The 121,896-nt window shown below is 41.6% G+C and overlaps 2 protein-coding genes and 2 long non-coding RNA genes across 11 annotated transcripts; 3 read left to right on the top strand and 1 right to left on the bottom strand.

Moving 5' to 3' along the window:
• The first annotated feature begins 446 nt into the window (after positions 1 to 446).
• LOC109870823 (uncharacterized) lies at positions 447 to 7,231 on the top strand. Its single transcript, XR_002252222.2, has 3 exons — positions 447 to 1,308; positions 4,259 to 4,295; positions 7,118 to 7,231. It is a non-coding gene; the product is annotated as an uncharacterized LOC109870823 (long non-coding RNA).
• Positions 7,232 to 18,000: 10,769 nt separating this feature from the next.
• LOC109871082 (uncharacterized) lies at positions 18,001 to 28,224 on the bottom strand. Its single transcript, XR_002252265.2, has 4 exons — positions 28,188 to 28,224; positions 25,900 to 26,035; positions 18,717 to 18,783; positions 18,001 to 18,404 (listed from the first exon to the last, which is right to left on the bottom strand). It is a non-coding gene; the product is annotated as an uncharacterized LOC109871082 (long non-coding RNA).
• On the top strand, positions 18,911 to 80,258 carry mid1 (midline 1). Of its 8 annotated transcripts, none has more exons than XM_031805924.1 (11): positions 18,911 to 19,016; positions 64,669 to 65,390; positions 67,313 to 67,378; positions 72,934 to 73,029; positions 74,237 to 74,344; positions 75,387 to 75,535; positions 75,649 to 75,776; positions 76,904 to 77,047; positions 77,646 to 77,807; positions 77,930 to 78,137; positions 78,376 to 80,258. In XM_031805924.1, exons 2-11 carry the CDS (start codon positions 64,725 to 64,727, stop codon positions 78,722 to 78,724), a joined length of 2,076 nt encoding a protein of 691 aa, XP_031661784.1. In that variant the 5' UTR covers positions 18,911 to 19,016; positions 64,669 to 64,724; the 3' UTR covers positions 78,725 to 80,258. The 8 variants fall into 8 exon arrangements, with proteins under 8 accessions (XP_031661784.1, XP_020317495.1, XP_031661786.1 ...); XM_031805926.1 differs by lacking the exon at positions 18,911 to 19,016 and adding an exon at positions 39,603 to 39,800; XM_031805923.1 differs by lacking the exon at positions 18,911 to 19,016 and adding an exon at positions 55,831 to 56,119.
• Positions 80,259 to 88,054: 7,796 nt separating this feature from the next.
• Positions 88,055 to 100,769, top strand: cog3 (component of oligomeric golgi complex 3). Its single transcript, XM_020461635.2, has 23 exons — positions 88,055 to 88,294; positions 88,809 to 88,955; positions 89,257 to 89,318; positions 89,457 to 89,622; positions 89,798 to 89,872; positions 90,018 to 90,110; positions 90,217 to 90,342; positions 90,456 to 90,536; positions 90,659 to 90,702; positions 90,812 to 90,938; positions 91,052 to 91,143; positions 91,825 to 91,964; positions 92,195 to 92,355; positions 94,367 to 94,475; positions 94,663 to 94,781; positions 94,954 to 95,043; positions 95,282 to 95,402; positions 95,686 to 95,774; positions 97,423 to 97,557; positions 98,466 to 98,541; positions 98,643 to 98,770; positions 99,210 to 99,308; positions 99,562 to 100,769. The coding sequence occupies exons 1-23, from the start codon at positions 88,109 to 88,111 to the stop codon at positions 99,589 to 99,591; spliced, it is 2,496 nt and encodes an 831-aa protein (XP_020317224.1). The 5' UTR covers positions 88,055 to 88,108; the 3' UTR covers positions 99,592 to 100,769.
• Positions 100,770 to 121,896: the final 21,127 nt, after the last annotated feature.

The raw sequence follows: 121,896 nt of genomic DNA, 5'->3' as shown, positions 1-121,896 counted from the left end.
TTTTTGTATCCAAATTCGGCTTTAAACTTCTTCACAACAGTATCTCGGACCTGCCTGGTGTGTTCCTTGTTCTTCATGATGCTCTCTGCGCTTTTAACGGACCTCTGAGACTATCACAGTGCAGGTGCATTTATACGGAGACTTGATTCCACACAGGTGGATTGTATTTATCATCATTAGTCATTTAGGTCAACATTGGATCATTCAGAGATCCTCACTGAACTTCTGGAGAGAGTTTGCTGCACTGAAAGTACAGGGGCTGAATAATTTTGCACGCCCAATTTTTCAGTTTTTGATTTGTTAAAGTTTGAAATATCCAATAAATGTCGTTCCACTTCATGATTGTGTCCCACTTGTTGTTGATTCTTCACAAAAAAATACAGTTTTATATCTTTATGTTTGAAGCCTGAAATGTGGCAAAAGGTCGCAAAGTTCAAGGGGGCCGAATACTCTCGCAAGGCACTGTAAATATGGTCATGACTTTCACTGAGTTTTTTTCCGTTGTTGTTTGAATATTTGCTGGGAAATATTGTTTGTTTGTCCTGACCAAATATTATGCCTTAGTAACAACCACAGTATTGTCTCTGAGATGGCTAGTCATGCTAGTAAGACTTGTTCATGTTCACCTTGACTTAACATTACGTTGCTAATGCTAATAGTCATGCTTTAGTACCTTGTGCAACATCAGTATTGACATGTTTTTCATCTAATCAAGCTGCTTTATGACTGTATTATTGCCAACTCGAACCCTTCTTCCTCCTGATTGTTTCACTGTATGTTCATTTTCCTATGACTTCCATGATGTGATATTAGTACTTTTATCATCTTGTTATCATCCTCTGTAAAACTATACATAGAAACTAAAAATGGTGCAGAAGGTTATGTGGCAATAACCTCTTACGGTCTTTAAAATGCCTTTTAATTTCTACTTCAGAGTTCTGTCAGTATGCTCCAACTACTACAAGTACTGCAATGATTTATTCTCGCTCTTACTTCTTATGTGCCCATTCTGTGTAAAGGGAAGTCAGGAACAATGTGAGTGGTTCACACTCTAATGAACTGGAACGGAAGGTGTCTCTTGTTGCAGCTTCTCCGCAGACTCCATAAAGATTTCATTCTGGCACATTTCAACACTGTAATGAAGTGCCGGAGCCAGAGCTGTCTGGTCTCTGAGAGACCCCTCTCACGAACCAGGAAGTGGACCAGAGGGTTCCAGACATAACCACAGGGAGTTCACCTCTCCTCTCCCCAGACTGGAACACAGGCAAACTCGCTTCCTGATTACTGGCTTATCTTTTTATGGATGGGGTGAGTTATCATGCCCAATCCTATATGGTCCTTTCGCCACTTAACTCTCCACTTAAGGGTGGAGTATGATTTTTGTGAGATTATACTAAATATTTGAGCATATAGATGTTGTAAATTAAAATACAGTGTTTGTTGATGTTATTGTGACCTAGATTCAAATAATTTAATTGAATGGCCACAAGAGGGAACCATGACCAAACGGAATGTCCTGTTCTCGATGATCGTGTTTTCCTGCATTGCATATCTTTGAATTTGTTATTACAACAGGGACATTTAGGAATATTTTCTGTATTTCAACTTTTTCTAAATTATAACATTCTATCTTCACCATGGTTGCAATACCTATGTTATTTTGCTGAATATCCATAAATGGTTGTGTATCTTCCTTTTTGTAGGTTTTGGTTATTTACAGCGTGTGTCTCAGCTACTGTTGGATTGCAAAGTTATCTATAATTTACCAAAGCTTCCAGTAATTTGTCATGAACAGCATATATGGCAATCAATTGTAACTTTGGTAATTTATACTGTAAAATGACTGTACAATGTACACATATTAATATATAGGATTAATTTATTATATCTGTGTCTATAATGTCATTGACTTTCTAGTAGTTAAACCATATGGAGCAAGAGAAAATAGCCTAATTAATGAAAAAGCATACATTTTCATTATTTAACATTATTTTCAATTCACGCTGCAAATCTTCCAACTATTGACATTTTTTCCACAACTGCCACCAAAACATTGACAACAAATACATATTGACATAGTAAAGTAAATAAAAGTTTGTAAAACATATTTTATGCTGACACTCTCATATTAACCCATCAGAGCCTGGGCAGAGTCTAAGCCGGGGGAGGGGGTTCTACTAGGCTAAATGGAATTGTTTTAAGAAGTTCATACCAAGGATCCTTTAGCTATTTGATTTGAATTTTAAGACCACTTGAGGTATCAACAAAATATACAGTACCAGTCAAAAGTTTAGACACACCAATTCATTCAAGGGTTTTTCTTTATTTGTACTATTTTCAAAACTGTAGAATAATAGTGAGGACATCAAAACTATGAAATAACACATATGGAATCATGTAGTCATTTTAAAATCTTCAAAATAGTCACCCTTTACCTTGCTGACAGCTTTGCACACACTTGGCATTCTCTCAACTAGCTTCACCTGGAATGCTTTTCCAACAGTTAAGGAGTTCCCACATATGCTGGCAATTGTTGGCTGCTTTTCCTTCACTCTGCGGTCAAACTCATCCCAAACCATCTCAATCTGGTTGAGGTCAGGTGATTGTGGGGGCCAGGTCATCTGATGCAGCACTCCACCACACTCATTCTTGGTCAAATAGCCCTTACACAGCCTGGTGTTGTGTTTGTTCATTGTTCTGTTGAAAAACAAATTATAGTCCCACTAAGGGCAAACCAGATGGGATGGCATATTGCTGCAGAATGTTGTGGTAGCCATGCTGGTTAAGTGTGCCTTGAATTCTAAATAAATCACAGACAGTTACACGAGAAAAATCACCCCAACACCATCACACCTCCCCTTCCATGCTTCACAGTCGGAGCCACACATGCAGAGATCATCTGTTCACCTTCTCTGCATCTCACAAAGACACGGCGGTTGGAACCAAAAATCGCAAATTTGGACTCATCAGACCAATGGACAGATTTCCACCATTCTAATGTCCATTGCTCGTGTTTCTTGGCCCAAGTAAGTCTTATTGGTGTCCTTTAGTAGTGATTTCTTTGCAGCAATTCAACCATGAAGACCTGATTCATGCAGTCTCCTCTGAACAGTTGATGTTGAGATGTGTCTGTTACTTGAACTCTGTGAAGCATTTATTTGGGCTGCAAATTCTGAGGCTGGTAGCTCTAATGAACTTATCCTCTGCAGCAGAGGTAACTCTGGGTCTTCCTTTCCTGTGGCAGTGTCACGACTTCCGCCGAAGTTGGTCCCGCTCCTTGTTCGGGCGGCGGTCGAAGTCACCAATTTTCTAGCCATCGCTGATCCTCTTTTCATTTTCCTTTGGTTTTGTCTTGTCTTGTATCACACCTGGTTCCAATCCCATCAATTACATGTTGTGTATTTAACCCTCTGTTCCCCCTCATGTCTTGTCGGTGATTGTTTGTTTGTAAGCTATGTGCAAGTTATGTTCTGGTGTGCGACGGGTTTTGTACCCCCTTGTATTATTTTGTATATTTTGGTTTTCTGAGTTTGAGCACAAATTTAAACTGCTCCATTTATACCAAGATCGATCTCCTGCGCCTGACTTCCCTGCAACCAGCACGCACCCCCTTACAGGCAGTCCTCATGAGAGACGATTTCATCATGCGCTTGATGGTCTTTGCGACTGCACTTGAAGAAACTTTCAAAGTTCTTGAAATTTTCCGGATTGACTGAATTTCAAGTCTTAAAAGTAATGATGGACTGTCATTTTGTTTGCTTATTTGAGCTGTTCTTGCCGTAATATGGACTTGGTCTTTTACCAAATAGGGCTATCTTCTGTATACCACCCCTACCTTGTCACAACACAACTGATTGGCTCAAATGCATTAAGAAGGAAATAAATTCCACATATTAACTTTTAACAAGGCACGCCTGTTAATTGAAATGCATTCCAGGTGACTAACTCATGAAGCTGGTTGAGAGAATGCCAAGAGTGTGCAAAGCTGTCATCAAGGCAAAGGATGGCTACTTTGAAGAATCTCCAATATAAAATCTATTTTGATTTGGTTAGAACTTCTTTGGTTACTACATGATTCCATATGTGTTATTTTATTGTGTTGATGTCTTAACTATTATTCTACAATGTCGAAAATTGTAAAAATAAAGTAAAACCCTGGAATAAGTAGGTGTGTCCAAACTTTTGACAGGTACTGTATATACAAAAATGATTTGATCAAAATGTTTTTTTTTTGTGTAACGGTATTCGTCGTCTGAAGAAGAGGAAGAGGAATCATCGAACCAAAGCGCAGTGCGGTAAGTGTTCATGCTTTTTATTGACACTGAACACTGTCACAAAAATAACATAGAGGATAACCGAAACCGAAACAGTCCTGTAAGGTGCAAAACACTAAACAGAAATTAACTACTCACAAAAACCATGTGGGAAAAAGCTACCTATGTATGGTTCCCAATCAGAGACAACGATAGACAGCAGTCCCTGATTGAGAGCTGAAAAAGAAATAAAGAACATAGAATGCCCACCCAAATCACACCCTGACCAAACCAAAATAGAGACATAAAAATCTTTAAGGTCAGGGCATGCCATTTTGATCTTACTGCTATTAGCCCTTACAAATGCATTGATTACCATATTCACTACATGGAACAGCATATAGTCCCCAAACATTATCAAAAGTAAGTTTGTTCTGAAATATCTCTCATATATCTGAGCGATATAAGAAAGATCAGGAAACATTTGTTATTTTTTCTTTTACATGTATTCATCCACTTATTTTTGGCACTAAACAGTCTAAGCCCTGTCTAAGCTGGGGAAGTGAGTGTTCTGCTAAGCTATTTGGAATTGTTTTAAGAAGGTCATAACAAGGATAATTTAGCTATTTGATTTTTAATTTTAAGACCCGTTGAAGTATCCCCCAAAAAATCCTCAAAAATGATTTGATGTAAAAAATAAATAAAAAAGTGATCTTACTGCTATTAGCCCATACAAACGCAGAGAATAACAGATTCACTACATGGAACATAATATTTTGGAAGCCGTTCGGAACGCTACAGATGATTTTGTGAGAAGACAGATTTTCAGGGTTTGTCTCATTGTCTGACAAACACCGCTTTAGCTCTGTCAACCTTTCACAGCAGATCCGGTGCGACATAGGCGGATGCAGCATCCAATATAAACCCTCCCCCCCCCCCCCCAGATATCTCTAGATTTAACTGACAGATGTTTGGGGGGGGATTTTTTTATTATGCTAATTAGATTCACTGGGACGCGGACATCGACCTTAGGTGGTTTAAACACCAATGGTAGTCTCTAAATTGATGGTGTATATTTAGTTTACAGCTTTGTCATTCTATTATATTTAAATAATCTTATAAAGTGTCACAGAGGTCCAGAGACTATTACAGACACCTGTGATAATCTAAAGTACCCAAAGGAGCCAGATTACATAAAATCCTTGAAAGATAACAACATTCTGGTAGTTTACTGGTAAACTTAGTTTCCAGTAATATAACCTACCTTTGAAACCCTAGTCTCTGCTCAGTCTCTCAATGCAGATAGTGTTGCGAGTAATACATTTTTGAAGCTTGGTTTAAGTAAAAGATCACTAGGCCTTTGTGCATTATTCAACAAGATCTCCAAGTGGGTGTGTTAAAGATGTGCTGCTGAATATAATGTCCAGTCATCACCCTGCTCTTCGTTGGAACAATTGCCAAAATAGGACATCTGGCTTCTGTTGTCATAATAAAGCAGTCTACTCCTTGTTAGGCAAAGCCAGGGGATTTACTCAGCACTGAGAAATGTAGTTAAACTACGTGGGCCATATCTGCCTCCACAGCTGTGTAAAGGCTTTGCTATTCCACTCTGGCCACCAAAGAGCTCGTCACACTCTCTGACCAGGCCAGAGAGACAGAGCAGGATGTCTGGATGCATTTTTATAGGGAATCCAACCAATCCAACCAACCACACTGCTGTTTACTTCCACTTCCACTTTCCATCTGCACTACAGAGTGAAACAGGCCTTCCTCCACCACCACTACACATGCAAATCCATCCTCTCTAAGAAGAAACAGACCAGGTCTGGGATAGAAAAGAGTCATAGGAAAACAACATTGCTCTGAAGAGATTGGTGCAATGTACTGTAGAGCCAATTGACAAATCTGAAATATTTGATTTCACCTCTTATCAGGGTTGTACTGACAAATGCATGGTGATCCGCTGGCTGGGAGGAGAGGATTCAGAGTCATTCACAGGGGGTCCATCCTACCTTTTTACTGGCAGCAGCAGCTGCAGAGAGGACAAAGGAAGGTTGTAGCTGAGACTGTGGGTGGAGATGCAGGAACAACAGAACATCCATTACAACTTATTCAAGAACAGGGGAATATGTCTCCACTCCACAACCAGTCTCAGTAGATCTGTCACATGCTTTGTTAACAATGTGATCAATGGAAACATTGAACAGCCCGAACATAATGTCTTATGCTGCTTTACTTTAGTACTGCTATTATTAGCTGCTATCCCTACTAGAAGAACTTCTGACGCGTCGAGCCGATCACTCGCTATTTCTACTAGTATTCTACTAAAACACTCATTACCAATTAAAGAGTCATTAGAAACACCCATTTGAGGAAGTGAACACCACTTTATGTTCGAGAAAAGGTTCTTTCCGATTAAAGGATTAACACTGATTGCATTAAGCCTCTTAGCCTACACCAATTCAAAATCTTCTTAGAGGACGCACATTTTTTCACTTGACTTCAGATTATCACCATGACTTTTAAAGAGAAGACATGCTTAAGGAATTGGGTGCACTTTTTTTGCCAGTCTTTTGATTCTGAGCAATACCTTTATATTTGAAAGGCGCAGGACAACATATATATTTTAGGAAACTGGCTTCCTTGATATTTTATTCAGGTATTAGCACCGAGATAAGTGAACTTTTTTAAATAGCATATACAGGCAATGCCCTAAATCAAATGCACCCCCACCCCCAAAAAAACAAAAAAGCATACGTTACTAATTTGAAGTCATCCTTCAGATTAGTAGGACACATATCAAGTCATCTGCATAAAGTACCTTGGCCAAACCTGACAGACGTTTTCTCCTTGTCTTTTGCCAGGGTCCTGGTGAGAACGGAGACACCAGCACTGTGGGTGCACCAACCCATCTGCTCCTCCTCATGCTCTTCCTGGCCAAGGTGTTTGTCCCCATACAAATAAAATGAAAATGTGTGACATTGGTCTAGTAAAGTTTCTACTTATACGTTGCCACATTTAGCTCGGTGTATTCCTTGATCCTGTATTCAGCCAGGACATATAATTACAGCCTTCCTTCTCAGCCTTCCTTCTGTTAGTAATTTAATGTGAAACATTCTTGCTCTCACTAAGACTGACAGACCACTGGACAGATCTGCTTTGTTTCATTCTCAATTGGCAGCTCCGTCCGAACCGTAAGGCGCTACAGAGGGTAGTGCATACGGCCCAGTACATCACTGGGGCCAAGCTTCCTGCCACCCAGGACTTATATACTAGGTGGTGTCAGAGGAAGGTCCAAAAAATTGTCACGGCAAGCGGTACCTTGAACGCCAACTCTAGATCCAAAAGGCTCCTTAACAGCTTCTACCACCAAGCCATAAGACTGCTGAACAATTCATCAAATGGCCACCCTGACTATTTACATTGACACCCCATCCCCCTTTGTTTTTACACTGCTGCTACTCACTGTTTATTATCTATGCATAGTCACTTTACCCCTACCTACATGTACAAATTACCTCGACTAACCTGTACCCCCGCACATTGACTTGTTACCGGCACCCCCTGTATATAGCCTCATTATTGTTATTTTATTGTGTTACTTTTTATTTAAAAAATGTACTTTAGTTTTATTTCTTATTTCTTGGTTAAGGGCTTGTAAGTAAGATTTCACGGTAAGGTCTACACCTGTTGTATTCGGCTCGTGACAAAAAAAAATGTTTTAATTTCATTTGAGGTGCTTGTTTTAACCTCATATTCAGTCTTCTAGACCTCTGTTCAGCTACCTCTCCATGTAAATCAGAAGGAATGTCTGCTATTCAAAAGAACATCTTCATTGTTTATTTTATTTAACCTTTATTTAACTAGGCAAATCATTTAAGAACAAATTCTTATTTGCAGTGATGGCCTACCAAAAGGCAAAATGCCTCCTGCAGAGACGGGGGATAAAAAATAAGAATAAGAATATAGGACAAAACACACATCAAGAGAGACAACACAACACTGCATATAGAGAGACCTAAGACAAGAACATAGCAAGGCAGCAACACATCACAACACAGCATGGTAGCAACACAACATGACAACAACATGGTAGCAACACAACATGGTAGCAGCACAAAACATGGGTACAAAATTATTGGGCACAGACAACAGCACAAAGGGCAAGAATTTACAGACAACAATACATCACGCGAAGCAGCCACAACTGTCAGTAAGAGTGTCCATGATTGAGTCTTTGACTGAAGAGATTGAGATAAAACTGTCCACTTTGAGTGTTTGTTGCAGCTCGTTCCAGTCGCTAGCTGCAGCGAACTGAAAAGAGGAGCGACCCAGGGATGTGTGTGCTTTGGGGACCTTCAACAGAATGTGACTGGCAGAACGGGTGTTGTATGTGGAGGATGAGGGCTGCAGTAGAGATCTCAGAAAGGGGGGAGTGAGGCCTAGGAGGGTTTTATAAATAAGCATCAACCAGTGGGTCTTGCGATGGGTATACAGAGATGACCAGTTTACAGAGGAGTATAGAGTGCAGTGATGTGTCCTATAAGGAGCATTGGTGGCAAATCTGATGGCCGAATGGTAAAGAACATCTAGTCGCTTGAGAGCACCCTTACCTGCCCATTATAAATTATGTCTCCGTAATCTAGCAGGGGTAGGATGGTCATCTGAATCAGGGTTAGTTTGGCAGCTGAGGTGAAAGAGGAGCAATTACGATAGAGGAAACCAAGTCTAGACTTAGTTTTAGCCTGCAGCTTTGATATGTGCTGAGAGAAAGACAGTGAACCGTCTAGCCACACTCCCAAGTACTTGAATGAGGTGACTACCTCAAGCTCTAAACCCTCAGAGGTAGTAATCACACCTGTGAGGAGATGATCCAAAAGGAAGTATATTGAGCATATTTTTGTATTTGAGCTAACACGCTTTATTTCATTCCCATTATATTATTTCAGTGTAATAAGAAATGAAAAGACGGTGCCTTAAAAAAGTATTCACATACCTTTACCTTTTCAATGTTTTGTAGTGTAATCACCTGCATTTAAAATGGATTAAATTGAGATTTTGTGTCAGTGATTTACACCTAATGTCAAAGTGGAATTTAGTTTTTTAGAACATTTGAGAAAGTAACAAAAAAATGTTATGCTGAAATATCTTAAATCAGTAAGTATTAAACTCTTTTGTTATGGCCTTAATAAGTTCAGGAGTAAAAATGTGCTGAACAAGTCATATAATAATTTGCGTGGACTCATTCCGTGTTCAATAACAGTGGTTAACATGATTGCGCTACACTCGCAATAACATCTGCTAACCATGTGTGTGACCAATAAAATTGATTTGATTTAATTGGACTACCCAATCTCTGTAGCCCACACATACAATTATCTGTAAGGTCCCTCATTCGAGTAGTGAGCACAGATTCAAAGACCAAGGAGGTTTGTCAATGCCTTGCAAAGAAGGGCACCGATTGGTAGATATGAAGAATTAAAAATAAACAAATAATCAGACGCTGAATATCCCTTTGAGCATGGTGAAGTTATTAATAATTGCACTTTGGATGGTGTATCAATACACCCAGTCAGTACAAAGATACAGGTGTCTTTCTTAACTCAGTTGGCGAAGAGGAAGGAAACTGTTTAAGGATTTTACCATGAGCGCAATGGTGATTTTAAAACAGTTAGAGTTTAATGGTTGTGATATGTGAAATCTGAGGATGGATCAACAACATTGTAGTTACTCCACATTACTAACCTAAATGACAGTGTCAAGAAAGAAGCCTGTACCGAATTAAAATATTCCAAAACATGCATCCTGTTTATAACAAGGCACTTAAGTAATACTGCCAAAAATGTAGCAAAGAAATGAATGTTCTGAATACAAAGCGTTATATTTGGGGCAAGTCCAACACAACACATCACTGAGTACCACGCTTTGTGTATCTATGTTATGGCTATGCTTGTCATAGGCAAGGACTAGGGAGATTTTAAGGTAAAAAATTATCACAATAAATCCATAAGCACACACAAAATCCTAGAGGGAAACCTGGTTCAGTCTGTTTCACTGGGAGACAAATTCACCTTTCAGCAAGACAATAGCCTAAAACACAAGGCCAAATCTACACTGGAGTTGCTTACCAAGATGACATTGAATGCGCCTGAGTGGCCTAGTTACAGTTTTTACTTAAATCATCTTGAGAGTTTATGCCAAAACTTGAAAATGGCTGTCTAGCAACCATCAACAATCAGCTTGTTGTTCGAATAATTTAAAAAAGAATAAGAATAATATTGTACAATCCAGATGTGGAAAGCTCTTAGAGACTTACCCAAAAATACTCACAGTTGTAATCGCCGCCAAAGGTGCATCTTACGAAGTAATTGATTCAGGGGTGGGAATACTTATGTAATTGAGATATTTCAGAGTTTCTTTTCCAATACATTTCACAAAAATGTCTAAAAATATGATTTCACTTTGTCATTATGGGGTATTGTGTGTGTAGATGGGTGAGAATTTCCATTTTAAATGCAGGCTGTAACACAACAAAATGTGGAATAATAAGGTATGAATACCTTCTGAAGGCACTGTAGATACACTACATGGCCAACAGTATGTGAACACGTGCTCATCGAACATCTCATTCCAAAATCATGAGTAGGTCCCCCCTTTGCTGCTATATCAGCCTCCACTCTTCTGGGAAGACTTTCCACTAGATGTTGGAACATTGCTGCTGGGACTTGCTTTCATTCAGCCACAAGACCATTAGCGAGGTCGGGCAATGGTGTTGGGCGATTATGCCTAGCTCGCAGTCGGTGTTCTAATTCATCCCAATGGTTTTTGGTGAGGTTGAGCTCAGGGCTCTGTGCAAGCCAGTCAAGTTCTTCCACGCGGATCTTAACAAACCATTTATGTATAGACCTTGCTTTGTGCAAGTGGGAATTGCCATGCTGAAACAGCAAAGGGCCTTCCCCAAACTATTGCCATAAAGTTGGAAGTACAGAATCATCTAGAATGTAATTGTATGCTTTAGCAATAAGACTTCCCTTCACTGGAAGTAAAGGGCTAGACCGAACCATGAAAAACAGCCCCAGACCATTATTCCTCCTCCACCAAACTTTACAATTGGCACTATGCAATGGGGCAGGTAGCATTCTCATGCCATCCGCCAAAACAAGATTTGTCCATCGGACTTCCACTGCTCCAGAGTCCATTGGTGGTGAGCTTTACACCACTCCAGCCGATGCTTGGCATTGCGCATGGTGATCTTAGGCTTGTGTGCGGCTGCTTGTAAATCCATTTCATGAAGCTCACGACGAACAGTAACTTCCAGATGCAGTTTGGAACTCGGTAGTGAGTGTTGCAACCGAGGACAGCTGATTTTTACACGTTTCAGCGCTCCCGTTCTGTGAGCTTGTGTGGCCTGCCACTTCACGGCAGAGCCGTTGTTGCTCCTTAACGATTCCACTTCACAATAACAGCACTTACAGTTGACCGGGGCAGCTCTAGCAGGGCAGAAAATTGATGAACTGTGAAAAGGTGGCATCCACCTTGGAAAGAAGGCATCCTATGACTGTGAAATGTTGAATGTCACTGAGCTCTTAAGTACAGGCCATTCTACTGCCAATGTTTGTCAATGGAGATTGCACGGCTGTGTGCTCGATTGTACACACCTGTCAGCAAAGGGTGTGGCTGAAATAGCCGAATACACTCATATGAAATGTCCACGTACTTTTGTGGTGAAAAAGTACTGATTGTCATACTTGAGTAAAAATATAGATACCTTAATAGAAAGTTACTAAAGTAAAAGTGAAAGTCACAAAATAGAACTTGAGTAAAAGTCTAAAAGTATTTGGTTTTAAATATACTTAAGTATCAAATGTAACTGTGATTGATAAAATATAGTTAAGCATCAAAAGTAGATGTAAAATAATAAATCATTTCAAATTCCTTATATTTAGCAAAGCAGACAGCACCATTTTCTTGTTTTTAAAATGTATGGATAGCCAGGGGCACACTCCAACACTCAGACATTATTTACAAAGATGCATGTGTTTAGTGACTCCACCAGATCAGAAGCAGTAGAGATGACCAGGGATGTTCTCTTGATAAGTATGTGATTTGGACCCTTTTTCTGTCCTGCTAAGCATCCAGTACTTTGGGTTGTCAGGGAAAATGAATGTAAAAAGTACAATATTTTCTTTAGGAATGTAGTGAAGTAGAAGTAAAAGTTGCCAAAAATATAAATAGCGAAGTAAAGTACAGATACCCCAAAAAATGACTTAAGTTAAAAAAATACTTGAAAGTACTACTTAAGTACTTTACACCACTGCATGTAGCATATGTGTGTGAACTTTGAAAAACATTTTAAATATTGGTATCCTCTAGGAGAGAGGTCATTTTTCGATTCTCCTATTTAGATGGTCTGTCCTTGGGTCGACATAGTGTACTTTAGCACAATGGGGATACAGATGGTTTGGACATTATGGGACAGGAGATCAGTTTGGGTTAACCTCAATATGTCCTTATTCTGGCCAACTGATTCTTAACAAAAACTTTTAAAAAATTAATGTGTTAGCACTCTACTTCATCATAGTAACCAAAAGCCACTTCCAATAAAGACACAGAGTATCCAACTCCTACCAGAGAATTGTGCAACTTCAACAAGGAGCAGTAATTCTCAGAGCTACAGACACAGTGCATTTGGAAACCGATCACGCCTTTATGGTAGAGTGGCCAGATGGAAGCCACTTCTCAGTAAAAGGCACATGACAGCTCGGTTGAAGTTTGCCAAAAGGCACCAAAAGGACTCTCAGACCATGTGCAACAAGATTCTCTGATCTGATGAAACCAATTGAACTCTGTTGCCTGAATGCCAAGAGTCACATCTGGAGGAAACATGGCACCATCCCTACGGTGAAGCACGGTGGTGGCAGCATCATGCTGTGGGGATGTTTTTCAACTGCAGGGACTGGGAGACTAGTCGGGATCGAGGGAAAGATGAATGGAGCAAAGTACAGAGATCCGTGATGAAAATCTGCTCCTGAGCTCTCAGGTCCTCAGACTGGGGCAAAGGTTTACCTTTCAACAGGACAATGTCCCTAAGCACAAAGCCAAGACAACACTGCAGTGGCTTCGGGACAAGTCTCTGAATGTCCTTGAGTGGCCCAGCCAGAGCCCGGACTTGAACCCGATCAAACATCTCTGGAGAGAGCTGAAAATAGCTTTGCAGCTACGCTCCCCTTCCAACCTGACAGAGCTTGTGAGGATCGGCAGAGAAGTTTGGGAGAAACTCCCCAAATACAGGTGTGCTAAGCTTGTAGAGCCATACCCAAAAGACTTGAGGCTGTAATCACTGCCAAAGGCACGTCAACAAAGTAGAGTAAAGGATCTGAATACTTATGTAAATGTGATATTTCAGGGTATTTTTTTGTAACGCATTTGCGAATTGTATTACAAAAAATACCCGGAAATATGGTGTTAACATAAGTATTCAGACCCTTCTAAAAAACTGTTTTTGCTTTGTCATTATGGGGTATTGTCTATAGATTGATGAGGGAGAAAAAAATATATAATCCATTTTAGAACTAGGCTGTAAAATAATCACATTGGGAGCAGTCCAGAGCAGTCCCGTTGACAAACTATTTGAAAAGACGGATCTTGTAAACAGATTTTTTATTAATATGTGGCTTCTCAAAAGTGACTGTAAAATAGAATGGAGCTGAAATATTGCTTAGCAGTGCTTGTTTGTTCTTCATAACTACACTTGCTTTGCAATGTTTCTTGAGACATCAACAAAATATTAATGTCGGGTTGGGAAATAGTTATTGTATTGAATGTTCTGCAACTTATATTACAGACCACATCTGTGTTGTTACAGGTGAGACTACATAGTGAAAGCATCATCACAGTAGTCGAGTGAATACAGTTAGCTTGTTCCCCCTTTGGTAACTTTCTTGGGATTCAAGTCGAACAAATTCCAGGGGAAAACAAAACAAATATCTCAAAGTAAATAACTAGAAACATTGCATTGTTTCTCAGATGTACACTAAACAAAAATATCACAATGCAACATGCAACATGCAACAATTATTTTACTGAGTTACGGTTAGAGCTTTGGCGGACACCGAATTACGCCTGCCGGGGATTGTCGGTCTCACAGTAATTGACCGTTAATTAACATAAACACATATTGCATCTACTGGCTTCCACACAAGCCACTGATGCAGACCTTTGGAACATCTACATTTGTAAAAGTCTAATAAATCCACGTAATATAGCCTACATACGTAAATCCATTATTTATTTTCGACAGGTCAAAAGAAGCATAATATGAAGAAAATGTGGTCTATTTCAGAAGAACAGAGTAACATACTCTGAGGTGTCCTTACATCAGGTCCTGATCTGGCTATGCCATATGGCTGTGGGCTACACTAGTTCATTTAGAAGACATGCTTTTGCTTAGAATTCCGTGTCGTTGTTTTATGTTATTTGATAGTACGAAGAATATATTTCATCAAAGCTGAATAAAAGTGAAAACAGGTTTTTCAAAATGTTTGCAAATGTATTAACAATGTACAACAGAAACACCTTATTTACCTAAGTATTCAGACCCTTTGCTATGAGACTCGAAGTTTAGCTCAGCCGCATCCTGTTTCTATTGATCAGCCTTGAGATGTTTCTATAACTTGACTGAAGTCCACCTGTGGTAAATTCAATTGATTTTACATCATTTGGAAAGACACACACCTGTCTATATAAGGTCCCGCAGTTGACTGTGCATGTTAGAGCAAAAACAAAGCCATGAAGTCAAAGGGATTGTTCGTAGAGCTCCGATACAGGATTGTGTCGAGGCACAGATATGGGGAAGAGTACCAAAACATTTCTGCAGCATGGAAGGTCCCCAAGAACACAGTGGCCCCATCATTCTTAAATTGAAGAAGTTTGCAACCACCAAGACTCTTTCTAGAGCTGGGGAGCCCACCCACTGGGGAGCCAGGCCCAGCCAATCAGAATGAGTTTTTCCCCACAAAAGGGCTTTATTACAGACAGAAATAGTCCTCAATTTCATCAGCTGTCCGGGTGGCTGGTCTCAGATGATCCTGCAGGTGAAGAAGCGGGATGTGGAGGTCCTGGGCTGGTGTGGTTACACGTGGTCTGCAATTGTGAGGCTGGTTGGACGAAGTGCCAAACTCTCTAACACAACATTGGAGGCGGCTTATGGTAGAGAAATGAACATTCAATTCTTTGACAACAGCTCTGGTTGACACTCCTGCAGTCAGCATGCCAATTGCATGTTCCCTCAAAACTTGAGACATCTGTGGCGTTGTGTTATGTGACAAAACTGCACATTTTAGAGTGGCCTTACATTGTCCCCAGTACAAGGTGCACCTGTGTAATAATCATGCTGTTTAATCAGCTTCTTGATATGCCACACCTGTCAGGTGGATAGATTATCTTGGCAAAGAAGAAATGCTAACGAACAGGGATGTAAACTCATTTCTGCACAAACTCTGGAAGAAATACGATTTTTGGGCATGTGGAACATTTCTGGGACCTTTAATTTCAGCTCATGAAACATGGGACCAACACTTTACATGTTGCGTTCATATTTTTGTTCAGTACACATTCACCAAAGGTAATTGCTACACTCTTAGCGCCTCTTATTCTATCTAAACCTAAAAGGGTTCTCTGGCTTTCCCCTTAGGAGAACCATTTGTAGTACCATTTTGGTACTAGGTAGAACCCTTTTGGGTTCCATGTAGAACCTTCTCTGGAAGGGGTTCTACCTGGAATGATAAAGGGTTCTACACTCAAAATAATTGTGTGTTAAAAACAACCCAACGCTGGGTAAAGAGTGGACAGAACACATTTTGGGTTATTTTTAACCCAGTCAGTTGCCACTTAGATGGGTTATTGAGCTATGATCCACCGGTGAGATCAGAAGACTGGAGGTGTGGCTTAGTAGGTTCTTGGCTTTCAGATAGCTATTTTTTTACCACCTGTGAGAGTAAATGTAATTCCGGTTAATCTGTTCTGTTGTGTTTTTCAGTATATGTTAAGGTTGAGCACTGACACTTTCGTTGTGTAGTGAGTCTTACACAAGTTGACTGTCTCAAGTGCCTATGTGTATGCCAAGTGCATCGATGTTGTCCCCACCATTAGCCATGGATTACCAGCAACGTCAGTACTAAGCTGCCGCTTTCAAGGAGTGGGACACTAACTCAGACGTTTATAAGAACTCCTGCTACGCCCTGCCAATGAAGCAACAAACAAGCAAAGCATCATTACAGGACTAAGATTGAATCCTACTACACTGGCTCTTCACTTTTCCATTATTTCTCTATTTTCTTTCTCTCTGCATTGTCGGGAAGGGCCTGTAACCATTTCACTGTTAGTCCACACCTTTTGTTTACCAACAAAAGTATATTTCTTAGTTAACACTTCATGATATTTCAAATGTTATTTGTAGTGTATTAAAATATGTAACAGGCAATAATATTTCAGGAAATGTAAGCAACATGAAGAGGAAGGACGTTTACTCTCGTGGGTGGCCTACAATAACAATCTTAATGCCACCCCACACATAGGCAATGACTCCTAAAAATAACCTATGGACTGGAAAATAAAAAAAAAATATATAAATACATACATGTTGGGTCAACCCAGCATGAAAGTGAAAAAAACAACTGATGGATAAATGAATAATGCATGGCCTTTTACGGGCATGGCTTTCCATATCATTATTTTGGCCTCCTGTGAGTGGAAATATCATTCCTGTTCATCATGTTTAATTTGTACACTGCACATTCCAATTATTTCGAACCTTACACATTGTAATATAAAATTAAATTGCATTATTATTGTTTTTTTTATTTTTTTTTATTTCACCTTTATTTAACCAGGTAGGCTAGTTGAGAACAAGTTCTCATTTGCAACTGCGACCTGGCCAAGATAAAGCATAGCAGTGTGAGCATACAACAAAGAGTTACACATGGAGTAAACAATTAACAAGTCAATAACACAGTAGAAAACAAAGGGGGGGTCTATATACAATGTGTGCAAAAGGCATGAGGAGGTAGGCAAATAATTACAATTTTGCAGATATCATAACTAAGCAGTAACTAACCCAACATTCAGATATGCAGAGGCACTTAAAGGACTCATACTTGTATAAACCTCAATAAAACCCCAAAAGTGTCCGTGCTTAAATGTAATGTGTTGACTTTACAACAGAACAGATTCATTGGAATTATATTTACTCTCACGAGTGAGCAAAAATAACTATCTGAAAGCCAAGCTCCTACTAAGCCCCAACTACAGTCTTCAGATCTGACGCGGTGCATCATAGCTACAGAAAATCAGGGTTTCCTAAACTCGGTTCTTGTGCCCCACCTGGTTTCACATTTAGTTTTTTGCCCTAGCACTACACAGCTGATACCAATCAACGCTTGGTAACGAGTTGGTTGGTTGTTTTTAACCCAACATTCAGTAGAGTGTGCCTGGAACGAAAAAAGGTTTTTGTCTGAAGAGTGTACAACTCACTGGAGAAAACGCTGAAGGCTGTTAGTTAACATTCCAAGGCATGTCTTAATTTCAATATTAATGCTTGCTAAATTGATTGGGGTAAAACATTGGTGCTCAGACAAAGCAGGAGACCCTGAGCGATAAATCTAGTTTCCAACCATATAATTATGCGTTTTATGTATCAAAGAAATGTCAAGTGAAAGCAAGCAGCAATTAAGCAGAAGATAGGCCTTGATAATAAGTAGTCATTTCATTTTATTGGAGTCACTGAAACTGAGGGAATTTCCTCAAGGTTTTCTAAGGTCCTCATTGAATCTTCTGCCATGTTACCAAAAAAGTCCAGTTAGCATCAAATATGACTTGTCCTCAGGGAGGTATGTTTACTTCAGACCCATAAGATCACACCACTGTGATGATGAAATCGGTCATTTATTTCAAACATTTGCTATCAATCCCGCAGGTTTTAGGGTCTTTAGCTGAGAAATTCAATTCGGCCTTTTTCTAATTACAACGGGTGTGTTGCCTGTTAGCGTAGGATGATGCCTAGGGAGATTCATTCTGTTCCAGACTTCTTTATCTCTGTGTGTCCTCTCTGCTGTGGTATCTCAGTGGAGAATGCCCAGGGCCATGTGGGATACACTGTTAAGATGAAAGAGCATTAATCCCCATTATCAGGAACTGATTTTCCACCCACGGCTAACAGACCTAGCCCTAGTAAACACAAGTCTCCCTGACTTTCCTCCTAAGTCTAATTAATTTGTTGTTGTATTTTGCAGCTAACTACCAAAAGATAATCAATAAGTTACTAAGTTTGTGCATATTTCATGCAGAACAGATAAGTTCCCCCACCATATGTGTAGGTGGAATGATGACTTACAGTGAGTATAATTAGTGTGAATTCAAATGGAAATATTTGTACATTGTGTGTGGGTAGAACTTTAAAGGCATTACTGTAATGTCAGCTCCCCTGGGGTGGAAGGACTCACCCCAGCCCAGCTTTCTGTGCTCCTGTGTAAACCTGTGAGGCAGATGAGAAGCAGAGTGTGTGTCAACATGGTATGTGTGTGTACACACCCTGATGAAGGGGAGTGTACAGCAGCGAGACAGAACACCTTCCAACCTCCTGTATGTTTCTACCAGAGGAATCCTGGCTGACTGCTGCCTGACGGAGACATTCTGCCTGGCCACATTCTGCTGTTCTGCCATTATTCACCTGGGAGAGACTCACACATGGCAGCCATGGGGAGCCAGGTAAGATACATACTGTAGAGATCTAAGGACAAATGGCAACATTGGAATAGTGATGAGACTATGAATTGTATTCAGAATTGAGTTTTTGTACAGTGTAACTTTTCCATGACTTTCACTTGCGTCCCTCAACAACCAAATTGTTAAGCTAACCATTGCTGACTCATCATTGTTGTCTCCCCTGCACACGGTGTACAATTTCTTGCGCATAGGCAGAGAATGTGATTAGGGATTACAAAGTGATTAGGATAATACATCCTCAGTATTGCATCCGAAGGACTATAAAAAAAGGCCTATATAAAGATTTGATCAATCTCTCTTAAATGGATATTGATGAGACTCGGGGGGCCTAATATTGCTTGACACTTTCTGCCAGTCTGAGAGAACAGAATAGGAATGTGCTGTAAGTAAATTCCTGTTACTGAGCTACTGGTCAGGTGTTGAAGTCCCAGGGTGTGTGTTTGTGTGTGTGAGAGAGAGAGTGTTCCAAGTAAGGAGGAGCAGGAATTGCTGTAAAAGAACAGGTTGAGACTGGTGTGGACATGAATCATACCTGCTGACAGGTCCAGTGAGTTACCAGGTACCACAAAGAGGAAACTGTTCTGACTTTGGCTTATTAAACAGAAAAATGTACGTATACTTCATTTCAGGGATCCAGTCAACTGTCATGTGGCTACTGTACATAAGGAGGTCAGAGGGTTCCGTTCCTTGTAATTTTACACCATAAATCTCATAATTTCAAATAAACGTTATGTCATATATCTTAACCTAAAGCTTTTTGGTGGAAACGACAGCAGTGCCATGTTATTTTAGGAAAGGATACACTACATTTAATTGAGCCAAAAATGGTAAAAGTGGGAATCTGGTATATTCATTTTTGTTCTCTCTAGTTTCCCTCATGTGCAGCCTAGATGCATCTGGTAGTGATCTAACACTTCAAACATTTTCTTTGTAAACTTGGTCTTAAATAGATTGAAACAGTTGTACTTTCTCTCAACATTATTTTGTGCTTTCTTTGCCTTGAGGACTGAATTCTGTAACCAGCCCTTTAAAAAAAAAAAAAATTAAGAATAATCCTGAGTGCAATGGATTTCTTGTGATTTTTTTATTTACGTTTAGCAATGTGAATTGTAGTTTGTTGGTTTATCACCTCTTAAACCCCACTTTTGCCTCACTACTATCCTTCTTAATGATAAATGAACCCAATGTATCCATCCCAGGTCAAGAGAGCCAGGGCCATTAGTGAGAGTGAATTTGCTAGGCCTGGGTGTTGTGACCAGGGGAGAATGACTGCCCACTCTAATTGGAGCCATGAAGTTCAATGCAGACCGTGGTACTGCAGGCATTTGCAAAAGAACAGGATCCCCATTAGGGAATGAGAAAATGTCAAACTTCATGGTCAATCTTTGTGTAAATAAAGCTTTTTTTTTTGTAAGAGAATCATGGTACCAATAATATGTATTCTATTACACCAGATGTATGTCCTCGAATATTTAGCCGATTATTTAAAAATTGCAAACAGAAGAAGTTATGAGGATAATTTAGTAGCTAATGGCAGCCTGTAGTACCCGGGCGGCCTTCAACTTGAGATACTCAATAGTGAGATACTCACTGAGCTAGCCTGCAACATCCCTACCTGGAGTAGTAACTCAAAGTGCATGCGCATCTTAAACCGACTTCCCTGGCTTCAAATGCGCTATTGAGTCTTCACATAGGAATCAATGGTGTCATGTGATCAATGGCTTTGTCCATTCCTATATTATTCCCAGCCAATGGTTGTGACAGAGCATACATCTGTGTTGATGTGAGCCCAAGGGTTGTACTATACTGCATTGACTGTGGAAAGAGTGATGCTGAGTCTGTGAGTCAGTCACCACAATGTGTGGTTGGATACTCCTCTGCTGTTGGAGTCTGGAGCACAAGCTCCAGTTCCCAGAGAAGACAATCTGAGCTCAGTGGAAAAGGCGACTGTTTAAACCATTTTGAAATCTATTGTTGGAGCCAAGTTTGGGGAATGTGTCCTGCAAAGACTTGAGCAAGTGAGATATATGGAGAAGGAATGAAAGGAGGATATTCTGCATGCTTCTAGCCAGCCAAAGATATGAAGCGTACAAGTTCTCTCAGTTAACTCTTGTTGAGGACTACTCAACCCCATCTAGCCAGGGCCCTCTACAGAAACTATAACCTATAGTGTAAAAAATTATATCCCAAGAAGTGATAGCTAACATCTATCCACTTTATTCCTTGTCTATGATAACCCATTTCCTCGGTGTCTTAAGTAAAACTCTGTTTCTGGGAGAGATAAGAGATACAAGGCACAGTACAATAGAGTCTGTATTAAAGGTAACTGATGATTTAAGCAGGCATCATGAATGTGCTAATGACTAAGTTTAGTCAGCCAGTTTTTAGCCGTGTAACTGTCTGACACATCTGAGAATTACCTAGACATTTCCCACCTTTTCATCTGAGTTGCGATAAAACAGCTTTAAGTTAATATTTTGCTTAATAAAGACATACATCTAATAGTCTAACAGTGTAAGAAAATCCATCAGAAGCTGCTGGAAGCAATTACAGGGCTCTCCAAGCAGAAAAGAATGTGTCAGGCTTTCACCACAGACTTACAAAAGAATGATACATTTTTCAGGAAACAAGAAAAGCCAACAGGCTTTGGCTATTAGACTGTGCTGTGGAACTAAACATAACCTTATTTTCCCGTAAGTTACTGCCTGTCCCTATTTAACTGGGAAACCAACAGACATTCAGTATTGTAGTGTTTCTCCGGCATTTTTTTTTTTATTGCAACTCTTCCCAGAGTTTCTCTGCAAATGCTTTTTGTGCTGAACATTTGAGTCACTTAATCTGCAGACTTCTTCGTGCTTAGGATGTCCAAGTTTTAGAGTGAGCCATGGTAGCTAGTCATAGCGTGCAAAGTCAAATCTATGTTGTACATTTAACTCAGAAAGTGTGAAATGTACACTAACACCACTCAACTGGTGTTAAAATAACACTTTTGAAAGTGTTAAAGGTCCTGCACAGTCATACTGAAAAGTACTTTGTCTCATGGTTAGCTACCAGTAAGTAGGAAAATACAGGCTGAGTGGGCGGGGAGCTTATATTGATGACCTCACCTTGACTGACAGCTCATTGAAACGCCTATGTCAAGCAACTTGGATGCAGTTTTGCAATTAAAGTAAATAAATAAATAAATTTCACCTTTATTTAACCAGGTAGGCTTATTCTCATTTACAACTGCAACCTGGCCAAGATAAAGCAAAGCAGTGAGACAAACGAGTTGCACATGGGATAAACAAACGTACAGTCAATAACACAATAGAAAAATCTATATGCAGTGTGTGCAAATGTAGTAAGATTAGGGAGGTAAGGCAATAAATAGGCCATAGTGGCGAAATAATTACAATTCAGCAATTAAACACTGGAGTGATAGATGTGCAGAAGATGAATGTGCAAGTAGAGATACTGGGGTGCAAAGGAGCAAAAAATATATAACAATATGGGGATGAGGTAGTTGGGTGGGCTATTTACAGATGGGCTGTGTACAGGTACAATGATCAGTAAGCTGCTCTGACAGCTGATGCTTAAAGTTAGTGGGAGAGATATAAGACTCCAGCTTCAGTGATTTTTGCAATTCGTTCCAGTCATTGGCAGCAGAGAACTGGAAGGAAAGGCGGCCAAAGGAGGAGTTGGCTTTGGGGGTTACCAGTGAAATTTCCCTTCTGGAGAGCGTGCTACAGGTGGGTGCTGCTATGGTGACCAGTGAGCTGAGATAAGGTGGGGCTTTACCTAGCATAGACTTATAGATGACCTGGAGCCAGTGGATTTGGCGACTAATATGAAGTGAGGGCCAACCAACGAGAGCATACAGGTCGCAGAGGTGGGTAGTACGTATATGGGGCTTTGGTGACAAAACGGATGGCACTGTGATAGCAAATTGGATGTAGTCTGAGTAGAGTGTTGGAAGATATTTAGTAAATGACAGCGCCAAAGTCAAGGATTGGTAGGAGGGTCAGTTTTACAAGGGTGTGTGTGGCAGCATGAGTGAAGGAAGCTTTGTTGCCAAATAGGAAGCCGATTCTAGATTTAATTTTGTATTGGAGATGCTTAATGTGAGTCTGGAAGGAGAGTTTACAGTCTAACCAGGCACCTACGTATTTGTAGTGATCCACATATTCTTAGTCAGAACCGTCCAGTAGTGATGCTAGACGGGCAGGTGGGTGCAGGCAGCGATCGGTTGAAGAGCATGCATTTAGTTTCACTTACATTTAAGAGCAGTTGGAGGCCACAGATGGAGTGTTGTATGGCATTGAAGCTTGTCTGGAGGTTTGTTAACACAGTGTCAAAAGAAGGGAGCCAAATAGGAAGCCGATTCTAGATTTGGGGTGGCAGGGTAGCCTAGTGGTTAGAGCATTGGACTAGTAACTTGAAGGTTGCAAGTTCAAATCCCTGAGCTGAGAAGGTGCAAATCTGTTGTTCTGCCCCTGAACAGGCAGTTAACCCACTGTTCCTAGGCCGTCATTGAAAATAAGAATTTGTTCTTAACTGACTTGCCTAGTTAAATAAAGGTAAAATAAAAAAGGTCCAGAAGTATACAGAATGGTGTTGTCTGCTTTGAGGTGGATCAGAGAATCACCAGCAACAAGAGCGACATTGATTTATACAGAGAAATATTTTGACCGTTTTGGAAACTTTAGAGTGTTTTCTATCCTAATCTGACAATTATATGCATATTCTAAATTCTGGGCCTGAAAAATAGGCAGTTTAATTTGGGTACGTTTTCCATCCAAACATCAAAATACTGCCCCCTACACTCAACAGGTTAAAGTGTCCGAGAACTTTTTGTGCTACAGGATGCAAATTTATGTTTGAAAAAGCTAGCCTTTGCTTTCCTAACTGCCTGTGTATATTGGTTCCTGACTTCCCTGAAAAGTTGCGTAATGCGGGGGCTATTCGATGCTAATGCAGTATGCCACAGGATGGTTTTGCGCTGTCTAAGGGGTAGTCAAGTCTGCAGTGAACCAAGGGTTATATCTGTTCTTAGTTTTACATTTTTTGAATGGGGCATGCTTATTTAAGATGGTGAGGAAAGCACTTTTAAAGAATAACCAGGCATCCTCTACTGACTGAATGAGGTCAATATCCTACCAGGATACCTGGGCCAAGTCGATTAGAAAGGCCTGCTCGCTTAAGTGTTTTAGGGAGCGTTTGACAGTGATGAGGAGTGGTCGTTTGACCAGTGATGAAGGGTGGTCTGCTGAAGACAGCAGAGGTGTATTTAGAGGGCAGGTTGGTCAGGATGATATCTATGAGGGTGCCCGTGTTTTGCCTAGTAGGTTCCTTGATATTTTGTGTGCGATTGAGGGCATCTAGTTTAGAGTGTAGGACGGACGGGGTATAAGCATATGCCAGTTTAGGTCACTTAAAAGTACAAATGGGTGAATAAAACACTTTGGGAGGAGGATTCTGATGTCAACATGCATGGAAACCAAGGCTTTTACGGTTAGAGAGGTCAACAAATGATAGCACCTGGGAAATAGGAGTGGAACTGAAGGCTACAGGGCCTGGGTTAACCTTTACATCAGAGGAGGACTAGGATAAGTGTACGACTAAAGGCTATAACAACTGGTCGTCTAGTGCGTTGGGGACAGAGAATAAAAGGATCAGGTTTCTTGGCATGGGGAATAGATTCAGGGCATAATGTACTGACAATGGTATGGTAAGATGTGAGTACAGTGGAGGTAAACCTAGGTGTTGAGTAATGATGAGAGGTTGTCTCTAGAGGCACCAGTTAAGCCAGAGGTCTCCGCATGTGTGTGTGGTGGGACAAAAAAAAAAGCTATCTAAGGCATTGAGTGGGACTGAGGGCTCTACAGTGAAAGAAAACAATAAGAACTAGCCAAGACAGCAGTAGACAAGGCATATTGACATTAGAGAGAGGCATAAAGCAATCACAGGTATTGATCAGGAAAGCTAAGACAACAACGGGTAAATGGCGACGAATGTGCAGAGTGGGTCAGTTAGGTACATACAGGACCTGAGTTTGAGGCTGGGGCCGACAGGTAAACAAAATGAGGTACAGTGTTATTAAAACAGTCCAGGAGGAATCAGCTGTGTAGCCGAGTGATAATAGGGTGAAAAGAGCAGCAATAGGTGAGTCAGGGTGTCGTTTGGTAGTCACTACTACGTTAGGCGATTAGAGGACACAGCATTCAGAAAAGCTAGCGGGCCGGGGCTAGTAGATGGTTCTTCGGCGACATCATAACAGAATAGCCTGTTGAGACCACATCGGGCGATCACGTCGGCAGTCCAGTCGTGATGGATCGGGCGGGGCTCCGTGTCGATAATAAAGGGTCCAGGCCAATTGGCAAAGGAGGTATTGTAGCACTAGAATTAGCAGGTATATGGGCATAGCTCAAGTCTAGCTGGTGCTTGCTTCAGGACAGAGGCGTTAGCTAACAGTAGCCACTCGTTTGCAGCTAGCTGCGATGCCAGAGCGGCAGGAATCCAGTGATGTGGTAAAGAGAAGCAGTCCGATATGCTCTGGGTTGATATTGCGCCGTGCAGACTGGCAGGTGTTGTCCGAGCTAAGGCTGGCTGGTGACCAAGAAAAAGGTGAAGACCTCTAGCCGTGGCTAACAAAGACTAGTAGCTAGTTAGCTGGCTAGCTACTGATGGAAGTTCCAGTTATAAGGAATACAAATAGCAGATCCGTACCGCATTGGGTGAGGCGAGTTGCAGGAAAGTATACTTAGTTAGTAGATAGATAAGATTAAGATGTATAGGAAAAAGACAGGCTATTTACACGGGATAAGACAAAGACAAACACACACGTCCTACTGCTACGCCATCTTGGATCCTAATCAAAACTTACCAAGAAAATCACAGCACTGAAGGATGTGTTGACTTGACAACTGTGTCGGAGTTGTTAATGACCCTTGCCCCACTTTTGTTCCATGCTGGCTGAAGACCAGATCCAGTGACAGACGAAAGGGGAAACATGTAAGTACCTTTGCCATATGGATGAAGAGGGTAAACCTTTAATTATAGAGTGCATTTGTAGCCAGACCCTTTGAACTTTTACACACAATACCCCATAATGACAAAGTTTTACAAATCCCTTTGGCCCTGCAGTCTAGGGGGGGGTGGAAACGAACCCGTGACATACATTGCCTTGCGAAAGTATTCGACCCCCTTGAACTTTGCGACCTTTTGCCACATTTCAGGCTTCAAACATAAAGATATAAAACTGTCTTTTTTTGTGAAGAATCAACAACAAGTGGGACACAATCATGAAGTGGAATGACATTTATTGGATATTTCAAACTTTTTTAACAAATCAAAAACTGAAGAATTGGGCGTGCAAAATTATTCAGCCCCTTTACTTTCAGTGCAGCAAACTCTCTACTCTCTCCAGAAGTTCAGTGAGGATCTCTGAATGATCCAATGTTGACCTAAGTGACTAATGATGATAAATACAATCCACCTGTGTGTAATCAAGTCTCTGTATAAATGCACCTGCACTGTGATAGTCTCAGAGGTCCGTTAAAAGCGCAGAGAGCATCATGAAGAACAAGGAACACACCAGGCAGGTCCGAGATACTGTTGTGAAGAAGTTTAAAGCCGGATTTGGATACAAAAAGATTTCCCAAGCTTTAAACATCCCAAGGAGCACTGTGCAAGCGATAATATTGAAATGGAAGGAGTATCAGACCACTGCAAATCTACCAAGACCTGGCCGTCCCTCTAAACTTTCAGCTCATACAAGGAGAAGACTGATCAGAGATGCAGCCAAGAGGCCCATGATCACTCTGGATGAACTGCAGAGATCTACAGCTGAGGTGGGAGACTCTGTCTATAGGACAACAATTAGTCGTATATTGCACAAATCTGGCCTTTATGGAAGAGTGGCAAGAAGAAAGCCATTTCTTAAAGATATCCATAAAAAGTGTTGTTTAAAGTTTGCCACAAGCCACCTGGGAGACACACCAAACATGTGGAAGAAGGTGCTCTGGTCAGATGAAACCAAAATTGAAAAACGTTATGCAAAACGTTATGTTTGGCGTAAAAGCAACACAGCTCATCACCCTGAACACACCATCCCCACTGTCAAACATGGTGGTGGCAGCATCATGGTTTGGGCCTGCTTTTCTTCAGCAGGGACAGGGAAGATGGTTAGAATTGATGGGAAGATGGATGGAGCCAAATACAGGACCATTCTGGAAGAAAACCTGATGGAGTCTGCAAAAGACCTGAGACTGGGATGGAGATTTGTCTTCCAACAAGACAATGATCCAAAACATAAAGCAAAATCTACAATGGAATGGTTCAAAAATAAACATATCCAGGTGTTAGAATGGCCAAGTCAAAGTCCAGACCTGAATCCAATCGAGAATCTGTGGGAAGAACTGAAAACTGCAGTTCACAAATGCTCTCCATCCAACCTCACTGAGCTCGAGCTGTTTTGCAAGGAGGAATGGGAAAAAAATTCAGTCTCTCGATGTGCAAAACTGATAGAGACATACCCCAAGCGACTTACAGCTGTAATCGCAGCAAAAGGTGGCGCTACAAAGTATTAACTTAAGGGGGCTGAATAATTTTGCACGCCCAATTTTTCAGTTTTTGATTTGTTAAAAAAGTTTGAAATATCCAATAAATGTCGTTCCACTTCATGATTGTGTCCCACTTGATGTTGATTCTTCAAAAAAAATACAGTTTTATATCTTTGTTTGTAGCCTGAAATGTGGCAAAAGGTCGCAAAGTTCAAGGGGGCCGAATACTTTCGCAAGGCACTTGTATCTTGTGCAAATTATAACAGTGAAAAGGAACAGTGAGAACAAAAACCACAGACAACGTAAATCTACCGTCAAACACTCAGGGTTTATTGGTTAAACCAATGGTAATGGGGGGGAAGGGGGGGGGCTGAGCTGGACCCAAGGAAAGAAATAATAAGTATCCAAAAACACCCCAAAGCTAGTCTACCGGCTTCAACAACAGCTAGCTCACTAACCAATAAAATACAGTGGGTGGTCCGCCCAGTTCTAACTAGTGTTATTTAGAAACTATTTACCTACGGTTAGTGTATGCCCATGGGCGACTTGTCTTGGTACCCCCTTTTCCCACCATCAAACAAACAAACACCATAACCAAAACAGTACTCACAGGATAACGGACAAAGTGACATGTAGTTGCAAAAACAAAAGACAGATCTCTAGAAAGAACTGATTGGGATACTTTTAAACCAAGGGAAAGGGGATGTGATTGGGTAAGGGAAAAGGAGCAGGTGTCTTCTGATTGCTGACTGATTGATGACTGATTGGCGACACCTGTGAATAGGGGAGAAGGAAAGAAAATACACACACAGGATGCACACACAGGATACCTGTATCCATAACACTAAGCGAAAACAGGGTTTTAGACATTTTTGCACATTTATTAAATGTAAAAAACAGAAATACCTTATTTACAAAAGTATTCAGACCCTTTGCTATGAGACTCGAAATTGAGCTCAGGTGCATCCTGTTTCCATTGATCATCCTTGAGATGTTTCTACAACCTGATTGGAGTCAACCTGTGGTCAATTCAATTGATTGGACATGATTTGGAACGGCATACACCTATCTATATAAGGTCTCACAGTTGACAGTGCATGTTAAATCATAAACCAAGCCATGAGGTCGAAGGAATTGTCTGTAGAGCTTTGAGACAAGATTGTGTCAATACACAGGGGAAGAGTATTAAACATTTTCTGCAGCATTGAAGGTCCCTAAGAACACAGTGTCCTCCATAATTGTTAAATGGAAGAAGTTTGGAACCACCAAGACTCTTCCTAGAGCTGGCCAAACTGAGCAATCGGGGGAGAAGGGCCTTGGTCAGGGAGGTGACCAAGAACCCGACGGTCATTCTCACTGAGCTCCAGAGTTCCTCTGTGGAGATGGGAGAACCTTCCAGAAGGACAACCATCTCTGCAGCACTCCACCAATCAGGTCTTTATCGTAGAGTAGCCAGAAGGAAGCCTCTCCTCAGTAAAAAGGCACATGACAGCTCACTTGCAGTTTGCCACAAGTCACCTAAAGGACTCTCAGACCATGAGAAACAAGATTCTCTGGTCTGATGAAACCAAGATTGAACTTTTTGGCCTGGAGGACACCTGGCACTATCGTGGGGATGTTTTTCAGGGACTGTGGGGATGTTTTTCAGGATAGAGGGACAGATGAATGGAGGAAAGTACAGAGAGATCCTGTAAAAAACCTGCTACAGAGCACGTATGACCTCAGACTGGGGCAATGGTTCACCTTCCAACACGACAACGACCCCAAGCACACAGCCAAGATAACTTAGGATTTGCTTCAGGACAAGTCCCTGAATGTCCTTAAGTGGCCCAGCCAGAGCCCGGACTTGAACCTGATTGAACATCTCTTGAGAAACTTGAAAATAGCTATGCAGCAACGCTCCCCATCCAACCTGAAAGAAATTGAGAGGATCTGCAGAGAAGAATGGAGAAACTCTCCAAATACAGGTGTGCCAAGCTTGTAGCATCATACTGTAATCGCTGCCAAAGGTGCTTCAACAAAGTATTGATTAAACGGTCTGAATCCTTATGTAAACTCAGTTGTTTTTTACAAATGTGCAAACATTTCTAAAAACCTGTTTTTGCTTCATCATTATGGGCTTTTGTGTGTAGATCGATGTGGGGAAAAAAACTAAATGTGGAAAAAGTCAAGGGGTCTGAATATTTTCAGAATGCACTGTATTTGCTGACAGCCTACAGTTACATTTTGGCACCAGTAGAGTAGCTATCTAGCTATATAAACCACACCCCTCGGCAAACATGCCTTCTCTGATGTTGGCTACAAGGTGGTACTTATAGAAATTATGTTAGAGAATATCATGTTACCTTTGGCATATTAAAATTAGAGTAACAGTGACGTCACGTTGTCCCCTTAATAATTAATCCACGTTTTTGACGTGGGTGAGGGAACCAGTAACTATATGATCAGACTTTATCTATGTAGAAGCAACAATAACTTTTCATATTTTGGTCATCATACTTTAATCTGCTTTCCTTCAAATATCATCCAATTTCACAAAAAAAACTGATTTTGACACTGAATGACATTTGAAAGCATATGCAAAGCCCAATGTGATAGTAACCACTATGTAGCACTAATATGAAAATAAAGGCATTTATATTTGTGTATAAAAATGTAATGTTCAATTGTGTTCAATTAAAATATGACTTTGTTGTGAACAAAGTTAACATGATCACCAGGAATGACATGAACTATGTTAAAGCCCCACCCCTGATAAGCCATGCCCTTGAATATAACCTATAGATTGCATTATTCCATCTGCTTGGGCAACCCAGATTGAAAACTAAATTGATGGTTTAATTAACCTATGCTTGTTCGGTTTTTCACACAACCTGCCACATTATGCTGGCTTGTAAAGTGATGTGTAATTCCTATTAAAATTCAGCCAGAGTGCCAATATCCAACCTTGAGCATTTTTTAACACCCACGAACTGCATTCAGAATGACTGCCATTGGTTGGGAAGACTGCAATATTAGATTACCTAAAGCGTCTAAATTGGAACAACCATTTCGGTAACATATTGGATTAGTTTAGAAAATGTATGTCATTTATATTTGAGAAACATAAGATTAATTAATCAATCAATGTACATGCAAGAATATAGATATTGAAACAACCATTGTAAAAATAATCATGCAATAGAGCATGCTGGGAAATATGATAATGATGAGAGTGGTTTTGGTTCAAATCTGGTTATTTTATCAACACTGGGGTTATTTTACACCAATGAGTGTTAATTCAGCACTTACAGAGTTCTTATGTTTAGAGTGTAGGACCTCAAACTCAGGTCTTATGAAATACGTATTTCCCGAACAGTCATTCTGATTCCCATGTAAAATAGCCTTTGAGTGACTAAAATATCACACATAATATTTGTTTCGGATAGAATTGCTAAACATTTGAGTACTTTGTCTCTCATGGCTAACTACCAGGAAGTTTGAAAAGACAGACTGAGTGGGTGGGGAGATATCTTAATGAGCTCGCCTTACTTTGGTAGAATTTAGAGTTGGACAAATGTAGATAAACTTGAATCTTTCGCAAGGACTTATACAGGATACTACCATCAACATCAAAACCTTCATTCTGAATCACAATTCGATACCACTAAACCTTGATTTTGGGCAACATTATCTGACTGGACTATTACCACCAAGGATCATCAAGAAATAAAACTTAGAACAAACCAAAACCTGCAGAAGAAACACATTGGAACACACTGAAATTAGCACTGAAGTGTGAAGTGAGAGGCGTGAAAACTCTTGAGCATGTTTGGACGTCGTAAAGGACCATTTGCCGAAACTGAAAAGATATAGCTAGCTAACAACCTCCTTTTCCACATGGAAAAGACAGTGGACAGAGATTTGTTAGCTACGTTAGCTAGCTAGCTGGGATTTTCTACAAGTAATCTGCCTCCCGAAAAAAGCCAAGTGGGTGTAACACCTACTCCCGTTGCCTGCTGCACTGCTGCTTGGATTCCACCTGGTGATCTGTTCACCGTCTGCCCTGGCCTGTCTCCCCCTGTCTGGTACAGGTAACCCCACCACACTCCCTCCTCTCTCCTGAGCTTTCGCTCTCCTCCAACACACACACACTGTTGGGGTAAGTGACTCTGAACTTACAATGACTAGCCCCAAGTCATTATATTTTTCTCTTGTGCTTTATGCTATTTGCCTCATGACTCTTGCGTGCTTTGTTGACTATGAACTTGCTTGTTATCTCAACCGTGGTACTGACTATGTTTGTTCTCACACTCGGGACTCTGACTCTCTATTGGCTATACAGACTCTTGGCCTCCCATCCTATTCTAACCACATTTCACCAGCTTTTTATTCATGTTACCTGATGAAATTGCTGTACATTATGATCTTGTTGCCATCTAATGCACATTCAAATGTTCTAAATCAACACTGCAGATCTGTCCTCTGCCGTGCCCTGATTGTATTACTGCTGCTTATATCTGGGATTGTGCATGTACACCCTGGCCCATCTACAAGCCCCAATTGTTATTTGTGCTCTGATATCTGCTTCACTGATTTATGCTCTCTTCAAAGCCTTGGTTTTCTGCATATTAACACTAGAAGCTTATTACCTAAATTTGATACATTGAAAGTGTAAGTTCACAGCTCCAATCCAGATGTGTTGGTCATTACTGAGACGTGGTTAAGAAAGTGTTTTGAATACTCATGTTAACCTTTCTGGTTACAACCTTTTTCGTCAAGACAGATCTTCCAAAGGTGGTAGAGTGGCAATCTTTACCAAGGATTACCTTCAGTGCTCGGTTGTCTCCACCAAGTCTGTCACCAAACAATTCGATTTTCTGGTTTTACGCATTCAACTTTCAAATAACTGTTTGTTGACTGTTGCCAGGTGTTATTGGCCACCATCAGCACTGGCCTGTACACTAAACACCCTAAGCTCTCTCCTGGCCCTTTACACTAAGTCTGAATTTGTCCTGCTAGGCGACCTAAACAGTGACATGCTTAAACCACCTGACCAAGTCCTAAAGCAACGGGACTCCCTAAATCTTTCTCAGAAAAGGCTACTCTCCTTGATGTTATCTTTACAAATAATCCTGCTAGGTATCATTCTGGTGTTTTCTGTAATGACCTTAGTGATCAAATCAAATCCAATCAAATTTATTTATATAGCCCTTCGTCCATCAGCTGATATCTCAAAGTGCTGTACAGAAACCCTGCCTAAAACCCCAAACAGCAAGCAATGCAGGTGTAGAAGCACGTGTAGATGCAGGTGTAGATGCAGGTGTAGATCACTGTTTTACAGCCTGTGTTTGTAATGGCTGCTCAGTGAAACGACCTGTCCTGATTTGTCATGGCCTGATTTGATCTGGCCTCTGTAAATTGGTGTATAATCAGATTGACCCCCTCAAAGACGCTTCTTTTTTTATATTTTCAGTGGTATCGTTAACAAATATGTGCCCATAAAGAAAATTAGAATTAAAAACAGGTTCAGCTCCTGGTTCGACCGTGATCTGGCAGAATTACTCCACCTCAAGAATTCCATTTGGAAAATTGCTCGGCACACGCATATTCAGGCCGACTGGCTCTTGTTCAGACAAATTAGAAATAAGTGCACTCAGGCTATCCGGAAGGCCAAAGTTAGTTACTTTAAAACTTCTTACGGCTGAAATCCCGTTAACGGGATCGATTTGACAACAGCCAGTGAAAGTGCAGGGCGACAAAATCAAACAACAGAAATCTCATAATTAAAATATCTCAAACATACAAGTATTATACACCATTTTAAAGATACACGTGTTGTTAATCCCACCACAGTGTCCGATTTCAAAAAGGCTTTACGATAAAAGCATACCATGTGATTATGTTAGGTCAGTGCTTAGTCACATAAAAAACACAGCCATTTTTCCAGCCAAAGAGAGGAGTCACAAAAAGCAGAAATAGAGATAAAATGAATGACTAACCTTTGATGATCTTCATCAGATGGCACTCATAGGACTTCATGTTAGACAATACATGTATGTTTTGTTCGATAAAGTTTTTAAAAAGTTACAAATCTCAGTTCATATTGGCGTGTTATGTTCAGTCATGTTTTGCTTCCAAAACATCCAGTGATTTTTCAGAGAGCCACATCAATTTACAGAAATACTCATCATAAATGTTGATGAAAATACAAGTGTTATGCATGGAATTAAAGATATGCTTCTCCTTAATGCAACCGCTGTGTCAGATTTCAAAAAAGGTTTACAGCGAAAGCACAACATGGAATAATCTGAGTACAGCGCTCAGAGACCAAAACAAGCCATACAGATACCGGGCCATGTTGGGGAGTCAGCAGAAGTCAGAAATAGCATTATAAATATTCACTTACCTTTGATGATCTTCATCGGAATGCACTTCCAGGAATCCCAGTTACACAATAAATGTTTGTTTTGTTCGATAAAGTCCATCATTTATTAGTTCACAAATCCAAATTTACAAGGCTCAGGCATTTAGTTCAGACGACAGTTCCATTAGAGTTCATTGAAACATGTCAAACGATGTTTAGAATCAATCTTTAGGATGTTCTTATCATAAATCTTCAATAATATTCCAAACGGACAATTCCTTTGTCTTTAGAAAATAAAAGGAACAGAGCTCGTGCTCACGGCCGCAGCGAGACAGCTCATGGCATTCTGCCAGACACCTGGTTGAAACCGCTCTTATTCGCTCCCCTTCACAGTAGAAGCCTAAAACCAGGTTCTAAACGTTGTTGACATCTCGTGGAAGCCTTAGGAAGTGCAATCGGACCAAATTTTACAATGTATATTGGATAGGCAAAGACTTGAAAACCTACAAACCTCAGATTTCCCAATTCCTGGTTAGATTTTTATCTCAGGTGTTTGCCTGCCATATGAGTTCTCTTATACTCACAGACATCATTCAGACAGTTTTAGAAACTTCAGAGTGTTTTATATCCAAATATACTAATACTATGCATATCATAGCTTCTGGGCCTGAGTGGCAGGCAGTTTACTCTGGGCACCTTATTCATCCAAGCTACTCAATACTGCCCCCCAGCCATAAGAAGTAGGAGCAGTTTTCTCTCTGTGGGTCTAACCCCAAGAAGTTCTGAAGAACGGTTAAAAACCTGGAGCATAAACCCTCCTCCTCACAGCTGCCCATGTCCCTTAATGTTGACGATGTGGTTGTTACTGACAAGGAGAACATGGCTGAGATCTTTAATCACCAGTCCATTAAGTCAGGATTACTATTTGACTCTGCCATGCCTCCATGCCCGTCCAACATTTCCTCATCTCCCACCGCTTCTTGTGCGACTATCCTCAATGCTCCTCCCTCTTTTTCCCCTGCAGTCACTGAGTCTGAGGTGCTAAAGTAGCTCCTTAAACTTGACCCCCCCAAAAACATCTGGGTCAGATGGTTTAGACCCTTTCTTCTTTAAGGTTGCTGCCTCTATGATCGCCAAGCCTATCTCTGACCTTTTTAACCTGTCTCTCCTCTCTGGGGAGGTTCCCATTGCTTGGAAGGCAGCCACGGTGCATCCTTTGTTAAAAGGGAGAGATCAAGCTGATCCTAACTGTTGTAGGCCAATTTCTGAATTACCTGTTTATCAAACGTGTCAACAATCAACTGACTGGTCTTCTTGATATCTATAGTATTATCTCGGGTACGCAATCGGGGTTCCGCTCAGGTTATGGATGTGTCACTGCAACGTTAATGGTCCTCAATGATGTCACCCTTGCCCTTGATTCTAAGCGATGTTGTCCTGATGCTTTTATTGACTTTGCCAAAGCGTTTGAAATGGTAGACCATTCCATTCTTGTGGGCCTGCTAAGGAGTATTGGTGTCTCTGGGGGGTATTTGGCCTGGTTTGCTAACTACCTCTCTCAAAGAGTGCAGTGTATAAAGTCAGAACATCTGCTGTCTCAGACACTGCTAATCAACAAGGGAATATCCCAAGGCTTGATCCTAGGTCCCATGCTCTTCTCAATTTAAATCAACAACATAGCTCAAGCAGTAGGAAGCTCTCTCATCCATTTATATGCTGATGATACCATCTTATACTCAGCTGGCCCCTCCCCGGATGTTGTGTTAAACGTTCTACACACAAGCCTTCTCTGACCTTAACCTTGTTCTGAACACCTCCAAAACAAAGGTCATGTGGTTTGGTAAGAGGAATGCCCCTCTCCCCACAGGTGGGATTACTACCTCTGAGAGCTTAGAGCTTTAGGTAGTCACCTCATACAAGTACTTGGGAGTATGGCAAGATGGTACACTGTCCTTCTCTCAGCACATATCAAAGCTGCAGGCTAAGGTTAAATCTACACTTGGTTCCCTTTATCATAATCATTCCTCTTACATCGCAGCTGCCAAACTAACCCTGATTCAGATGACCATCCTACCCATGCTAGACTACAGATATGTAATTTATAGATCGGCAGGTGAGGGTGCTATCGAGCGGCTAGATGTTCTTTACCATTCGGCCATCAGATTTGCCACCAATGCTCCTTATAGGACACATCACGGTATTCTATACTCCTCTGTAAACTGGTCATCTCTGTATACCCATCGCAAGACCCACTGGTTGATGCTTATTTGTAAAACCCTCCTAGGCCTCACTCCCCCCTATCTGAGATATCTACTGCAGCCCTCATCCTCCACATACAACACCTGCGCTGCCAGTCACATTATTTTAAAGGTCCCCAAAGCACACCCATCCCTGGGTCGCTCCTCTTTTCAGTTCGCTGCAGCTTGCAACTGGAACGAGCAGCAAAAAACACTCAAACTGGACCGTTTCATCTCCATCTCTTCATTCAAAGACTCAATCATGGACACTTCCTGACAGTTGTGGCTGATTCGCATGATGTATTGTTGTCTCTACCTTCTTGCCCTTTGTGCTGTTGTCTGTGCCCAATAATGTTTGTACCATGTTTTGTGCTGCTACCATTTTGTGCGGCTGCCATGTTGTGTTGCTACCATGTTGTTGTCATGTTGTGTTGCTACCATTCTGTGTTTTCATGTGTTGCTGCCAAGCAATTTTTTTGTCTTAGGTCTATCTTTATGTAGTGTGGTGGTGTCTCTCTTGTCATGATGTGTGTTTTTGTTCTATATTTGTATAACATTTTGTATCATTAATCCCAGCCCCCATCCCCGCAGGAGGCATTTTGCCTTTTGGTAGGTCGTCATTGTAAATAAGAACAAAGCTACTCAAACATTTAAATTGCATGAATGTTGTATTTTCATTTTATTTATACATCTCCCATTTGTCATGTCTTATGTGATGCGGGTCACAGCAGCACTGATAAGTGTTTTGAATGACCCTTCGCCCCTTTAGTTCTGTGCTGGCTGAAGACCGAGCCAGCAAGTAACTAGCCAACACCAGACACAGATGAAAGGGGAAACATATACGTATCTTTGCCACAGATGAATAATGTAAACTTTTAAATGCTGACACCCCAACTTTATGATCTTACGTTGATCTGGTTTCATCCAAATATCACCCTACTCCATGAAAAACATGATTTTGACTGTTCATGACCTTTAAATAAATCTACTTTCATTTTAAATGGATGAATACAACATCCATGTCTCTGTAACTAACAAATGCAGTCATGGGTGGCAACTGCAATTCACTCGAAAGGCAATCTGTTATTTTTTAACATTGTTCCAGTGTCTATACAAGTCCACACTTTCAGTGTTGATTTAATACTGGAGAATTTGCTGTGCACACTCAGACTCAGACACATGCTTGTTGTTTTTTTTACACTGGAGAATTTGCTTTTCAAATTCAATTCAATTTCATCTCCAAGTATTTTCCCATCTATGTTGTTAAAAACATACCTCACTGTGTCAATTCAGATCATGGCTGCCGTTGAATGGCTAGAGCTTGTGGGAGAGAGAGAGAGAGAGAGAGAGCAGAGGAAAAGCTGCATGGAATCTGATGCCACAGTGCTGGCAGGCAGGGCCGTAGCCATGGAGACAAATCAAGCTGTAGTATAGCCGCCCTGTACTCAAAGGAAAAGCATAACTTCCAGGTCAATGCCTCTTATAGCCCCTCACAGCCAACTATATGTTATCCAAGCTAATCAGAATGCAGTCCAAAGGTTGTTTACATTAAGGGCATCTTGTGCTGTGGCACACACATGGCTTTCCAGTTCCACTCGCTTGAAACTCAACCACAGCTACTCAAATGAAAAACCCGAAGCAAAGGTAAAGAGGATACTAGATGTTATCTTCGTTGCTATTCTTTTGTTTGTATTGTTGATAGATTAGAGGAGGGTTCATCATTTATTGTAGTAGGACACTGCTGCAGAGGTAAATGCATCTCTATGTTTATTTATTTGATCCATCAACCATGTGTGTTTCAGTAGTGAGCCCTTGGGGGAGATCATCTTACTGATAGGCCAGCAGAGTAATTAAAATCTTGAACCTTTGCCATGGTTACCGTGTGTGTGCACATAGAACTGTCCCTGGGGACAGTAGAGTAAGGTAGAATTAAACAGGAGTGATAAGGTTCTCTCAGAATGGTGCAGATTGTGTTCAGTGCAGTGCAGTTCATGCTGGATTCATCCCTCAAGTCAACATTGTGTATCTTGGGTGGTTGAGTACACAGTCCCATGTGGCTCAGTTGGTAGAGCATGGTGCTTACACTATCAGGGTTGTGGGATTGACTCCCATGGGGGACCAGTATGAAAAATGTATGCACTCACTACTTACTGTAAGTTGCTCTATATATGAGTATCTTCTAAATTACTTAAATGAATATACACAACAACAAAAATCTAGGACTTTGGAAAGGGTGATGGTTCTATGTGCAACCATAATGACACAAAGGACCATTTAAGCTCTTATTTATAGTTCACAAAATGATTATTTGCTCTTTTGGTGATAATTCAATTGTAAGTAGCGGCGGCGTTTTGTGCAACCATGAGTGAGAGTGTCATTCCAGTTTATCTAATGTGTTGTGTTATGCCACTACATATTATAGATGATGTTGGCCAGTGATGGTGTCTTGTGAAAGATGACCAATTTGGTCAGTGGTTCTCAATTCTCTCCATAAGGACACCCAGCTGTTTCAAAGGTAGCTCACCTGATTTCACTTGTCAATGAACACAGTAATAACACCTCCTGAATATAATGACTGACCAGAATAAAAAAAGTATCTATGGTTCTTCAAAAGGATCCACAAAGAACCTTTGAGAAAGGTTGAGAAAGGTTCTATAAAGAACCATAAAAAAGGCTTGTAAAAGCCACAAAAATGGTTGAAACCATGGCGGAAAGTTTTTTGGTGCTCTATAAAACCTTTTTTTAATGGGTCTTTATAGAACCTTGGGAAAGGGTTCTTTACAGAACAGTGCAAGTTCCATTTAGAACTTTATGAGCATGGTTCATTATAGAACCTTCAAATAAGTGTCCCGCTAAATCTACAAAATTATGTTTTTCATGAAGTTGATACTTACAAGCCGCACAACCCCTATCTGATTCTATTATTATTAGATGTTTTAGTGTGTAGATAAATATTCTATACGACCTTATAATAATTCTGAAAAATGTTGCCTAAAGCATGCATTCACTTCGATTACATCTGCGTTTTCTCACATCTGATTTGCTAACACATGGACACATCAACACATGGACACATGAATGAAGAAGTCCTCCTTTCCCCTAGATCTTCTCCCATTGTATGGCCTTGCAATTGCACATTTATTTCACCATGATTTCATGAGGAGCTTTTATTGAGCCGTGTATTCTTCATGTATCTTTTGTGATGATGTATGGTTGTGATGCAGCGATGCAGCAGAGCCCTGGAGACTGACCCCATCTGTGTGCAGCCTGATCCCCAAGGTTCCCCCCTACTCCCCCGTCTTTGTTTGCTTGCTCTTTTGTCTTACGGAGGGGAGAGAGGGGAGCGACAGGGGAGTGTCAGGGCCAAAAGCACAGTCCCAGCCCTTAATGGATGCCGCGTCCATGAAATAACCCAGTGCAAGTGACGCTACTCCAGCCCGTTACACGCTTCCATGAGCATACGGCTGCGGCTGGGTCAGGGGCAGAGGGAGGGAGAGGCACCACACTAACTAGGTGGCTGTGTTTTGTTTGGAGGCAGAGTTTCATCCATGTGCCAGTGACATGCAGTAGAGTGTTTAACCGTTCAGTGGGTGTTGCATCTCTCCTCTCCGTTGGACAGGACCACCCTGGACCATAGCATGTGAGTAGTGCTTGTACTGCACGGGCTGAATGTTGCGGAAAGTTGTTGTAATGAATGATTCTAGCTATTTATCCTGAGCTTGAACGTGTCATATATAGACATAGCTTCTTGACATGGTGATCCATGATCTGGACATGTGCAGTAAAAGTTCATTTGTAATTGTGTTGTATGAATCCTTAAGATGTGTATTTCTAGTGTGAGGTTTTTGAAGGACATAAGATTTGAAGGACACAACAGCATATTGATTAATGAAGCATTTTTGCGGACCTTGTTAAGCCATTTTTTGAAAATAGGAAATAACAATGGCTCGTTTTGAGAATATGGCCTGTACCTGAAATCTTCAATATTAATCTATCTGTTTAGTTGGAATCATGTGGACTAGTTAAATTGTTCAACAACCAGATCACAGCAAGTCAATTATGAACTGTTGGATGGATCTGTGTTAATCCAGTCCATATGACACATTTCTGACACACCCATGTGCTTTAAACTCTTGGGTCCATCAGGCCTCAGTGCTTTCTCTGTTCCATCCCTTATCTTCGACTTCAAGAAGGTTTTTCTAAGCCACAATTTCTTATGTTTGACGTGCCAAGCACCACCAAGGAAATATCCCTGGGCTACTAATGGACTTATTTAGCATGGATGAATATTAATCTGTTTGGAAGAATTGTTCTATATTATGGTATTCATCAGAGCAAATGGTAAATGCTCATATATAAAAGACAATTACTTCTAAGTAAATATTTCTGAGTGTAAATTACTTTTAATTCACGGATGAATATTCAAGGAATTCAGGATTTGATGAAGCTGTATTTGTTGCTAACATTGAAAAAAAATTAAGGTTCTTAAAATGGTTCTTCCTCAGTTCTTAAGGTTCCTTCAAGAACTCTTGCCCGAATAAGCACCTTTGAGTTACGTGTGGGGTTCTTGACATGGCATCTGGTTCTTCAGAATTCTAAAAAGATTCTTCAAATGAATGGAAGCATGCAGATGTGTCCCTTTCATAGCACACAGCAAATTGGCCAGTGTTAACTAGTGTTTGTTTGTCAGTGTAACATTTCTAGTGTTGATTCAAGAGTTCAATTAGCACTGTAATGAGTTAAATTAACACTCAGTGGTGTAGAATAACCCCAGTGTTGGTATTAAGGCACAGTAGTCTAATATCTTAATCTTCCCAACCCTGGCAGTCATTCTGAATGCAGGTTGCGAGTGATTTTTCTTCTGAAAATATTTAATATCCCCAATCAGGCTGGATTCCAAAAGGAATTACACTTCACTTTGCAAACCAGCATAATGTGATTTGAAGGCCTGATGTGGGCAGTAATATATGACTTACAGGCCACTGTATAGAGTAAAAGAAGGCCCTCAACTGAAAGCCTTGTCTTAAATAATAATTTTTTTATGACAAAGTTATACATGAAGGCCATAGTTATGTTAATTAATAAATGCATCAATCATCTCTCTGTCACTAGCAAACACAGCCATGGGTGGCACTGGTAACTCTACAATTCACTCTAAAGGCACCCTGGGAATATGTAAATAAGGCTTAAAACCCTAAAGCAGGGCTATTCAATTCCTATCCTGGAGGGCTGAAACATTTCTGGTTTTGGAATCTTTGTATGGTTCTTTTAAGAACCATCCCATTTATGATTCTTCCGAGACTCCAAAATAGTTTCCCTGTGGTATTGATCTCAAGAACATTATTTGGGCCTCCCGGGTGGCGCAGTGGTTAAGGGTGCTGTACTGCAGCGCCAGCTGTGCCATCAGAGACTCTGGGTTCCCGCCCAGGCTCTGTCGTAACCGGCCGCGACCGGGAGGTCCGTGGGGCGACGCACGGTTAGGGAGGGCTTGGCTGGTAGGGATGTCCTTGTCTCATCGCGCACCAGCGACTCCTGTGGTGGGCCGGGCGCAGTGCGTGCTAACCAAGGTTGCCAGGTGCACGGTGATGCGGCTGGCTTCCGGGTTGGATGCGCGCTGTGTTAAGAAGCAGTGCGGCTTGGTTGGGTTGTGTATCGGAGGACGCATGACTTTCAACCTTCGTCTCTCCCGAGCCCGTACGGGAGTTGTAGCGATGAGACAAGATAGTAGCTACTAAAACAATTGGATACCATAAAATTGGGGAGAAAAAGGGGTACAATTTAATAAAAATAAAAAAAATCTTATTTGGTTCCAACTTGCAGCTTTATTTCCAAGAGTGTACCCTAATGTTTAACCTAATTCATCCCGGTCTCAGTTTGGACGCTATATACTTCAGTCAGGTACAACACTGTCAGATGTAGATTACAAATTGACGTAACAAAAGTTGATTGTTTATGGTATTATTATGTTGTTGAGGGAAGTTTATTAAAATGTTTTAATAGTTAAAAAACGATCATGCTTTTGTTTCTTTTGTTTTTCTCTCAGACAAATCATAAATGTAGCTTTGTGCGTCAGCCTGGATTTAGGATCAGTTTGGATTTCATGTGGGTGAGGTGGAGACAGTTGCTTAACCACAGTCCAGACATGTCCCTTTTGGAGTGGTTAAAAATGTAACCAAATAAAACCGTTTCCACTCAATCCTTATTTCAGCTCCAAATGGGTGTGATATTGGACTTGATCTTCTGCTGCTAAACCAGTTGTTACCAGTAGAAACGTTTTGTCCCCAAATAACCTAACTGCTGAGGAAACAACACTGCTGCATCAATCAGAATGGAATTTCTCAAAAAGTTCAGTGGAAAATGCTATTATGGACCAATCCTGTATACTCTGGTGCCTTACCTGGAAGCTATACAGAAGCAACTATACAGAAGCTATAGCATAAAAGTTATTTCAATGCAGTATTTCTACAGTGTAGAAATATATTGTCAATTGTGTGTCAGATGGGTACAGGGTTGGTGTCTTTTAGAGTTGGCACATGTGGTATTGTAATGAGTGGGTGGGACATACTTCTGTCAAGCGAAGTGAGAATAATCAAACACGGCTTTGCGTGTGTACAGCATATGTGTTACAGTCATGAGTTGTTTGCGTATCCTTTGTCCGATCTTTTTAAACGAGGGCAATGTATACATGTTATAATGCTGTTTTGATTTAATATTTAACACACTACAATTCACACACTTTAATTGGAAGCTCCTGTCAAGCTCAAATGTGAAGAGAGGGAGAGGGGCAGGCAACCCAGGTTTTTCTAAACGCCAACTTGAACACCTCTGTTATGAATCCTTTGTGCAAACCTTCCATCAGTAACACTCCTCAAGCCTCTCCATGTCAAGTCGTCAGCTTAAGAACAGAAAGACCCTTCACAAGTCCAGTTGCCTTGTGCGAAGAGAGTCTTTGTAAACAAATTGCTTTGCCTTTTCAAAACATTTGACCAGTCATCACAGTAAGAAGAGGAAAGCTTGCGGGTGAGGAGAGGAGAGCAGGAGGAGAGTGACAGGCAGCCATGGGCCTCAGTAGGAGACAAGCAGGCTTTGATCTGGGAGAGAGAGAGAGAGCTGAGCTGGAGGACTTGCCATGAAAGGATTAGAGTGCTGTTTGGCACAAGAGCCAAGATGCACTGTCGAGCTGTTGCACACCACCATGGCAACCAAAGCCTTACACCTCCCCGCCAACTCTCCTCAATGCCATCCCTACTCATGCATTTAAAAATGATCTTATGTCTTGAAGAAAATGCTCACACTGTACTCGCAAGCTAAATGCCTGTAGATATGTAACTGTGGCATATGAACAATGAAATTGTACGGTGAACAATAATGCATATAAATAGCTAAGTACACATATATTACATGTATCAAGAATCTTCTTGCAAATCAATATTTATTTTTTATTTGATTTAACTTTATTGAACTAGGCTCGCCAACAAATTACGATTTACAATGACGACCTACCCCAGCTGACACTGGGCCAATTGTGCGCCGCCCTATGGAACTCCCAATCACGGCCGGATGTGATACCACCTGGATTCAAACCAGGGTGGCGCACTGAGATGCAGTGCATTAGACCGCTCCAATATCAATGTACAGGCCAGCCCAGCTGTGCCACCTCCACCTCCCCCATCCCCAAATGCCCACACCCCCATTTCCATACCCCCATCCCCATGTCCCCATATCCCCACTCCCCGATATCACTCTTATCCCATACATTGCAATTTCCTAATTACCATTATAAAAACATGTAGTTTGGCTTCTGGATACTGATTGGCTGAATATCAGAAAATATACCATGGGTATGGCATAAAATGACTTGTTTACTGTTCTAAATATGTTGGTAACTAGTTTATAATAGCAATAAGGCACTTTCTGGTTTGTGGTATATGGCCAATATACCACAACTAAGGGCTGTATCCAGGCATTCCATGTTGCGTTGTGCATAAGAACAGCCCTTGGTCATGGTACATTGGCCATATACCACACCTCGTCGGGCCTTATTGCTTAAATCAGGGATGTCTCCTTGGCAGCCAGCCCCCTCAGTCTCCACCATCAGGTTTGATTGACATCCTCCCTATGGAGGAGGGGGATTATTTACATCCCAAAGTCTCCAGGGACCAAGTTAATGATCCCAGCCAACAACACAACACAAAGAGGAAAAGCCTGAGAAGTCTCTGCAGTCTGCTGGAGGTATTTGGATCGCACTCTTTATGAGGAGGATTAGAGAAGAGAGAGGGGCTGTGTGTGTGTGTGTGTGTGTGTGTGTGTGTGTGTGTGTGTGTGTGTGTGTGTGTGTGTGTGTGTGTGTGTGTGTGTGTGTGTGTGTGTGTGTGTGTGTGTGTGTGTGTGTGTGTGTGTGTGTGTGAGAGAGAGATGAGAATTTCACAGATAGTGGCAAAGGCGAGACCAGTAGAGACCAACCATGTCAGAGAGAGAGGCTGCTGAAGGAAGGAAAGTGGTGTTCTCAGCTCTTTCCTGTTCTTCAAGGCGTCTAAGCCAGTGCTATGTTAATCTGTCACCCAGGCTGTGTGTGGAGAAGTGACTGGTAAGAGATAATCACAAGATTCTCTGTTTGTTTCCATGATGGGAGCTTCTGACCTACCCTCTGATTCGTGGTCAGCTGGCCGCAAGCCTCAGCTGATCTTATCGATAGTGTGTACATACAGGAGAGCCAGTTTTGTGTTTTTATTAACAAAGACATCAAATTCAAGCATCACAGTAGGTGTGGTGATGAGGACGGTTTATCCTTTGTAGGGTGACATCTCTCTCTGTGTTAATATGAAGAGAATAGTTTAGTTTGTGCGTTTGGCTCCTTTATTATGCAAAATAAAATTGAAAATATATTTTATTTAGTTTATCATACTATTACGAATGATCAAAATGTTATACATTTTAACCACTTTTAAATTAACATACATGGGTCATTGTTAATAAAGCATATGTAAGACAGTTATATTGCAAACTTTTATATACGTACAGTACCAGTCAAAATTTGGACACCTACTTATTCAAGGGTTTTTCTTTATTTTAATATTTTCTACATTGTAGAATAATAGTGAAGACATCAAAACTATGAAATAACACATATGGAATCATGTAGTAACCAAAAAAAAGTGTTAAACAAATCAAAATACATTTTATATTTGAGATTATTCAAAGTAGTCACCATTTGCCTTTATGACAGCTTTGTACACGCTTGCCAAACTTTTGACTGGTACTGTATATATCATAAAACATAGTTAGTACAAATTTTTTTTTCCCACTTTAAATCTACGAATACCAAGGGAAGTATTATATTTGTTGTGTGTATTACATAAAATACTTAAATATCAACTACATTATATAAATAATTTACAGAGAATAGCTGTCCCTCAATTTAATGTCACTGGTGTTACCCCATTATAAAAACGAACTTCTTACCTGGTCAAAGGTTCATTGGATGTAGGGCTGTTTTCAAAAGCACATGGTGAGTCTGCACTCTCTCTTCATATGTTAGCAATTTCAGGTGAAGCCTTAAGATGTGTCACTGGTGTTACACAGTTTAAAGTAAGGGTAAAGGGACATTTAATTCAAATAGTTGATGAAATCCAATCATTAAGTGATTTATTTAGAATTTAAGAAATGTGGTTTGGATACTGTGGCCACCATCTTAGATATTCTATATTTTCTGAAGATTTGTCACTGGTGTTACCATCACTGGTGTTACTGTTCCTGATGGTTTTAATGGAATAGTCTGAAGATTCGTTACTGGTGTTTCTGGTCACTGGTGTTACAGTCACTTGTGCTATTATAGAAAAATGTGTTTTGTTTAAAGTAAATTATTACTAATCAAAAACATTTCTTAATTTCATCATTAACCTTTTCTGGTCTTTGAATATATATGAAAATTAAATAATCAGATTACATTCTGGAAAGGTTGAATTGTCATTAAAATATAGGCAACACCAGTGAAAAAGGCAACACTAGCATTTAGATTTTTTAATGTAGTGAAAATATCAAAATACTGTGGCGTTTGCGAGTTTCCCGATCTTATAATTTCGATAGCTTAAATAACAAATGGACTGATAGGGAAATACAGTTAACGGCAAAAGGCATTTTAATGTTTCAATGCAAAGGGTAACGGGGAGTTGCACAAAACAACCAACCTAGCCTGAACTAGATAAATCACAGTCCAGCAGGAGGTATCTCCCCAGAGAGATAAACACAAGAGAGACACTGGTTATCTCCCCACAAAACCTATGAGCAGCCCTTTTCTATTACCATGACAAACCCATAAACATTGAATGTGACTGGTGCTGACAGGTTGGGGCAGGGTCTGCCCACCCTACACCTTGAGGGTCGCTACATTGCTCCCTCCCTCAAGTCCTCATCCCCAAGGATTAAGTATCTGAACGCTGTAGCCTCTGGGTTGGAGCAATGGGGGTAGGCGGAGAAGGGTGTCCAGCTCTGGGTGCGAGAATGGAAGCAGGGAATGTAGTGTTTGGCCTTGATGGAGGCACCAGTGCCCCCATCGGGGTCACCACTTCACCTCGGAAGTGGCTCTGATGTTGCCGGGTAACCACAGGTGAGGCCGTCCGGCCCTCTGGTGACTGGGGGGTTGAATGGGTGACTCTGGAGGGTGAGCCGCAGTCTCTGTGGGATGGTGAGTTGCGGTCTCTGGGATGTGGTGAGCTACAGGCGAAGTAGGGCTGGTTCTCGCCCTGATAAGCCATCATTCTGTCTCGGTGGGTGACAACTGCGTGGCCATGCTAGCCTCACTCGGCATATGACCTCTCCAACCCGGCCAACCATGTAGCAGGGACCCACCCAGTTGCTGTCCAGCTTGGGGCTCCTGCCTTTCACGCTCTTAGGGCCATACACCCACACCAGGTCTCCTGATGTAAAATGTTGCCCCATCACATGCACATCGTACCCTCTCTTTTGCAGCACACCAGCTGCCTTGGCTTTGCTGTCGGGCAAATCTGTGGGCAACATCCATGCTGTCTTGTGTAATCAAAATCAAATCAAATTGTATTTGTCACATGCGCCGAGTACAACACCTGTAGACCTTACAGTGAAATGCTTACTTGCAATCCCTTAACCAACAATGCTTTAAGAAGAAGAAAAAATGTGTTAAGTAAAAAATAGAAATTAGAAAATGTTTAAAAAATAAAAATAATAATTGAACAGCAGCAGTAAAATAACAATAGCGAGGCTATATACAGGGGGTACCGGTACAGAGTCTATGTGCGGGGGCACCGATTAGTTGAGGTAATTGAGTTAATATGTACATGTAGGCAGAGTTAAAGTGGCTATGCATAGATTATAAACAGAGAGTAGCATCAGTGTAAAAGAGCTGTCTGAGTAGCCATTTGATTAGCTGTTCAGGAGTCTTATGGCTTGGGGTAGAAGCTGCAAAGAAACCTTTTGGACCTCGACATGGCCCTCTGGTATCGCTTTTCTGTGCGGTAGCTGAGAGAACAGTCTATGACTAGGGTGGCTGGAGTCTTTGACCATTTTTAGGGCCTTCATGATATAGAGGCACTGGATGGCAGGAAACTTGGCCCCAGTGATGTACTGGGCCGTACGCACCACACTCTGTAGTGCCTTGCGGTCAGAGGCCGAGCAGTGATGCAACCAGTGCTCTCGATGGTGCAGCTGTAGAACCTTTTGAGGATCTGAGGACCCATACCAAATCTTTTCAGTCTCCTGAGGGGGAAAGGGCTTTGTCGTGCTCTCTTTACGACTGTCTAGTGTGTTTGGACTATGATTTGTTGGTGATGTGGACACCAAGGAACTTGAAGCACTCAACCTGTTCCACTACAGCCACGTCGATGAGAATGGGGGCGGGCTCGGTCCTCCTTTTCCTGTAGCCCACAATCATCTCCTTTGTCTTGATCACGTTGAAGGAGAGGTTGTTGTCCTGGCACCACACGACTAGGTCTCTGACTTCCTCCCAGGCTGTCTCATCGTTGTCAGTGATCAGGCCTACCGCGGTTGTGTCATCGGAAAACTTATGATGGTGTTGGAGTCGTGCCTGGCCATGCAGTCATGAGTGAACAGGGAGTACAGGAGGGGACTGAGCACGCACCCTTGATGGGCCCTGTGTTGAGGATCAGCGTGTCGGATAGGTTGTTTCCTATCCTTTCCACCTGGGGACGGCCCGTCGGGAAGTCCAAGATCCAATTGCAGTGGGAGATGTTTAGTGCCAGGGTCCTTAGCTTAGTGATGAGCTTTGAGGGCACTATGGTGAGGGCACTTTCCTCCACATCCTGTCTACATTGTCCCCAGTAGAAGGATTGGTGGGTTCGCTTCAGTCTCTTGGTAACACCAACATGTCCTATACCAGGGCATCCATGGTGTAGCTCGAGCACTTCTTCTCTCAGGACCTCGGGGAATACCAACTGCAAACGAGCCTCACTTGTGGCTGGTTCCAACCTGCTTCTTTTTAGTGATCCATGTCTTATTTCTAACCTAGGCCACTATGACCACAGTGGGTGACTGCTCCACCACCTCATCGCAGGGGGGCAAGATCTTTCCTCCACCCAGCCAAACACCATCTGTTGGTCGGGATCAGCCTGCTGTTGTTCTATCCACCTACCAGTGTCTGCTGGCAACAGTGCCAGCACTTCACAAGCATCTGTGCGCTCACAATGCTTGCACTCAGGACCACATGGCCGCCTGGACAGTGCATCAGCATTTTAGTGGTTCTCCCCAGAACAGTGAACAATGGTGTACTGGAAAGCCTGCAGCTGCTCTATCCAGCGGGCGACTTGGCTCTCAGGTTCTTCAAAGGAGAGAAGCCACTTCAAAGCTGCATGATCTGTTCGTATAACGAAGGGCAGGCCACAGATGTGGTGGCGGAAGTGATGAGTAAAGTCCACTACTGCCAAGAGTTCTCGGCGAGTGACAGAGTAGTTCCTCTCCGCGTTGTTGAAGGTACTGTATGTCTATAGTATGGGTAGTATGCTACCCGCTTATCCTCCGGGGTTACCTATGACAGGACTGCTCCCAGACCCACCCGGTGGCCAGGGTGAAGTGTCTCTGTGAGTCTGGGGCAACAAAGATGGGGGCTTCACAAATGGCCTTTTTCAGGGCTTCAAAGGCAACCTGCTGCTCTTGGTTCCACTGGAAGTCATTCCCTTTCTTCAGGAGCCAGTTCAGAGAAGCAGCCACTATTGAAAAGACTTCCACAAATCCCCTGTAGTATTGGGCTAGGCCCAAGAATTCCGGTACTTAGTGAATGTCTCTGGGGGTAGGCCAGTCCTGAACTGCAGCGATTTTGTCCTCCATTGTTTTGAGGCCCTCGCTGCTCACTCTGTGGCTGAGGAACGTGACCTCCCTTAGCAACACTTTTCAGGGTGCAGCTTGAGGCTGCGGCATGGATCCTCTCTATGACCTCTCTCAGCGCCTCTAAGGCAGCAACAAAATCCAGCCCATGTGCCAGCACATCCTCTAAGTACACTAGACTGCATTCAGGAGGCATGCCAGCCAGTACTTTCTCCATCAGTTGTTCAAACATTGCTGGGGAGTTGCATAGTCCGAACAGCATGGTCTTGAACAGCCACAGCCCCTTTCCTGTGGTGAAAGCAGTCTTTGCCTTGTCCTCTGGAGCCATGGCCACCTGCCAGTAGCCGCTTCGAAGGTCCAAAGAAGAGAACCATGTGAACACCATCACCAAGTCAAGGGACTCATCCACTCGAGACAGCTGGAAGGAGTCCTTGACATTTATGTCACTTACCTGGTTGTAGTCCACACCTGGGGGTCACTGCTTGGATGAGTGTGGGGAATAGGGATTGAGTCAGGCTGGGCATGGTTGGTGTGATCACGTCCACAGGTGCTGTACACTGGGGGGGTTGCACAGGTCACGTGCCTGCTAGTGGGGGTGAGATGTCTTCTTCCAAAGGGCAAGGCTTCGATAGTACTGGGGTCTGGAGTGTCTCAGTCTTCGGGAACACCGAAGATGTATGGCAGGACTGCCATAAAAGATTAGCACCTCAGCTCGAAGATCCAGCTGTCAACATGCCCTGCGTAGGAAGTCCAAAATCAACAGCCACTTTTCTCTGACCTCTGCAACCCAGACGGGGTGGTGGAACGTTCGGCCCGCAATATGTATGTCCACATTGGCTGATCCCATCACTGGAGCCTGAAAAATGTATATATTCTGATTGGCTGGGCCTGGCTCCCCAGTGGCTGTGCAATCCATAGATTAGGGCAGAATTAATTTATGTAGATGTCCTTATATGATCTGTAACTCAGTAATAGCTTTGAAATTGTTGTATGTTGTGTATATATTTTTGAAAAGTATTCAGACCCCTTGACTTGTTCCACATTTTGTTATGTTACAGCCTTATTCAAAAATGTATTAAATACAAAAATGCGAAAACAGTTTTTTATTTTTATTTTGGGAAATGCATTAGAGTGGCCAGACAGAAGCCACTACTCAGTAAAAGGCATTTGACAGCCCACTTGGAGTTTGCCAAAAGGCACCTAAAGGACTCTCAGACCATGAGAAACAAGATTCTCTGGTCTGATGAAACCAAGATTGAATTCTTTGGCCTGAATGCCAAGCTTCACGTCTGGAGGAAACTGGTGCATGGTGGTGGCAGCATCATGCTGTGGGGATGTTTTTCAGCTTCAGGGAATGGGAGACCAGTCAGGATTGAGGGAAAGATGAATGGAAAAAAGTACAGAGAGATCCTTGATAAAAACCTGCTCCAGAGCACTCAGGACCGCAGATTTGGGCAAAGGTTCACCTTCCAACTGGACAATGACCATAAGCACACAGCCAAGACAACGTAGGAGTGGCTTCGGGACAAGTCTCCGAATGTCCTTGAGTGGCCCAGCCAGAGCCTGCACTTGAACCTAATCAAACATCTCTGGAGAGACCTGAAACTACCTGTGCAACAACACTCCCCATCCAACCTGACAGAGCTTGAGAGAGCATCTGCAGAGAAGAATGGGAGAAACTCCCCAAATACAGGTGTGCCAAGTTTGTAGCGTCATACCCAAGAAGACAAAGTAAAGGGTCTGAATACTTTTGTAAATGTGATATTTCAGTTGTTATTTTTAAGAAATTAGCAAAACCTGTTTTTGCTTTGTTTTTACCAGGTAATGTGTGCAGATTGATGGGGGGAAAACAATTTGTGACCGACCGACTCAAATCGTTCTTATGTAGCAAAATTTGAAATGGTCTTTTTTACATTGGAGAAAAGTAGAGACTCAGAGCTACAAATGGTACATCATACACTATAGTTGAGAAACAATGGGAAAGTAATTTTGCTTTGAAAGTTGATAAACTTTTGAGAAAATGGCCTTTAAATATTTTGGTACTACTAATGGGGAGCCCTTCTTTGTCTACACCCATTCAGCATCGTTCACACCCTCTTAAACCTTAGCCCCACCCATCTCTTTAAGGGTTGATCCAAGCGTTCTGTACTAACAACAAAAATCAAACACCCAAACTCACTTGATAGCTACTTCAAGACAGAAATAACAGAACAGCTCACTGAACATTACTGCCCTAGCAGAGCTGGTTAGGCTGTTATGTAATCCAGAGCGTTGGTGACTGTAACTGTGCTGTCAGATTGAGAGTTCAGAGTGCACACCCAACGCTCTGAACCTCACAATGGCAGTCAAGCACCCAAGCTAACTGGCTGACATTGGCTAGCTTGCTAGCTACTTCCATACACATAATGAGAGAACATCCCACTCTGACCATTTTTCTCGCCCTAGCAGAGCTAGTTAGGCTGTGTTCATGTTATCCAGACTAACTGTGCTGCTGGCAACAATTGACTTACTCTTTCTTGCAGACGTTTACTGACACCGGCCATGTTCAATGGGTGTTTCAGCAGTTATTCTGAGCTCTGGCACAAACAGATGAGAGTGCTATGATATCGGAGTACGAACGCACCAAAATGGTTACTTGGATAATGGAGTCTTTTGGTAAAACATGTAGCTAGCTAGGCAAACAATGTACCATAATCCCAACTCATGACGTTACTACCCTGCATGAATCTACAGGTAAATAAACCAACCAGGTTCAATGTTAGCTAGCTAACATTGGGCTATAGCTAGCTAAGCAAATGGCTCTGATATACGAATAATAAGGTCATACATGTAACGTTAGCTAGTGAGCTAACCAACATACGTTAACTAGCTAGGCAAACAATTAACCATAATCCCAACTCATGACATTACTACCCTGCATAAATCTAAAGGTAGCTAACCAACCAGATTCAATGTTAGCTAGCTAAGAAAGGTATTTTCTCCATCTCCTTAGCTATCATCCACTGATTTCAAAACTCGGTCCTCCAGAAAGTGGGGAGCAACACATAAGCAGTTTTAATAAGCGATACATAATTTTTTTAAAGATGCATTAGACAGGATTACCTAGACATACTGACCAGCTCAAATAGACAGAAGTGTGCCACATGGCAGACCAATCCAAACTCATCTCTCAGCATGTCTAGCTCACTCATTATCTCAGCAAATCATGGCTAGAGGGAAGGTTGCTGCCTTTTCTTTAGCTAAACCAACTAGGCTCGTAATTTAACAATTTGATTCATCTTTACAGATGGCAAATTCACATTTTCGAGAAGGCATTTCTGCCAAAAAAACACATTTTGATAAAGAAAATAAGTTTACGTTCTAACAGGTCTCTTGTGAAGTAACGAGTCCCGACATAAGCCTAGTTTCCTGAAACGGGTCACATTTAATCAATTTTAGAATAAGCCTGTAGTGTATTAAAATGTGGAAAAAGTAAAGGGGTCTGAATACATTCCGAATGCACTGTATATGTGTTGTACAATTTTTATTCTAGATAACATTTTCTTCTGAATAATGTGCCAAAAATGCATTAAACATGCATATTTACATTTGTATAGTTAATTGATAGCGCCTCACTTGCATATTATAAACAAATATTTAAGAAACATTTTAATACAAAAAATGTATTATATTTAGTGACCTCTTAATCACATCACAATAAACTTTTGCCAGCTAAGGGAGGGAGGGGGGGGGGGGGTACCCGATTAGGGTGTGGTGCCTGGCATTAAATCCATCTGGAAAGTAGAGGTCACTATTGATTGATAGTGGCGGTATTTATACACAGCTATTGGCCAGTGTCCAATACAATACAGTGAATAGACAGGGCTGGAATTGTGTCCTACAGATGTAGGATCAAGCTTCTTGTGTATTCATGATTTAAAAAGGCTTCTACAGTCATTGTCATTTTCACCCAAAAAATGCCAGACTTGATTTGACCTAACAAAAAGTGTCTCAACTCCTACAAAAAAACAAGAACAATAATTACATAACAATTCACATTTTCTGTTGCTGCAGTAATACTTTCCTGCTGTAGCAAACTGGCTCAAATTAAGGCAACTGTACAATATTGTTTTGTGGCAGCCCTCTGAGGGACTGATATGCCAATGTTGATTAGGATGAAGAAGGAACAATGGCAGCAATTGTATTTACTGTAGGCCATCAACGTCATACTGGAGCAGATTTCCATGACAGACGTTATGCAGTGTGCACTGGCCACTCACACACACTTCTCATCTCAGAGGATTCTGTTTTGATTAGTTGTCAAAATAAACTGTGCACACTACTGTGGTTTTGTACCATATTTTAAACCACAGTATTTCATCGCGGTAAGCCCAGTTGCTCTAGTGCAATTGGTTACTGAGCTATTGTTATTCATTGCTCAATCTTTGCTCAACCAAAGAAGAACTGGATGTCTCTTTCAGTGGTATGAAGTGAAAAAGGAAACATGAGCGTTCTCATGGCAGGCGTCCGGGTCTGGGTAATTACCAATCTAAATCGATTACTGCCTGAGTTCTGTAGCCAGCATGCTGTGCTGGAGCCTTAGCACGGTAAACTAACACAGGGTTTATTATGAGATATCAATAGTCATAGTGATCCCATGAGGTCATTGATTAAAGGTCATTCCAGGTAGTGGAACATGTGAGCTGAGCTATAACCTTTAGCTATGAAGGTGTGATGGACGCCAAGGTTTTGCATTGCTCAGATGTTATACGATGTGATGGCATCAACAGGCGGCTGCCAAACTTGCCTGGTAGCTGCAGACGTTAGGAGAGGACGTTTTTTTTTCCTCCCCACATGACCACAGAGCGGTGCAACTGGTGCCAACAAACTGAGACTATCAACACTGTCTCAGTCAACTGTTTCAAACACATTCCTCTATTTCCATGTTTCAATGTCCAGTAAAAGGGTTTACCGGGCAAGATGGAGCGTGTGCTCGGTGCGAGAAACTTGCACGGTGCTTGTCAAGTTTGATAGAAGTCAAGATAAAACATCCCGGTGTTCTGCTTTTTTGTCAGGTCAGCATTATGATCATGTTTCCAATGAGAATGCTGAAAATATGCTGTTGTGACAATGAACACAGTTTTTATAAAGAAGCGAATGGGTAACAATATAGCTAATATGACTATGAAAGTCATTCGTTTTTTTTCCACTGTGGGTGTTGCTGACCTGTTAGGTCAGTGGTCTAATTCTGTGGAAGTATAATACAATCTGTAACCTAACAATATAATTTATATGGTAATTTGGGGTATTATCAACAGTAACAAACTCTTTGGAACATATGATGACCTAGCTAGCAAGTAGCTAGCTAACACCAGACACAGATGAAAGGGGAAACATATAAATATGTTAAATGTACACTTTTAAATATATTTGCTGACAAGACGGTACTTATTGAAATTAGGTAGGAGAATACCATGTTACCATTGGTGTACTAAAATGAGAGTTAGGGTGAGGTCACCCTATTGCCTTAATAAACCCCGCCTCCTGAATCCAAGTGTTTGACATGGGGGAGGGAGCCAGTAACTTTATGATCAAACTTGATCAATATAAAAGCAACAGTCATTTTTCATACTTTGGTCATCTTACTTTGATCCAATATCATTAAAAAACATAATGTGTAAACACTTTACCTAGCAGCCAACCTGCTTGCACCAATCCCCTGTAATTACAGTAAAATACTGTAAAATACAACCCCTCTCCCCTCAATAAATGTAGTTCATTCATCCATTCATTCATTAATTCCGATTACAGTATAACTCTTCTTTTGTTTTACAGTATAATACAGTAAATTTTAACGTATTGTACTGTGTGTCATTACTCAGTACTTGCTTTGATACCGTATTTACATTACAGTAGGTGTACAGTAGTATGAAATGCATCATTTTACAGTGCATGCATGGTGACGTCATTGACTGTTTTACTTTGCTATATGACTCTGGTCTGTGTTGAGTTTCCCGGGGACTGGTGTGAGAACCACCACCTCATATTGTTACAGATGTGTTTTTCATCAATTAGATCAACATTGGTATGTTGTGGCGCATTAAAAAAATAATTGTGATATACTGGATTAATAACTGGATTGTTATACCTGTTGTGGTTTTATACATCAACGGCAAGTAACTTAACCTACATAAATTATGATTTATGGTTATTGGATTATAAACATGCTCTAGTACAGTAATACCATATGTGCCATTTGGATATACTGTCTTAACAGAGTGTTAGATGGCAACGCTTCTCAGCTCACAATCCCTGAACAGACACCCCCCCCTCTCAGAGGTCCCTCCCCCTCTGTGTGATTGGTTAGGGCAACAGTTTGTAGCCCACAGGGGCCAGATACAGTACTCAGTAGAACAGAGAGAAAAGGAGGACAGCTTCAACCCTCCTGCCTCTTCTCAATAGGCTGAGAGGACAGGGTTAGAGGACCAGAAACTTAAATCAGAGCCAATATACTGGTACTGGAGGTAAACGCTTAAGCGTAGGGGTGAGCTAGTTTGTCCAGATTGCTACAGTGGATTGGCCTAGTACAGTATTACCAGACTTGTCAACTGTGAGACCTCTTTTCTTTTCCCCCTGTTTGTGGATGATGGGACTTTAGCCATGTGGCAGGTAAAAAAGAGGTTACTGCTTACTTTGGGGTTGCTTATTTTCCTTCAAGCAAGTGGTTTCTCTCTCTCTGTGTGTGTGTGTGTGTGTGTGTGTGTGTGTGTGTGTGTGTGTGTGTGTGTGTGTGTGTGTGTGTGTGTGTGTGTGTGTGTGTGTGTGCGTGTGTGCGTGTGTTTGTGTGCCTGTGCAGTAAGTGCTTGATATCAGTGTGTCGACAGAACAAGTTTCTGAGTCTCGAGGCAGGGTACAGCTCAAAAGCTGATGTCACTGCTGCATTGCACTCAGAAATGCCATTACGTTTGATGACAGATGAGTTATCAAAGTGACGTTACAGAGTGTAGAATAACACAGCGGTGGAGAGGCCATGTGAATGTGAAAGGAAACAATACAACAACACATCAATGGTGTGATTATGTGCGATGGGTCGTCTGTAATCAGCATTATTTGGATGTCACCTCATTTTTGTGATTAGAAAAGCCGGTATGCCAATTTCAGTGCTGACATCATGCCAAGGTTTACACATTGATCGTCATGAAAATGTCATTTATGAGACAGGTGCAAGAAGTAATCCATCTTTATTTGAATCGAGCAGGCTGTTTGCAGAATGCAGTTGAAATGCCAGCCTTTATTGTTCTTCAGCTTGTAGAATGTGACGAGTTCAGAATGTTGGTTTCTCACAAATGTCAATTAAAGCTGTTTTTGTTAAGTGAAGCTGCTATTTTCAACAGTGTATTGCCAATAAAGACCTTGCGTTTGTTACACAGTCTGAGGGTTATCCTAGTGCTACCAGGGGATTGAAAATATGTCCTTGTGTATACAAAACACATCTCCTGATGCCCCAGCAAATGTAATACACCTCAGATAAGATAAGATAAACACAAGCGAAAGATAGCAGTGTTCCGCGATCTGGGTTACCTCTTTAACTCTCAAGCATTATGTGTAATATTGTGTCAGAAGCTTCCCTGTAGTTTTACAACAGAGCTTATCTCTGGGCAAGTCATCCTTACGAACGTCTTATTTTCTAAGTGTAAAATTTAGACTTTGCTGTTGGAGCCTGGGGTTTTTCCTTATTAATTAGTAAGTCATTGTTTCCCACTAGAGCTGAAGAATGGCTGACTTTCTCTGTAGTCGCTCTTTGATCACTTGTGTGGTAAATAATGTATCACCATGGAAACCTTGTGGGCTGGCCACTAGAGGTATCATGGAATGTGTCAGTCAGTGAATCATTTGTTGAGATTCAGTCTTTGGAATGTAGGTGTTGAAATAGGCAAAGACGCAGCGGTACAGTCAGGTTAGTGTGTTTGTTTGGGAGTCAACAACAGTCACTTTTTGTTTGACGCTACTACAGAAAGTATTTCAGAAGTCTGTGTATGCATAGTTCGTAACCTATCATCAGCTTAACCAAATATTAAATTATGTCAGGGATCGTCAGTTTTTATGTCAGCCACAAGATGTCCCCCTTTAACCTGTTTTTCAGTGGGTTGAGTTGTCCATCAATTTCCATGTGGTGATCTGAAATCACAATGCAGCAATGAAAAACAGTATATTTCATAAGAATGAAAATATATCTCTTGAAGTTAACCCATACATTTTCGAGTAATTTCAATGACTCATAATCTTCTTGAGATATTCATAAACCCTCAATTTAATCTACTGAGTTATTTGTACAGTATTTGGGGACCAAGGGACGAAAGATGTTTTGATTGATCATGTTTTAATTAAAACGACTGGAATTTGAGATTAGTGTAATCCAACTGTGACCAATTCTGTTATCATGACATCTATGCTGGTCTAGGGCTTTGCTGGGAAAGCAACAGTCTTAAGGGAATTCAGTGAAAGTTCATGTGGTTATGGAAAGAAAACAACATGTTCCTGCTGATGCCACCTGCCAAGCAGCAGGGAGGAAATGGGAGAGTTTGGCTGTTCTGATTACTGACCAGGATGACCTACAGAAAGACTGGCCCTGCCAACAGCTGGCCTAGTTAACAGACCCTCTGTTCTAAAGCTCGTTGACTGCTTTGCTGGCTAAAGGCTAACTGGCAATGTATCAATCCAACCAGTGGCCTCCGTTTCCAGTTTCTTATCTTTGATCAAATCAGCATTGGGCTCTCAGCTGCAAAAAAAACTACTTTGCAGTGTATTGTTTTTTAGATGGTTGCATTTCATGACTGTATTATTGTCTGTTCACATGTACACCCCTTACTCTAGGCTATTGTTTATTGGCACACATTTGTAATCAATATCCCTCAACAGGACATCAACTTAACAAATGAAACACCTACTGTACTGTCAAAATCAATATAGCATGTCCTGCAGGCTCTAGTTGTATCTAATCTTGATCATTGTCCAGTCATATGGTCAAGTTCTGAAAAGGAAGACCTAGTTAAGCTGCAGCTGGCCCAGAACAGAGCGGCACGTCTTGCACTTTATTATAATCAAAGGGATAATATTATGCATGGAACTCCCATCTTATATAGTGCAAGTGAACAGCAAACCTGATTTTAAAAAACAAATAAAGCAACACCTCACGGCACAACGCCTCTCCCCCATGTGACCTACTTGTTGTGTGTATGTAATGACATGTACTGTATATGTAACTGATAGATGCACACACACTACATGTTAATGTTTTTAAATATATGTCAATTCGAGTCTTTTGTCTATAATGTATTTTCCGTTATGTTTCGGATCCCAGTAAGACTAGCTGTCGCCATTGGCGTCGGCTAATGGGAATCCTAATAAATCAAAATATTAAATATACTGAAATGGTGTTGAAATGTACAACAGGTCACATGTTCTCATTATAGTTCCATACATGCAGTACAAATCCATAGTCAATTGGTTGTGCATTAGCTTCGCCTCAATAGTAGAAACGCAGTATAATGCAAATCCCTGAATAAAGCTGTTTTGCCTTTTCAACATAATCATATTTGACAGGTGGAGGGGCCCTTGAAGTAAAACAAATGTTGATTTCTATTTTCCACTTAGATAACACAGCACACCACTGTGCTTCCTGGTTTGTTTTCTAATATATGAAAGCAGTAAATTCCCATGTTTTTGGTGAATGTGGGTCAGGATGAGGCCCCTGCTGATAATCACAGTGATGTGTACGTACGGGTGCAGATTTGGGAGATTAGAGGTTTTGTCTAATCATCTGCCTCTTGCCACAGCTGTAAATCACTTTAGGCAGACAGAGTGGACCGTTGGGCCGCTCCATTGAGCCGGCTGCTTTTGGGTGCAGCACCAGGCCACACATTGGTCACAGATACGCTGTGAAGACAGGATTACAGATAATGATGTTAGGTATCTGCCCCAGGAAAAGAAGGGAAAAGAGCAAGTTCTCTCTCTCTCTCTCTCTCTCTCTCTCTAATAATAAAAATATGGATTGCGGCCATCATTAGAGATGATAAAAGAGTCTGGCATAGCCAATTAAAAAGGTGCTTGAATTGGAGAGAAAAAAATTGGCACAAAAATGAGAGCACATGTTTCTTTTTAAATGTAACCTTTATTTAACTAGGCAAGTCAGTTAAGAACAAATTCTTATTTACAATGACGGCCTAGCCCGGCCAAACCCGGACGAAGCTGGGCCAATTGTGCGCCGGCCTATGGGACTCCCAATCACGGCCGGATGTGATACAGCCTGGAATCGAATCAGGGTGTCTGTATTGATGCCTCAAGCACTGAGATGCAATGCCTTAGACAGCCCAAAAGGTCATATTTGTCCAAGGATGACTCTAGTTTAAATAACATTTCAATTGAGTTATTAGGCCTAATATCCAAATACAGAGTTTCCCTTAAGTGCCATATTGCTTAGTACTAATGCTTGATACAAGATGCAAGCACCTATCCCAGACTGGGAAACTGTCAGGTACCACGTGCAGTGATGCCTATCCCTGTTTATTGTTCCACTGCTCTTTCAGTTCTGCAGAGATACCACCCTGCATGTCTGGGCCCTGGGAATAAACCATTTACAGTTAACTCTGTGAGTAAGCGATTTATCAGTTTTCCTGCACTTAATCTGACCCTGCTGGCTCTACATGTTGGGGATTGACAACCTTTATGACGAGAGCTTTGTGGGGCTCTTTAGGCTGGTGGTGTCTAGATGTGGCTACACATTAGGCGGTGTTAGTTGGCTTTTTGTGTGGTGTTTCTCCCTCTCTCAGGCCACGCTGATGCACAGTCCTACTGGCTATCGATGGTGGGTTCAGTGCCAACCAATGACTGTAGGTGCCAACCCCGGTTGGCTGTAGAGACCGTCCCAGCCCCATCGTAAAGGTCACATTTCATATGGGCCTTTTTCCAAAGCTGGCAGTGGACAGACAGGCGACTGGCTTCAAGGCAATTGATCATTCATCTCCACCCACGCATTATCAATCAATGTTTTGTCAATGGGAAAAAGGTTAATGCAACATGATCTTTGTGTATGACTAGAATACTGACGCATAGTAAAGTTTTATTTCCTATAGACAGTGTTTTAACAATTCTGCATGAATGTGTTGCATATGTGTGGCAAATGTTCTTTGAGTACTTAGTGTAGAATTGTTTTAAATAAAAATAGCAGGCATGTGTAAGGCTACTATGGGTGTGGAAAGGAACTGTGGGCATGGGTTTTTCATTAGGAACCTCTGGGTCCTGAGTGTGTTTTGATGAACCCCACTCTCCCCCACTGAGAATCACTGACACTGAGTCACTGACGTTACAGTACAGAAGACTGCAGCAGTACAGCAGGCATTCCTGCCCAGCTGGAGGCTTCACATGAAGTCAGTCAGGAGAATGCCATTCACATTCCCATGCCATCTCCAACACCATGTGTCTCTCACTTTCATACCCACCCCTTTGTGTTCACCAAGACATGTCCATGATGTCTACAGTATGGATCTGTCTGTCAGAGAGGGGATTCTATCTCAATGTAATTTTGAATGATAGGAGAATTCAAATGGACCGGAGGGAGGGAGGGACATGAAGAGCAAATAGTAGAAGGTAGACACAAACCCTTACCTACAAGTGAACACATCTCTTATCATGAAGAGACTACAGATTGCACTGCTCTTGAGGAGAGGGCTAGAAATGGAATGGTTTAATTTTAAAACAGAATGTGGAGCTTTTGTGGTCTAATAATGATTTTGTGAAGCTTTGTAGGCTTACTGCCTCAACTCAGTGAGAGACACTGATGGTCTGTATAGAGGCAGACAGATGTAATCTGTGCCGTCTAGGTCAACTTGCTGTTTGGGAGCACAGGGAATCAGAGATCCCTGCCTGCCCTCCCTGTGTTTCGAATGAATCCTGCTGCCAGCAAGGCTCCCATCCCAACCCATCCCCTGTGTGTGTGCACATTCCTGCGTGCCTGTGTACAGATGTAGGATCTTAATTTGACCAGTCTTTCATTGCTGAAAATGTTCCTGCTCAGCAGGAAATGCTAACTTGTAATGTATTTTGAGTTTTAAAAATGGCTTCTAAAGTTTGTCATTTCCACTTAGACTTGATTTGCCCAAACGAAAGTATATCAACGCCTACAAAAATGTCGATTCATTATAATTCACATAATAATTCACATTTCCTGTTGCTGCAGAATTTTTTTTCTGCTGTAGCAAACTGGCTCATATTAAAATCCTACATCTGTATATGTGTGCTTGTGTGTTGTCAGGCTTTCTCTTTTTTTAATCCCTGGTGACAGAGCCAAAAAAAGTTCCGCCACACAGGGCAGCATTGTGCCGCTGGAGAGGCAGAGGTGACGGTCACAGAGGAAAACGGATCCTGACGCTGTCCTCTCTCTCCTCTCTGGATCAGAGCTCAGTGGGCAGGGCTCAGAGCACAGAGGACACTGACCTGTCTGTCCTGTGTGAGGGCCAAAGCTATACTGACAAGACCAACCAGGGTCCTATGGAGCTCTGTCCCTGCTTATATCCAGCCTCTCGCTCTTTCTCTTTTTTCTCTATCTATCTATCTATCTATCTCTCTCTCTCTCTCTCTCTCTCTCTCTCTCTCTCTCTCTCTCTCTCTCTCTTTCTCTCTCTCTCTCTCTGTCTCTCTCTCTCTTGTTCTCTCTCTGCCAATACTTCCAGTGAGTAATTGAGTGCTGGCCGGCTCTCCTACTGTAGGTGGAGCTGGCTTTCCTGGAATTGTGGGGCAGCTCTTCCTGTTGTGCTTGCTACTTGCTACCTCTTGCTCTCCGTCTCCTGGTTCCTGGTTAATGACAGCCCTGCTCCGCTACCGCAGGATTACTGCCTTATGAAGACTTGTTCCATCTGGATGCTGGCCTCTCTTCTGTTACTGCACACTGCCACCGCCTCGTTTCGGGGGGCGGGGGGGTTCTTTTGTTGTTGTTTAATATACTTTCATGATTTGGGTCAGAAGTTCCCCCTCAACTGAAATGTCTCTGCAGTGCAAAGCGGGGCAAAATCCATCGGTGGGTAAAGTAAACTGCTTATGAATGGGAAAGCTTTCAGGGGAGTGCGTAAGGTGCAGTTGCTGTGAAGCACTTTGTTCTGGCTCTCTGCCACAGTATACTTTTACAGGGTTTTTGTGTAACTCTAGGGCTTTTAGTGGCTGCTTGTATGATGACATCAAGGCTGAGACGTTTTCATTTGTGTACAGTATTTGTATTGTTCATGCAAAGCTCTTAGATCTTTTTGCATATTTATGAACTATTATTTGGCTTCATTGAATGGAGACTAAATCATTTACAGGGCATGTTCGGTCACACATTTCAGGATTTCTTTGTACTGTTACTGTACAAAAAAGATATATTCTGACCGATGTGTCATATGAGTTGTGTTTGACTTGTGGAATACTTGTCAAACACATTACAGGAGACAAACATGTCAAGACGGTGATCATCTGTGGATTTAGTAGCCACTCTACTTCAACAACAACTATTCTTACACTACAGTAGACATGAGCACCAATATACTTTCTATCAGCAAGTGTTGTTGAGATTTTGTCATTCACTTTTCACCAGATGAATTTACTTCAGTGTGCAAAATATCTAAACTTGGCATCATGTGCACTGTGCATGAAAAATAGATGATTTAAAATTACATTTAAAATAGATGATTTGGGTGTTCAAGGTCAATGATGCTAAGATTATACTACATTTTTAATGGAGGAAACCATAAACTATCATAATATTTCTAACTGTTTCTGACGAATGCTGTTCAGCAGCCTATGCTGTATGTTTCCTTACCGCAAACAAACTATTGTTATATTTCTACTCTCTGAGCATCACTTTTGAACATTGGATACACAAACTCCCCCCCCCCCCCCCCCCCCTACTCATTTAGCCAGCAAGCTTGTCTCGTCAACTTGGATAACAGAGAGAACTTTGTTACTCCAAAGAAATCACATTCAGACATCTGCATTAAACTCCATGTCTGCGCAAACCAACAATAGTAGCACAACAAAGCCCCACAGATGCATTCATATTGTCTGCATCACAGACATGGGAGAACAGACATGGGAGACAAGTGCAACAGACAATTGTCTCTTGTCTCATACAGTAGCTTAGCTGAGTGCCTCTGCGGATTTGACTAGAATAGGAGGGGGAACAAACCCAGGCCTGTAGCTCTGGGGCCTGGGGTAATTGCTGCATCCTCACAGCTTCAAAGACAACTTGTGCCCGGCTGGCCTGATAATGAGCTTTTGCCTTCTTTCACACGTAATTAGTGGAGGTATAGAGTTTACACAGAGAGACGTGGTGGTCAGAGTGTCTACTCGCAGCTGGGGTGTCTGACTGGCCTGTAACAAAGGCTCTGTGTCCATCAGTCCAGTCACAGTGTGGAGCTCCAGCTGTGAACAGGCAGGGCCAGGGACTTCTGCTTCACTGAGCTGTCTGGACTCACTGTCCTGCACTGCCCTGGGCTAGCGAGCCAGACCAAGCCTTTCAGTATACATGGCTTTTCTTGTATACACTGTATGTCTACTTGAGTCATTTTCATGTTTCTGAAGTTATATCATCAAAACAGCTCAAAACGCTTACATAAAATATTCACTGTTTGTTTGTTTGTTTTTCCCAACTACAGTCTTCAGTTGTTTGGTTGTTGCATCACAGGGAATAAGGACAGATGTGCCTCCCTATAAAATATGTATGTATTAGTTCAGGGGAAATTAAGATCAACATGGATTGCTTAACTTTTTTACGAACATCACTTTCATTTCTATGGCGCTTGAATCATTTATATTTGTCTGAAGGGTTTAGAACACGCCAAAACTCAGAAGAGTCTTCATTTCTCATTTCCTCATTTCATTCAATACCCCTGATAAAGATACCACAGATGTGTTATCCAGTACCTGCTATTTATTCCTCTAGTACATCAAGTAATCTCCAGTTTTCTTAAATTAGGAATGTGGAAAGACCACTCATTAATTTACATTCTGGATTCTGGAAAGCTCAACCCTTTTCGAACCCTTCACTTCTCTGTCTTTCTCTCTTTCTCCTCTTCCTCTCTCTCTCTCTCTCTCTCTCTCTCTCTCTCTCTCTCTCTCTCTCTCTCTCTCTCTCTCTCTCTCTCTCTCCCTCCCATTCTCTAATTATGTACTACATGTCATCCCTACAGATAGCTGATCAGCTTCCTTGGATTTTGCTGACGACACCGCTTTGTTGTGCGTGAAGATGGAAACACTGGAGTCGGAGCTGACCTGCCCAATCTGTCTGGAGCTCTTCGAGGACCCACTGCTCTTGCCCTGCGCTCACAGCCTGTGTTTCAACTGTGCCCACCGCATCCTAGTCTCCCACTGCACCCCCAACGAGCCTGTGCAGTCCATCAGCGCCTTCCAGTGCCCAACCTGTCGCTATGTCATCACCCTCAGCCAGAGGGGCCTAGAAGGACTGAAGCGTAACGTCACTCTGCAGAACATCATTGACCGCTTTCAGAAGGCTTCCGTGAGCGGGCCCAACTCCCCCAGTGAGACTCGCCGCGAGCGGGCCGCCCTAGACAGCACGGCCATGACCTCCCCCAGTGAGAGGGTGCAGTGTCAGTTCTGTGAGCAGGACCCTCCCCAAGACGCCGTCAAGACCTGTGTCACCTGTGAGGTGTCCTACTGCGACGAATGCCTGAAGGCCACCCACCCCAATAAGAAGCCCTTCACTGGCCACCGTCTGATCGAGCCCATGCCGGACTGCCACCTCAGGGGACTCATGTGTCTGGAGCACGAGGACGAGAAGGTGAACATGTACTGTGTCACAGATGAACAGTTGATCTGTGCCTTGTGCAAACTGGTCGGTCGGCATCGGGACCACCAAGTAGCAGCACTCAGCGACCGCTACGAGAAACTGAAGGTAAGAAATGCTACTGTACAATACTGTGCACAGCTTCAGGAATGTCTGGGGAGCATCTGGGGAGTTAATGACTGAGTGTGAAGAGCTCATTGTGTACACATGTTGAGATTTAATTTGATGAAAATCAAGTTTGAATTTGTAAGTATACTAGATCAACAAGATTGTGCCTGAATTGCGCGACACAAATATTGATCAAATTCAATATTTGACCATTCACTTTTTGTTTTGTGGAGATTCACCACACATTTTTCAGAGATCAGTTCATTTTTTCATGACTTACTATCTTACTATCAGCAGCTTTTCAAAAACACTAAAACGATGTGATTGTTATACAGTGTGTTGTTTCCAGAATATAATATTTTATTTGTGGCCGTATCATAACAATCTGTGACCTACTGCAGTTTAAGAAAAAAAACACATTGTTCAACATGTCATAGAGACATCGTGATGATGGAATTGTAAAATGATATTGGAGATTCACATTAAACTTGAGTCATTAACATTATACATATTATCCTATATTTCAATAAATAGTCATTCCCCCAATGATATCCTCTCTTTTTTTATATCATACTAGATATGTTTCCCCAGACTAAGTCTAATGGGTGAATAAGGAATCATTGCTGATGGTAACAGTGCAGTACAAGAGCACAATATACAATCAGGCAACCTCACTATTATCTGATATGTATTATATATCTACAGATGTCTGGGCTCTTGATGTACGAAACCTTAAAAGAAAGTATTACAGAAATGGCTAATGGAAATCCCCATTCAGTCAGATTCCCCAATAAAAAAGCATTCAACTAATGTGATTTCTGTTCATATTTCAAAGAGCTTTGGGAACAAGGAGTGATCACACACTCTTTCTTTGACGGGCTTAAATGTAACATTTGCCACGCAATTCCAACCAATAAAACATTTTGCTTCCAGGGTTTCAGGTTAAGTGGAGCTAACCACTTTCCCTCCATGGTGCCATATTAATAAGACGTCATGAGAGAGACTTTGTTAGCTGGAACACACAAAAAAAGGTGGCCACGCATTCCTTCCACTTTAGACTTGAATGAGCCCCTGTCAAAGCACTGAGATTTGGGCTTTGTGGGTTAGTATTTTGCCAACACACGCCGTGGGACACGATCATGGCTCCAGAAACCTCATGGGAGCAATGAATGCTTTATTACCAGGCAGAACCATGCAGCTGTGTGTTATAATTAGCCTTTCACATGTAAATTGACCCTCACATTTGACAAGTTCTATCAAGTGATGCAGCAAGCAGGGCTGTGATGTTATCAGACCTCCACCTTTTACATTCTATATTGATCAACATGTAAACTGTTGAAATGTCTTCTCGGTAAAGTTGTTATTTTAGTATTTGCAATTCATCAAGTGGACGCTAAAACTCCTTTTTTTGTAGTTAACATTTTTTACCGTCTTTTGTTTGTACAGTACAGTAGACATAGCCTATCTATTGTCATTTTATCACAGGCTATTGATGGCGTATACATTTAAAAATATATATATTTGCATAAGGCAGTGTTTAGTTAATGCCTTTAGTAAATAAGAAGTCAGTGTAACAGTGTAGCAACTGAGGTGTCAAGTCTAGCGAAAAGGTTTCTAGGGATCACATGGCTTCCACTGCACGGCTCTGAAAGACCACAGGGCTTTTCACACACATATAAATATATAACACTACTTGAGCATGAATCATAAAAAGGGGGTTTTGCATTACATGATACACACAAACTATTTTTGCTTGTCCTTTCATCAACAACAAAGAGAATGCCAATGGCGAATGTCAAGCTTGGTCCCAGACTCCCAGCGAAACTGAGATGCGGTAATCTTAGATTGCAGTATAGCGATTGAGGTCAGAGCATCAGACTTAACCAGTTTCTCCTTTGTTTGATCATGCTGTCATTGTGCAGAGAACTCCAGACTGCTATCTCAGTGAGAGGAGCGAACAGGAAGAAACAGACCAGGTGATATATACGGTATCTAAAGTATTACTTCGACTCTACATTCAGGGACAGGTCTACTAAGACTTTATAGCTGCTATTTTCAATGGGGAATAAAACCTACAGACTAGAGTATCAAATATGATGCAATATACAGTAGAAATTATATTAAGGTCAAATCTAGATCATTTCCGGGGCTCTCTTATTCCCCTCTGAAAATATCAGGAGCATATTTTGCACATGTGCAAATGCTCGGTAAACCTGACCTTTAGAATATAGTCCACATTTGATTGTGGATGGCTTCATGGCCTCTATGCAAGATCTGCATAGTTTATGTAATGAGTAGTGACATATCTATACATACAGTATATAGATATGCACCATGGAACATAGTTTCACTTTTTGTGCCATCATACTGTTACATAAACACAAGAGAGAACACTATAAAAAAAAACGTTTTACAAGATTTACATTACTAGGAAAATAACTATCCCCTACTTCACTGTTGTACAGTATTTTACTGGTATTACTAAGAGTGGGCAGTGGCAGACTTGTGGTCAACTATAACCCATGTATGTCCAATATTACTTTCCAGATGTAAGATGCTCTATCTACCTCACTGTAAAACTGTAAAATGTACAGTTACTTACTGGCCGCAACTTGCCAGTAAGTTACTGTAATTAATTTTACAGTACGCTACTGTAATCCATTTTACGGTAATCCAAACATGTTTGCAAAAAAGTTACTGTAATCTAATTTACAGTACATTACTGAAATTGCCCATGCAGCGACATATTACCCAGTGTTCTTTGCAAGTTTGAATTTTTAACATTTATATTTTGGTCATTTAGTGGGTGCTCTTGTCCATAGCAACTTACATCTAGAGCATTAAACCAAGGTTTATTTAAAAAATAAAAAACGTCACAGTCATAGCAAGTAAATGTGTATCTAACTGTTACTAAAAATGTTGTAGTTAAGGATACATTGGTCTTCAGAATAATTGTAATTACAACAAGACATCTTATTATCTAGGTCATCTCTGAATAGTGCCAATACAATACTGAAATATTCACAGTAAATTCATGCCAGAGCAATGAAACACAGTACAATAAAGTAAAAGTGACTATAAACTAAGACAATTATTTCTACAGTATTTTACTGTAATTACAAGGAATTAGAGCAAGCAGTTGGTTGTATGTATTTGCATATTAAAGCATATTAATGAATACTAGGTGTTTCATGTCCTTTTGATCTGTTTTGCCCTGCACTCAACCAACAATTTTAGACTTTCTGCCACTCTGATCTGTCTCCTATATCAGATTAAAATATTAGGTAACTACTACCACATATGAAATAAATTGGTACAGCACTTTCACTAGCAGGTGCAACAAACATAGCCTCTTACAAGACACACCTCAAAATATGTTAATGAGTGAGAAACAACAATACCATGCATCCACTAATGTTTAAAAGGCTTTTGGTGCTCCAAAAATGCAATATGGTACTATATTCTGAATTACAGTAATTACTGGCAGCAATTGTTCAGTTAGCTACTGTAGAGTTTCAGGACAAGATTTGTAGAAATCCAAAAATACAGTATTTTACTGTATTCTGTGGGGGTACAGCATTCTCACTCACAGGTCCAACTAATATAGCCTCTTACAAGGCATGCTTTAAAATCTGTTAATGAGCCAGAGACTCTTTCCCCGCCCACATTTTCCCACAATGCAACATAATTAATACTTTTTAAAAAATAAGGTATTTTACTGTGCGTTCTACAGTGTTTTACTGTTGAAATTACAGAAAGGTCTTTCAGTGTGCTGTAAAACAAATACAGTACTTTACTGTGCATTCTACGGTAATCTACTTTGTTTAGTTTATACAGTATTATACTGTTGATTAATACAGTAAGTTGCTGATCAAATTACAATAACGGCTAGCAGTGTGCGTGGTCACATTTTTCACCACAAATCTACAATATATCTGATTAGAATGTCTGAGGCAGAAACAAATGGATGAAGTTATTCTGAGCATGGCAATTGTAATGTCACAACCACACTGGTCCTTACTTATCGTCATAGACCTTAATACCCTTGTGCATGATTACTTTTTGTCTGTTTCTATTCCCCCTGACCTGAGTACCAGGGTATTGTCATACTATCTCCCCATGTCAGCGTACACAGTGGGGCTAAGATGACCTGGTCTTGGCTTCATTTGATGTTGTTGCAGCACTGTCCTATGTGCTCCATGTCTGTCACATAGGGCTATTGTCTTGATTTTGAAAAGTTTCATCTTTAACATAAAAGTGGTCATCCCGCTTCACCTTTTGAAGTTAAACCTATAAAATATACAACAGCCAAAGTACAAAATAATCCTATCTAAATAAATAATGTTAAACAGAGAGGTTTTTTTGAAAAGGATAAGATATTTTTGAACATGGAGATGCAGCCATAGGCCTCAATGCAAAAATAAACCTACATGTGTTGCAAAATTAATTACACTTAGCAGGCCCTATTTCTTATTTTCACAAGTCTTGACGAGCTAGACTACAGTATGCTGATGGTCCTCTGCCAACCCCCATCATTGCCCTATTTGGTTACATCCCAGAGGGCACATGCACTGTAGCACTCTCTGACTAACGTAGGAAGAACACGAATCAAAGACGTAGCAGTAGTATTTAGATACCTGTATATGTCTGAAATCTCTTATGTTACCTTAGGATGAATGGGGCGGCAGGGTAGCCTAGTGGTTAGAGCGTTGGACTAGTAGCCGGAAGGTTGCAAGTTCAAACCTCCGAGCTGACAAGGTACAAATCTGTTGTTCTGCCCCTGAACAGGCAGTAACCCACTGTTCCTAGGCCGTCATTGAAAATAAGAATTTGTTCTTAACTGACTTGCTTGGTTAAATAAAGGTAAAATAAACATTTTTAAAAATGAATGCAGACAGAGAGGTGAGGAAGAGAGGATAAGGAGGTTAAAATAAATGTTCACTTTTATATAATGAGACTGATCGTTATTGGTTATGGTACTGTACATTTTCCAGTAGTTTTACATTTTGCCCTCACTTTCATCTGACATATTTTTCATATTTTCATTGAAAAATTCTCAACTTCATTTCCGCTACTATAATGATTCATTGTACAACTTTTTGCCTCAACCATAGAACATGTTTATACAGTTCCCTGCAATGGAGTTCTGTTTTCCTAAAGTAATCCAGACGTGATGAGAGAAGAATAGCTGCTTCCTCCGGACGAGGAATGCTTTTGGTCCCACACCTTTCTTTGGCTTGCTCAGTCTCTTTTCCTTTCTGACAAAAACCGGACAGGTCAGACCACTGTCGATGTTTGGAAACTGTCCTGCCAACTTTTCCATAATTTTACCGCCTGATCTAAGGACGGTGAATGCTTTGATTGTGTCGATTGTAAAAAGGCAGGCAGCAGCCTGGTTTATTATTTCAAACTCTGTTAATATATTATAAAATAGTGCATTTCTTGGGAAGAGTGCGTTCACATGCAAAACAATGAAATTCACCATGAAGATGACTTGCCAGTGGCCACGATCAAAAACTGTGCATCAACCCTCAAAAGGCTAAAGGAGGCCACGTCCACCTAAAATGAGTAACAGAGAGAGATGGAGTTGGCAGAGTGGGTTATCTAGTCTCCAGCATGGGCCTGCTGTCTCTCCTCTCAGAGTTGTTCTGGGAGCTTCTGCAGGGATCCAAATCCTCTCAGATTAATGGCACAGGATAAATCATCTCTGAGAGGAAGTGGATGCTTTATGTCCTGTTGGGAGTTGAAATGCCAACTGGCATGTCACCCTAACTGTCAAACGTTTATGGAAGAGAGACAGGAGAGCGAGGGAAATACCCTATTTACATAAAGCAATGTTGTTTTGGCCTGGCAACAGAGTGTTAACCCACCAAGAGGCATATCATTCATTACTATACCCTCTATGACGTCTTTTGTGTTCGCATTATGTAAACTTTCTTCACCAAGGCAATTATTTCAAGTGCATTATACAACTATACAGGCAAACATACAAATTAACACACTGCTGTATATAATTGCCTTTTTCGGTAGATTCAATTATTATAACACATCCATTCATACTTTAGGAACTGCATTGGAGCATTTTTCATTGCGTTGTAGTGTGTGGGTTGTTGTTCTGGTGAGGCTACTTCAGCTTGATCAGCTGTTATCTAGCCAGGGCTCTTCGGGTCGGTCCCCTTCACCTTCCATCCACAACAGCAAAGAGCTATTCTAATGGTTTCATCACCTCTGCTTGAATATAAATAAATAATCTTGGTGAGAGCAGTAATAAAAAAAAGAATATGCTATTTCTGTACACACTGACGGCTGACGCACAGACCCTTATGAAATCGCAATGCGAAAAGGCCGACCTGAGAGAGCTTTCCCCACCATTAGCTAAACAGTGACTTCACAGACACCTTCAGATCTCCAAAGTTCTATGCTCTCTGTTCACTCAATTCTTTAAACTTTGCATCATACAGTACAGATGTAGGATCTTAATTTGAGCCAGTTTACTACAACAGGAAATGTGAATTATTATGTGGATTATAATTATTTTTGTAGGAGATTATACATTATTTCCTAAGGGAAAATCTAATCGGAAATTTCAAAGTGGAAATTACAAACCTCAAATATACTACAAGTTAAAAATGTCCTGCATTGCAGGAAAGTTCTCCTGCAACAGGCTGATCAAATTAAGATCATACATCTGGGCTTGTACTTAATATGATAAAAATAATAGTATTTCAACAAGTTGTTCATTTCAATTGACTGTTATCTAGAGGGCAACATAATGGTACAGCACTCCATTTTTGTATTCTCTTACTGTGTTTATTCAGTGAAGTAGGCTCATGATGTTATCTATAGACCCATACACACGTAACAATTCTCCTGGAGCATAATCACAGTATTAAACTCATCCAGGATTATATACCGTTAACAAATACCCCTCTCGGACATCTAACCAATGCTCTTCTGTCCTCCTTACGCCTCACTGCATAAACCCTGTGGCAAGACAATGTAATCCTTCATGGAGAAGAGTAATACATTGCAATCTAAATCATTGTGCCAGACAATAATACAACGTAAAGAACCTTCTGGATGCATAACAGCCAAAGAGAACTTCCCAAATATTCACCTGAGCCATAGAGCAGAGCTGTAGATGTACAACTCTGCCGTAGATCGTCAAGCTGTGAGAGAGTTTGATCTGAGCCATCGGTGGGTGATTAATGCATGCGTGGTTTAGTTGACTAAATCTCTGGCAGATGCTCTTCTTGTCCCTCTTGACTTTGGGAGCTTAGTGAGCAGGCAGAAAGATGGGAGCTCTGGCATTGGGGCTAGCTCAGAGGTTACTGACTGACTGATCACACACCAAATGGTACACAACCAGACCCTACGAAGGGATTCTCTGTTAGTTTATCATCTTCCACCAGTGGACAGGCATGGTTGTGATTTTGACTTCCCCCGTTCTTTCTAAATGTTGTGTACAGTTTGCTAGAGGAACATTATTTTCAGTTACATACTCTGTTGTTCATAGGTTTGTTCTATAATTTTTTTTCCACAGCAAGCCTTGGACTCTAACCTCAGCAATCTAATCAAGAGGAACAATGAGTTGGAAACTCTGATGGGCAAGTTGATTCAGACTTGCCAACATGTGGAGGTAAGGATGTTTATCTATTTCCCTATTAGGCTATGTGGCACATCTCCCAGTTTCTGTGTCATTTCTAATGTTTGATTATTTGATGATATGATTTGTTGATTGCTTCCTTGCGAGTATTGTAAATTTAACCCATTCCGTGCCAGAATAGATACAGTGGTTGCTGACATAAAGTGCATAGAAAAGGAAAAGGAATATCTCTGATTGGTTTAAGAAAAGAAATTGCCTCAAACCTCAATATTGTCGTTTAGCATTCAAGCTCACCAGATTCTGTGAAATGCAAAACTTTGCAATTCGGCGAACATGTTAGAGAACTGTGACATATCGAGAGCTTGGGACTATAAGGTTGTATCTGCAAAAAGCTCTAGAGTTCCGAACCCTCACTGGTTTAAATGGTGTCAGCACTTTTTATATAGTATTCTTTTCAAATTAACAACATGAATTGGGGTATCTAGAGCACTATATAGGTAGAGTACATGGAATAGAATAAGGTATGTCAATTACTCAAGTTTGACAAAAATGCAGATAGAACCTTATAGTCCCAAGCTCTCGGTGTAATATAATGTTATCTCACGGACACAGTTACTGAGATGAATATGTTCACTGGGTATACAATAAAGTGGATATGCCAGTAAACCTAACTGTATAAAGTAGGATATAGGCTAATCTCACTGTAGCTTATAAACATTGCAATATTGCCAAGCGTGCGTGAATGTCTGTGTGTATGTGCCTGGTAAAGGGTTATTTGGGGAATAGAATGATAGAACACAGCAAAAAAACGTTTGTGCATGAACCAATTGAGGGACTAAAATGACACTGATGACACAACGTGCCCACAGAGAGATGAAAGAGAGACTGGGCCATGTAGCAGCTCTGGCTGTATTTAGGAACACAGAACTACTGCTGCAATGACTATGCTCCGCTGATTCTCACCTGCGGCACTGTGCTATCCTGTGTGTGATGACTGTATTGTGTAGATCTAATCTGGGAAACCCTAGGTAGATCTTCTGCCTCAAGTGGACTGTTATCTCATACGAGCCAGAGGGGCTTTGTTACTGTATATGAGCATTATTATATTTTAACAATGAATATTTGTAAATGTTTGATTGTACTATATTTTATCCTATATCAGGCCAAAGTCACCGCAATGAAAAACCATCAACTACCACATTCATATATTTGACCATCCCTGTTCTAATCTCTTCCAAAGTGCAACGCATCAAGACAAGAGAACAAGCTCCTTGAAGAATGTGACCTCCTGATCGACATCATACAGCAGAGAAGGCAGATGATAGCCACCAAGATAAAGGAGGGCAAGGTCATTTCTTAGGCGTTAGTATGTTTTGATGGTTACTGAGGAGGGCAGATGGGTCAGGCTGCCTATCCCTTGGGAGATGCTCAGTCTTGCTCTTCATCCTCCTCGTGCCCCCAAGGTTGAACTTTCTGTTAAGGCTGAGGATGTACACTCTCACACAATCTCAAAAACAACGGCGTAAGGTAAGGGAGTATTGTTGGCACAGCATTTAGGAAACTTAAACAAATCCACTCTGCTCCTTTAGTGGTTTCCATCCCTTTCCCCCAATATTGGGGGAACTGCATCTCAGTGCCAGAGGCGTTCACTACAGACCTTGGTTCGATTCCAGGCTGTATCACAACCGGCTGTGATTGGGAGTCCCATAGGGTGGCGCACAATTGGCCCAGCGTTGTTAGGGTTTGGCCGGGGTAGGCCGTCATTGTAAATATGAATTTGTTCTTAACTGACTTGCCTAGTTAAACAAAGGTTCAAATAAATAAAATAAATAAATAAGTGTCATTAGAGAGGGATTGAGGGGCTCGGAGGGATGGCTCTGGCATGCTGTGCCATGTTCAGAGCCACATCACACCTGTTTCCTGTGATTCCTCTGAGGAGCACTGCTTCCTTCCTTGCCCTGTGCCTCATGTCACAGTCAGGAGTCAGAGGCTGCTTTCTGCTCCCTGCCGATGGACGGAGGGGGCAAGTAGCCATACTCCCAGAGGGGAGGATGTAATGGCTCTGTTACCTTGGTGATGTTATGGAGGATGTAGATTCTCCTCATGCCATCCTCAAAGTGTGTCTCTTATAATGATTTAAGCAGATGTGATGAAATAAAAGCATGTTTTGAATTTGAGAAAATGGTGATATGTTTATGTACAAATGAATTACCTCTTGATTGTGACTGTTAAAGAAGGAACTGTTAACTCAATTGAACCTGGGGCGTTTGGTAGTCCTTCAGTTTCTGAAGCCGCAGTAGCCTGAGAAGTAGGTTTGTAGACTTGATACTGCAGGTCTACTGTACCTGCCTCTGCACCAGTGAATTCAATCATCCATTGTTTCTTTTCAGGCTATACGGCTGCGAAAGCTAGCCCAGCAGATCGCCAGCTGCAAGCAGATCATTGAGAGATCGTCGTCCCTCATCACTCAGGCTGATCACACCCTCAAGGAGACAGACCATGCCCGCTTCCTGCAAACAGCCAAAAGCATCTGTGAAAGGTGAGCTATCAAGTCAACCGATTGTGGTGATAACGTTCCAAACCCCAACTGACCGAGAGTCACAGGTTGTAACAAGAGAAATGTCACGTGAATCCTGTATCTTTGGGTTTCAGAGTGTCCATGGCAACAGCATCCTCTCAGATCCTGATACCAGAGATCAACCTCAATGACACCTTTGATACGTTTGCGTTGGACTTCACAAGGGAAAAGAAAATGCTGGAAAGCTTGGATTACCTCACAGGTGAACGCAATTCCGAACATGATCCTTGATATTAAGAACATATCTATAACTCCGATCTGAAATAGGAGATTATGGTATAGTGCAATCCCTGTTTATCTATTTCTTTAACAGTCAAAGTGAAAACAGCTACACTGTATTTGTATTTGTAATTATTATCGATCCCCATTAGCTACTCCAAGGCAGTAGATACTCTTCCTGGGGTCCAGCAAAATTAAGGCAGTTATACCATTTTTAAAACATTACAATACATTTCAGAACAGATTTCACAACACATTCAGTGTGTGCCCTCAGGCCACTACTCTACTACCACGTATCTACAACACAAAATCGCTGTGAATATGTGTGTGTGTGTGTGTGTGTGTGTGTGTGTGTGTGTGTGTGTGTGTGTGTGTGTGTGTGTGTGTGTGTGTGTGTGTGTGTGTGTGTGTGTGTGTGTGTGTGTGTGTGTGTGTGTGTGTAGCATTCCATGTCAGAAGCTATGTGGCGTGTACAGTGGTTTTGACTTTGTAATCCTCCTGGTGCTTTGTTGAGTGCTTCCTGAGGGCAACGAAATGCTCACAAGTTTAGAAGATACAGTTTGAGGTTTGTTTACAGTTGAATGAAATGGCTTTTGACTGTTCTGGATTTTAGGACATTCTCAGCAGGGTGTCATGTCCTCTGTTCTGTATTGAGGCAGTGGGTTGTAGCTCAAGGAGCAGCAACTTTACCACCTGAATCGGCAGGTAGCCTAATGGTTAGAGCATTGGGACAGTAACCGAAAAGTTGGTGGATCGAATCCCCAAGCTGGCAAAGTCTGTCGTTCTGCCCTGAACAAGGCAGTTAATCTACTGTTCCTAGGCCGTCATTGTAAATAAGAATTAATTATTCACTGACTTGCCAAGTAAAATAAAAAATAAGAAAAAAAACATGAAGTAAAAGTCACTTGCAAGAGTGGGCTTGGTTGTATTTACCTAAGATCTCCAATCCCCTGCACATTACACATTGGACATAAGAAAATACACTGATTGTGTTCATCCGCAGTACTGTACTCTTCTGTGTGTTATGACAACTGTCCATCACTGTTGTCATTAAATGACACATACCAGGAACTGACGTGAATAAAAGTAACTATATTTTTCTATTTGCAGCACCAAATCCCCCAATAATCCGAGCGGAATTATGTACGGCATCGAACGACACCATCACTGTTCACTGGACGTCTGATGACGAGTTCTGTGTCGTCTCCTATGAGCTTCAGTATGCCATCTTCACCGGACAAGCCAATGTTGTCAGTAAGTATACAATTCTTGTCTAGATGCCCTCAGCACAGTATGTTGGGTGTGTCTGTACAGTATGTCTGTTGTGGGACAACATTTAAATCATGAAAGGTAGGCTATCTGAGAGCAATCATACATAGAAAGCCTCTCATTGTATTTGGCTTCAGGGCCTTCATTGCACCATCCTGATCAAATAAATAATGTGTCATTTCAGCAAGGGGGCAACAACCATTTCATTGTGTGGATAATAAGATATCAGAGATCTCTGCTCTGTATCTCTCTGGCACAGACTCTAGGCAAGAGTATACAGGCAGATTATGGGCTGAATTTTTCCCTGTGGCTTATGTAAGTGACAGACTGTTGGAATAGATCACACTAACAGGGTTACAGCATGCTGAATCAAGCAATTGACCCTCTTCTGCCCCGGTGCCTGTTCATACTACAGTGAATAGGTCATGTTATTGTTTGATTTAATGACAACAATTGGAGAAGGATTCATTGGAGGTGTTCTTATCTCAACAAATGTATTTTACATTGTGTGTTTTTTACAATCCGGTGGTTGTTTTTTTCTCTCTCATCTGCCATTAACTGATTGTCTTTGTCTGTGCTCTAGGTTTGTGTAACTCGGCTGATAGCTGGATGATTGTGCCCAACATCAAGCAGAACCACTACACGGTGCATGGACTCCAGTGTGGCACCAAGTACATGTTCATCGTCAAGGCCATCAATCAGGCAGGGAGTCGCAGCAGTGAGCCTTGGAAACTCAAGACCAACAGTATGTTTGTGTTTCGAATAGCTGCACCATGCTGATATCATTAAGCATCTTTGGAGATTTGATATATGGAGATAGCATATTTACCATTGTTTACTGTTAATCTATTAATGGTCAATTCACAGGTCAACCATTTAAGTTGGACCCAAAGTCTGCTCACAAGAAGCTGAAGGTCTCCCATGACAACCTGACAGTGGAGCGAGACGAGACGTTGTCCAAGAAGAGCCACACTCAGGACCGCTTCACCAGCCAGGGCAGCTACGGCATCACAGGGAATGTGTACATCGACAGCGGACGCCACTACTGGGAAGCCTTGATAGGAGGGAGCACATGGTAAGGATATGAACCTGTGGTGTTTAAAGTACATCAGACTAGAACATTTGGAGAGACAAATGTGTGTGAGAATCAGATTGGGAAATCCAATCATGGTCTCTGTTACACTATAGTAAGCGCAATCTTAAAATCAAAAATCTCTAGGACGTTAGGCCTATCATTTCCCATCGGTGCAATTTGACCACTACCAGAAAATGAGCCATCAACAATCAATATTCAATTTTTCTATCTTTATCAGGTTTGCTGTGGGCGTTGCTTACAAGTCAGCACCGAAACATGAGTGGATCGGCAAGAACTCTGCCTCGTGGGTACTGTCTCGCTGCAACAACTCCTGGGTAGTACGTCACAACAGCAAGGAGATGCCCATCGAACCGTCCCCCCACCTGCGTCGTGTGGGGGTGTTGCTGGACTACGATGCTGGGTCCCTGGCCTTCTACGATGGCGCCGGCTCACAGCACCTGTACACGTTCGACATCGCCTTCGCTCAGCCAGTCTGTCCCGTGTTCAACGTGTGGAACAAGTGTCTGACTGTCCTCACAGGGCTGCCCATCCCAGACCACCTAGAGGGAACAGACTGCCGGGATTAACAGCCCAGCTAATAGAACACAGACACAGAGGGAACAGAACAAACTGATTACAGCCTCACCTGGCTGCCTTTTTGTCACATCACCAATGCTGTATAAAACAGAATAAATGGTCACAGATGTCTCTAATCATGCTCTTACTAGAAGTCAATTCATTTCTTGAATTATTTATGGAAACCATTTATTGGATTTTATTTCTTGCTTTGCACATTAATGTACACTACTATATGTATGCGTGTTGGTTTTTGGGGTGCGCTGAGAGAGGAAGATGGATATAACGTTTTGAAATTCAGTCAAACGTATTTTCATGCAGCTCTGAGAATAGTTGATTTCCTTCTTACAAATGTAGAAGGTTGTTTCCGTCTTTCCGTGTGTCCATCGTTGGCAGCGTGTTGATGAACGGTTCGTGTGCAACCTGTTGATTTTGACACGGCATCACAGCAGCAGTACCACTGATTACGTCATAAAGCAGTCGTAACAGGATTGGTCATCTACACCTGTTCTGTTTCATGCAGGTGTACCAAGATCCTCTCTACAATTAGAGTTATAATAAGCATGTTAAGAGTTATTTTAAGAGTTCTTCTTAGGGTGATTTTGTGCACTGACAACTCGACTATGATTGACAAATTAACCGAGACAATTCTTGATCTTCTCTTTGTTGAAAGCCACTACGATGTTAAAAAGCTTACTATTGCTGAAAATGTACATTTGAAATAGAAGCCATTTTAAGTTAAATTTCGACACAGAAATAACTTATAGAGTCGATTGAAACACCACCGCGTCATATGGTGATGGAATTTTGAATATTGAATAGCTCCTTGTGTGTTTCTGCTAAAGACCAGAGAGGTGAAGCGAGAGGGATAACTGGGCGTTTTATTTATTTTTTGCTCACCAAGCACAGGAGTTTTTTGTCTGGTCAAAGAAAGTGTGTCAAATTTGGTTTTGAAAAATGCGCTTATTTGCTACTTGTGGCTTATTTGATTGAATATAACTTTCAGAATGATTAGGTTGTTACGTGTGTACTGATATAAGTAGGACATGCAGGCCACTTCGAGAAAAAAAACATTTTATATTGGAGTTGTACCTGGTCGTCACTAGTTATCGCAGCCACAAAGTTTTTTAATGATTTATTTGATTATATATACTGTGATTTCGACTTTGTGTATGTGGTAGCTAGTTGAAACCATTGTGCCTGTTCACACGCGTCCTAAAATTCTAAATCAAATGGCTAAATTATACATTTTATGACCAATTCCATATGTTAGCTTAGCAGATATGGCGATCTGAAGGGCTTAGACCTACAGGGAGTTACATGTAATTAAATGCACCATGTGCAATCTCTGTAAATACCTTGCTGTTTTCTTCTCACATATTGGCTCTGTATGTTCACATACATTTGGTATTTGAGCAATTTGACTTTTTCTGATGCCTGCATCATTATTTTCACACTAGTATACATTCCTTGTTAAACATGTAATAAAGGGACATCAACACACTTTTCAAGTCGTGAATTTGTAATAAAACATCTCAATTGTAATGATGACGCTTTTTCATTGTCTGATACCTAATCTTAACAGTCATTTGAATTGAATTCAGATACCCCTGTAGGTGAAACAAAGAGAACCACCTCATGTGTTTTACCTTTGATTAAATTCACTGACTATAATGTCTCATTAATGTCGCACTGTATCCTTTATTAACCCACTTTTTAAAAGTGTGTCACTATTATTCTAAAGAACTCCCCAGCACTGTACAACAATGATTAAGCTGTGATGAGATTCTTTCTGACATCTCTTTTCATGCTCAAGTAACATGGCTTTAAGACCACTGGACCCCAATCCTTTCAACTAAAGTAGACTAGAACATATCTGAAATGTACCGTGACCTCACTATCGGACACCCTTGAGACATGGATCATGACGTAGCTCGAGTGCACGGACATCGCCTGGCTAGAATGATGTCACAGAGACCTTCGTAGTTTAATTGGAGGCCTTTGTAAATATTTGTGTACAAAAAAACACGAGTGAAATATTATTGAGTTTGTTTGAGCTTGAGTTTATTTTATTTTTACAGGGACAGTGCACATTCATCAACGTTTCAGTGAAAGTGCCCGGTTTTAGCCAGCCGGCTAATTTTCAACCGCAGTCCCTGGGCAGGTTATTAAAAACAATTACAATATAGACAATCGTTGAGCAGTGAGCACACGCAGAGCAACACAGGACAAGCAAAACATAGCATACAGACAGAGCAACATAGAACAAGCGAGACGTACCATACAGACAGAGCAACATAGAACAAAAAGCAGCAAGACAAAATTCATAAAAGCAACAAAGTGTTTCCACACCTCACAAGCTACAGACAACATGGAAAGCGGCAATACACAGCATACTTACATACTGTAGCTATTCTTCTTTTCCAGATGGGTTAGGGCAGTGTGATTGTGATTGCGTCGTCTGTGGACCTATTGGGGCGGTAAGCAAATTGGAGTGGGTCTAGGGTGTCAGGTAGGGTGGAGGTGATATGATTCTTGACTCGTCTCTCAAAGCACTTAATGGCATGATGACGGAAGTGAGTGCTACTGGGCGATAGTTGTTTAGCTCAGTTAGCTTTCCTGGGAAAAGGAACAATGGTGGCCCTCTTGAAGCATGTGGGAACAGCAGACTGGGATAGGGATTGATTGAATATGTCCGTAAACACACCAGCCAGCTGGTCTGCGCATGCTCTGAGGACACGGCTAGGGATGCCGTCTGGGCCGGCAGCCTTGCGACGGTTAACACGTTTAAATGTTTTACTTACGTTGGCCACGTGAAGGAGAGCCCGCAGATTTTGGTAGCGGGCCGTGTCAGTGGCACTGTATAGCCTACCCAACTCGCCAACGATCGTCAGGCTAATAATGGCCTTGTATTCATGGCTCAATTGTCTCTTTAACCACTCTGACATCAATGCAAATGCAATTCGAAAATCACAACAAACACTTATCATCAAAGCAGTATGTGCTTTTAAAACTCACCTCACTGTGAATGATCAACTTGAAGAAAGAAGTTCAACAGTAGGTTGAAACTGGGTGGGAAATATGGTCATTGGTGATGTTGTTTCAAAGCCTAACAACAAAATGGACAGCGCTTTCTAAGGTGATGATGATTATTATTATTATTATTATTATTATTTCAAAACACTCACATGCACTCACATGCATATTAGAGCTTATGCACAGGCCTATATATGAGCCCAAGCCCCCCAAAAAAACTGAATTACAGTAATGATTGTGCCATTATAAAAAATACAGCCAACTGCATATTACACATGGCATAATATTTTTTCTTTTAAATAGTGATTTAATATTTCATTGGTACATAATTTGTCTACATTTAACACATTCAGATCTAGCCTACAATTACAGTGAATTTGTTTTAGATTTTGAATGGCCTAGTAATAAGGAATTTTTAAAAGGTTCATAATTAATAGACTGACACTTTACGTTTAGCTACAGACTATCTCACCACCATGAGTTTCCATCTCGTCCCTTCTCTCCTTAATTTCTTTCTCCAGCGCCCAGATAGAGGTGCTGTCAACAGTTTAATGAAATATGTTTCGTTGTGAAAACATGTTACTATCGAACAGATTTAATTTGGTTTCCAAATTAAGTACTGGGTAGCTGCAGGAACAGGGTTTGTTCACCCACACCAGAAGCAATCAGGACACGCAGGTTGAAATACCAAAACAATTTGGGGACAGGTCAAAAAGCACTAAACTTTTATGGCAATTTAGCTAGCTAGCTTGCTGTTGCTAGCTAATTTGTCCTGGGATATAAACGTTAGGTTGTTGTTTTATCTGAAATGCACAAGGTCCTCTAATCTGACATTTAATCCACAGATAAAACTGTAAACCAAATTCGTTTCTCATCTTCTCTCCTTCCTACAGGCTTCTTTTTCTTCTTTGGACTTTATTTGGCAGTTGGCAACCAACTTTACGGTGAATTACTACAACCAACTGGAGTGTGGAGGTCATGTAATCTTTTAATCACCCACATGGGTATATGCTCCTAAAATCCAATGACGAGATTTTAGAGACAGGACTTGCAGCATGTTGAGCTCCACGAATATAACCAACTTCCCTTTTAGCGCCTGGCAACGCACACGCTCGCGAGCAGTGTGTTTGCAATGATTGGATAACATTTATGTACATTTATTTTTGCAACGCTCACGGTGTGGTCAGCATGTTAGTGCGTAGCCTAAGCCTAAGCTTTAGAGCCTAACTAGCTCGCCAAATAGGCCTACACACCAATTGCCAAATTATTTTGGGAATTTAGGAAGAAAAAGTTAACTTGATCCACTGAGGCAAAAAGGACAATGTCAGAGTTTCATTAAGAGAAAATATGCGAAATGGAGAGTTGAACAGAAATAGAAGGGAAGGCCAGAACAGTATTTTAATGTTTGGGAAAGATTTGGTGAAGTAGTAAAAGAGGATGATTGAAGTGCCTGCTATGTTACATACTGTATGTGAGATGACTGCGAGGTGGTGTACATATTCAACAGTCACAAGACGGGTTGTCTCACGTCGCCATTCCTCTGAAATCATGTCGCTGTCACACCTCCCCTGGAGATATGGAGAATTTTGTATTGAAAAACGGTTTGAATGGTCCGCTAGCTCCCAGCTCAAAGATTTTGATGAGATGTTACATTTCAAGAACCCTCCCCCCACATAGCTGTTGGTGCTACGTGTGATGTTCGTCACTGTTTTCAAACCGTGAAGGACGCATCTTGCAGAGAGTTGTCGTGGGATCAAGACAACTGGGAACTCGGGAAAAAACGAGGTCAAATCATGATGTCAGTAATCTTCAGTGCGGATAGTCGGAGATCTAGAAAGAGGCCCAAGTTCCTGAATCAGAATTTTGAGCTGAATGACTGTTCAATACGATTTTTTACCAGTCGGAGCTCGTTTTTTTCCGAGTTCCTAGTTGTCTTGTACGCACTGAAGTCAGAGATTTCTAGGTTCCCAGTTCCCAGTAGTTTTGAATGTGGCATTGTTCCACATCCTAGTTTGTAACTGCAGAAAATGGAAGAAGACCTGGAGGAAAAACATAATTATTTTTTGCTTTATACACAAAATCGACATACATCAACATATTTTGATGGGGTTTTAATATGTGATTTCCTGGCAATCCTCACGCACTGTTGCAGCTATGACACTAATCTAGTGAGCACTAACAAGCAAGGCATTTGATGGGTTTGACATATTGTGTCATTGATTTACACAGCTTGGTTCTCCATGAGGCTAAAAGGCGGGAAATTGCACGTCAAGGGAACTATACTGTTCAGATTATTTAAATGGAATAGCAGCCTAACAAAAATCTGGACACTGACTATGTGATCTATAACATTTCACATAGCCTAATATAATGAACGTGTGCAGAATAAGGCATTTCTTGCAGTAAAATAAAGAAATGGAAGGGGCAGAGACATATGATTTATTCTTTCAGCATCTTGAGAGAATCGATGCGCGGTTAGGGACCGTCTGTTAAGATGCTATCTTTCAGCTTTATAAAAGCTTATATAGTATGTCAACTGTATTGCTGTTATTGTGAAGTGGAAAAGTCTAGGAGCAACAACGGCTCAGCCAAGAAGTGGTAAGCCACACAAACTCACAGAACGGGACCGTCTTGTGTTGAAGCGTTTGGCGCATGAAAATCATCTGTCCTCGGTTGCAACACTCACTACCAAGTTCCAAACTGCCTCTGGAAGCAACTTCAGCACAATGACTGTTCATCAGGAGCTTCATGAAATGGGACGCCATGGCCGAGCAGCTGCACACAAGCCTAAGATCACCCTGTGCAAATGCCAAGCAGTGGTGTAAAGCTCACCACCATTGGATTCTGGAGCAGTTGAAATGCGTTCTCTGGAGTGTTGAATCATGCTTCACCATTTGCCAGTCCAATGGACGAATCTGGGTTTGGCAGCTGCCATGAGAACGCTACCAACCAAAATGCATAGTGCTACCTGTAAAGTTTGGTGGATGAGGAATAACAAAGCATTTTTTAAATGTATATTTATTTAACTTTTATTTAACTAGGCAAGTCAGTTAAGAACAAATTCTTATTTACAATGACGGCCTACCCCGGCCAAACCCAGACCAACAGTTTGGGGAAGGCCATTTACTGTTTTAGCTTGACAATGCCCCTGTGCACAAAGGGAGGTCCATACAGAAATGGTTTGTCGCAATCTGTCTGGATGAACTTGACTGGCCTGCACAGAGCCCTGACCTCAATCGATGAATTGGAACTCCAACTGCGAGCCAGGCCTAACTGCCCAACATCAGTGTCCGAGCTCACTAATGCTCGTGGCCGCAATGTTCTAACATCTATTAGAAAGACTTCCCAGAGGAATGGAGGCTGTTATAGCATCAAAAGGGGGCCTGTTATTTTGGAATGAGATGTTCGATGAGCAGGTGTCCACATACTTTTGGTCATGTAGTGTAGTTGGGTGGTGGGTTATTAGCAATTATGGGTGGGTGCAAGTGAAGAAACCGCTGACCTGTGCACTACTAACCTCACCGGCCACCTTGAGTGCACAAGCGCTGCAAAATAAATGTACACATACATGTTATTAAATCATTTCCCACACCGCTTGCGCAAATGAGTGATCGTCTGCATTTGAGATGGACAAGTCCCCTCCTTATTGGAAATCAGGAAGATACAAATCCAAGTGGTTGCTTGAAAGAAAAAAGAGGAGAGATTAATTAAAGATAACTTAAATCTAACTATAATTTACTAGGTTTCGATTCTGTATATCTCAGGGTCAAAATTCTACAACAAAAAAAAGGACCATAAATACTTCATGTGTTATTAAATAATTTCCCACACAAGACAAATGGGCTAGCAGTAGCAAGCTTCCTTAATGTCCACGAATGTTTCATGTGTGTTTCGACATGCCCCCAAATTAAAGGTGCAAATGCAAAAATCTCCAAATCTCCAAATCCTAATAGTTATAAATTCTAATAATAATTTCAGTTTATGTGACAAAACAAAACAGATCAACCACTTCTTAGACTTGCTTTTAATGAAAATGACATATCTGTAACTCACATGTGATTTTGGTTGGGTTGCTCAAAAACAAACAAATTCCCACTATAATATAGTTGGTTCACAGTTGGTTTTAATTTTTTGAACCTGCGTGTACTGATCGAGTTGGGTGTGGATGGACAAAATCAACACGCGTGCGATGGCGCATGCTCATGGCCGGTGTATTCAGCATGTAATGTTTTCTGCCACCTCGGTAGCATGTACAGTGCAATCAGAAAGTATTCAAACCCATTCCCTTTTTCCACATTTTGTTACGTTACAGCTTTATTCTAAAATTCATCTATACACAATAAAAAAAAGCAGTCTCAAGTTTTGTTAGTTATTTGTACACAGCAAATATGCCAGTGTTACCTAGTGTTGATTTTCCAGTGTAACACTTCTAGTGTTGATTCAGGAGTTCAATTAACAACAACAAAAAATGAAATGAATACTTAGTGGTGTAAAATAACCCGAGCATTGGTGTTAATAATCAGTGTTGAGTGTGATTGTGTCCATTTTATTTTGCCCAGCATGCCCTACTGTAGCTAGATTTTTTAGGATTGTATTTAATATCTGTGTTTTTGCATGTACATTGATTAATTAATTAATCTTATGCAGCACAAAGATAAATAAAATGTTTATCTAAACTTCTAAACTAATCCAATCAGTTAGTTATATGTATTGTGCCTGTTCCTTAAATGATTGATCCAGTTTAAATGGTTTAGGTAGACTACTTTGTCAATGTTCCTAACCCTGACAGTCATTCTGAATGCAGGTTGTGGGTGAATAAAAACAGTTGGATATCCTAACTCTGACTGGTTTCTAATAGGAATTACACATCACTTTGCAAGCCAGAATAATGTGATTTGCAGTCCTGATGTGGCCTGTAAACCAGGAGGTTCCTAACACCACTGTGTTAGGGTAAAACTTGGCCATCAAAGCAAGGCCGTATGATATACAGTATGTAATGTATTGTCATAAAGAGATTAATTTTAATGATGGCATTTGCCTAAAGTAGAAACTCACTTGAGGTCCACAGGACTGAACATGTACAGTATGAATTCAACAACCATGTCTCTAACAAATACAGTAATAGGTGGTAACTCTACAATTCACTTGAAAAGTCAAGGCACACTGGGTAATTATATTGAGGAATGGCTTAGTGGTGACCCGTGAGTGGAAGTGTTGTACCAGTTTTAGTAGGCTATTGTTATGTTTATTTAAAGTGTGAGTACGTCTCCTGCCAGTTGTAAAGTCTTTATAAGCACTTGCATGCGGCAATAAAGACTATTATTGTAATGTCATTAACCCAACACCTTTTCAACCTCTTCAAATCAAAATATATTTTTAGGGTCACATACACTTGTTTAGCAGATGTTATTGCGGGTGTAGCGAAATGCTTGTGTAATGGTTAAAATACTATATGAGGTTTTATTGCATAACACCAATGGTGTAAATTATATACACTTCATAGTGTTCAAAATACTACACAGGGTGTATTGCATAACAATGTTAATTCTCTAACACTGACAAAGGGTAACAGGGTCAGCACTAAGCACAGTGTTAATTTAACACTCAAAAGTGTGGACCAATACAGACTATAGTCTGTGTTGATTTAACACTAGAACATTTAGAAACAGTCTCTGAGCCTGTTGGTATCAGACCTCATGCTCCGATACCATCTATCCGACGGTAAGGGAGTGAACAGCTCGTGGTTGGGGTGTATGGGGTCCTTGATGATGCTGCGATCCTTCCACAGGCACAGTTTCGAGTGGGTGTCCTGAATGGATCAGAGCACGGTCCCAGTGTTGTACTTGGCCTTCTTCAACACCCTCTGGAGGGTCTTGCGGTCGTGGATGGAGAAATTCCCGTCCCAGGCCGCGATGCAGTCGGTCAAGACACTCTTGATGGTGCAGCGGTAGTATTGTTAACACCTGCTGTATCCTGTGCATGTGACAAATAACATTTGATTTGAGATAGTCTACCAAGACCATAATAAAACTGGTAGGATTGATGGGCAACAGCAGTGAGTGCTTCCATGCTGTCACTTTGGGTTGTGTAATTTCTCTGTTTAGTGAAACAATGTCAAAGTGTACTCAATATTACAGATTACAGATTTGCAAATTACACTGGAAATACACTGTTCACTAAATGTCTCCTGAGAACACCACTCCTTTATCACCTGTATTGATGTGTGCAACGTTTTAATCGTTTCAACCACCAATGAGTAAGAAATTGTTCTGAAATATAATAGTCATACCATTGGATGCTGTAGTCAGAGTCCTCCCCCTATTTTTCCGGAAGAGGAAGTAGTCTGTTGCTGACGTTTAATGTTGCTGAGAATGATGATGGCGTCTACAGACCATTCTTTTCTGGACCTGACAGATAAAGAAACGCGTGAAAAACTGTCACAGTGGGACCGGCGGGCAGATGCCATGGCTCCCCTGACAGAAAAACAAACGGACTCTATTCTGGATATCCGAGCTGCCGCTGAAACCCTCCCTATTCCCGCAGAGGTGAGTTGACAAGCTAGCTTCTAATGCTAATAACCTAGCTAGCTAGGCTACCACCGATTTAGCAGCTAGTTGACAGGTGCAAAGATGCATTCCAGAAGGAAAATTGGTTGATTGAATTGCAGGATTGTCAGGAGGGACTTGCTAAGGAGTATAACATTAGTTCGTGTCACAACTCAACCTAGCTAGCTGCCAGCTCAAATATATAGCTAGCTAGCTACCGTCTGCCACGTCGTTTGTTGAGTCTTAGTTAGTAGCCACCAGCCAGCTAGGCTAACGAGCTACTTTGCTAACAACTTGCCAGAGTTGATATGCTTGTTTGATGACTTCTGTGAGTAGGCTTAGCTAACTCTCACTAACACACCAGGCCAAGTATTAGTCATCGAATCATAACCTCATATCATAGTAACCTGTCAATCAAACCTGGTAAAGCTAGCTCTAACTAATATTTTGAGATCTATGACAGTATTGATTGTGTCATGTGTTGGTCTAAACCCCATTTGCGTTCTGTATCCAGTTGCCCATTGAAGACTTGTGCAGCCTGACATCCCGCTCTTTACGGTCCCCATTTACGACAACTGTACCAGCTTCCACAGAAGATGTCCTGCTCAAGGGCTTTCAGATGCTTGATCTGGAGAATGAGAGGATAGAGACAGCACAACAGGTGCGTTGCTGTTCATTACACTTCAATGCTACTACTCTGGCTGTGATTACAAACGCAGCCTAATAATTCAGATATTTTCTCCACAAATTGTCTTTTGACCGATCACTTCAGCTCTTTTTCAGAGCTGATCCGATTAGTGAGAAAAGATACGAATTGGGCAGCCTGTCTAAACGCAGCCTCTGAGGCACATACACACACTGTCATTACATGCCTCTACTGTCTACTATTTTTCATATATGATTGTTGCATGTGTTAGTTTGTTGTGTAGTAGTTAGCTATTTCAGTGTTTTTTGCGTTGCAGTTTTTCTCCTGGTTTTCAAAGCTACAGACGCAAATGGATCAAGATGAAGGAGCTAAGCACAGGTGAACTCGATGTTCATGTCTTTCCACTTGCTGATCTCTCACATTGAAAGTAGATTTATGTACAGTGCACCCTAAACTGCATTAGATCTCTATCTCTGAGGAATTTACTGGAATGTTCCCTGTGTGTTACCCCTGCAGGAAAACGAGAGACCATCTCAATTGTTATCAGGAACAATGCGATGCTATTCTGAGTGACGTGAATGCTGCCCTCGAGCACCTGGACTCTCTGCAGAAGCAGTACCTGTTTGTGTCCAACAAGACAGGCACCCTCCACGAGGCCTGTGAACAGCTCCTTAAAGAACAGGTAGAGAACCATTTTACATGTAGGCTGTGAGACTGTCAGCGGCACAAAAGGTACCAACAGATCATAGTAGTATGGACCTGTTTCCATTTGTAATGGAATACAACATCGGACATGAAGCGTCAGCCCGTTATCAAAATCATAGTTCCCAGTCAACATATACTTTTCTCTTTAACAGTCCGAACTGGTGGATCTGGCTGAGAGCATACAGCAGAAGCTTTCCTATTTCAATGAGTTGGAGAACCTCAACACGGTATGCTGGTTTTCTGATTAAACCTTTTATCCATCCTTCTTTGCTGTGACACTTGAAGCCCTCGAGCAAATGTCTCCGTATGTGAGTCTTGTTCCTAACCCGAGCATTGCAAAAGGTCATCATCTCTCTCACTCTGTCTTTGCAGAAACTAAACTCACCCACACTGTCTGTAAACAGTGAAGGATTTATACCAATGCTTTCAAAATTGGATGACTGTATAGAGTATGTTTCGTCCCATGTAAGTATATTTTCAGCTCTCAATGGAGAGTGTCCGTATTCTACTGTAGACCAGTGTCACTATATTGTGTTATGACTTACTTATTTCTGTTATTTTTCACCTACAGCCAAACTTTAAGGACTACCCAGTGTATCTGGCCAAGTTCAAACAATGTCTGTCTAAAGCTATGCACTTCATGAAGACTCACACTGTGAACACTATGCAGAATCTCACCAACCAGTTAACAAAAAGGGTAGGAAGAACTCCTCGGCCACTTTTATTATCGACAGTGACTTGGTACTGGTACACAATCAACTGTCTTCGCTCTTGAGTTGTATGTCTGATTAGAATATACTTTTCTTTCAGGATCCATTGGGTTTGGCTAACGCAGACAATGCCTTCACACTGTACTATGTCAAGTTCAGAGCAGCTGCACCCAAAGTCAGAGTTAGTAGAACTACTTAATTTTTCTTTGAGAATTACCATCAACATTCTGAGCCACCCTTCTTTTGGTGTGCAAATATGTGTTGTCTTTCTAGAGATGAATAATTGTGTTATTGTTCTTTCAGACACTGATTGAACAAATAGAGCAGAGGTCAGAGAGAATTCCTGAGTAAGTATGGGGCTCTTGTATGCTAAAATGCCATTATCTGGAGCACCTCACCTATGTAATGTTTTCTGTCATCTAAGTATAATTATTTCCCACGTTCTGGCATCCCCAGGTACCACCAGCTGTTAGAGGAGATACACCAGTGCTACCTGGACCAGAGAGAGCAGCTCCTCAGCCCCAGCATCACATCCACCATCACAGACCTGACCAGTCAAAATAATAAGGACCACTGTGCATTAGTAAGACCACATGTTTACTAGAATCCATTCACTTTTGATTATTGAGATTATCTGAGAAGCCTTCAACATGGTTTGCCAGTGCTGATTCTGTCTGTCCTGTGTTCTCCTCCCAGGTGCGTAGTGGCTGTGCCTTCATGGTTCACGTCTGTCAGGATGAGCACCAGCTCTACAATGAGTTCTTCTCCAAACCCACGCCCAGACTAGAGTAAGTAGCACCATCCCCTAGTGCTGGTATAGGAGTGAGTAAGAAGCATGTACAGTTTGTCCTACAACACATTCTGCATATGTTTGTCAAGGAGGTGGGGCTATTTCCTGGTTGGTTAGTATTCACCATAGTATCTGCTGAAGCTCATGACACCTCTATTGTTATATTGCTGACTTCAGGTTTTCATTAACTGAATTTGCTGAGGGCAGCCATACAATTCAACACAGTGTCATGTCAATGTATCTAACCTTCCAGTGGGCTGCAGAAGAAGCTGTGTCTGTAACTGAGAAGCAAAGAGCCCTGCCTGTTCTACTTCAGTATATGTACAGGGTGTTTGTCTTGAAGGCAAGGCTCACATGAATGGCTATTTCCTGGTCATTATTCTCAATAGTATCTGCTACAGCATGTGATGGCTCTACTGTAGTAATTGCTGACTTAGCCATTCATTAACAAAAACGGCAGCTTTACAATTCAACACAGTGAGACGCAAATCATTATCTAGCTTTTTCATATACTAGCTAGTGTTTCTCGCTTGGAGCAACAAATACACTTTCAACATATTATTTCAAGAGGATGACTCATATGACCTTTACATTGCAGTGAGTTAACTCACTAGAGCCTTGTGCTCGCTAGTCTGACATGGGAATAATGGAGCTTGCTGTCGGATTTTACCCCCTCTAGTGAGCTGCTGGAGAAGCTGTGTCTGTCGCTTTACGATGTCCTGCGGCCACTCATCATCCACGTTATCCACCTGGAGACCCTGTCGGAGCTCTGTGGCATCCTCAAGAATGAGATGCTGGAGGACCACGTCCACAACAACGGTACTGTTATTCACAATACAAAGGACCTACTCTGGTTACTCTAACCATCCAGTACAGTTAACTCTTTGTAGGAAATATGCACTTGTATGTTACATTTACCAGAACATCTTACCATACAAGATAGCAATATACAGTGAGCTCCAAAGTATTGGAACATTGATAAATGTAGTTGTTTTGACTCTCTACTCCAGCACTTTGGATTTGAAATGATACACTGACTATGTTTGTAGCTGGTCAGTTGGGGGCCTTTGACGCGGTGGTGAAACAGATGCTGGAGGATGTCCAGGAGAGGCTGGTCTACAGGACACACATCTACATCCAGACTGACATCATCGGATACAACCCCGCCCCCGGGGACCTGGCCTATCCTGAGAAACTGGAGATGATGGAGGTGGGTCTGTCTGATGTGGCTGTTTTCAGTGAGTCACCCCTAGATACAAATGTAAAGTACAGTGCCTTGCAAAAGTATTCATCCCCCTTAGTGTTTTTTCCTTTTTTGTTGCTTTACAACCTGTCATTTAAATGGATTTTTATTTGGATTTCATGTAATGGACATACACAAAATAATCCAAATTGGTGAAGTGAAAATAAAAAAAACGTAAAAGTGGTTTGTGTATATGTATTCACCCCTTTTGCTATGAAGGCCCTAAATAAGATCTGGTGCAACCAATTACCTTCAGAAGTCACATAATTAGTTAAATAAAGTGCACACAGGTCAAATCTAATTGTCACATGATCTCAGTATATATACACCTGTTCTGAAAGGCCCCAGAGTTTGCAACACCACTAAGCAAGGGGCACCACCAAGCAAGCGGCACCATGAAGAACAAAGGAGCACTCCAAACAGGTCAGGGACAAAGTTGTGGAGAAGTACAGATCAGGGTTGGGTTCTAAAAAAATATCAGAGACTTTGAACATCCCACGGAGCACCATTAAATCCATTATTAAAAAATGGAAAGAATATGGCACCACAACAAACCTGCCAAGAGATGGCCGCCCACCAAAACTCACGGACCTGGCAAGGAGTGCATTAATCAGAGAGGAAACAAAGAGACCAAAGATGACCCTGAAGGAGCTGCAAAGCGCCACAGCTGAGATTGGAGTATCTGTCCATAGGACCACTTTAAGCCATACACTCCACAGAGCTGGGCTTTACGGAAGAGTGGCAAGAAATAAAAGGCATGTGGGAGAATCCCCAAACATATGGAAGAAGGTACTCTGGTCAGATGAGCCTAAATTGAGCTTTTTGGCCATCAAGGAAAATGCTATGTCTGGGTCAAACCCAACACCTTACATCATCCCAAGAACACCATCCCCACAGTGAAGCATGGTGGTGTCAGCTTTTTTATAGGCAGGGACTAGGAAACCGGTCAGAATTAAAGGAATGATGGATGATGCTAAATACAGGGAAATTCTTGAGGGGAAGCCTGACAATGACCCTAAGCATACTGTTAAAGCGTCATTCGAGTGGTTTAAGGGGAAACATTTAAATGTCTTGGAATTGCCTAGTCAAATCCCAGACCTCAATCCAATTGAGCATCTGTGGTATGACTTAAAGATTGCGGTACACCAGTGGAACCCATCCAACTTGAAGGAGCTGGAGCAGTTTTGCCTTGAAGAATGGGCGAATATCTCAGTGGTTAGATGTGTCAAGCTTATAGAGACATACCTCAAGAGACTTACAGCTGTAATTTCTGCAAAAGGTGGCTCTACAAAGTATTGACTTGGGGGTCGGGGGTGAATAGTTATGTACACTCAAGTTTTCATTTTTTTTTGCTTATTTCTTGTTTATTTCACAATAAAAAATATTATGCATCTTCAAAGTTGTATGTATGTTGTGTAAATCAAATGATTACAAACCCCTCAAAAAAATGTATTTTAATTCCTCAGGGTAAGGCAACAAAATACAATAAATGCCAAGGGGGTGAATACTTTCGCAAGCCACTGTACATTTTCTGTTTCCCCTCTTTCCCCTCTGTGGAATATTTAAGAGTTTAACAGTTAAGTGTTCCCTTTCTGTAATACACATGATTTCCAGTGGTCTGTTTGTGCAATGTTTTGTTGATTGTAATTGACGCCAGACTGGAGGTACAAGGACAGGGGCCACTTGATGATTATTGTATTATGTGATTCTGTAGCAGCTGATAGTCACTGCATTTAGTTTTGTCTTCCTACAAGCCTCTGGGGTTGGTGTTTACAGAACACTTGGTGCTGTCTGATTTAAAATATAAAGGGCTTGTCTCTGAGGCCAGCTAGACATTACATTTTTCTCAGCTTCTGTGGTCAATGGTTACGATTTCGGGAAGGTGTGCTGATCCTAGATCTGTTCCTACGGGCAAGTTCGATACAAAATAAAGACAGTTTGTAATCCATCTCTCTCTTTCTCGTTCATGGGGTCACAGAAAATTGCCCAGAGCCTGAAGGAAGAGCAGATGAAGCTAATGGCCCAGGAGTCGTCCTTCTCAGACGTCCAGCTTGAAGATCCAAATGACCGGAGAGCCAGTAACGCAAGTCAGTGTTTACAAATTAGTGTAAAGGGATATCTTAGATTGTATTTATAAAGCCCTTACATCAGCTGATGTCACAAAGTGCTGTACAGAAACCCAGCCTAAAACCCCAAACAGCAAGCAATGCAGGTGTAGAAGCATACGTCTTACTGTTGTACCTTTCTGCCCTCCTCTCTTTCCCTTACTTCCAGGTAGTATAGACTCGTCCCGCTTGCAGCCATCCATCTCTCCCGCTGACCTGCATGGCATGTGGTACCCCACAGTCAGACGGACGCTGGTCTGCTTGTCCAAGCTCTATAGGTGCATAGATGTGAGTGCTTCGATTATCTGGCATTTTGCATGTTTACTCTTCGATATATGAGAGAGTCATATGAATGAATCATGAGCCTAGTCCATTTCATGATGCTACTTTCCTCTTGATCTCTTTAATCTACCATCCATGTTGTCCCTGTGTTGATGCATTGAATTTCTTGGCCCCCCAGAGAGCAGTCTTCCAGGGCTTATCGCAAGAGGCCTTGTCTGCCTGCATCCACTCCCTGCTCAAAGCGTCCGATGTCATCCTAAAGAACAAGGTTGGTGCCTATTATTATTTTATTTTTTTTGGGTGGTTGGCGCATTGCATGTGATGTGTTGTATTATACGTTTCTGCCTGTATACGGTGTAATTGAGAAACACAACTGTAGCTTTACGATTAGCATGTTATTCATTTTTTCCTCTATAAATGGCTCAATGCTAGTTTTGTTTTTGGAACAAGGTTACATTTGGATTATTCAGATGTTATATTTAGCGCTATGGCTTCATCTTGTCCAGACGCAGGTAGACGGTCAGCTGTTTCTGATCAAACACCTGCTGATCATGAGGGAACAGATCGCTCCCTTCCACACAGACTTTGCCATCAAGGAGATCTCTCTGGACCTGAAGAGAACCAGAGGTGAGGAGGGAAAGATTAGGCCAGCTGATGTATGTTCTGGCTCCTTAAAACATGTCATTATATTGTCATTATCAGTGGGGAATGCCCATTGTGTCCATCAAATGCACATATGACTATTATAGTCGTGGTAATAACTTGAGATATTGTATAACTTGTAGCGTTTGATAGAAGTGTTCCTGTTTTAGCACTCATTTCAGTCAAGTTAGTATTTCATTTGTAACACTAGAGGGCACTCTAATCCTTCTTCTTTTAAAGTCATTTTTTTGTGTGTGTCTCAAATCAGATGCTGCCTTCAAAATGATGAACCCAAAATCTGTTCCTGGTTTCTTCAGACTCAACAGCCACAACGCTATCTTGGAATTTCTATTGGAGGTAAAGTTTTTGATTTGGTTTAAATATAGAATACATATACAGTGCCTTGCAATGGTGTTCAGCCCCCTTGGATTTCTTCACATTTTGTGTTACAAAGTGAGATAAAAAATGTATTAGTCCTTTTTTTTCTTCAACAATCTATACAAAATATTCTAATGTCAAAGTGGAGAGAAAATAAATAAAAGATGACTCGAAATTAAATAACTAAAATATAGTCGTTGCGTAAGTATTCAGCACCCTGAGGCGATACATGTTAGAAACACCTTTGGCATCAAATACAACGGAATCTTATTGTGAGCTTTACACACCTGGATTGTGCAATATTTTCCCATTATTCCTTTCAAAATTCTTCAAGCTCTGTCAAAATGTTGGATCATGGCTAGATGGCAATTTTGGAGTCTTGCCATAGATTTTCAAGCTGATTTAAATCAAAACTCTAACGTGGACATTCAGGAACATTCACAGTCTTCGTGTTAAGGAACTCCAGTGTAGATTTGGCCTTGTGTAATAGGTTATTGCCCTGCTGAAAAGTAATTTACTCTCCCTGTCTCTGGTGTAAAGCAGACTGAAGCAGGTTTTGCTCTAGGATTTTGCCTGTGCTTAGCTCCATCCAGTGTCTTTTTATCCTGAAAAACTCTCTAGTATTTGCCAATGTCAAGCATACCCATACCATGATGCAGCCACCACCATGCTTGAAAATAAGGAGACAGTTACTCAGGGATGTGTTGGAATTGCTCCAAACATAAGGCTTTGCATTTAGGCCAAAAAGTGTGTTCATTTCCTGTTTTTTTTTGTTGCAGTTTTACTTTAGTTTTGGAATAGTTTGTCATTGAGGAATAGTTTGTCACTCTGTCATTGAGGCAATTATTGTGGAGTCACTACAATGTTGTTGATCCATGTTTAGTTTTCTACCATCACTGACATTGAACTTTGAATCAGTTTTTAAAATCATCAATAGCCTCATGGTAACATCCTTGAGCAGTTTCATTCCTGTCCTGCAGCTCAGATCAGAAGAATGACTTTCTTTGATGTGTCTGGGTGGTTTAATATATAATCCACAGCATAATTATTAACTTGATCATGCTTATGATTTGTTATTGCTACTGATCTACCAACCACTGACCTTTATGAGGCTTTCGAAATGCTCCCTGGTCGTTTTAGTTGAATCTATGCTTGAAATGCAATACTTGACTGAGAGACCTAAAGATATATGTATGGGGACAGAGGAAGGGTTAATCATTAAAAACAAATTAAACCCCTATTATTTCACACAGTGAGTCCATGTGATATGTTGAGCCAAATGTCACTCGTAAAATAATTTAGGCTTGTTGAAAAAAAAGGGCTGAACACTTATGCAATGACTATTTTAGTTATCTTAAGAATTCAAAATAAATATTCTTCCACTTAGACCTCAGAGTATTTTGTGTAAATTGTTGGCAAAAAATGACATCGATTTGAATCCCACTTTGTAAAACAGTATAAGGTTAAGCAATCCAAGGCGTCTGAATACTTTCACACAGGAAAAAAAACTCCTGGTCCTATCCCCATGTCAGGAAAACCTGGCAGTATATGGAATGTTTCATCTATACTATCACTTACTAGTTACTAACCCCCCTCTCTCTCTCTCGCTCTCTCTGTTGGACCTTAGGGATCACCGGAGATAAAGGAGCACTACATAGATTCGAAGAAGGACGTGGACCGCCATCTGAAGTTTAGCTGTGAGCAGTTCATCCAGCAGCAGACTCACCTCTTTGTTGGGAATCTGGAGGAGTTTCTCACCAAGGTAACGTGTCAGTCTGACAGAGTGGAGAGGCAGACCGATAGCCTGGGGGGCTCAGACTTCAAAAACCTGACCTTGGACTTTCTCTTTTCTTTTTCTGGTAATTGAGGGTCATGATTCTGTGCAGTAAAACTGAAAGATAAAGGGCTATTCAAAGGTGAATCTTATTCTACTGGAATCTAGGCCTTTTCAAATGTGATGGGTTTCATTTGAAAACATTGTGACCTTCTGTTCTGAATCTACTCAGTGCCTATCATCTATGGTCTTTCTCATACAGTATTAAAAGTCATACAGTATTAAAGTGGTTATAATGAATTGGACTTACAGGTAACTGCCAAATTAAAGGAAATGCCAACATAAAGTGTCTTAATAGGGTGTTGGGCCGGAACGGCTTCAGTGCGCCTTGTTATAGATTCTACAAAGTGTCTGGAACTCTATTGGAGGGATGTGACACCATTCTTCCACAAGAAATTCCAGAATTTGGTCCAGAATCTCCCATACCTGTTCAGTTGGGTTGAGATCTGGTGACTTACACACACATACACACACCCTTTAAACCCCCTTGATCTCTTTTGAGATCCCTCTTCCAAATTCACTGAGATTTCTTCTTCCAGCCATGGTAGCCAAAATAATGGGCTACTTGGGCTTTTTTTATTTTTTATATACATGACCCTAAGCATGATGAGATGTTAATTGCTTATTTAATTCAGGAGCCATACCTGTGTGAAAGCACTGACTATACTTTTGTGACCCTCATTTGCTCAAGTCTTTCCTTTTATTTTGGCAGGTACCTGTATATAGCACTTTCAACAAATGCCTTCCTTAATCTAGAATAGGACTTATAGTCAAGATCGCCAGACTAACTCGCGTTGTCCTTCACTGAGGAAGATGGGGAACTTGTGTTGTTTCAGGTGTCCGCTCTGAAAACCATGGCGATCCAAGGAGGTCCCACGTACAACCTCTCCCAACAACCTTGGGCACAGCCAGGTAAGAAACCGTATCATATTTCAGTGAAACCTCTAAATCATGTGGTGGAAGGAAGGCTTGGAACTGAGAAATGACTCACGCTCTCGCTCTCCCTTTTTTAGCCAAGATCAACGACATAGTGATGGCTACCTACAGGGTGATGAAGAGCAAGCTGCCAAGCACGTTACAGAGCATGTCCTTGTACCTGGCCAACAGAGACACAGAGTTTATCCTCTTCAAGCCTGTCCGGGTGGGTGTCTGTTAGACAGTGGAGTTTAAACTCTCCTCCTTTCGCCAACCCTGTGCTAGCCTGGTCCCAGATATGTTTCTGCTGTCTTGCCAAAGTACAAATAAACAGATCTTTGGCCAGGCTAACCCTGTAGAGTAACAGGAGCTCATAGGGGTTTTAGTACACACCTACATAACAAATAGGATATTTTCAGCAGGTGCTCAGGCTGAGCAATTTGCAGCTACTTTTTTTTTTTTAAGCCTTGTTCCTGCTTGTTAAAAATAAATAATTATTCCGTAATTATCATGGCTCTTTGTGCACAGCTAGGTGCTAATCTACAGTAAGTGAATCTAAGTGCACAATAACACCGTTGACATGGCAACTGGGATACAAAGGGGACCAGCGAGGGGATAATTTCTCTCCAGCAGCTCTCTGGCTAACCTGCTGTTTTCTCCCACAGAACAACATCCAGCAGGTGTTTCAGAGACTGCACGCCTTGCTTCAGGAGGAATACAGTGGCGAGGACCTTCAGATCATCGCTTGCCCTTCTATGGAACAGGTAAGGCTGGCACTGGCTTCACTTACAAAATCATAACCAAGGGCAAGATATTACAAGGTTTTACAATCTCTTACTGGAAATGGCTGTTCGATCTCGAGATTTTTTCCAAGTGTATTTATTCAACCTTGGGTTTATTCAGGTTTTTACTGTGTGTGTGTAGTGGTGTCTGGAGCGACATTCAAAGTCACACTGGATGTTTTTCGTGGAGTGAGTCCTCGCTGAGTTTTATATGTTCTCTCTCTCTCTTCTTCAGATGAACCTGCTGTTGTCTGTGAATAAGTAACCTGAAGGCCTGGTCCGAAGAGCCCTGTCTGGTTTGGACAGGAGGGTTACTTCAGCCCTGACCTAGCCAGACCTGGCGCTTGTGGAGCAAAAGTCTAGGAGAAGGACTGTGCTAGTCTTTGGCCCTCGACCTGCAGAGATCCTATACAAGGCCAAAGATACCCTTAACACTGACACAACCAACAGCGTCCGAGCATGTCGTGGTCTAGTTTGGCATTCAATCACTCAGTTGGTAGGAGCAGTGTGAAATGAAGACTTTCTTTTTGGTACTGATCTGGAATCAATTTGTTCAACTAAAATGTAAAGGTGTTGGGCTTACTTCTTTATGTGGGAGAGATCCACACAGACAAGGGTTATTGGTTATATCGGCTGTATTTCTCTTATCATAATACAACATTTCTGAGTCAAGATAAGTTGGCACATTCAGTGAGCGTAGCAAATGGGGAAACGAGGGTGAATGTTGAGCGGGTGGAATAAGGACACTCTAACCAGGCTAATAGAGGAGGTTGAACTTCATTCATTGGTCAGATAGCTAATGAGCGACGAGCAGCCGCCACGTTTATGTTTCATTTGTTAATGGATTAAGAGACGGAATGAAAAGAGAACATGCTGCACGATATGTAACATCTCTCCGCCTTTCTCTATGAACATGGATATCTCTGGTCTATGACAGCCTGTGCTGCAGGGCTCTCAGGTTTAAACACTGCTCCCTTGGTCTGTTTTTAATAAAGGAACCCTTCTGTTTTACTGTCAGTGGTTTCCAAATGATAGTTCTTCCTCTTGCTCTCTCCATTGATGTACGCAACAAGTTGAAAAGAAACATGTAAAAAAAAATAAGATTTTTTTTAAAGTACCCTGAGAACTTGTTTATTTTTTTTTTAACCTTTTCTTTTGTATTTGGGATGCTTGGACTTCTCTATAGCTTGGTGTTAATGGACCTTTGTCTAGAGCAGTTTTGCACTGTAAAGGAATGGAGAAGTCAGTGGTCTTACTCAGAAATGTAATATATTATGGATATATTTGCCTAATGCTACTCCCACATTCAATGAATTACAAAGTTAATGTAAACTTAACTGCAGCTTTTTCTTTGGCATCATCTGTATAGAAGTGTGTGTGTGTATAGTGTAACTACTGTATTTATCCATGAACAATCTGATTAAAAAGGATGACAAATTAGTATATCTGCTGTCCTTGTCTCATTGTTCACACTATACATAAGCACTATTGTCTCATTTTTTTTTTGAGACTAGACGAGTTGCTGTATCCAATTTAATGAAAAATGAATTATTTGACTTTGGTAGCTATCTGAACTCTCTTCTTGACTGAGTGGTGCTTGTCCAGAGGTGTCTTCAGTCTCTCCATTTGAGAGACCAGGCTATATTGGGGCGTAACCTTCTGTGGACTTGGGGCCTGCTGGTAGGTGATATATCCCTGGATCCTCTGCAGAAGGTTGTAGATCTCTGCACTCTTCATGTGGAGGTGTCTCTGGTCCAGGTCTGGCCCAGGCAACATCAGGCTCTTCAAGTGCTCCAGCTGGGGAAAAGCAAAGTGATCAGCTCTGATATGAGTGGGTGTTAGTAGAACGCTGTGGAAGGATGTGACACCTGTGATCAACTTCAGTGCTCATTATAAAGCATGGTATTCTGTGCTCGCATGATTAGAGTAATATACGCCACTCACCTGGTGTCTTGAATCTGTAATTGACCATGTCAGTGTCTCACCTTGAGTTTGGCCCCCACGTTGAACCTCACACTGCTCTTGCGAGAGGTGAAGGTGAGGTAGATGCAGTCTTGTGTCTGGATGCGGAGGCTGATGTTGGGGCTGAGGGTCAGACAGATGGGCTGGAAGGGAGGGGCGTGGACATGAGGCTCGTGGTCCAGCCAACTCCAGCGCCTCCTCATAGCCCCGGTGTCACTGCAGCAGGAGCCTCCCAGCTGCGTCAGGTTCACCCTGCCAAACAAGCAAATAAAACACAAACGTACAGTTATGAATATATAGTGGGGCAAAAAAGTATTTAGTCAGCCACCAATTGTGCAAGTTCTCCCAATTAAAAGATGAGAGAGGCCTGTCATTTTCATCATAGGTACAGTTCAACTATGACAGACAAAATGAGAGAGAAAAAATCCAGAAAATCACATTGTAGGATTTTTAATGAATTTATTTGCAAATTATGGTGGAAAATAAGTATTTGGTAAATAACAAAAGTTTATCTCAATACTTTGTTGTATACCCTTTGTTGGCAATGACAGAGGTCAAACCTTTTCTGTAAGTCTTCACAAGGTTTTCACACACTGTTGCTGGTATTTTGGCCCATTCCTCCATGCAGATCTCCTCTATAGCAGTGATGTTTTGGGGCTGTTGCTGGGCAACACAGACTTTCAACTCCCTCCAAAGATTTTCTATGGGGTTGAGATCTGGAGACTGGCTAGGCCACTCCAGGACCTTGAAATGCTTCTTACGAAGCCACTCCTTCATTGCCCGGGCGGTGTGTTTGGGATCATTGTCATGCTGAAAGACCCAGCCACGTTTCATCTTCAATGCCCATGCTGATGGAAGGCGGTTTTCACTCAAAATCTCACGATACACGGCCCCATTCATTCTTTCCTTTACACGGATCAGTCGTCCTGGTCCCTTTGCAGAACAACAGTCCCAAAGCATGATGTTTCCACCCCCATGCTTCACAGTAGGTATTGTGTTCTTTGGATGCAACTCAGCATTCTTTGTCCTCCAAACACGACGAGTTGAGTTTTTACCAAAAAGTTATATTTTGGTTTCATCTGACCATATGACATTCTCCCAATCTTCTGGATCATCCAAATGCTCTCTAGCAAACTTGATTTTAGTCCCTGGTGGCGTAGTGTGTTACTGATGGTAGGCTTTGTTACTTTGGTCCCAGCTCTCTGCAGGTCATTCACTAGGTCCCCCCGTGTGGATTCTGGGATTTTTGCTCACCGTTCTTGTGATCATTTTGACCCCACGGGGTGAGATCTTGCGTGGAGCCCCAGATCGAGGGAGATTATCAGTGGTCTTGTATGTCTTCCATTTCCTAATAATTGCTCCCACAGTTGATTTCTTCCAACCAAGCTGCTTACCTATGGCAGATTCAGTCTTCCCAGCCTAGTGCAGGTCTACAATTTTTTTTCTGGTGTCCTTTGACAGCTCTTTGGTCTTGGTCATAATGGAGTTTGGAGTGTGACTGTTTGAGGTTGTGGACAGGTGTCTTTTATACTGATAACAAGTTCAAACAGGTGCCATTAATACAGGTAACGAGTGGAGTACAGAGGAGCCTCTTAAAGAAGAAATTACAGGTTTGTGAGAGCGAAAAATCTTGCTTGTTTGTAGGTGACCAAATACTTATTTTCCACCATAATTTGCAAATAAATTCATTAAAAATCCTACAATGTGATTTTCTGGATTTTTTTTCTCATTTTGTCTGTCATAGTTGAAGTGTACCTATGATGAAAATTACAGGCCTCTCTCATCTTTTTAAGTGGGAGAACTTGCACAAATCCACGAGTCCTGAACTGTCAGAGACCCATATAGGGAACCAGGACCTGCTGCAACTTGGCTATGCACACTGACACGCTGCCACTGCAGCACAAGTCCATAGATCCCATGATTCCAAGAACAATACCTTGTGAGCCTGAAATGTCAGAACTCGTACAAGGGACCACAAGTCCAAAACATCAGAAAAACTGTCGTGACTTGGTATAGCGCACATGCTGCATAGCAGGGACCAGAGTTGATGAAGCATGGCAGCCCGAGGCTCAAACCCACAGGAGACATGCAGTAACCTGGAAACTGTGTACTCACGTGCTGCCAAGGCTTAAATCCACAGGAAACTGTGGTAACGCTGATATTATGCACAACCTGCTCACTGCTTGACACCCACTCCCTGACCCAGCCATAAGAACACTATGAGCCACACTGGGAAAAAGGTATGTGGGGAACCCAAACTCGCTGTAGCACAGACATCAACAATCAACATGCCCCTGAACAGTGCCCAAGAAGCCACCACACCCCTTGTGGAGTGACACACCGCTAGTCAACCGTTGTCCTTTGCTGTAATATTTCAGGGAGCCTCGAACATCCTATGAGAACGACGCTGCTTAGAAAGCACCCTGCCGCGAGCTGGATTAGTGAATCTGGTCACAGACGCAGTCCTATCCATATACGTGTGTAAAACGCACACCGTTCACAGTCCATGCAACCTCCGTTGTTCACTGGAAGGAAACAGAGGTGGCCAGAAATGGAACAACTCGAAAGCTAAGGACATGTAAGACATAAGCATAACCTTGGGAGCAAAAGCTGCATTAGGACGTAACATCACTTTGCAGTAGCCTGGCGCGAACTCCAAACAGGAAGGGTGCTCTGATGGAGATGGAGATCCCAAATGCATTTGGCCGACACAAGACCAAAGCCAGGTCACAGGTTGGTGCCTTAGGCTTAGACACTGGTCGGAGCAGATGCACGCCTTTTTAAGGAACCGCATCACCAGAGGCGGAGACCCCGGGTTAGAGTTGTCAATCCCTACATGACACACTGAGATAGCTGCCATATAAACGTTCAAGGTGGAAAAAGAAAGGCCCAGCTCCAAAAATCTTGCAAGAACAAACATTTCTTCCAAAGAGCTCTGGAGAAACTCCTTTAACCAGACACCAACCCTCTAACGTGCGTCACTTATATGTACACAACCCTCCCGTAGAGGGCGCACGTGACCACTGTATAGTCATAATCCCGATGGAAGGTAAACCACTAGCCCTCAATTTCAACTTTTCAGTGGCCAAACCCATAGATCGCATATCTGTAGTCGTGGTTGCCAAACTCTCCCATGCAGCTGGGACAATAGATCCCAACAACACGGAACCCTCCACAGGTCCCCGCCCAACAGGCGGATGATCTCCAGGAACCAGGGTTGTCTGGGCCAACGGAGAGCCACCAGAATCAACAACAGACCCTCCTGACGGACCCTCTCCACAGTGGCCTGAATCAAGTCCACCGGAGGAAACGCATAGAGCAGGGCCTGAGGCCACTGATACGCCAAAGCCTCCATTCCCAACGGAACACCCAGATCCCTCATTGAGAAGAACATACGACAATGTGTGTTTTATTCGCGATGTGTACACTCAGCCCTGCCGAACCGGTCCCATATCTGGACAACAACAGAGGGAGGCAGTCTCCACTCCGTAGAGCTAGGACCCCCCCTGGAATGTAGATCCACACCCACGTTGAGAGCCCGCATTTGCTGTCACCCTGAGCGACAGCAAATGCGCACTGGTCCATACGAGCAGATTACAGGCCAAGTTTATCAGAAAGAGAGACCATGTCCCACCCTGCCTGTTGGTGTATTTGATCGCACCTTACCAACACATGCTGGCCCTCCAACATTGGAAGAAAATACCTTGGTTCTAGCAAAACAGTCAGTAGCTCTAGGTAATTGATATGCAGAGCCCTTTGCGCTGTTGACCAAATCCCTCTTTCTGAGTAGCCAACACACAGCGCTCCCCATCCCAGTAAGAAAGCGTCTGTCATGATCCCCCTGCGGGACACTACCTGGCCCATGAGAACCCCCTGCAACAGCAGTAGTGGGTCACTCCAAGGAGTCAACTCTCTTAGGCACGTCGGAGATACCTTGAGGAACTGATGGCAGGGGTGAGATGCACCCAGACGAGTAGCAATCACCCAGCACTGAAACAAGCGCATCATCAGTCCCAATAACTGCACACACAAGGTAAAAGGCACAGAGTACACCAACTGAAACTGTGCCAGCCAGAGCCGTAATGTGACCGTCCTCTGTTGGAACAAATACGCATGATTTAGAATTGAGTCCAGAACGAGACCAAGAAACTGAATGCGCTGTGGCAGAGTCAAACAACTTTTCTTGTGATTCACTATGAACCCCAGAGACTGAATATGGGAAACCAGTGTGGCAGTCCACCTGTTCCCTCGACTCCACTACGACCAGCCAATCGTCCAGATAGGTCAATACTCTGATCCCCTGGCACCGCACCAGTGTCACAGCTGCCTCCACCACCATAGAAAAGGTGCGGGCAATAGGGAGAGCCTGAAAGGCAGGACCAGCATCTCGTAGGCCATAGCCTTGAAATGAATCCTCTGAAAAAATGTTGGGGGAGTGTACAAAACATTTGGAACACCTGCTCTTTCCATGACAAGTGAATTCTGGTGAATGCTATTATCCCTTATTGATGTCACTTGTTAAATCCACTTCAATCAGTGTAAAGGAGAGGAGACAGGTTAAATAAGAATTTTTAAGTCATGAGACAATTGAGGCATGGATTGTGTATGTGTGCCATTCAGAGGGTGAATGGGCAAGACAAAAGATGTAAAAGTGCCTTTGAACGGGGTATGATAGTATGTGCTAGGTGCACCGGTTTGAGTGAGTCAAGAACTGCAACACTGTTGAGTTTTTCATGCTCAACAGTTTCCCGTGTTGTTAGGTTCTAAACATACAGAGTAAAATCTAAAATGGAGGACTAGAAAAAAGGTCAAACCAAGTTTATTCACCCACTGGGTCAAACAGCTACAAAGTCAGACAGGTTTTCACAAGCACATATATTTACACCCTCCTACTAGGAGAAGTAAACTCCTTACACATCTAGACAGCCAATAAATCTCTGTTGCTAGTCAGGAACTTAATTGGTTCCTCTTACTGGTGTAGTCATGGCCCCGCCTCCTGCTAGATCCTTTGTGGGCATGTAAGTATATGTGTGTAATAGGACTGTTCCTTCTCACTTCATCTGACCTGACCACGGGCCGAATTCCTCACTCCTCCCTACTGCACGGCTGTCCTACCATATCATTGACTGAAACCAGACTGTTGCCCTTTGCCTCCCTCCACAGGATCCATGAGAATAAACAATAACATGTTTGACCAAATGAAAACTTTCTGCCTCCCTCCATTGCCCGACTCAGTAACTTTCCATACACCTAGTTCTTAACCAACCTCCATTGACCCGAACATATACCGTACCAGTCAAAATTTTGGACACACCTACTCATTCATTTTTCTTTATTTTTTTATTACTATTTTCTACATTGTAGAATAATAGTGAAGACATCAAAACTATGCAATAACACATATTGAATCATGTAGTAACTTTTTATTTTTTTTATTTTTACAAAAATCAAATTATATTTGAGATTTGAGATTATTCAAGGTAGCCACCCTTTGCCTTGATGACAGCTTTGCACACACTTGGCATTCAACAGTCTTGAAGAAGTTCCCACGTATGCTGAGCACTTTTTGGCTGCTTTTCCTTCACTCTGAGGTCCAACTCATCCCAAACCATCTCAACTGGGTTGAGGTCTGGTGATTGTGGAGGGCAGGTCATCTGATGCAGCACTCCATCACTCTACTTCTTGGTCAAATAGCCCTTACACAGCCTGAAGGTGTGTTGGGTCATTGTCCTGTTGAAAAACAAATGATAGTCGCGCAAACCAGGTGGGATGGTATATCGCTGCAGAATGCTGTGGTAGTCATGCTGGTTAAGTGTGTATTATATTATAAATAAATCCCAGGCAGTTTCCCCAGCAAAGCACCCCCACACCTTAACACCTCCTCTTCCATGCTTCACGGTGGGAATCACACAATTGGAGATAATCCTCTGTCTCACAAAGACGGCGGTTGGTACCAAAAATCTCAAATTTGGACTCATCAGACTAAAGGACAGATTTTCACCGGTCTAATGTCCATTGCCCATGTTTCTTGGCACAAGAAAATTTCTTATTATTATCGGTGTCCTTTAGTAGTGGTTTCTTTGCAGCAATTTGACCATGAAGGCCCGATTCACGCAGTCTCCTCTGAACAGCTGATATTGAGATGTGTGTTACTTGAACTCTGTGAAGCATTTATTTTGGCTGCAATTTCTGAGGCTGGTAACTCTAATGAACTTATCCTCTACAGCAGAGGTAACTCTGGGTCTTCGTGTCCTGTGCCGGTCCTCATGAGAGCCAGTTTCATCACAGTTAATGGTTTTTGCAACTGCACATGAAAAAACTTTAAAAGTTCTTAACATTTTCCAGATTGAATGATCTTCATGTCTTAAAGTAATGATGGACTGTTGTTTCTCTTTGCTTATTTGATCTGTACTTGACATAATATGGACTTGAACTTTTACCAAATAGGGCTATCTGTATATCACCTTTACCTTGTCACAACACAACTGGTTGGCTCAAATGCAATAAGAAGGAAATAAATTCCACAAATTAACTTTTAACAAGGCAACCCTGTTAATTGAAATGCATTTCAGGTTGAGAGAATGCCAAGAGTGTGTGGGTGGCTACTTTGAAGAATCTCAAATCTAAAAAATTGGTTTCGACATGATTCCATATGTGTTATTTCATAGTTTTGATGTCTTCACTATTATTCTACAATGTCGAAAATAAAGATAAAACCTTGAATGAATCGGTGTCCAAACTTTTGACTGGTACTGTTTATTCATTATACATGTAAAGTAGGTCCTCCCGAGTGGTGCAGTGGTCTAAGGCAATGCATCGCAGTACTAGTTGTGCCACTAGAGATCCTGGTTTGGGTCCAGGCTCTGTCACAGCCGGCCATGACCGGGAGACCCATGGGGCGGCACACAATTGGCCAAGCGTCGTCTGGGTAAGGGGAGCGTTTGGCTGGCAGGGATGTTCTTGTACCATTGCACTCTGGTGATGCTGACACAGTGTACAGTGTTTCCTTTGACACATCGGTGTGGCTGGCTTCTGTGTTAAGCGGGCATTGTGTCAAGAAGTAGTACGGCTCGGCAGGGTTATGTTTCGGAGGACGCACGGCTCTCAACCTTCCCTACCCTCTCCCGAGTTGCAGCGATGGGACAAGACTGTAACTACCAATTGGATACCATGAAAAAGGGCTAAAAAATATTTTTTTAAATACATGTAAAGAAGTGCAATAGTATGGTAACATGAATAAGTATTTTATAAGTCCAACAGTCTGTATCAGGAATGGCCCACCACCCAAAGGACATCCAGCCAACTTGAAACAAATCTGTGAAGAATTGGAGTAAACGTGGATCAGCGTCCCTGTGGAACACTTTCGACACCTTGTACAGTCCATGCCTTGAGGAATTTAGGCTGTTCTGAGGGCAAAAGGGGGTTCAACTCAATATTAGGAAGATGTTCCTAATGCTGGCACAGTCAGTGTATATCCACATGAAAATATGGATCCTTCAGAACTATGGACGTGAAACATTCGCTGGGACGCACCGACAGCAATAGCCACCGAAGTGTGAGCATTTTGAACTTGCACATCTTGAGGTGACTGTTTAAAACGTACAAGTCCAGGATGAAACGCAACACTCCATTGCTCTTTGGAACTAAAAAGTACTGGCTGTGCCAACCGCTCTGCACTTCTCACTGCTGCTTTTGAGGGAGAGAGGAAATATCTTCACTCAAGACAGGTGCGAGGACCTCGGGGACCATTGACATAATGACACACAGCGATCTACAGACCACGCCCCCTCACCATGCCTCCCACCATGCGGAGCACGCTGCCAGTCTCCCATACATTATGTCCCGAAGGGGCAGAGCGCCACCCTGTGGACTGGGATAATTGTTTTCAGATCCAACACTCTTGAGAACCTTGTGTCTGAATGTGGGGAAGGAACCGTGTTTATTATACCCACACCTGGACGATACCACTGAACACAGAGGAACCTTGAGTAGAAACAATGTGCTTTCTTGGTGCTGCCGTTCTGATACCCGACCCACACCTGGTTTAGGGACTTCGGCAACCAGTAACTTACCCCCATTGGCTTGGGAGCCACTTGGGAGAACTGATGCCCTTGTTGGCGAAACTGGCTTGTCCAAATACATCTGCCTGTCCCTCTCACAAATCCAGGAAAATGTCAACAAGTGGTGGAGCTGAACCACCACTGTCGCCCCCATACATTTCCCCACAGCCAGGATAGTACAGCGGGACAGACGCCAAACAACATTTTGAGGAGAAGCTCTAAAACTGGCTTCCCCGTCTTCACGGTCTTATTCAGCTCATGCAGCAAATTGATATAATACATCTGCAACATTGTGACCACATTCAACGACCGGGCCGCCATACCCTCAGACTGGAACACTTTGTCCAGCTGATCCAACAAGAACCTCCACTGTTTATTAGGAAGCATCTTGCTAGGATTAGCCCCATTGTTAGCCTCTGGAGCTAAGTAAACTTGCCTGCTTTCCATCCATCAGCAGTGTGCAAACCTGGTAGCACCATCCTGGCTGAATGAGGGAAATCCCAGGTTGCCTTTAGCTCATTGGTGAAATCTTTAAACAGAGGTAAGCGACGCTTCACCGCTGCAGGGACAGGAGTTAAATATAGTACCTTCCCCCAAACCTGTAGGAACTCTGCTGCGGGGGAGAAGACAGCCAATCCACCCCAGGTGATCTGCCACCCTACGACACAGCTCCATCAAAGGCGCATTAACCACCAATGGTTCAACACCCCTGCCGAATGCAAAGTCGGGACTTTAGGCTGCCCCAGACTGATGTCAACCGATTCACACTGAACCTTCCAGGGCCAACCAGGGATATATCATCCCCGGAATCCGGACTCTGAACACTGCCAGAGAGAAAGCAGAATGGATGACACCCCTATCAACTCCAACCACAGCTATGGGGCTCCCGAGTGGCGCAGCAGTCTAAGGCATCACTACAGACCCTAGTTCGATTCCAGGCTGTATCACAACCAGTTGTGATTGGTAGTCCCATAGGGTGGCACACAATAGGCCATCATTGTCGTTTTTAACTGACTTGCCTGGTTAAATAAAATGCTGAACTCTCCTGGCCTCAGACAGTCCCATTCTTGAGGTTGTTTCACCGGAAGACCCTTCGCCAGCAGCTCCAATCTTTTTCACAAAGTCAACCCAATACCCAAATGGAAGTTGAGACAATGGTCACACTAACAAAGGCATTCTTGAGCGTGTTTCCACCTCAGGGAAACAGGACAGCACTCGTGAATATCTATACTTTCTTTGTGAAACCACATGCCCTAAGGCACAGTGGGAGATTCAAATTCGACTTGTTAGCCTTTTTTGACATATTCTTACCACTGGCCATCTTACTCAAGCAAGGAAGTACTGGCTAGACAAGCAGAGCAGAAAGTAGTGGGTTTTTAGCAAACACAGAAACCGATACGAAGACCCAAACTCGCAACATCTAGGGGGACAAGTACTCTCTCACCACTAACAGACACCTACGTCAGAGCCAAATCTCGTAGCCTTCATGTGCTTGAAAAGTTTGTCAATTGCATGACACGTTCTTCCGTCAGGCGAGCTGAAGAGAGAAGAATTGAGGAAATGAATGCAAGCCCCGGTATTATAGCCAGGTGCTGGAGCTTCCGAGGGTGGGCTCTGCATCCATCGACCCATTGGGAGTCATTTCACTTTTCTTCAGGTGAATATGATTGGTCGTTGACTCTCCATAGTATGATATACCGAGTGACCGACTGAAAGGGAACTCAAAATCACATCCAACATACAGAACAGCAAGATCACAGATACTACCGGTGTTTCTCAGTATGCATACTACCATGTTCCACATGCTCATGCTCCGAGTGCATTCTCCGAGGACGTTCTCTTGAGTACATTCTTGTGAGACGAGAGTGTGGGGAACACATAAATCATTACATTTGAGAACATGGTTGGGGAGTAACGTATTACATGTAATCCGTTATACAGTGCCTTGCGAAAGTATTCGGCCCCCTTGAACTTTGCGACCTTTTGCCACATTTCAGGCTTCAAACATAAAGATATAAAACTGTATTTTTTTGTGAAGAATCAACAACAAGTGGGACACAATCATGAAGTGGAACGACATTTATTGGATATTTCAAACAAATCAAAAACTGAAAAATTGGGCGTGCAAAATTATTCAGCCCCCTTTACTTTCAGTGCAGCAAACTCTCTCCAGAAGTTCAGTGAGGATCTCTGAATGATCCAATGTTGACCTAAATGACTAATGATGATAAATACAATCCACCTGTGTGTAATCAAGTCTCCGTATAAATGCACCTGCACTGTGATAGTCTCAGAGGTCCGTTAAAAGCGCAGAGAGCATCATGAAGAACAAGGAACACACCAGGCAGGTCCGAGATACTGTTGTGAAGAAGTTTAAAGCCGGATTTGGATACAAAAAGATTTCCCAAGCTTTAAACATCCCAAGGAGCACTGTGCAAGCGATAATATTGAAATGGAAGGAGTATCAGACCACTGCAAATCTACCAAGACCTGGCCGTCCCTCTAAACTTTCAGCTCATACAAGGAGAAGACTGATCAGAGATGCAGCCAAGAGGCCCATGATCACTCTGGATGAACTGCAGAGATCTACAGCTGAGGTGGGAGACTCTGTCCATAGGACAACAATCAGTCGTATATTGCACAAATCTGGCCTTTATGGAAGAGTGGCAAGAAGAAAGCCATTTCTTAAAGATATCCATAAAAAGTGTCGTTTAAAGTTTGCCACAAGCCACCTGGGAGACACACCAAACATGTGGAAGAAGGTGCTCTGGTCAGATGAAACCAAAATTGAACTTTTTGGCAACAATGCAAAACGTTATGTTTGGCGTAAAAGCAACACAGCTCATCACCCTGAACACACCATCCCCACTGTCAAACATGGTGGTGGCAGCATCATGGTTTGGGCCTGCTTTTCTTCAGCAAGGACAGGGAAGATGGTTAAAATTGATGGGAAGATGGATGGAGCCAAATACAGGACCATTCTGGAAGAACCTGAGACTGGGACGGAGATTTGTCTTCCAACAAGACAATGATCCAAAACATAAAGCAAAATCTACAATGGAATGGTTCAAAAATAAACATATCCAGGTGTTAGAATGGCCAAGTCAAAGTCCAGACCTGAATTCAATCGAGAATCTGTGGAAAGAACTGAAAACTGCTGTTCACAAATGCTCTCCATCCAACCTCACTGAGCTCGAGCTGTTTTGCAAGGAGGAATGGGAAAAAATGTCAGTCTCTCGATGTGCAAAACTGATAGAGACATACCCCAAGTGACTTACAGCTGTAATCGCAGCAAAAGGTGGCGCTACAAAGTATTAACTTAAGGGGACTGAATAATTTTGCACGCCCAATTTTTCAGTTTTTGATTTGTTAAAAGAGTTTGAAATATCCAATAAATGTCGTTCCACTTCATGATTGTGTCCCACTTGTTGTTGATTCTTCACAAAAAAATATAGTTTTATATCTTTATGTTTGAAGCCTGAAATGTGGCAAAAGGTCGCAAAGTTCAAGGGGGCCGAATACTTTCGCAAGGCACTGTATGTAAGCGATTACAAAAAATGGTAACAGTAATCCGTTATGTTACCAGCAGAAATATTTTCATCAGATTACAGATACTTTTGAAAAACGAAATGATTACTTCGAGGATTACTTTTAAATTCATAAAGGTTGTTTGCAGAAAAAAAAATATTTGACACCCCTCTGAATTCCCAATAACATTCAAATCAATATTGATAAAAGGCCAATATTAAGTTTGTTCCACCTGAGCGAGTCTGACCACAAGTCAGAGACCACTATGATGACACACCGAATGTGTTTGATGGATCGTGAGAAAAGAGCAGGAATAGGCTTTCAATGGTCTTCCAATGGTGCGACTGCTGTCGGCATCCAAAGATTTTCCAACTTGAATAAAGCTTGGAGGTAAGGATGACAGCAGTGGTGTAGTCTACGGTGATACGCATATCACTTATTATTGATATCTACATTGATGTGAGTCACATTGCTACTCTCTCATTTAGCTATTTGTGCCTTATGAATTGTGGTTGTTGTGGATGGTTGTTCACAAATCTGAATTGTGTATTTGAACGCAATAATGGTTGAATTCAAGTTTAAGCTGCCTATCAATCGATGTTTTTCTAACCAGTGGACAGCCATGGAAAAATATGCTCTTGCAACAGCTGCATAGTGCGGATCCCAGCCTGTGGAATAAAAGTGAGGCTTTTATTGCTCAATCTAATTCATGCTGATAAAAAATCTAATCCATTGGCCTAAAGGACACATTCTTAAACTCGCACACTTTTGATAGACTTATTAAAGGGGCAATCTGTATTTGCTACATCCATTTTTGGGCTTACATTTTTTGGACTTAAATACATTTGCCCTTTAAACAGCTGCATATTATCAAGATATCAAAGTGTCACCAACAAAAACAATACGCCTATAGCAAATGCAGCATATGACATTCATTTTTCAGTAGTGCTCAAAGCATGCCATTCCATGAGCGCAGCAATTTTTTCCCAACTCGAATCAATGAGCCCGATCAGACCTTCATGAAAACAAAAGCATAAACAACAGAGTAGGGCTGGCTAGTGAGTCCTTCGTTTTGGGGTTATGCTCAGGTAAAACTATTTGGAAAATCTATACTTCCATATTTCCAAGTACTGTTCTTGAAGATCAAGGAGTATAATATTTATTGGAATTATTGGTTTTTAATGTAAAGATAACATTTAATCGTATTATTATATGAGGTCGAAAGCGATGGGTTATAAGAAGCCTACATAACCAATCCATAACATAAGTAATCTAAAAGTAACTGAATGTAATCAGATAATGTTACTGAGTTTGGGTATCCAAAAATTACGTAACTGATTACAATTTTGGACAGGTAACTGGTAACTGTAACGGATTACATTTAGAAGTAACATACCCAACCCTGGCGATGGGTAAGACGAAGCAAACATAAGCAACCCATAAAGTGCATTTTAACATCCATATATTGCTAGCTATGTAAACTTTAACATTGATTTATCCTGCAATAGATGTCGTTCAATTGATAACATTCAGTTTTAGAAAGTAACATTTCCAACCCTGTTTGAGAAGCACTCACACTGTATCACCTCACGCTGCACCTCCCATTCACTGAACCTTCTCAGCCAGGACAATGGCAACAATAGAGACAACAAACAAGATATACACAAAGCAAACATTTTACTTCATAACTATCAACTAGCTGTATGAGAATTGTAATAATGTAGCTAACCAGATAGTTTAACAGGCAAAATGACCTAAAACTAATGTTATGCAAGGTAGATGTCAAATATTCGTAGGTGGCTAGCTAGCTAACAATTCTTCGTGGCTAAATGGCTAACTAACAGTAGTAGCTAGACAGTTAACCCTATTGACTTACTTACTACAGTGGGTATTGTAGGCAGGTAAACCTTCCAAAATTAACAGTGTTTATTTATTAATGTATGTATGAAGATAAAATATTGTAGTCAGGCAACATATGAGATGTGAATTGTCAACATGTCATTCCGAAGTCAGAGTGTATTTTCTCTCGTTTCAGCTATTTAATAATGGCCGCAATTGATTTCAAGAAAGTGTGGTTGTGTCATGTTCTGTGCATACTTTCTGTTTAAACGTGCATTGATGCATGCTTCAAAATATGCACAAACGGAGTACACATTTGAAAAGTGCCGTCTGTGCGCCATTTCGCATACTTCGATTTGGACTCATACTCCCACCCTTTGCATTCTCGGAGCACGGTAGAATGCATTTTCGGAAACACCCTAGATGTCAAGTTATCAAATATAGGCCTACACAGCCACCAAGGAAGCTAAAAATCTATAGGGTACCATTTTCGTTCTTCATTTGCATAATACTATATTATACACACCATATAAGACCATTGGGATGATAGCAGGTGGCCTGACCCCTGGATGTAAAAATGGCCTGGATGTTGGGTACCAGATCTTTGTCCTCCAGGATCACATAGGTGTAATCAGCACCATGGACAGCAAATATGAGAATGGCAAGTCTTCCTGATGGATAGCTTTCACTCCATTAAGGTAAACGATCTGACCATCCTGCATATTCTCTGATCAACGATACTTTTAAAAATGGTATAAAAACATATAACTCAAAATCAATATATTGTATATTTTGAATACATTTTCTGAATATTCTCTCCAAAAGGATACAAAACCTGTCCTGTTCCATCTGGAAATATGGTGACAAATGATTGACCACTCTCATAGAGCTTGATTAGTGTGTGCTTTACCTATAAAATCAAACAGCAATCATGAATTGACATGTACTGCACAAGCATAGCCATTGGCCTTCACTGAAGTATATTGAGTGAGCTAATCTATTTGTTAACATCCCCCTTGCTGAAAATTGTCATTAAAAGTTCAGTTAGTATACCTTATGTCCTTGTTCTTCTCCATAAAGTGTGAGAGTGTTCGGAGAATCAATGATTTCCATTTCGGCGAATGAGTCTTCCTTCTCTGCAGTCCAGACCTCATTTGAAAGTCGATAGCAAATGGTGTTACGCAAGTTAACTTTAGATCCTGCAATGTTAAAAGCATCAACACAATGAGTCAGTAAAGTCCACCAGCCTAAGATGTCTGTCTCTACTATATTAAAAGTTTTTCACTTTAATCAGTGGATTCCAAACAACTTTCAGTATCTTAAAGAATGAGATAATACATGTCATGTAACAAAGGGGTGGTAGCCTTGTGAGTAGACTTACTTTGTTTAGTTGAAAACATGCAATTCTGGGCGTCCCATTCTTTCAACCTGATGTTTGAGAATAGTACCATTAAGATTTCAGTGATGTTTTAAAGTAGTGCTGTGGGATATCATATCAAAGTTACAGTAAATTAAGACTGTATTATATTGGGATCTTTTTAGTGCCTCATCAATCATACGAGAGTCTGGTCATGACCTTTGCTCCACCCGTTCCTTCGCAGCCTTCTTGAAGGGTGGGTGAGAGCTTACATCAATCTTCCTGCTCCCCTGGATCGCAGCGAATGCAGCCTCCTCCTTCTCCTCCATCAGAAACGTAGTCATCTTCCAGGCCAACTCACAACAAAACAACTGACAGGAAGATACAACTTCAATTAGCACTGACGTGTGAAGTGAGGGATGTCAAAGCCTTTGAGCCCAACAAATGGCAGGCTACCCCACCCAAATCCAGAGACCTTGAAGCCCCCCCTGCTGTTCAGAGACCACACACTGGCATTTTCTACAAGAACTCTGCCTCCAGAAATGAAAGCTTCTCCCAACCTACTCCCGTTGCCTGCTGCACTGCTGCTATGGGTGCCACCTGGCGTCCTGTTCACTGTCTGCCCTGGTTGTCTCCCCCACCACACTGTTGGGGCAAGTGACACTAGTCTTACAATGGCTAGCCCCAAGTCGTTACATATTTAATTATTTTCTTGTGCGTTTAGCTATTTTGCTAATTGCCTAATGACTCCTTTGTGCTTTGTTGACTACGAACTTTCTTTAGCCAACCGTGGGACAGACTATGTTGGTTCCCACACTCGGGACTCTGACTCTCTATTGGTTACACAGACTTTTGGCCTCCCATACCATTTCTAACCCTCTCTCGCCGGCTTTGTATTCATGTTACCTGATGAAATTGCTGTACAATATGATCTTGTTGCCATCTGATGCACGTTCAGATGTCATAAATCAGCACTGCAGAGCTCTCCCTGTCCTATGCCGTGCCTTGACTGTATTACTGTTGATGAAATTTGGAAATGTGCATGTACACTCTGGCCCATCTACTGTTGTTAGCCCCTCTGCACGTTAACACTTGAAGCTTATTACCTAAACTAGATCAATTGAAAGTGTGGGTTCACAGCTTCAATCCAGATGTGCTGGTCATTACTGAGACGTGGTTAAGGAAGAGTGTTTTGAATTCTGATGTTAACTTTTCTGATTAGAACCTTTTTCAGCAGACAGATCTTCCGAAGATGGGGGAGTGACAACCTTTAACAATGATCACCTTCAGTGCTCGGTTGTCTCCACCAAGTCTGTCTCCAAACAATTTGATTTGCTGGTTTTAAGCATTCAACTTTCAAATAGAGCTTTGTTGACTGTTGCTGGGTTGCTATCGTCCTCCAACAGCATTCTCCTATTCTCCTACATTCCTTTCACATTTCCACAAACGTCAAAGTGTTTCCTTTCAAATGGTACCAAGAATATGCATATCCTTGCTTCAGGGCCTGAGCTACAGGCAGTTCGACTTGAGTGTCATTTTAGGCTAAAAATTGGAAAAAAGGGGCGGATCCTTAAGAGTTTTTTATTCACCACTTCATTAAGTCAGGATTCCTATTTGATTCAGCTATGCCTCCTTGTCTGTCCAACATTTCCTCATGTCCCACCCCTTCTAATGCGACTATCCCCGACGCTTCTCCCTCATTCTGTTAAAGGTCCCCAAAGCACACACATCCCTGGGTTGCTCGTCTTTTCGGGTTCGCTGCAGCTAGTTACTGGAACGAGCTGCAACAATCACTCAAACTGGACACTTTAATCTCAATCTCTTCATTCAAAGACTCCATCATGGCCACTCTTACTGACAGTTGTGGCTGCTTTGCGTGATGTATTGTTGTCTCTACCTTCTTGCCCCTTTGTGCTGTTGACTGTGCCCAATCATGTTTATACCATGTTTTGTGCTGCTACCATGTTGTGTTGCTACCATGTTGTTGTCATGCTGTGTTGTCATGTGTTGCTGCCTTGCTATGTTGTTGTCCTAGGTCTCTCTTTATGTAGTGTTGTCTCTCTTGTCGTGATGTGTGTTTTGTCATTATATTTCTATTTATATATATATATATTTATTTTAATTGTTTTTATCCCAGCCCCTGTCCCCACAGGAGGACTTTTGCCTTTTGGTAGGCTGTCATTTTAAATAAGAATTTGTTCTTTAACTGACTTGACTAGCTAAATAAAGGTTAAATACAGAAAAAAGACAAAGAAAAAAAACATGTCAAACCCATCAGAGGAAGGGATATCCAAACATGCCTCTGTCAGAAATTAAGATCCAGTTTGTTGAAATGCCTTTTCACTTGAATTAAAGCTGTATAATATAAATACACAAAGTCATATTTTAAAAAACATGATTGATGTATAATGGAATTATCGAAGTGATTCGTTTAGCAATCTAAGGGGCGGCAGGGTAGCCTAGTGGTTAGAGCTTTGGACTATCTCTATTAGTATCTCTCTAATAGAGATATACAAGTATCAAGCCATGGATCTTATTTCCATGGTGACAAATATTTCAGTTTCACACAAAACGTTTGTCCTTATTGGCAGTATAAGATTTGTGTGAGAGCATTATGTGGTTTGCGAAGGCCTCACCGCCTCTTGGTCCATATTGTTGACTATCTGGTCTCTGGTCACAGTGGGCTTCCTGGGCTGCAGGCAGTACTCACAGGGAATAGAGTCCATCTCACTCTCCAGCATCTCCCCTGATGAGTCTGAGCTGGATGCCCTTCTGATCTAGAAGCAGACCAGACATTCAGTTCGGCTGACAACATCCAGTACAGTGCACTAAACCTGTGCCTTTTAGGCATGTCCATCAAGCCAGTGGCCTATGTACCAAGGTTACGCTATTTTCCCCCAAAAATGTTGATGATATGTGTAATGCAGTTATCAGTGTCACGACAGTGTTAAGTTGAATAGGCTAAGTCATAACGTCCTTAGAAAAAACTGTGCTCAGAAAGTTATATAAAACAATCCAACAGTGACAATATAAAACATTACCATCTCAAAATGTGTTGGTGACTGTTTAGTTTCTACTCTACAAGCTGTGGGAGGTTGGGGATGCTTGCTCAGAGTTTCCAATACTTCATTATCGAGGGACATATCTATCTCCAGGTCCTCGTTTTTAGGAAGATTCTAAAGAGAGACAACAAAGGCAGCTCATCATTTATTAAACTCTCAACAGAAGTGCCCACATTGCTCATCATGAATCATTGAGAACTGAGAAACTCCAGATTTCAGGATATTGTATCTACAGTTATGCTAATCTTTGATGTGGATGCCTGCTAGATTGGTAACAATTAAAATGGCCCTAGATGAAGATGTAGACTTTTCCCCTCAACACAAGGCACGCTCTTGGAGCACTTCAGGGACTCAGAGACAGGCAATAGCAGTTTATTGGATCACATTTAAAGTGAAATGTACTACATTGGAATGTACTACATTGGTCAAAGTGAGTGCCTTCTTTTAAAACATCCTTGTTTTGCCCATCTACCTCAAGCATTGTGGAGTCAGGCGTTGTATCCACACATTCCAAGGGGCTCCCTGATTCCTCTGCAGGTTTTGGTGTCACTTCTTCTGACTGAATGTTGACTACAAAGGAAGAATTTGTCAAGAGAAAATGAAGTAGAAGACTAAGTAAGCAACATGCTCCACTTTAAAGATCATCATAATTCGGGGGTCTGACCTATAACAATCACCAATCATCTCTCCCCTGGTAATTACGACGTTACTCCACTGTAAAGTAAAATGACATTTTTCTCTTACCTTGGCTATGCTCCTCATGTCTCCTCTGGTCCACCCAATCCCAGTTTGTTTGTGTCCTCGTGCTGATTCTGGATATAACTCTGCCATCGAATGCATAGACCTCCACATATTCAGGAGAGTCAAACCTACTGTAGATGGTGTTCAGGGCATTCAGTTCAACCCAAAATAATATCACTAACTTGAAAACTCCTTGCACTGTAAGTTTTTCCTTCAACTTCTTCTAATTATTCAGCAAAAAAAAATCATAATATGCCAACTCTTAAATGAAGTCACAAGATTCCTTTTAACATAAATTATGTAAATACCGTGGGCACAGATCCTGAGAAGCTGTCCTCATGTGGTCTCGCAGGTCCAGCTCCTCTGAAGAGACTATTCAGAAATATCTTAGCCTATCATTTTAACCAGAGGCTACTGCACATCTGAGTAATTAAGTATCTGTCTACCACAGCAATCTACCTGCCATGGCCTATTTGCATTGAAGATTCTGATCTTATTAGCTATCTCATGGCTATATACCTGCACCTATGCCTTCAGAAATAATTAATATCCCTTTACTTATTCCACATTTTGTTGTTTTACAGCCTGAATTCAAAATGGATTAAATAAATAAAAAATCTCACCCATCTACTACATACAATACCCCATAATAACATATATATTTGATTCAATTAGCCAATTTATTGAAAATTTAATTCAGCCACATCTCATTTACATAATTATTCAGGAATGTGTTGTATTGGATTTGCCCCAAACATAACATTTTGTATTAAGGACAAAAAGTGAATTGTGTTGCCACATTTTTTGCAGCATTACTTTAGGTCCTTCTTGCAAACAGGATGCATGTGTCGGAATAGTTTTATTCTGTACAAACTTCCTTCTTTTCACTCTGTCAATTAGGTTAGTAATTGTGGAGTTATAAAATGTTTGTTGATCCATTCTCAGTTTTCTCCTATCTTAGTCATTAAACTCTGTAACTGTTTTAAAGTCACCATTGTCATCATGGTGAAATCCCTGAGCGGTTTCCAACCTCTCCAGCAACTGAGTTAGGAAGGAAGCCTGTATCTTTGTTGTGACTGGGTCTATTGATCCTCCATCCAAAGTGTAATTAATAACTTCACCATGCTCAAAGGGATATTCAATCTCTGCTTTTTCTTTACCCATCTACCAATAGGTGCTCTTCTTTGTGAGGCATTGGAAAACCCTCCTGGTCTTTGTGGTTGAATCTGTGTTTGAAATTCCCTGCTCGACTGAGGGATCTTAATGATAATTGTATGTGTGGGGTACAGAGAGTCTCCTTCAAAAATAATGTTAAACACTATTATTGAGTCCATGTAACTTATTGTGACTTGTTAAGCAAATGTTTACTCCTGAACTTATTTAGCCTTGCCATAACAAAAGGGGTTGAATACATATTAACTCAAGACGTTTCAGATTTTCATTTGGAAAATTAACTTTGACATTATGGGGTATTGTGTGTAGGCCAGTAAAAAAAACATCTAAATGTAACCCTTTTTAAATTCAGGCTGTAACACAACTAAATGTGGCGGTGGGAATACTTTCTGAAGGCACTGTACATAATACTAGTAGTCCTACCATTATCATCCTGCTCACAAATCTCCTCGATTCTCCCGGCCTCCCAGTCCATTTGGCTGCATTGCTCCACATACCCCTCCAAGTTGCGACTGCTACTGTATAGCCATTCTGTGCCTTCAAACTGCTGCTCCAACCTCTGCACGTTTTCAACTGTGAGTTCAAAGGTGGTTGGCAACTCAGCTTCATCTTTTAGGCATACTTGTGATTGTGTAGAGTGAGGTGCCTCATCTTCTTTTTCGGGGGACTGTTGGCTCATTATTTAATTTACAGTAGGCCCAAAAAATATATTCAAAATGCATCAGACAAGAAGCATAAACTGCCTTTTCTTTGTAACATTTTAACACAACAACACAGGTCTGTAGTTCTTTTTAGTTAGCAAAATGCTAATTGCCTTGGTTCCATAGCAACGAGAATTATACAAAAAC

Source organism: Oncorhynchus kisutch, linkage group LG26, assembly GCF_002021735.2.
Source record: "Oncorhynchus kisutch isolate 150728-3 linkage group LG26, Okis_V2, whole genome shotgun sequence".
In the NCBI taxonomy this organism is placed as follows: Eukaryota; Metazoa; Chordata; class Actinopteri; order Salmoniformes; family Salmonidae; genus Oncorhynchus; species Oncorhynchus kisutch.
This window is presented reverse-complemented; position numbering and strand designations above follow the sequence as displayed.

Bases quoted from the DNA above. Each gene is read 5' to 3' on its own strand.
- mid1 (XM_031805924.1), top strand. From the start codon at position 64,725: ATGGAAACACTGGAGTCGGAGCTGACCTGCCCAATCTGTCTGGAGCTC. The intron at 74,345-75,386 runs GTCATTTCTTAG...GTTTCTTTTCAG, and splicing joins CCAAGATAAAGGAGGGCAAG to GCTATACGGCTGCGAAAGCT. The intron at 77,808-77,929 runs GTATGTTTGTGT...GTCAATTCACAG, and splicing joins TTGGAAACTCAAGACCAACA to GTCAACCATTTAAGTTGGAC.
- cog3 (XM_020461635.2), top strand. From the start codon at position 88,109: ATGTTGCTGAGAATGATGATGGCGTCTACAGACCATTCTTTTCTGGAC. The intron at 95,403-95,685 runs GTGAGGAGGGAA...GTCTCAAATCAG, and splicing joins GGACCTGAAGAGAACCAGAG to ATGCTGCCTTCAAAATGATG. The intron at 98,771-99,209 runs GTGGGTGTCTGT...TTTCTCCCACAG, and splicing joins TCCTCTTCAAGCCTGTCCGG to AACAACATCCAGCAGGTGTT.